We start from the raw sequence: 144,179 nt of genomic DNA, 5'->3' as shown, positions 1-144,179 counted from the left end.
TGTCCCCATTTTATTGGCAAAGAAACCAAAGCTCAGAGAATAACTAAACCAAAGACACTTCTTAGAATTTAGGTTTTACTGATTTCCTACCTTTACACAGAGGGCCTGGTGATGCTCATTTCTTTTCTTTTTTTTTTTGTTAATATAGTCAAAACCCTTTATTTTAAGGGTAAGAAAATTGGAACTGAGAGAAAGAGAGAGAGAGAAGTAACATGCCTAAAGTCAGATGGTGAGTTAGTACAGGTTGGACTTGGAACCCCAGCTATCCATCTATTATAAGAGAAGGGTATTTATACGCCAACCCCAGTCAGTTATTTGTTGCAGGCTGTTTGGCAGATGGGGAGATTCATTAACTCCAGCCTTTCCATCTTCCTTCAGTGGCCAAAGCGGGCTGTGAAAGAAATGCAAGTGTTGGTAAGTGCAAGTCACTCAGCATCTATAGAAAGTGAGGGGATATGTTCCAGCTACTGATGATGTCTGTTCCATCTGTGTATCCATGCATGTCAGATCCGTGGATTTGTTTGTGAGTTGGAAGTCTTGGCTCCTCATTTCAATACAGTTAAGCTCCATGTGAGAATCTATAACGGAACACCATTTGGAAACTCAAAGAAATACTTCTGGAAACAGCAACCAAGATAATGAAAGGTTTGTGAAGCTAGCCAAGAAAGATGATGGCTCTGGGTTTATGTAGCCTTGAACCGGTCGCAGGCTCGGTCAGCTCGGAGTGCGGCCGGAGGCCAGGGTGGGCGGGAGTCATTGGGCGCTGTTCTCTGGGGGCGCACTGAGGAGTGGGGCCCCGGGGCTCTCGGCTCCTCCGGGCCGGACACCAGGAGGCTGCCATCTTCATTCCCGCCCTCCTTTTTTCTTTTTTTTTTTTAAGTAGGCTCCACACCCAGCATGGAGCCCAACGTGGGGCTTGAACTCATGACCCTGAGATCAAGAACTGAGTTGAGATTAAGAATCAGAAACTTTTTTTTTTTAGAAGTTTATTTATTTTTTTAAGATTATTTATTTATTTGACAGGCAGAGATCACAGTAGGCAGAGAGGCGGGGTGTGGGGGAAGCAGGTTCCCCACTGAGCAGAGAGCCAGACGTGGGGCTCAATCCCAGCTCCCTGAGATCATGACCTGAGCTGAAGGCAAAGGCTTAACCCACTGAGCCACCCAGGTGCCCCAGAAGTTTATTTATTTTTAATTTTTAAAATTAACATATAATGTATTATTAGCCCCAGAGGTACAGGTCTGTGAATCACCAGGTTTACACACTTCACAGCACTCACGATAGCACACATCCTCCCCAATGTCCATAATCCAACCACTCTCTCCCTAACCCCCTTACCCCAGTAACCCTCAGGTTTTTTTGTGAGATTAAGAGTCTAAGAGTCAGAAACTTAACCAACTAAGCCATCCTGATGCCTGGTGCTCGTTTCTAAGAATTAAATTAATAAGAAGTCTTGATATTAGTAAAGTACTTTGTTAAGTTTTAAATACTTTTAAGTTTCATATATCCTTTTCCACAACTCTGTAAGGTAGGTAAGGCAGGTATCACTATCTCCAGTTTACAAATAAGGAAACTAAGGCCCAGAGAGGTTGAGAGTGACTTGGCTAAGGCCATACCAAAAGAGGCAGCCTTGGAATTTTTTTGATTTGGGTTTTCAGTATATTTCCTAATGGGATGTTATGGCAGACAATTATTGGCTGCTACCCAACAGCCATTTGTTCCCTCCTCCCTTGACAACAGAACTTGGATATTGTTCAGAAATCAAATTGCCCCCAGTTTCAGGGAAGGTTAAGTCCTTCTCCAGCCCTAGTGGGTGAATCCTGATTGGTCTAAACCAATTATGGTTATTCTATTCCAATTCTCGGTGACTGATCTAGGAATGGTCATGTGACACCATCCTGCCCAATAAGAAACAAGGGGAAATCACCTGGGAGCTTTCTTCTCTCGCCAAAAAGAGTATAAGGAAGAGGTAAATTCTCCTAACCCCTTTCAGAGTTGTGGAAAGATGTGATGTTTCCTGCTGCTATAGCCATCTAGTGACCAGGAAGGACAAGTATGAGCCCAGAGTCATCATACCAAGGAAGACAGAACCAAAAAAATGCTAAGAACCTCATTCTGTTATATCACTTAGCCACTGGATTGAACAACCCAGAAATCACCCTGTCTCTGGATCTCTTGTTATTTGAGACACTGAACAGTCCTTACAGTTACATGAACTGGATTGGATTTTCTGTTACCGGTAGTTGAAAGCACTCTGATACCAGATGCTAACAGTTCATTACTGGACCAGAGGACATAGTATAAAGAACCATATCTATCAGCCTGGGGGAAGGAATTGGGGAAATGGTGGGGAAGTGAGAGGTATGGACAAGTGAGAATGGTACTGAGGGAGAGGCTGAGGCTCTAAACCTTTCCCACCACAGCAGGTAGGTTTTTATCCTTTTTATATAAAGGATTTCTATACAAGATTTTGTTTGGGAAAAAATCCTCTAAGTTCTACCACCAAGTTTGAAAAACAGAAGCTTATAGCAAATGTCTATGCTCGAAGAATGGTCTTATAATTTGGCAACATAGAGCACCAGCTTTAAAAAGCACCCTAAGGATAGGGATGTTCAAAAATATAAATGTATAAATACCTGTTACAAGTTCTAAATGTCCAAGATTGAGAGACTGCTGAAATAAATTAAAATAGCTCTATTATACAATACTATATTATGTAGCAACTAATTATAATGATGCTTTGACCTGGAGCATGTCCATGCTAACATGATCTCATTTAAAAAAAGTTACATGTATGGGGCGCCTGGCTGGCTCAGTCAGCAGAGTGCATGACTCTTGATTTTGGGATTGTGAGTTCAAACCCCACGTTGGGTGTAGAGATTACTTAAACAAGGAAATAAACTTTAAAAAAAAAGTTACATACATACATATACACAAAGAAAATGAGGAAGAAAACACATCAAAATGCCAACAGTGGCTGACCTGGGTGGAAGCAGATAATTTTTATTAATTTTGAATTTTCTGCTCACTTAATTTTTATTTTTTCAACATGTAATTATAGGAAGAAAAAAGGCACCTCTCACACTTGTTTAAGCAGCTAGGATGTATCTCAGTGGGTCTATCTCCACACCATATTATAGTGCTAAAGGAAACTATAAACAAACCTCACAAGTGGGAAGAAGACTGAGTGACAAAGAAGAGTTCCCAAACTAAAAGCCTGTACCTAAGAGGGAAAAAACCATGTCCTGACTGGGATACAACTAGAGCCCAAAGGAAGGTTCTCTGTCCACAGGAAAACTTGAGCAGACCAGAGAAGCCAGTTCCAGGGCTTCCACTGTAGCTGACAGTCTGCACGGGCCGACTCTCTGTGGAGGGGAGGATCTCACCTTCTTTTCCACCTCCTCTATGAACTCTACATGTCCAAAAGGCAGGTCCTTTTTATAGGGAGTGGGGTAACAGCTGATGGGTTTGGACTTCTCTTCCTGCTCTCATAAAGGCACAAGTTCAGGATCACCACAGGCGACTTTTCCGAAAAGCTATCTGTCACAAGGTGAAGATGAGACTGGAAGAGAGAGACAGGTTTGGTGGGCTACTGAAGGACTGGCTTGGATGGCTAGTCTGTATACCTGGGTCTAAAGGAAAGAGGGCAAGTAGGTTTCACAACTCCCACTGATTCTAAATCCCCTAACTTGACTGATCATGAAAAGGATTCTGGGCTCAATACAATCCTGTAATCAGTTAGTAGTGTCAGACATAGGTAGGCAATATGAGGGCATAGTTGCCCAAGTAACATTATTTGCATAGGTTAGATAAATGTTTGAGCCTGGGTTCAAGTCCAGAACTGACTCGAAGTCTATGTTCTTCCTGCTTTGTAGTCTTGTCTCTTGAAAAAAAAAAAAAAAAAGTCTAACTTAAAAAATGTCAAAAACGGAGTGCATGGGTGGCTCAGTGGGTTAAAGCCTCTGTCTTCGGCTCAGGTCATGATCCCAGGGTCCTGGGATCGAGCCCCGCATTGGGCTCTCTGCTCGGCAGGGAGCCTGCTTCCTCCTCTCTGCCTGCCTCTCTGCCTACTTGTGATCTCTGTCTGTCAAATAAATAAATAAAATTTAAAAAAATGTCAAAAACTAACAATATTCTAAAGAACAGGAAACAAACACATAAATTTGAATGGGGAGCCCCTTTGTGTCTTTTGCCACACAAAGTTCTAAGACGGGTACTTTTCTGAAAGGTCAGTGTGGTCAGGTTACCTATGAAAGAGTGTAATCAGATAGCCTGGGTCCCTAGATCCAAACCCTGACTTTTTAAAAAAGATTTTATTTATTTGACAGATCACAAGTAGGCAGAGATGCAGGCGGGGAGGCGGGAAGCAGGCTCCATGCTGAACAGAGAGCCCAATGCGGGGCTCGATCCCAGGACCCTGAGATCATGACCCGAGCCGAAGGCAGAGGCTTAAACCACTAAGCCACCCAGGCGCCCCTCTAAATCAATAATCTTTAAAATAAATTAAAAAAATAAAACCCTTCAACTCCAACTCACTCTACAATCTCAGGTCTAATCCTCCTTTTCCCCTAAACACTTAAAAACATTTTCATTGTGAACCTCTGAATAACCAGAATACTATTAAAAAGAACAACTTCCCTTTGAGGAAAGCACCACACCGGGCTTACTGGTAGTTTTGTAGGCATTGTCTTGGAACCTTAGCTTAGTATTAACCGCTGTATCTCTCTCCACTGGGGCAGCAGGGTTCAGCTACCATGAGGGAAAGTCAGCTCAGTAATGCCATTTGCTCTTCAAAAGAAGATGAATGTGGAAGTTTAAAATGAGGCCTGCTGTTAGCCTAATGAAGCAGCAAGAAACAGGACTATGTACTGGCACAGCAAGGAGGTGCTTCATGTGACTGTGGGTGGATTTTGAGAAAAGAGCTACTCCGCCCCCTTACAGTTATACCGGGCACTAAGCTCTGGCAGTCATCCCTGAACGTCAGACACCTCTGTGACAGTGGAAAGGCAGGCTTATCCTTGATTCTGGGCACTCTGCATGGCTTATTTGCTGGTTTGATAGTAAATTGAAATAAAAGCAACCCAAAGGTGATATTATTCGTGCTAATCTTTGAACCCATACTGGAGGTTCTGGGTTAACTCACCAGAAACTAAAATTTTCAAGTGAAATCTGATTAGTGGGTGTTAACTCAATTGTTTTTCCCATGGGTGTACATGGAGCGCACTGGTGGCCACAAAGGCTACATAGTTGGCTACATTTAAGTTCATTATAGGAATCTGTCAACTTTTATGTGTTTGGAATCATCCATAATAACAAATAAAAAGCTACACTTAAATTATTTTTTAAAAACTTCCAGAACAAATATACACACATACGAAGAAAGTCTGCAAGCTGTCAATTTACAAATGTTTGCTTAAAAAGCTAACTACAGGGGCGCCTGGGTGGCTCAGTGGGTTAAGCCGCTGCCTTCGGCTCAGGTCATGATCCCAGGTCCTGGGTTCGAGCCCCACATCGGGCTTTCTGCTCAGCGGGGAGCCTGCTTCCTCCTCTCTCTCTGCCTGCCTCTCTGCCTACTTGTGATTTCTCTCTGTCAAATAAATAAATAAAATCTTTAAAAAAAAAAAAAAAGCTAACTACAGGGGCGCCTGGATGGTTCAGTCATTAAGCGTCAGCCCTGGGCTCAGGTCATAATCCCAGGGTCCTGCGATCGACCCCCATGTCGGGCTCCCTGCTCTGCAGAAGGTCTGCTTCTCCCTTTCCCTCTCCCCTTGCTTGTGTTCCCTCTCTTGCTATGTCTCTCTGTGTCAAATACGTAAATAAAATCTTTAAGATAAAAAAGCCAACTATGAAAGCATTTAAGGTATGAACACAGGAATAGTACTTGACATTCTTAGGTGAGTGAATAAATGACAGTTCTTTTTATTGATGAATTACAGCTTAAAACTTTGTTTTGTAAAAAATCAGAAACTTCATGATTCTAAAATACAGAGACAGGAAAAAAAAATAAAATAAAGAGGCTGGGTTCCACTACCAGTCTTCACAGTATAGCACAACCCAGAAACAAAAATTAGTAAAAATTCTGATGTCATCATTATTAAAAACATGTTTCAAAAGATACTGTAACAAAAATGAAAAACAAGCCACACATTGGGAGAAAAAAAATTGTAAATCATGTATCTGATAGAGGGCTTATAGCCAGAATATATGTAGGTTTTTAAAGATTTTATTTATTTATTTATTTAGAGAGAGCCTGTGCAGAGGAGTGGGAGGAAAGACGGAGGGAGGAGATAATCTCAAGCAGACTCCATGCTGAGCCTTGAGTTTGACATGGGGCTTGATCTCATGACCCCAGATCACGACCTGAGCTGAAACCAAGAGTCAGACGCTCAACTGAGCCACAAAAGTGCCCGTATTTAGAATATATTTAAGAGTATCTTATAACTCAATAAGACAGGCAGCACAATTTAAAAATGGGCAGAAGATCTGAAATAGATTATTTCATCAAATAAGATAAACAAAGCCCATTAAGCATATGAAAAGATCCTCAACATCATTAGTCATTATGGAAATGCCCAAGTAATTCCACTCCTAAGTACCCCACCCAAGAAAAATGAACACATACATCCACACAAAGACTTGTATGCAAATGTTAATAGCATTAGTCATAATAGCAGAAAAGTGAAAACAACCCAAATGGCCATCAACTTGTAAATGGATAAACAAAATGTGGTGTATACATACAACAGAATACTATGCAGAAAAAAGAATGATTTACTAGTAATACATGCTACAAACATAGATGGACCTCAAAAACGTGATGTTGAATGAAAGAAGCCACACACAAAAAAATCTCCTTATCGTATGATTCCATTCCCACAAAATATCCAGAAATGGCACACCAGGGAGACAAAGTAGTGGGGCTACTGTAGGAATGGGAACTGACTACAAACAGGCGTAAGGGACCTTTTTAGGGTGACTGAAATGTTGGAAAACTGAATTTTGGTGATAGCTGCACAGCTCATGAATCTACTAAAAATCAATGAATTGTACATTTACAGTGGGTGAAATTTATAGCATCTAAATTACACCCCATTAAAGCAGTTTTAAAAGTGCTGCACGTAACTGGCAGGGTGGGGAGCTGAAATACCACATTTGGTTTTAGAGAGAGATTTGGGGAAAGTTTCACAAGCATAGTAGAAGAGCTAATGTCTGTGCCTTTCCATAGCTGTTCAAAGGCTCTGACAACCAAGTAATGCCTAGAGCCTGGCCCAGGTGTACAGGAGATTTTGAGTTCCTCAACTTGAACAACAAAGAATTCGGTGCTAGCAGACTTGTCTTAATATAAAGACAAATGGCCTGTGCAATGCTGAACTGGTCATACACTTAGACCGTAAAGGAGTTTTTTTTAAAAGGGTATACTCCACCAGACAGTAAGAACAGAAGAGCAGACAACAGCAGATGAACGTTTTCAACAAATGTTTTTAAGACAGAAAATGCAAAGAGAAGTGGTAACTAGTAGAGAGGAGGTGAGTTTCCACCTGAACGAGCCGCAGGTGGCCTTCTGAAGACAGGTGAGCCTGTTTGCTCCACAGGACTCCGTGGGATGCTCAGCCCTTCAAAGCACAGTCGCAATCCACTGTAAAAGGCTGATGGCTCACAGAACAGCTCCAAGTCTGTACACACTTGGCCCCCCAACCCAGTTGCCAGGCTACTATCCCCACCTCCACCCCCAAAACAATGGCTAGTTATTTTCTGATGAAATTAACTGCAGGTGAGGGTGGCTGCTTCTGGAGAGGAACCACAGGAACTTTTTTCATCTTCCCACTTTGTACCCATTAAACAGTTTTCCTACTTCCCTCCTCCCCCAGGTCCTGGCAACCACAGCTGTTTTTCCAAAGGCCTTGTAGACTTTTACCTCCACAAGGATTTTGAAAAACAGCTATAAGCTTGGGAATGCATCCCTTTGTTGTAATCTCAAGCTATCATAACATTGTGGGTCAACTACACTCAAAAAAATTCTTTTTAAAAAAGCCTGTAGACTTTTAGAACCACTTATCTACATTATTTAGATGAAAATTAGGAGTGAATTGTTGGGGGGGGGGGTTCATATTACTGTTTTTCCTCATACCGTTTTTAGCCTAGAGAAAAAGCCTGTTAAGTAATCCCTGAAAGAATCTGTGACATAAAATATTCATAAAGCTGAAGAAATATTTAGCAAGTTTAAGTTAAGAGTTCTTTCTGGTTCTGAAACTCCATCAGACTTCCATGCAATGCCTTTTGATACACTACATTCTAGGTATGTGTGTGTGCGCACGTGTTCACATTTGGCAGTTTCAATCTCGTGTTTCCTGCTGTGACAGATTATGAATAGTGGGCTATGGAAACACAGACAAGGGACAGTTAGCTCCAAACGAGGATCAGAAGATATTGCCTGGAGGAGCTCAAGAGCCAGCCCAGATCTGAAGGTGAGGTTAAGAAGGGAAAGGGAGTGGGGCGCCTGGGTGGCTCAGTGGGTTGAGCCGCTGCCTTCGGCTCAGGTCATGGTCTCGGGGTCCTGGGATTGAGCCCCGAATCAGGCTCTCTGCTCCGCAGGGAGCCTGCTTCCCCCTCTCTCTCTGCCTGCTGCTCTGCCTACTTGTGATCTCTCTCTCTCTCTGTGTCAAATAAATAAATAAAATATTTTTTAAAAAAAGAAGAAGGGAAAGGGAGATCGGTTTGCTAAATTAAGCATTTTAAGCGGAGGGCATACATGGCTTGAAGGATGGCACAGATCACGGCACATATGTGAGAAATTTATAATTAAAAGTGACTTGGTGTTACTCAGAAGAAATGAAAGTCAAAGAGAAGCGGGAGGAGGGTGGGAGGGACAGGTGAGGCCAGCTGTCACAGAAAGTCTCGTGGTTTTTTCCTTATAGTTGACATGATGCCCCCTGGAGAGTTTAGGGAGAAGAAAGGAATGGTGAAAACTGTGTTTTTTATTTTGTAATAACTTTTTTCATTACTTTCTTCACCATGCTGAACCGTCACCAAGAAGGTATCCATTTTGCCTATCTCAAACTACTTTTTCAATTATGAAAAATATCAAACGAGAGAATTAAAAAACCAACCCTATGCCCATCATTCAGATGCAACAATTACTAGATGTTTGTCACATTTGATTCATATATCCCTCTACTACTTCTGTGGAAATATTCCTTTTATTGTGGTAAACATAAAATTTACCATTTAAACCATTTTTAGGCATACAATTCCGTGGCATTAAGTACACTATCACTGTGCAACTGCCATTGCCGCCTATCTCTAGAACACTTTTTTTAAAAATTTTTTTTTAAAGATTTTATTTGTTTATTTGACAGAGAGAGATCACACGTAGACAGAGAGGCAGGCAGAGAGAGAGAGAGAGGGAAGCAGGCTCCCCACTGAGCAGAGAGCCCGATTCGGGACTCGATCCCAGGACCCTGAGATCAGGGCCCGAGCCTAAGGCAGCGGCTTAACCCACTGAGCCACCCAGGCGCCCTCTAGAACACTTTTTATCTTCCCAAACTGAAACTGTACTCATTAGACAATAACTTTCATTTTCCCCTCTCCCAACCCCTTTCTGTCTCTATGCTGGATATTTCATATAAACTGAATCATACAATATCTGACCTTTTATATCTGGTTTCTTTCGTTAGTATACTGTTTTCTAGGTTCAACCATGTTGTAGCACTTCTCAATATCTTTTGTTCTTTTTTTAAGGAATTGAATACTACTCCATTATATAGCTATGCCACATTTTGTTTATCCATTGATCAGCTGATGGTCATTTACATTGTTTGAGCTTTTGGACTATTAAGAAAAATCCTTCTATGAACATTCACATGCAGATTTTGTGGAGACATAGGCTTTCCTAAAGATTTTATTTATTTGACAGAGACAGCCAGCAAGAGAGGGAACACAAGCAGGGGGAGTGGGAGAGGGAGAAGCAGGCCTCCCACTGAACAGGCAGTTCATCCCAGGACTCTGGGATCATGACCTGAGCCAAAGGCAGACACTTAACTGAGCTACCCAGGCAACCATGGAGAAAGACCATCTTAAGCAGGTTCTATCCTCTGTGTGGAGCTGGACATGGGGCTCAAGCTCACAACCCTGAGATCATGACCTCAGCCAAAATCAAGAGTTGGACCCTTAACCAACTGCGCCACCCAAGTGCCCCTGTGTTCACTTTCTTAATGGTGACTTTGAAGCAGAAGAGCTTTTAATTTTGATAATGTCTGATTTTATTTTCCCCTTCGGGTATTTGTGCTTTTGGTGGTAACATATCTAAGAAACCACTGCCAAATCCAAGGTCACAAAAACCTACATATTTTCTTCTAAGAGTTTATTTGTCATGTTGTGTGTGGATATCCAGCTGTCCCAACACCATTTATTGAAATACTTTTCTTTCCTCAAATGAATTATCTCAGCACCCTTATCGAAAATCAGTTGCTCACAAATGTGAGGGTTTAATTCTATGTTCCAAGTATTTTTCCTTGATCTGTGTCTATCCTTATGCCTGTACTGCCTCATAGTAGGACTTAAAATGCCTTGTAGTAGGATTTAAAATCACAAGTATAAATTCTCCAATTTTGTTCTGATTCTCATGTTTGTCTATTTACTTGTTTTTGCTATTCTGGATCTCCTGAATTTCCATATTAATTTTAAGATCAGTTTGTCACTTTCTGCAATGAAGATAGTAGGGATTTCGACAGGATTACTTTGAATCTGTTTATTAATTTAGGGAGTACTATTATCTTAACAATATTAAATCTTCTGACCCATGAATAAGAGGTACCTTTCCAATTATTAAGATATTTAATTTTTTTCAATAATGTTTTGTAATTTCCAGAGTTTAAGGTTAGTATTTTTGTTAAATTTATTCCCAAATGTTTTATTCTCCTTGATGCTACTATAAATGGAATTACTGGCTTAACTTCAGTTTTCCAAGTATATAGAAATGCAACTGATTTTTATATATTGTTCTTGAATGTAGCAACCTTGCTGAACTCATTTCTTAGTTCATTTTTTTGTATTTTTTTTAAAGACTTTATTTATTTATTTGACAGACAGAGATCACAAGCAGGCAGAGAGAGAGAGAGAGGAGGAAGCAGGCTCCTTGCTGAGCAGAGAGCCCAATGTGAGGCTCCATCCCAGGACTCTGGGATTATGACCTGAGCTGAAGGCAAAGGCTTTAACCTACTGAGCCACCTCGGCGCCCTCATTTGTTAGTTCTAACAGCTTTTTTTTTTTTTTTTTAAGATTTTATTTATTTGTCAGAGAGAGAGAGAGAGAGAGAGAGAGAGCGAGCACAGGCAGACAGAGTGGCAGGCAGAGGCAGAGGGAGAAGCAGGCTCCCCACAGAACAAGGAGCCCGATGCGGGACTCGATCCCAGGACGCTGGGATCACGACCTGAGCCAAAGGCAGCGGCTTAACCAACTGAGCCACCCAGGCGTCCCTCTAACAGCTTTTTTAAATGGATTCCTTAGAGTTTTCTACATATCAGATCATATCACCTGCAAAAAGATATAGTTTTACTTCTTCCTTCCAGTCTGGATACCTTTTATTTTTTTTCTTGCTGAACTGTTTCAGATAGAACCTCCAGTACAATGTTGAATGGAAGTGGAGAGAGCAGACATCCTTTTCTTCCTGATCTTAGGGAGAAAGCTTTCAGTCTTTCACTACTAAGTATGACGTTAGCTGTAGGTTTTTGTAGATGCCCTGTATTAGGCTGAAGGGGTTCCCTTCTAATCCTAGTCTATTGAGTGTTTCCATCATGACAGGGTGTTGAACTTTTAAAAATACTTTATCTTTTCAGATGATAGTGTGATTTTGTCCTTTGGTATGATATGCTAATTGATTTCAAATGTTTACATTCTTCAGATAAATCCCATTTGGTCATAGTGTATAATCCTTTTTATATAATGCTGGATTCAGTTTGCTTGTATTTTGTTGAGGATTTTGTGTCTATATTCATAAGGGATATTGATCTGTAGTTTTCTTTTCCAGTGATATCTTTGGTTTTGATACCAGGGTAATCCTGGCCTCATATAGAAGGAGTTGATATGCGTTCGTTCCTCTTCTTTTTTTTGGAAAGAATTTGGGAAGAATGGATATTCTTTAAATGTTTGGTAGAATTTGTCAATGAAGCCATCTGAACCTGGGCAGATTCTACCTTATTGCTGTTACTGACAAGTCTGCTGATCATACAGCTTCATGAGTCCACGAGCCAGTTATCAGTGTACTGCCACAATGCTTTAAACTCACCCTTACTGCACTGAGAAAATGGATCCGAGTCTTTAAAACATTATTTCTTTGCTATCTAACATAAAGACAAGTTTTGTAGGTAGATGGCCCTGAAGAAGCATTTCAGGAGGAACAGGGTTTGCTTACTGGTTCCAGTATTTATTCTTGTATACTCCTGCAACATGGCAGCTTCTCCAGCATCCGCTCCTGCTTCTCTTGGTGGCCAGAAGCACCCAGCAGCCAGCAGTTTTCCCTAGCACCCTAACAGGCAGTTTTGTAACAGAGGCTTCCAAGAGATAGTCCTCCATGAATAGCTATCAACAGAACCCTAGTAGTTCCAGCAAGTTCTGGAGGGTGGATTTCTTTTCAAGATTTATTTATTTTAGAGAGAGACAGAGAGTGTGTGTGCACAGGAGCAGGGGGAGGGGTGCAGGGGGAGAGAGAAAGAGAAGCACATTCTCTGCTGAGCACAGAACCTGACTTGGTGCTGATCCCAGGACCCTAAGATCTTGACCTGAGCTGCATACTTAACCGACTGAGATACCCGGGCTCCCCTGGAGGGTGGATTTCTAAGTACGTTCCACAGGCACAGGTTCCCAGTGACTTCTTACTATTTAAGGAGACATGACCATGTCCTCTCCAACAAGGTCTCAGTCAGGAGCAGGAAGAGACTTCCTCAGGTGTGCTATCTCATTACTAGGCATAATGGCTGTTCTTTACATCAATAATTCTCATACTCTTTAAAGCTCTCCTTAGTTTTTGCTTGCCATGATTATTTGTGATTAAAAACACTGGTAGCAAGAAGATTCACTTGTAAGTGATAATTGTAAGCATTTACAATTAAATTCTTTACTTGAATAAAGACATTAACAATACTTACATGGACTCTCAATTTCTGTATATAAATCAGCACGTAGTTCATTTGTAATTTGAAAAAGACTAAAAAAAATCTTTTTTTAAAAGATTTTATTATTTATTTGACAGAGATCACAAGTAGGCAGAGAGGCAGGCAGAGAGAGGGGGAAGCAGGCTCCCCACTGAGAGAGCCCGATGTGGGGCTTGATCCCAGGACCCTGAGATCAGGACCTGAGCCAAAGGCAGAGGCTTTAACCCACTGAGCCACCCAGGTGCCCCAAGACTAAAAAAATCTTAAAGGTTCACTCAAATAACCCATTCTTTGGGACATCCTCCTCCCCACAGAGTGGTAACCATTTTATCCTCTCTATCCTTGGGACTGACACCCTAATCAGGTTGTTACAGCCACGATAACCCTTGATATTTTCATATGGAGAGAGCAAACTCCTCCAGGGCAGGGGCCATGATTCAGGTGCCTCCTCAGCTCACTTCCTGACTCAGAACAAATGCTCAACTAGTGTTACAGATTGAGAGGAAAAAACAACCCCTTCCCCTGCCCCTGCCTGGTGCGTAGGTGGTTCAGTGGGTTGGGTGTCCAACTATTAATCTCAGGTCTTTTTTTTTTTTAAGATTTTTTTTTTTTTTGTATGTATGTATGTATGTATGTATGAGACTGAGAGAGAGAGAGAACACTAGTTGGGGGTGGGGGAGAGGCAGAGGGAGAAGCAAACCCCCCGTCGAGCAGTGAATCCCAGGCAGGGTTGGATTCCAGGATCCTAAAATCATGACTTGAGCCACAATTAAGTGTTGGAGGCTTAACCGACTGAACCACCCAGGTGCCCTCGGCTCAGGTCTTGATCTTAGGGTCTAGTTCAAGCCACCGCCCAGCGTGGACCCTACTTAAAAAAACTAAACAAAACCTCCTAATTTCACCCGTCAACAAAGAAAAGCAACAATTCTCAAGGTGCAAAGATTTCTAAGGAGGAAGTTTTGGGAAATCGTCTGGAAGGCTCCGGTCCAGCCCAACCTTTCCAAGTATCGATCTGGTAATTTTGCGTTAGAAAATCCTGCAGGTGGGGAGGTGTGCGCCACAAGCAATTGAGGGCACCACCACCCTTACAGCTCGGCTCTAATTGGGCCGTCCCCAAACAGGGAATGGGCCTAACACACCTGGGCCCATCTGCTGGGAAGCCCTGACACCCGGGCCCACAGCTAAGCTTGCTCTCCACCCGAGAGGGCCTGCATTAACTGCATGGGCCCACCCTCCTCTGCATTCCCCAGTCCCACGGCCACTTCTGCATCCAGAAATAGCAGCACGCGCCATTGGGAAACGTGAACTTCGTAACCGCGACCCAACCAGACCCCGGGGCTGAACCTCAAGTCGCGGAAGTCCGTGGACACAGCAAGGAGCGTTAAGGCCTTCCCACACTCGCCGAAGGCCGCGGCTCTCCACTCCCCTGCACGCTGGCGGACCTCCGCAATCCCCAGGCCCTGACCGCCACGCCAAGTCCTGCCATGTACTCACCAGTGGCTGTAGGGCACCGAAGCAGCGAAGCACAGTCACGACACAGCACGCGGCTCAAAGGAAAGGCGGCCTTCCCGCGCGCCCCGCTGTCTGGGCCCGCCCCTCGGAGCTGAGGCCTGCCCCTTCCGGCCCCAGCTTCCGGTCTCCCGGCGACTGCCCACCTCTGGACCTCAGGTTTCTTTTGTTGACTTGGGAATGCGCCAGGCGGTATTCACGTGCCGCCCCCAAAAGGTGGTGGGCTTTAAAGGCTTACTTTGCCAGCTTTGGGCTAACTTTTCCCCAAAGACTTCTCTATCAGCATGGGGTATGCAAGGGACAATCTTGGGATCATTTCCCGACCCCTCTCTCTGCTTGGCCCAGACCGGAGGCCATTGAGCCGACTTTGGGCATGGCCTTGGGCCAGCCACGATTCAGGCCGTGTTGGTCATCGAATACCTATTGTTTGCAGGTCCTATAGAGCTTGGTCAAAGTGGGGAGGAGGGAAAAAAATCTGCACCATCCCTCCTGTCAGGGTAACCGATCAAGATAGTCTCCTACAACAATCTGACTGCAAAACAGCAAAAGCTACGTTTCAGTTGTTCTCTTAATACTTTCTTACTCAGTTGGCTCGCCAGCATTTTGCCAAATTTGGAAGGTAAGTTAGAGATGATCTGTCTTAAACGTCCCTCAAATCTAAAAATTCATGTTGAAAAGCCAGAGCGTCAAAGAGATAGGCAAAGTCAGGGCCTCCCAGTCCCCAGAAACAGCCAACCCTCCTGCGGAATCTCACCAAGCGCTAACTGGAGATGCTAGTGTACAGAGGAAAACAGTGATTTCAAGTAAGAGCAGTCCTGATGTGCTATGAATCTGGAATTCATAGAATTCCATTGGAATTGGGCAACTAGCATGGTTCAGGGAATGTAGCTGCAAGGATTTAATTGCAGTTACTGATTTCTCCAGGCTATGTAGGGGTAGCTCAATTATGTGGAAATGCTCACGTGTATGTGTATATTTTCAGGGGGAAAGTCTGCGGAGAAATACACAGCAAAATGTTAATATGCATTCATTCATCAGGTACTACCTATTTAGGTGCTAGACCCTGGGGTACAAAGTGAGAACTAGCTCACAGCCTAGCAGGAGACAAATGGGGGGCAAGACTATCACCTCTTATTCTCTTTGTATTCTTCTCTTTGTTTTCCACAATGTGAATAGGTATCTTCTCTAGCAAACACCAAAAAAAAAAAAAAAAAAAAAAAAAAAAAAAGGTTTTATTTTGAGAAAGGAAAATACTTTTCCTTCTTAGGGCGCAGTCGGAAGGAAAGGCTCAATCCCCAAGCCCCTCTGCTCAGTCCTCAAAGTTCCCACGGAATCATACGTAGGAGCGTCTTAGAATCCTGCGGTGCAACCCGAGACAGCGGAAGTGAGGGATCTGCCACCGCCTTAAGCCGTGTTTCTCGTACTGTTCTGCAGAAAGGCTGCAAGATGGGAGACGGGCGAGAGTCATAATCATAACCACCTCGCCAGGACCCCAGCGCACAGCGATCAGGTTTCACAGACGTGGGTTCAATACCGATAGATCGCTACTACCGGAAACGGAAAGCCGTGGGCAGGCTGGCGATTGGACGCGGAAGCGGAAGCGGAAAATTGTGTTTGCTGGCCCCGATATGGCTGAGGCGGGGGGTGTTACGACGGAATCCGTTGCGGGAGACGGGGCGCGGGCGGCGCGCACCATGCTAGATCAGGTGGTACTCCCGGGTGAGGAACTGCTGTTGCCCGAGCAGGAGGACGCTGAAGGCCCAGGAGGTGCAGGGGAGCGACCGCTGCGCCTGAATGCGGGGACGCGCTCCCGGGGACGCGTTGTGTGCGGCCCGGGCTTGCGGCGCAGTGGCGACCGCCTGCTGGTCACCAAGTGCGGCCGCCTCCGTCACAAGGAGCCCGGCGGCGGCAGCAGCGGCGGTGGCGTTTACTGGGTGGACTCACAGCAGAAACGGGTGAGTTGGGACTCCGGAGAGGACTGATATCCTCGCTCTGGGAAGAGGCGGGGGTGGGGCCGTGGACCTCTTCTCTGTTAATGCTAGTCTAGAGACACCGTAGTCATGTGCCCTCCTCTGCATCCCCTTTAGAGCACTGTGAACAAATGAAACGTAGCCTGAGAAGGGCGACCAGGAGAGAAAGGAGACTAGAAATCTTGGCGTGTAGGGGTTTAAGGATTGTAATATACGGTCATTCAGTCAAAATCTCAAAGGCCAGGGAGCACCAGACCTATCTTTTGGAGTCCCAAACGGCAGAAATCCAGACTCAGTGAGTGGATGTTCCAGGGAGTTAAATTTCTCTTAGAATAAGGACTTTAATATAGGGAAAACTGTCTAACAGTGAAATAGGCTTCTTCGGTTGTAGGAGCCCCTGTACGACTGGACTTATTATGCCAGCAGAAGCTCTAGGGACTTTCTGATAAGAATGCAAGATGTATGGGAATACTGGCTGAAATGAACAGAGTATTAAAGCTGTAAAGAGTTAATGATGTGATTGTTTTACTGAGAGTAACATGATCAGATTTGTTGTTGATTTGTATTAATTTGTAAACTTGAATTTCAAAATATTTTCTAAATAACTCTAATGACAGTAAAGTAACCACTAAGAACTTCCTGAAGATACCTTCCAAGATATCTGGGAAATGATTATCATTTATGGCTGATTTTTCATTCTGTTTTCTTCTGTAGTATGTCCCAGTGAAAGGAGACCATGTGATTGGCATAGTGACAGCTAAATCTGGAGATATATTCAAAGTGGATGTTGGAGGGAGTGAACCAGCATCTTTGTCTTACTTGGCATTTGAAGGTGCAACTAAAAGAAACAGACCCAATGTGCAGGTAATGATGGGAGCCTTTGGTTTCAAAAATAGGAAAAGTATAACAATATCCAGAAGCCTACCTGAATTGTCTCCTAAGCATGACCTATTTTCCCAGTTGGGGTGATCTCTGAACATCTGTGTAATCACTTCAGGTTCCACAAGTTCCTTCCAGTGCTCTAGCCCTGGGACCAGAGTCACATACTTACTTTACATTGGCTATATTGGGGGTGGTTTCGTGTCTACTGAGTTGAAAGGTTATATTTCTTCCCTCTGTTGTTATGTTAGGTCTATATTCACTGGACAAGGAAGTAAGCCATAGGCTTGGGGAGGTAGGAGGGGTAAGCAGTGCAGATCGCCATATCAGCCAGCCATGCAGCCTGATTGTTAAGTCCTGGGACTGGCATCTCAAGGTCTTAAGTCACAACCCTATTTCCCAATAATCTCTTCTTGGAGCTGACAGAGGGGCAGTCTTGATACCTCAGGTTTTCCTATTTGGAATTTTCAGGTAGCATAGCCACACTTTGTCCACCCAGAAATTTGATGGTTTCTTTGCCCCTTCTAACATTTTATTTGTCTTTAGTTGCTTAATCTTTACTGATCCTCTTTGTTTCTATCTCTGATGTTCTATTCATTCATCCATGTATATCCCATTTTGTAAGTTTAGACCTTAGCTACTTTCCTTTTTTCAAGATTTCATTTATTTGAGAGAGAAAGAAAGCATGAGCACGAGCAGGGGGACAGTCAGAGGGAGAGGGAAAAGCAGAATTTCTGCCAAGCAGGAAACCCGATTTGAGGCTCGATCCTAAGACCCTAAGATAATGACCTGAGCTGAAGGCATCAGCTTAACCTACTGAGCCATGCAGGCACCCCCAGACCTTAACTACTTCTTGACCAGACTTGGTCAGTGACCTCATTAACATCCCTGCTTGTATACTTTTGTTCTTCCATCCAGGCTTTTGAGAGCTGACAGCCTCAAACAATTCCCTTTCTCAAAAAAAAAAAAAAAAAAAAGAAAGAAAGAAAAGAAAAGTTTCTTTGAACCCTACAGATTTTATTGGCATTATACTCCAGAAGTCTTTCCCCCATCTACAATTATATCTTCTATGTAGCCATGCTTGAACTGTCCCCCTCCCCGAACTATTCAATAGCACTACTGAATTCCTAAGTCACTGCTCTTGTACCTTTACTCAAGCTGTTGCCTCTATCTGGATTGCTTTTTCCCCTTAGCCTTTGGAACACATGCTTATTTTTTGAGAACAAGGGTAAACACCACCACCACTGTAAAACCATTCTTCATCTACAGTCACCTTTCTTATAACTTTAGCACTTAGAAAGTCTTAAATGAACTTTCTTATTTATAATTTTTTTTTAATATTTTTTTCATTTATTTGACATAGATCACAAGTAGGCAGAGAGACAGGCAGGGGTGGGGGGAAAGCAGGCTCCCCATTGAGCAGAGAGCCAGGAACCTGGGATCATGACCTGAGCCGAAGGGCAGAGGCTTTAACACGCTGAGCCACCCAGGTGCCCCTGAACTTTGTTATTTATATGTACATCCCCAGTGTCCTCCAAGACCAAATGCTTCTGAAATACAAAGAATGTTTTTGTTTCTCTTTAGTTGCTAGTCATCAAGGAATAATAGATACAGAACAGAACAAGTTCTCTCTCCTCTATTCCTTTTGTTTCATCATTTTGAAGTTCAGTTCTGAGGTGTTTCTTTATTTCTTTGAGAGCGAGAGAAAGTGGGGAGAGGGAGACTCTCAAGCAGATCTCACACTGAGGGCAGACTCCTCTGTGGGACTCGATCTCACAACCCTGAGATCATAACTTGAACCAAAATCATGAGTTGGGTGCTTAACTGACTGAGCCACTAGCACCCCATCTGAGGTTTTTAAGTTTTGCATGAAGTATCAGTGAATTACTATTGTTCATTTTACTTTGAAAAATTTGCATGCCAAGAGTTTCCAATCTTCTGTAATTCCCTAGGATAGTGCTATCTACTAGAACTTTCTGTAATGCTGGTGTTTTACATCCACACTCACTGGTATGGTAGTCACTAGCCACATGTAGCTGTTGAGCTCTTCAAATATGGCTAATGCAGTTGAGGAACTGAATTTCAAATATCTAACTTTAATTAATTTAAATATAAGTTTAAATAACTACATGTGGGTAGTGGTTACTATATCAGATGGTGTAACCCTAGAGGATGTTGTCTTTGAGATAGCTCCCAGTTTGAAGAGGGTACACACCTTAATGTTTCCTTTTTTTTTTTTTTTTTTTTTTCTAAAGATTTTATTTGTGAGAGAGAGCCTGAGCACAAGTGGGAAGAGCGGCAGGCCGGAGAAGCAGGTTCCCTGCTAAGCAAGGAGCCGGATGTGGAACTCAATCCCAGGACACCATGATCATGACCCAAGTGAAAGTCAGATGCTTAACCTACTGAACCACCCAGGCGTCCCTTCATGTTGCGTTTTTTAAAGACTCAACTCCAGAGTGTGGGTATTCTGGAGGGTAGTTAGTCAGTTAGCTGCAGAAATAGCTGGCATTGCTGCGTATGAGAAGGAACCGTAGCAGCACCATAGAATGATTTGTGGAGGGGCGCCTGGGTGGCTCAGGTCATGATCTCAGGGTCCTGGGATGGAGCCCCAAGTCGGGCTCCCTGCTCAGTGGGGAGTCTGCTTCTCCCCCTCCCTCTCCCCTCTGCTCATGCACTCTCTCAAATAAACAAAATCTTAACCAAAAAAAAAAAAAAAGGAGTGGGGGAGTGATTTGCTGAGAGGAAATGAACTGTTTTCAAATTATCATTTTAGGTTGGAGATCTCATCTATGGCCAATTTGTGGTTGCTAATAAAGATATGGAACCGGAGATGGTCTGTATTGACAGCTGTGGACGAGCCAGTGGAATGGGTGTGATTGGACAGGATGGTCTGCTTTTTAAAGTGACTTTGGGCTTAATTAGAAAGTAAGTCCTGATGCCTTCTGGTTCGCCTATCTTCTTTTATAATTATACCTTCTTGGAAAGCTGACTCATCTTTGGGATTCAGATTCTTTGTAAAAATGTCTGAACGTCCTCAAAGTTAAAAATCAGTGTCCATTCTTAGCACAGTTATAAACTCATGCATTTAGTCCCATTCGCTCTTCATGTGAATACATTAAATTCACATGTATCTGGTGGTATAGTTTTTGTGTTGATATGTATGGAGTCTGGGCTTCTCTCCCAGAAAGTCTGCCGTTCCTTATAGCTGTTATACTCAATCCAGATATGAAAACTGGCATTTCCTCCTCTTAAGTCATTTACATACAGATGCAATTTACAATTGTACAAAATGACCAGATTTTTCTAGTAATGGGGGTCAAATGCAGGTGGGCCGATGTGCTCTAAAAGCTTATGTATACATTCACATAAGGCTCCTGCTATTCTGTCCTGGTAGATTTAATAGTTCCCAGAGGTAGATTCTGTTAGGTAATTAGACCTTTACCTACCAAAAGCTGTGCCCTATGAAATAACTTTACTCCTAGAGCCCCTGAGCCTCAGAGCTCAGTGTTGGATGCTTTCTTTCTTATTCTGCTGATTTGGACAATTAATTTAAGAGAAGCATGTTATTAGCCAAGCAGCACCCTTGTGGTTTGAAAGTCAATGCTTCTCTCCAAGTACTGAATTTAATACCAGGGAATAACTTACATGGTCAGGAAAAGAAGCTTAAACTGTTCTTTTAGAACCAAAGATAATAAAAAAGCTGTGATTCTTAAGCCTAGAAAAAAAGTGCTCTGACAGTATATGGGAAGAACTTTATACATTTTTTGTAAAGTTGGTGACACAGGGAGTTTGATTTCTTTGTAGAGGATAGAACCCATTGTTGTGACCTACGGTATTTCACAAATAGGTATATAAAAGATGAATTAATACATCCAAAGTGTGATTGGATGAAAGGGAGCAGCAAAGTCATGTGCCTTGTTTTTGGATGAGGGTGGGATTTTGAATAACTGTGGAGAACTGTCCAGAAATTAGGAGTCTTCTTTTAAAGGAGAGTTGGGTCACACCCTACCACTTTCTTAAATTTAGTTTTCTTTCCATTTCCTCACCAGGCTCCTGGCTCCAGATTGTGAAATCCTACAGGAAGTGGGAAAACTCTACCCACTGGAGATAGTATTTGGGATGAATGGAAGAATATGGGTTAAGGCAAAAACCATTCAGCAGACCTTAATTTTGGCAAACATTTTAGAAGCTTGTGAACACATGACAGCAGATCAAAGAAAACAGATCTTCTCCAGATTGGCAGAAAGTTAGATGGAATTTTTTATGGGTCAGTTGACCCAAGAGACTATGGGTTTCCTGGGGAAAATTTTTTCAGGGAAACCTCTCCTCATTAAATGTTCAGAAGACAAAATGTGAATGTACATATTGTCTTATCAAAGTCCTTATTTTTATAAAAATGTTACTAGTTGCCACCCATGTTCTTGTGGGTGAGAAAAATCATTATAAAGTAATAATGTATTTTTTTCTTTACAATAAAGTTTACTAAAAATATTATGGGTTTTTTTTTGCTGTTAACTCCTTTAGGTTTGCTAAAGTGCAGCTTTTATAATACACTGGAAGTAAGCATTAAAATAATTATTTTCTGATAATAGTGAAACATGTTCACCAAAGAAAACGTAGAATACATAAAAGAAGCAAATACACGATAGTCTATGTATTTTTCAAATTGAAATTACAGGATTCTATTTTATATGCTACTTTGTAATGTACTCTGTCCACTTCAAACAACATTTAATGTATTTCTCATGAGTGCTATTGAAAAATGCAATAGTTGTATTTCATTTTCATGTTACAGGATATTTTGGGTATGTCCACTTTTTTGTTCTATAAATAACACTGATGAGGATCTTGAAGCCAAGCCAAGTCCAAAACTACATGTCTAGGTTTTGAAAAAACGGTAGAGGTGATAGAGTTGGAGAGGAAATTCTTCCATGCTTTTTGGAGTTTTAAGCAAAGCCTTTAGAGGTAAAAGCCTTTAGAGGTGAAAATGAAGCCTGGCAGATGATCCAGATTAGGTTCTGGTGGGGCAGAGACCTCCCTGAGAGTATGAGTTACCCCTGAAGCCTAGCCAGAGGAGGTCCCTTCTTGGATGACAGAGATTATAGAACTCATTCAACATGGTGATGAAAACCAAGGAGCATTATATATTCCTAAAGATGTTTCCTGAAGACTGGGCTGTTTTTAATAAAAAGACACTGATCCAATTTGTAAAGATAATAGTTCCTGAAGGATTCAATTCTGAAGGGAAGGAGACAGAGCAGAGCAGTAACGTTTTGGTTGAGATCTAAAATACATTCTCTGAATTTGCTAACAGCTTAGCTTTCAAGTTTACTTACCCAAACTGGTTAGTAAACTGAAGAGTTTTTGGAGTAACTGAAGCAACTGCATATAACTAAGAAATGAGGAAAGGGATCACTGAGATTTGTGTAATGAGAGGTTATCCACCATGCTTGTATCAGAGGCAATGTATTTTCTGGTTATTTTTAAGTTAGACTTACTACTGTGTTTTTACTTTTCAATTTGACCTGTTAGTTACATATATATATATATATGAAGAATCTAGTTTGTACAAGGATCAGAAGGATACGAAGATACTCCCATGAAGTGTCCTGTTAGGAGGCTACCCTAAGGAAGAGAGAAACCCTCCACTCCCATACTCAGAGCAGGAGAGACGGGGTAGGAGTCACAAGTGGGAACAAAGTGTTATGGGGGTTTAAAGCAGGGTAGGTTAGGACAGGCTGATCCTGCGAAACACACAGAGTGTACTACTGAGTTGGGGAAAATCCACGTGATCAGAGGAGGCCGGAGGAAGTGCTGCAACATTATGATGCCAGTTGAGTAAAAATAAAACTCTTAATATAACAATAACTATTTAATTGTTAAGCTACTTCTAAAGAGTAGGTATTTCACAAATAGGTATATAAAAGATGAATACATCCAAAGCCATGTAGCTGAGGGCTAATTTCTTGTTATGTAAACTTTTTACTTAGTCAACATATCTGGGCTCTTGCTGTGAGCTAGGCACTATGGGAGATAGAAAAGAGCATAAAATGTGGTCCCTGTTCTTAGTAACTTAAATTCTAGTGGCGATCCAAGATAACAAGTAAAGGCAAGTGTGTGCCATCGCCAGCCTCTGCCCTACTTTTCAGTCAAGACACCTCCAGCAGCTTTGCCTCCGGCAGCTTCTCAGGCTGTCCATCATCCACGGAGTTCTGAAGAACATAGCCTTTTCTGGAAGAAACTCCTTTCTTCAGTGCTTCAGGCCAGTTTTGCGTCTCAAAGTATGTGGACAGGATATCAAATACTGTGAGAAGGGTAAAAAGAAATAGTGACTACACGGGGGAAAAAGAACTGGTAAAGGACAAGTGAGGAAAAGGGTGTTCTGGACTATTTCATTCAACAAGCTTCTCTGCACTACACCTGAACCCACTTCCCCACAAGGACCTCACCTCACGTGGAGAGAGATGGGCCTGTGAACAGATAGTGCTGCGACACTGAGAGGGAAACAGTATAATGGGAACACAAAGGAGAGCCCCTGACATGGCTGAGAGGGGAAAGGGAGCAGCTGAGATGCCCCTGGACTGAAGGACAAATAGAATTCACTGTTCAATGACGGGTTGAATCTAGGGCATTTTAGGCCACAGGACAAATTTCAACCATCTTTAACATAGTTGGGATCTAAGAAGAAAATGAAAAATACCTCTGAAAGGCCAGAGTACCTGTCACAAAGTGCATGCAATAAAATCTGAGTGTACCAGTCCCGGTGGCAGGGCAGGGCTGCCTGCTTCAAATGCCATTTATACTTCCACACAATGCAAAGAAGTAGCACCAGCACATTAAGTGTGGGCCATGTCAGCAGTACCTTGATTGATGGCCAGTATCTCTGAATGATAGTTTTTCCCATTCTGGTGTCTGACCATGTATTCCTGGATTGGCAAGCGGACTGTCTTGACGGAATGTTCTCGGGCTTTCTGAAATGTCACCTTCTGTGAATCATAGTTAAATATTTGTCTTTTAAAAATGACAAAGGTATTCTCGTTGTAATATGCATAACAAATTGTGAGAAACCCAATTACCACCACTCTAATTTCCATCTGTAATCATAATTAAATGGTAAGTGTATTAAAAATCAGTGGCCTATGGCAAGATGGAAGAAACTTCAGATAATGAAGAGTATTTACTTGTTCCACATAAGAAACTGGCTTGTGCAGCAAATATCTCATTTGGGACTCATCTATCCACTAGTTTCCATTTACTACTACTATCAACCAAGAAGGAAGTAAGTCAAGAGAGGCATATCTGCAGCCACAATCTGCATCCAGAAGTTGAAGCAGTCTAATCAATCAGAGGAGAACACTCCAGACTCTAATTCAGTAAGACACAATTCTGGATATCTGGAGTTTTCAGCTTTTAGCCATTCGGCAGCAGCAAATTAGAGATAAGAGAGATAGGATTCAAGTCAGAAACACCACAAGCAACAAGACAGCATTAAGGTGTGAGCACACAGTCCAATTAAAAGGAAGGGCTCTGAAAACTGCAGATAGGAGTCATAAGAACTCACCAAACCCCCCAAATCTGAGGCCATTTAGGATCGGAGTAGAGTAACTAATATCCCTTTAAAGATGTCCCTGAAGGGGGCACCTGGGTGGCTCAGTGGGTTAAAGCCTCTGCCTTCGGCTCAGGTCATGATCCCAGGGTCCTGGGATCAAGCCCCGCATCGGGCTCTCTGCTCAGCGGGGAGCCTGCTTCCTCCTCTCTCTCTCTCTCTCTCTCTCCCTGCCTCTCTGCCTACTTGTGATCTCTGTCAAGTGGATGAATAAAATCTTAAAAAAAAAAAAAAAGATGTCCCTGAATCGTGAACTGAAGTTCAGATTATATTTGCTATCTTGTAAGTGGCTCTGGAAAGATCATCTACCTACTTATAATTTCAGGACTAAAGAGAAAGGTTTAGATTATTGGGATAATTAACATCCTTGGGTTTGGAAGGGGCCTCAATAGTTAATTATCCCACTCCAAACATCCCTCCAATCTTTGTCTATCCTTTGTGGCCTCCTTCCCAAGTGGGCTCTGTCCTTAAGTGGGCAATCCTTGTGACAGGGAGTTCCATGCATCCTGGGGAAACCTATTCCAATTTTCATAGTACAGGTTAAAAGGAAATTCTTGATAGCCAAATTGTGTTCTCCCTGAGCATTCCACTCATTTGTCCTGGTTCCATCCCCCCGGGGCCCCAACAAGTAAGTAAAATGGCTTTTCCACAAGAAGGTGGTTCAGGTTGTCAACAGCAGTGATCATGCCGCTCTGTACCCTTCCAGTAGTCTCAGTTCTGTCGCCTCTCCCTTGACCACGACTTATGTCTTGAGTCTCTTCAACATTCAGGCCAAATGTTTCTGAATTTGTGCTCACTGGTATCCTTTCCTACAGGGCTGTAACTGTAACTGACTGGCCACTTTGAGCGAGATCTAACCAACTAGAGCAGCAGGTCCTAACACTGGACTAGTTGCTTCTCGGACTCACATGAGACACAATTCTGAGAGAGAACTTCCAAAATGTGTTACGTAATGTAAGTCAGAGAAAATAAAGGTACAACTGCTCAAAAGACTTCCTTGAAGGATAACACTCCTGTACCTACAAGGTCTATGATTTTATTTATTTATTTTTTGGTCTATGATTTTTTTTTAAAGTCTATTCTTTTATAATCACTTTGAACTGGAGTATAAGAATTCCAAGTTAGTAGGAGACTGTTGGATGCTGCCCTGGAGAAGCTCACAGTCCAGTTTCTGTTCTCTGAACATTTAAAGATAAAACGATTCCCCTTGAAGAAATGTGCTCAGCATACTTTCTATGAGGAAGTCAAATTCTCTAGTAATAACCAAAAAATTCTATACCTCTGGCAAATCATTATGCCAATTATTTTTCAATTTAAATACTGCCGGAAAGACAGTGTGTTGAAACTGCACATCTACTGATCATACATTGCTCACTGACCCGCTAGACTTTGCCTCAAAAAAGGGGATGTCACTCTGCTGTGGGAGACTGCATTTGGCTGTTATGTCTTTTTAATGTCTTTTAACCTATAACAGCCCCCCTAACTATTTTAGTTTTCATACTGTTGGCTTTTTTGAAAGTGTGGTCCAACTGTCTTGCAGAATGTCTCGCATTCAGAGTGACAAAATAACAATTTCTCAAATTCTAATATGTATTTCTCATTTAATAGCTGGCATTCTTAGAATTCTACCTCCACCCCCCTACCTGTTTTTTAGATTATCACTATTGAGTCATGGAACACTGACCTTTCTAGAATGCATGCAATTCAGTTAAGTATCATCTGTATTAAACATGTGTATATATATAATATGGGTATGAAAAAATATATAAAATATACTTATATATATGAAAAAATATATAAACATAATACACCCACAAACAAACACTGTGTTATCACAGACTGTATCAAGAAGGATACGTAAGAGAACAGTGATTGGGGTGCCTGGGTGGCTCAGTGGGTTAAGCGTCTGCCTTCGGCTCAGGTCATGATCTCAGAGTCCTGGAACTGAGTCCTGCATCAGGGTCCCTGGCAGGGAGTCTGCTTTTCCCTCTCCCCGACCCCTGTTCATGTTCTCTCTCTCTCAAATAAATAAATAAAATCTTTATATATATATATATATAAGAAAATTAAAAAAAAAAAAAAAGAACCAGTGGTTGCCTCAAGGTGGGGGCGCATTGCAGGACAAGGATGGGAGGGAGACTTACTCATTGCTATAGTTCTTTTTATACACTTTATTATATCATTATTTATTGTATAGGCAATATGTTAATTAGTAATATAAACTAAACAATTATCTCAGTATGTATATAACAGAAACATATTTCAAAACTCCAATTATTCCAACAAAATTTCAACTGAACAAAAGAAATCTGGACAGTCCTACTGACATTGAGATTATGAGATAAGTCTTATGTCAGCAGAAAAGATGGCCTAAGAAGGAGCGAACTCCTTTCTCACAAAGAACAAAATAGCTGGTAAGAATTGTGAGTCAATGCTTCGCTGGTCAAGATCAGAATTACCCTTGCAGAACTGAAAAGAGAGAAGAAAGGTGTTCAACATGGCTATTTATGTAATTACCAAACACTCCCCATTCTGGTTCCCAACAGGACTGTCACGTCAGGGGATGGCTAACACTGACGATGACAGGGAGCCTCAGTGGAAGGGCCAACCTAGGCAGGATGGGGTCCTTCTTCCTATTCTCTGCGTTTTTAAGCCTTTTGTGTAAGATTACGATAGGGCAGCTGCCTCTGAAAGTAAGCCCCGCTTTTCAAAATATAGTTGTTAGGTCTAAAATGTACATTTACCTTCTGAATGCTTTCGTCCACAAGTCCACCAAGGATGTAAACTTGGTTTAGATCAATATCTTCAAGAGCTAATGAAAAAATGAAGGCCATTGAGATCAAATTGGTTTTATAGTTTCTAAATCCAAAGAAAGTAAAAGGAAAGAATTATTAATGATAAAAGTAGAAACTTAATGAAATAGAAAACCAAAAGGTAACAGATTTGATCACTCTCTGAAAAGACAAAAAAAGGTAGTCGATTCAAATCAATGTTAGGATTCAGAAAGGAGACAAAATTAAAATGACAGAGGAATTTGAAATAATCAGAAAAGAATACTAAGATTAACTTGATACCAATCAATTTGAAAATTATGTGAAATAGTTGATTTTCTGGAAAAAACAGGTATCTAACATTGATCCAAGAGGCCAAGGAAGGGAGCTGACTGGAAAAATTGGGCAAGATTGCCAGGTAGCTCACAAGGTCCAGCCGAGGCCGGAGACCCTACATCTGCACAGCTGTGCACACGCGGCAGCACATACCGAAGGCATAGTGATGTATTCACCCCAAGATGTGTGCAATTAATGTTCATTCTTTTTTTTTTTTTTTTTTTTTTTTGATACACCTTGGGTGGCTTTAACAAGTTCTGACACAAGGAATAATCAAACACAGGCCTAAGAACAAAGTGCTACATGAATCCATGCAGTAAAGTACATACCGTGTTCTGAGTCAGGAGTCAGGTACACAAGGGTATCCAGAGGAAATAAACTAAAGCAGTCTTCCTCTGTTATGTCTAGCTGAAAAATGTAAATAATCCAATGTAGTGTGAACTAGGTTACGATGCAGCCCACACTGCAGCAACTAGTTACCAGGCACCTATTCTCTATTAGGCATGGGCCTGTGTGCATCCACAGGACACATGTCTGACAATCTGTTCTCAGAAAGTGCTCAGCTGAGGAGGGAAGTAGAAAGGACGATACCCAACCCTACAAAATGAGACAGAGAGTAACAAGAGACCCTAACAGATGTACAGGAAGGCTGCCCCAGGACGACAGATGAGGGAGTGACAATATCAGGGACAGCCTTCTACCGAAGGGAATGCTGGAGCTTGGTTTCTAAAGAGAGGTGAGAATGACTGACACATACAAAAAGGAAGAAGCACTGAAAATGGGGAGAATCACCAAAGAAAGGCATGAAGACGGGAAAGCAAGGGAACTCCGTAGCCCTAAGAGTTGGTCTGTTGGGCTCACAAACAAGAAGCATAAAACACGCAGAAAGAAGAAAAGCTGGAAATGGTTATATTATAGGACGGACTGTTCAGACGGTAACAGTGACCACAACTAACTGTGCAGGGGTCTGCAGGGTACCTCTCATGCTCCTGCCTCTGCAGACCTCCCTAGGAAAGTTCACGCCACCAGGCCCAGTTATGCCACACAAACACACGAGACACTTTTCGTGGCACTTCTTAGGAACTAATCTGGACTGTTATAATCTCTGTTATTATAGTCTATATTATAGTCTATAGTCTATAGTCTCTGTTATAATCACTACATTCATGAGCCCCTAGGGCAAGAGGTAAAAAGTAACTAAGTATTCCCTAAAACTCATCTCGAATCCATGCTCCTACCATAAGAATTTTCTCTTCCTTAACTTTCCTTAACTTTCTCTTAACTCATGTTCCCAATTCCTGCACTACTATGAATAAGAAAGGTTTGGCATTTCCCCAAAACATTCCTGGAGTCTAGCATACGATACACAAGACACAAAATGTAGTCCTAGAGACTGGTAATATTAGCTTGCCAATGCAGTGCAAGGACGAAAGTTTGGAAATGTAAGAACTGATGAGATGTTCTAAAGTTTTTTAGATTGCAACAGTGAAAATAATTCACACATTTTTATACCAAAATATGAAACAGTTAAAAAAATTTACTATTACCACACGACCAGTTTCTCAAAGGACGCTTCAAGTAATATCCACAATGAAGCTTACCAGGTAACTAGAAAATCCATCATTCATCCTCAAACACTCTTCGTATAGGGGACTGTCTGTTGTGAATCCAGTGAGGTAGATCCAGAATGGCCTGCTGGCTTTTTTATTTGAACCATACAACCTTCGAATCTGTCCAGCCAGTCTACTTAATTCCTTCAAAGAAATTAGGACAGCTTAGATTGGAAACATGCCCACTCTTTCTAAATTCATTATCAACAAACGGTTACTCATTAAGTTCACTAAATGATACTCTGGGAAATCTCATGAATTAGAATGGTCCCTTTTATTCTAGGAGTTAGTATGTGTTATGTGTGTTCATGTAGTAAAGTAAAATGCATGCCACACACCTTACAGATCAAAGTGAAGGTAATGATACTAGCCTGGAAATAGTGAGCTAATGGAAAGACTGAGAACTCTCCCTCCTTCTGGACCTGGTGTTATATATCTAATAAGGTATATGGAATTGTGCTTTCAGCTCATTACTAAAATCTTACCATGTGATATTTACTATTCACTTTAAAAAGGTTAGATTACTACACATTTTTTTTTATACTCATCAGATAAACTTAGCATCTTCTAACTCTTGGTGATGTACTAGGGTTAGAAATTTTAACTTTCCATCCTGATTCAGAGATAAAACCCTAAGGAAAGGTAGTTTCACAGTCTGGCCTGAGGAGAGAAAAAACACTTTGGGTTTGATTTAATCTGATATCTCAATTAATAAAAACAGTACAAAATTCTTTGTTGACCTTTTCAGAAGGCTGGGGTTCCATGTTAGAACCCCAGATCTTCAGTCTTACTGATTCCTCTGAAAAACATGCAAACAGGAGCACATATAATAGAGATGTTGGCAAATAGAAAAATCCATTTTGTGGTGTAAGGCCTAAAACGAAGGCCCACTACCGTGTGTTGCCTACACATCTGGTAAAACCAGGTGGGCCCTGAAAAACCCAGCTGCAAGTTCTTCTCCCAATTCTGCTCCCTTGGATAAGGTCCCCTAGCTAAACAATCCTTTCTATCAAAGGTCCAAACACAGTTCCTACTTATCCCCAAGTACCAGGTTTCGATTTCCTGCTAGCCCACAGAGTTATTCCCAGCAAATCAATCACATCTTCCTGTAGGAACCAAGGGGATATTCCACCCTCATGACACCACAAAGCCTGCCTTCCACAGCCCCTGGTTGTTCATTCTGTTCCCAAGTGGAACCCCACGTGGCCCTGCCTAGCATGCAGTGTCATCCCCCCTGCGCTGAGTACAAGTGACTAATAAACCGCTATCACTCTTACCTGTCCAATGTCAAGTGTGTATTCTTCAGCCATCCCTAGAACCCTAGGGTGGAATCCCTCCTTCACAATAGGGTGAATGGAAAATGATTAAAACACATATGTTGCAGGAAAGTGTCCCACCAGGTCATCTCCTCCCCACATGCAACTAGGCAAGTATTCCTTTTCCCAGCAGAAAGCCAGATTTCATCTCTGGAGGACTGAACATGAAAAGACCCCATCTAGACTGTGGACACCATAAACACAGAGGCAATGGTGTGGGGCTCAAAAGAGAAGATAAGATAAAACTTTGCAAACTAAACCAGAGGATATCTATTCTCTTCCTGATTCTTAACAACAGCCATCTTGGAACAGAATAGCCACTATAGTCAAAAAACCACTCTTTTTGCTGGTTTGCTATGGAATTACAGAGGCTGGAACTGGTCATACACTTTGTCAAAGCTGCTCTCTTCTGGACCTCACTCATGTAAGCAGGAATTTGAAGCTTAATGGATATCCTACCTTCTTAGACATGTGGTGGGTCATACTCAGATCAATACAGAGTCTTGGTCCTGAGTGTTTGGCTTCCAAAAGTCTCTCCTTGGTTAAGGATCTCAGAAAACGTTTGCTGTGCTGGGGGCAGATGCCTAGAATGGAAATATCAGAAAGAGGGCGCCTGGGTGGCTCAGTGGGTTAAGCCGCTGCCTTTGGCTCAGGTCATGATCTCAGGGTCCTGGGATCGAGTCCCGCATCGGGCTCTCTGCTCAGCGGGGAGCCTGCTTCCCTTCCTCTCTCTCTGCCTGCCTCTCTGCCTACTTGTGATCTCTCTCTGTCAAATAAATAAATAAAATCTTTAAAAAAAAAAAAAAAAGAAATATCAGAAAGAAATAAAAGTGGGGCGGGGTGCCTGGGTGGCTCAGTTGGTTAAGCGACTGCCTTTGGCTCGGGTCATGATCTTGGAGTCCCGGGATCGAATCCCACATCAGGCTCCCTGCTCTCATCAGGGAGTCAGCTTCTCCCTCTGAACCATCCCGTTCTCATGCTCTCGCTCTCTTTTTCATTCTCGCTCTCTCGCAAATAAATAAATAAAATCTTAAAAAAAAAAAAAGAAATAAAGGTGGGAAAACAGGAATATATTTAGTAAGAAACAAAATCTTCCCAGCCAAGTGAATACTTTTTGTATATAAAGAGAAGCTGGAAACTCATGCAAGGTATTCATTTGGGGTCAGCAGAGTGGTATGGAGTGTGGGCTCTGGAGCACGCTCCTGGGACTAAATCAGAGTTCAGCCCATTCAATTATTACTACATGATCTTGGGCATGTTATTCAATTTCTGAGCCTCAGTTTCTTTACCTACAAAATGGGGATAATAAAAGCACCTATCCCTTAGGGTAATGCATGCAAAATTCTTAGCAATGAACCTAGCATGTAACAGTAAATAAATGTTAGCTGCTAATTTTATCATTCCTTCTACTTCTGAGCTTATAAACACACATGTGCACTAGATATGTGAAAGGCAGCCTTAAATTTTGCTTTCGTTGATACTTTGATTTCCAATAAAATAGAACAATAGATTCTTCCTCCAAGATGTTTGTTTTTACTTAAAACGATAATTCCTAGTCTCCTAGGAACATGCAGATGCCAGTCTGCTAAGATAGAAATGATTATGCCAGCAATCTGATTTATTGTTACCTGAATTTTCTACACGATTGGCCTTTCTTCTTTCTTTTTCTTGCTTTCTTTTGCTCTTCTTTGCTGCAACTATCTTTTCCCAGTGTCTCTGTTTTCTTTGGACATTTTTCTTAGGTTATCCAGAAAACAAAATTGAGAACTTTGTAAGCACCAAAATGGAAAATGAATATTCGAAAGTTATTTATTTTTTTAAATCAGATTTAAAGTTAGGAGAGAAAAAGGATATTAGTGTCAAAAAAAAAAAAAATAGACTGGATTATGTTCAGAGAAAGCGGAAACCCAAGAAAGAGATGTGATGTGCCCAAAGTAAATGTATCAAAAATTCTTAGGACTCAAGTGGAACTGAAATCTTACACCAGTTAGTGGGAAATTCATCCAATTTTGGAACATACCAAACTCATTCCTAGCCTTTTTATTACTAGGACCTACCCTTATACGAGGGGTCTCTGGGACAAAGCATGATCCCAGAGCCCACAGCCAGGCTACACTTACTGAACACCACACTGTACTGCCTGTGGGCAGCATATCTCCCTCCCGATGCTCGCATTCCACATCGATCTGTAGAAGCCGGAAGCTTTCAGAGATGCTATCTTCGCCCATGTCCTCTAGGATGACTTCTTGCTCCTGCAGCTCGTGTGAGTCTGTTTTCTGAGCACTCCCTTCCAACTTCCAGTCCATGTGCTTTGTCTTCTGTCCCTTTCACCCAGGTCAGAGAAAGGCACAATGATGGGAGACGTTACATTACTTCCCTTACAGAGGTATTTCCCTATGTCCAAATGTCAAATAGTGTTACTGTGTTGCTGAAAAAGTGTGGAAAGTATTTACACAGATTTACTGAATGGAGAAAAGTATCGGTGTCTTCCAGAGAAATGGGTCAGCAAAGAAATGTTTCAGTACTAAGGGAGCTAAATCCACTTCTTGGACAAATGCAGTTCCTGACAACTCTAAGCACTCACCAATTATTCACTACTGCAGAGACCCAGGTAATTAAGTCATTTATTCTGCTCTTCAAAATGTATGCGCTTGGGTGGCTCAGTCATTAAGCGTCTGCTTTCAGCTCAGGTCATCAAGCCCCACATCGGGCTCCCTGTTCTGTGGGAAGCCTGCTTCTCCCTCTCCCACTTCCCCTGCTTGTGTTTCCTCTTTCGCTGTATTTCTCTTTGACAAATAAATAAAATCTTAAAAAAAAATTTTTTTAAACGCATTCAATATTGAGGGTGGGGCAGAAATGACAAAAGTCATCTCCTCCATTATGTTTCCATTTCTATTCAAAACTATTCATCTAGCAAACATTTACTGAGCACATACTATATGCAGTCCAATACTAGAAATATCCTAGAATAAGAGCTAGCCAAAAACTATGGTAAAGTATGGTAAACAAGAATTCTTCCAGGTTGCTGGTGATGTTTCACAATTTGTTTTTCCAAACGATGTATTCCCTCTCCCAACTCAGTTAAGTATCCCTGCAGCTGAAAGCCACAGTCACCTTGAGAATATTAATATCCACCAGAAGTGCTGAAGTGGGAAAATATGGAGAACCACTGCTATGGCACACTTAAGCAATGCCATAATTTCAAAGTGCTGTTCAAAGTCCCTGGGAAGGTTGTGAGTATAAAATACTCTAGGCTATAGCTAAGTGTCACAAAGAACATTCTGTCCTTTTCTTCTGGCTGCTCCTCTGAGTCCAGTGTGCTACCACCATCTTTGGAAAACTCTTATCTTTGCAAAAGCAAATCTGTGTAATACTATCCATGCATATAAAAAAAAGACCTAGTTATAATGCAAAGTAATGATCCTCGCTCCAACCCCTCCCATCTCTAGTGGCAACCTGTTAACCAGATGTTTTTAGTTCATTTGGTAATTGACTCCTTAACCTGAAATCATATACTTTCTGTTACTATGTGAATCAACTTTGAATTTTATCAACTCCCTATGAAACACTAGAATTCAAACTCTCTTATTTTTTATTTTTCTGTTAGTTATACTGACTTTTAAAATGTTTTTGAGGTATAATTTACATATAGTAAAATGCAAAGATTCTTAGGGTATAACTCAGTAATGTGTGTGTGTTGGGGGGGGGAATATACCAGTTTGACGAATTTTTGACAAAAGCTTAGGGCCTGTCTTACTCACACCCTCATCAAAATATGGAACATTTCCACCACTCTAGAAAGTTCCTTGCCTTCTGCACTTTCCAAGTCAAACTCCATCCCATTCCCACAACCAGCCAAAAGCAACCATTGTTTTTTCTATAACCATAGATTAACTGTACCTATTATAAAACATACAAATGGAGGGACGCCTGGGTGGCTCAGTTGGTTAAGCGGCTGCCTTCGGCTCAGGTCATGATCCCAGCGTCCTGGGATCGAGTCCCACATCGGGCTCCTTGCTCAGCGGGGAGCCTGCTTCTCCCTCTGCCTCTGCCTACCACTCTGTCTGCCTGTGCTCATGCTCTCTCTCTCTCTAACAAATAAATAAATAAAATCTTTAAAAAAAAAACAAAAAAAACATACAAATGGATTCAACCAGTGATGTTGACATTTTCCCCCTCAATATGTTTTGAGATTCATACATGTTGCTTCATGTATTAGTAAGTTTATTCCTTTTAATTACTGAGCAGAATTCCACTATATGATTATATCACAATTTGTTTATTCTCCTGTTGATGGAGATTGGAGATTTTTCCAATTTGGGAATTAGATGAATAAAGCTGCTATGAACATTCTCTTACAAGTGTTTTTGTGGATGTATGTTCTCATATCCGTTGGCTAAGTAAGTAGAGTTGATGGGGCATAGGATAGTTGCCTATTTAACTCATAAAAGACTGCCATCAGTTTCCCAAAGTAACTGCACCATTTCACAGTGCTGTCAGCAACGGAGACTTCCAGATGCTCTGCAACATCACCAACTAATAGATTAGTTCTTAATCTATGCCATTCTGGTGCAGTAGAACTTAGTTGTGTTTCAATTTGCATTATTTTGATAATGATATTGAGCACTTTTTCAGGCAATTTATTGGTCATTCATTTGTTAAAATTTCTGACCAAGTCTTTAGCTCATTTTTAAGTTATCTTTTTATTAATGAGCTGTGGAAGTTTAACATATTTCTAGAGCCAAGTCCTTTATCAGACATGTGTATTGAGAATATTTTCTCCCAGTCTGTGGCCTATTTATTTTCTTCCTTTTTTCTATTTAGTTTCTTAAGATTGCTTTTTGTTGAGCAGAAATTTTAAATTTTAATCAAGTCTAAGTTATCATTCTCTTCTTTTATAGTTAATGCTTTCTGTGTCCTCCAAGAAATCTTTGCCTACCCTAAAATCACAGAAATATTCTATGTTCCTTTCTAGAAACTTTATAATTTTGGCTTTTACATTTAGGCCTATAATCCACCTTAAATTCATTTCTCTCAAGGGTAACAGTCTTGTCCTGCCTGTTGTCCAATGCCTGAAAACGGTTTCTTCACATAATCTGTCCAATTCTACAGCTTTTTTTAATCCTAGGAAGGTAAGTCCAATACCTACCTCTGTCGTGACAACTATTAGAAGACATCTTTACTATATTTAAGAATATCTTTAAACTACTACTTCTTGTTCAACAATCTCAAGGTTAGGCTCTGAACATAAACACCCTTATCTTTCCCTCTCTCTTCTTCCTTCAATGTTTCAATTTCGGCACGCTGACGCTTTAATTTGCATGTTCAAAACAGAGTCTACCTTGTGTCATCAAAACTAATCCTTTTGGGCTTTGTCTATCCCCTTGGTTGTTTCTAAAATTTGTAAACCAATAAACTGCATTTATATTAACTCTATAAATATTACCCACTACAGGGCCCAGCAGTATCCGAGGATTATATTGTGGGTTTTGGTATTTATCTTATTTGAGAGAGAGAGAGCATGTGCACACACATGTGCAGGGGGAAAGGCAGAGGGACAGTGAGAGGGAGAGATTCTTTTTTTTTTTTTTTTTTTTTAGAGGGAGAGATTCTTCAATGACCAAGGAACTTGGCCTCAGGACCTTGAGATCATGACCTGAGCTGAAACCAAGAGTTGAACACTTAACCGATAGCCACCTAGGCGCCCGGTTCTCTAATGTTTTGACCGATGTTCATAGCAAACATTTTTAGTGTTGAGCTCATACTGTTTTCTTGTACTCCATCAAATGTTCAAAATCAGGCCAAATTTTAGTTTTGTTTTTCATTTAGACATAACAGGCTGTTGTAGTAGAAGCAACAGTCTTAGGATTTAGCCTTCTCAGCTTTCTACCTCTAAGAAGTAGGATAATAGCCTAAACTATTAACTCTTTGTCACAGATTCTACTAGATTGGATATTACTACATCCCAGGACTGTTGCAAGAACTAGACATATGTCATTTACCTGACATGGAACAAATGCTCATGAAATACAGATTGTTCAAACCCCTCCAGTGTTGTTTTTTTAGTTTTTCTAAAAAGGTAAGCTGCTGAGCAGTTTTGGGTATTTATCACACATCATGTGAACAACATATGACCCCCAGATATATTCCTGAAGAGAGCCAAGTAAATTTCATTCTAGATTTTCAAAGTTACAGATTAGAAATTGTGTTCATTTTCTTATATAAGCTAAAGTTTACTTTTGCTCAAAATGCTTTAATACTCAGTACAAATTTTAATATATTTATTTATACCATTGACTGTATCACTATGAACTTATGGCATACATGAAATTTAGCAGTGTGTATTATTTCTAGAGAAATGAGGAAAATACAAAGTTATTCTTAGACATTTCAGAAGTGCTATGCTATTCACATATGAACAGTGATGTTGACTATAAATACTTTTTTTAAAGAAAAGACAGTGAGACCTGTTATGACAATTCCTTTAGGTGACTGACCAAATCTTACTGTGCCAACCATCAGTCATCTGCATTTTTCTACATTTAGGCATTCAAAAAAAGAACAAATGAAAACTTTAAGATAAACTGGCCCAATACCTAACAGCCTCATTTTGTTAGGGTAAGAAAACACACCAATTTGTTAAATGAATGCCAGCTTGTTAACAGGCATGTGCTTTCCTTCCTCTGAACTCGGTAGCATTTTTACATTCTGTTTGTCCATTCATTCAGTCAATAAATATTCATTGAGTTCCTCCTCTTTGTCAGACCCTTTTGGGGAAAGACTGGGAGGTCTCATTGGAGAAGTTTGGCTTGGGAGGAGAAGAGAGATAGGGTTGGAGTAGCTGGAGGGGCTGCAGAGTTTTCCACTGTTGTTTAGAAAACTAGAAGGTCTGTGCTCATGTCTTCTCTCCCACCAAACTGAATTCCTTTGCAGGAGGGACTGTGTACTGACATTTACATGAACACTGTAACAGCTCACAATACAGAACCTTGCAAATAGGAGTGTTTGAATAAATGTTTGTTGAACTAAACTGAATTTTACCACTACCACCCCCATTCCCTTCTTCCTAGTCCCCTCCCTGTATCTCCTCTCTCCAAGTTCCTATAGTCCCTGAGGGTGTTTTTTAGAAACCCAGGGTACAGCAATATTGAAAATCAAGTGAAGGCAATTCCAACCACTACCAGAGGAGTCTACAATATAGCAGATTGGGCAGGGACCACACCTTTTCCATCTCTGAATTGTTAGTGGCCAGCACAAGGGCTGGCATGAAACAGAAGCTCAGTAAATATTGAATAGCAGCTTGCCATCTACTGATACTCAGAAAGCAACCATGAAATGAGGCATCACAGAGGAACAAATGTTTTTAATCAGTGTGAGACATTATCTATGGCCAGAATTAGCATTTCTTCATTAAAAAGTGTTTTCTGGGCACTCCTTGATGGCTCTTGGTTAAGCATCTGACTCTTGATTTCAGCTCAGGTCATGATCTTAGGGTCCTGGGACTGAGCCCTGGATTCTCTCCCTCTGCCCATTCCCCCCTGCTTACATGTGTGTACTCTCTCTCTCAAACACATAAATAAATCTTAAAGAAAAAATAGTTTTCTGAGCCTCTGTTACTGGTCCAGTACTGAGTACTAGGGTTATTCAATTAATTACTAATCATATACAAATAGTTACTAAGCACCCCATATAATAGTACATGCTGAGGATTGTAGACTGATGTCCACCCTGCTTTCACCCGGCTTCAATTATTGGACTCAGCCTTGCATGACAGCTGGTCTGCCTGTTTTCCCACTACATCATAAGCCCTTCCAGGGAAGAGAGGAAAAAGAATTCAGGTGCCCAACCCCGGTACCCAGTACTGAGCCCTGCAGAATAAAAGCATCTTAAATGTTTGATAATTATGTTACCCTTCTGCTCAGAACTATGCAGTATTCTCCATTTCACTTACAGCACATAACTGAAATCCTTACAATTCTATACTGATCATTAAGCTCTACCTCCCCCATCAAGTATCCTCTTGCACTTTCTGGTTTACTCGCCGCTGCTCCTAACATACCAAGGATATTCCCACTTCGGGGTCTTTGCCCTTGTTGTCATTTCTACCTCCAATGCTCTTCCCCCAAATAATTATATGACTACCTGTCTCATTCTATTCTGATTTTCACTATCTAACATGGCACATGTTTACTTTTTATCTGAACTTCCCCATTCCTATATCCCACCTGGTTAAATGCAGGTGTTCTGTCTGCTTTGTACACTACCCTAAATGCCTAGAAAAAGGCTTGGTACATAACAGAGGCTCAATAAATACTTCCTAACCTAATCAATTCTCCACCCCTCCCCGCCCCCACTTCTGAGTTGGCAGGGGCCTCAGATGTTTTCTAACCCAAATCCCACCTGATAAGCATATCCTTGGGCGCTAAGTGATGGGCCTGTCTCTTTTGCACGCTTCTCTCGTTTTCTAAAATTTAGTCCAGCGAAGCCAGCTCCAGTCCTCTGGTACCTTCAGCACTAGAACACCCAGACCCCCGGCCCGAGGGTACCCCTCCTGTGAGCCCCGCCTGGCCCACAGGCTGCTAGCGTGAGGAGAGGCAGCAAGGCAAAGCACCAAAGGGCGGAGGACACGAGGCGACAAGACGGTTGAGGGCCGCTTCCCGGCGTCTGCCCCGCCCACGAACGAAGCGGCAGTCCCAAGCCAGACCCCTCCAGCCCCAGGCCGGTCCCCTAACGAGCCCCGAGCGTACCTGAACCCCTCAACTCACACAGACTCGTCGGCGCACAGCAGGCAGCGCCTCCGGCACAACTTCCGGTTCCTGCCCCCTTTCCAAACGGCATTCTGGGAGTTGTAGTTCTTAGCCTGGCATCCCGGCGAGCAGGGGCCATTGGAAAGCTTTGCCTTCCACGCCACCCACGCTAGTACTAGGGAGTTGCGTACCGCCCAGGTATTGCCTTGCGGGTCTGAGGCCTGTTTCCCCTGCTGTCAGATGGGGGTTACAATCGCAGCCGCTCGCCGACCTCACAGGGCTGTGGCAGGTAACCGGGGGCTTTGATGGCTGTCAAGGGCTGGACGTTGTGAAACTGGACCAGTCTCGAACCACCCTTCATCTCACCGGCTAGGCGCTTTGCCCTCCACTGGGCTCCCACGAGCCGACGTAGCCTTCCCTGAGCACACAGCTGCCCTCACCACCACCTGGCTGTCCAAGCAGACAACAGGGGCATTCGGGCTTGGACCTTTAATGAGTCTAACCTCTGACCATTTCCCTTTATCCAACTCACCTTACAGATCCACGGAGAAAGCGAGGCTGAAAGACCTGAGGAGACTTGTCCAAGATTTGGCCTGATAAAAACTATCAGCCACTCTTCACTCTTCCCTTTATTCCTGCAATCCTAGGAGACCCTAGCATGAATGAACCGGAAATACCTCCAGCCCAAGAAACCAAGCCCGGTTGGATCCCTCCTTGACCCCACACCGTTTCCCTCTCTGGACTCTTCCTTTGAACAGTGCCTGCAGCACCCCGACCCTGCCCTAATCCTTCAGTCCCATTCTATATCCGCTACTGGAACAATTTTTAAATGCCAAAAGTAAACATTCTTTGTCTCTCAGAGGGCTTTTCCTAAAATGCAGTGCAAACCTCTCTTCTCAGCTCAGAAGCTGGTCCTGGCTTCCCACTCAGCACGGTTCGCAAAGTGACTCAAACCGTCTTCAGTGGCTCCCACCACACCTACCAGTCCCTGCACTTTGCTCTCAAACTGGGTACCTTTCCTCTCTCCCAGCCACTGCTCTTGTGTCTCTTCACCTTTGAATGAGCTCATGGCCATCCCCCCAGAAAAGTCCTGAGAACTAGTCTCACTGCTCCTTCCACCTGCTCCTACCCTGCACTCCCATTCCCCAGCTCCCACAACGCAGAGGACATCCATTTGCCAGATGATTATGTGTCTCCCCTATTCCAAACCCTAGTGGTGTCTCCCATTGTACTTGAATATAAATTCAAACCTTCCCAAGGCCTTCCTGGCCTGGCTCCTGGCTGCCCCACCAACCTCAGCTGTCACTCTGCCTCTGGCTTGCTGTGTTCCAGTTACACCTGTCTTCTTGAATTGCTTCAAATATACCAAAGACCTTTGCAGATACTTTTGCCTTTCCTCTCACTTTTTCCATGACTGGCTCCTTCTTATCCTTAAGGCTTCAGCTTAAACCTTTGCTCTTCAGAGAGGCCTTTACTGATCACCCAGGTAAGATTATCTCATCCCATCCCCATCTTGGCACTCTCCATTTCTTTCTATCACCTATCAGTCAGTAATCTTTTTTCTGTGTCTTTCCTACTAATTTTAAGTTCCTGAGGAAACATCTGTCATGTTGATGATTTGACTCCCAGTGTCATTGCACAGTAAAGATTTGTTAACAGAATCAGCAAACGAGTGATTTTTTTTCTCCTTTCTTAACACATCCAAAACTTACCTTCCTATCTACCAAATCCGGGACAGGATGCTCAGTAGCTACTCAATAAATACTTCTTGACATAGTTCTAATTAATGCTGCCTCCTATAGCATTAGGATCCTTCCATGATCACTACTCTGTCCCCCACTCCAAAATAAGTTCTCTCCTTTGAGTTCTCAGACCACCTTATCTGTCCTCTTTGGCCACCCTGAGCAGATAATGCCTTATACTGTAGGTCTATCTCTACATGTCATCTTATCTCTTAGACCCGGAGCTCTTGAAGACAGGATTCTTACCCAATTATCTACACCCACAATCCTGCATCAGGCATCACCTGTGATGGGCATAACAAATGCTGTATAAAGAAAGGAATCAGTGAATGTGATGGTGAGTAGGAAAAGGATGGCGAAGTGTAAATGTCTGCTAATTTCTTAGTCATGAATCAATGGACTCTTGCATTGCATCTCATTCTGCCCATTGCATGTAGGAGGCTGTGTATCTCAAAGAAAGTGCTGAACAGGACCACCCCCCACACCACCCCTCCTTGTACCTTCTCAACAATGAGGGATTTCCTGGAACTTCTGGAACTTAGTACTCCTTATAGGAACTGCAGAGTAAACTGCTAACTCCATACAGTAGCAACGTAAGAAAGTTAATGGATTTGAAGGGGGAGGGAGCAAGGAAAAACAGAAATAAACATTTGAGTGCCTGTGCCAGAGGCTTCACAGTCTTCTTCCTGCCTTCGTGATTATTTTTCACAATAATGCTGAATGTGTATCACATAGCAATCTCTAGTTTAGGGTGTTGTCCCATTGATAACAAAATGTATTCAAGATATCTAAGGTATGGCACACTGGAAGCCCTCACTAAATGAGGCTAATAATAATTCCTTTTGTCAGTTGGGGAAACTGAGGCCCAGAGCTGTGCCTATAAGAGCACTGCCAGGATTCAATACCTGGTTGAGTTGAAGTCCTGAGCTCCTTCCTTTAACTTGCGAACCTATAGATTATGCAGCTCTTCACAGAGCTTTCTGCTGGTAAGAGTGCTCAAGTCCTGTTTAACATCACATAATGTTTATTATTTCAGTGTCCTACGGTTCCTACTTTTCATGGCCACAAAAGCACTTCAAATCTATGTTTGAGAGCCTTATTTAAATGTTATTCAAACTGGTTAACTGATTAGTTAACAAGTAACTGGTAACAAGGAGGAAGAGAATATCTTCTCTTCTCCCCAAAATTGCTTTCCTCTGATTGCCAAGATCTTAGGTACCTAACACTCTCATTCTGCCCCCTGATGCTTCTGGGTAAAGGAGAGTAATGGGGGGGCATGCAGACCCACAACTGATCAGGAGTACCAGAGGGACAAAAGGACCCCTTGAATGGGCTCTAGTAGCCACAGGTGAACATCTAAGCCAGCTTTGGCCTGGACAGAGAAGCCAAAGGAAAAAGACATCCCATGGGTATCTTGAAATCAGTTTTCCTGGAATCTGAAAATGAATTGTAGGAAGTGGTTTCACCCTAGGAGAGGCATCCATGGAGTCTGGGGGTTATTACTGACTTTTACCGAGTATTCGCTAGATTGCTAGATTTCTACGCTGCAAAGCAGGAGTTCTTAATACGTAAAGAGAAAACCAAAGCACAGCGGGGTTAAGTAGCTTGTCCAATGTCCCACTAAGATTAAGTGGGATTAACTGGCTCAACTGGGATCAGTGAGAAAGGTACTAACTATATTCCTTTTGCTTGAATATTATTCTTAAAAAAAGGCAAATCTGACTCAGGGTTTTCATGTTTGCCGTTTTAGATGTTTACAACAGAAAAAGGGTGCGGTATTCAAGTGTGCAGTCAATTTCTGAGGAAGCCCAGAGCACACACTGGTGGATTGGGGTCACCAGGCAACTAAGGGACTTACTGCCACCTAGTGGCAACCTGTGCCTGTCCTAGCGAGGCAGCCAAGAATACCGGGCCTGCGGGGGCGCAGGTCTGTGCTACAAACCAAACCTTATGAAGGTAGAATCCATCAAATACATGTATTCACTCCTATTTGTGAAGGTTATTGTCAAATCAATGGGATCTGAGCAGTCAAGACCATTTTTCAGTGACTTCCCCCCCAACCTTCCTCCCTCATCCCTATCATCTTAGGAGAATTTGTGAGTTCCTCTTGCTACTATGCCCCCAGGGTCAACTCCTAGTAGGGTACAATTTCCTGAGGCCAGTCTCCTTATCTGTAGTCCCCCTGAGGGTCTGTCAGCATCCTGACCAGAGGCAGGGACTTGTCTTATTCATCTTTATATCCTAAGTGCCTACACATGGCCTGACCCAGAGGAGGTCTCCAATGAATGTTTGTTGAATGAATACAAGTGAATGATTTGACCCAAACATGTCATCACTCTGCATGATCCAGGCCAGGAATGAAGCAGCAGTTTATTCAAATACTCTAGTAAACATTTTGGAGGGCTGGGCAGAGGAATGGAGGGGCTTCTCAGGAAAGTGTCCAGGGTAGGGCGGGTGCCCGGGCCAGCAGCCCACTCATAGGGCAGCGGAAGCCCGGAATTTCTGGGTCAAACAGAACACGGCAGCCGTGAGGGCCGTGCACTGACGGGCCAAGAGTTTCACACTCAGGTCGTGGTAGCCTCTCTCGCAGGTCAGCTTAGCCGCCTCCACGAACTGATGGTACGTGTACACCACATCCCTCAGGTTCCCTGCTGCCTCTCGGTGGCGGCTGGAGCAGCGGCCGCAGTCTGTGAACTGGAAGCACAGGCTGGCCAGCTGGACCAAGTGCTGGAAGGTGTCCCGCACAGCGCCCTGCATCTCTTCGGGGGACTGGTCCATTCGGATCACATGTTGACAGCTCGACAGGAGCTTCTGGGAACCCATGCAGAGGCGGCTCCGGCTTTCTAAAAAGTGCCAGCTGCACTTCTCGGGGGGATGTCTGTTCCCATTCCCCCAGGAAGCTTCTAGAATATCTTGTAATTCCAGTAAGCTCTCTGTGAGTTGCATGAAGCCCTCTGGGCTGCTGGCAGGGACAGCTTTCAGCTGTCTCAGAGCCCTGGAGCAGTACTCTGGCCAGATGTGGCTCCTCCTCGACAGGGGCTCAGCGCTGCAGCTGTGGGCCCTGGCAGGCCTCCAGGGCAAGGCCAGCCGGCTGCCTGCAGAGGGTGGTGAGGTGAGGGGGGTTTTGGGGTGCACTTCCAAGTCCCTGTCTTCTTCCTCTGCATCTGGCTGCAGGCCCCGGAAGCACGTAGCATACGAGAACTGGCAGCTGCACTGCTCCATCCCAATCCTGGGGGTCACTGTTTCATTCGCACCCACAAACCCCAAAGACGTGGCCATCCTGAGGTGGGCAGGAACTTTAGGATGGCTTTCTGGGGCAAAACACAGGAAAGACTTCTCAGCAGGAAGGCTGACGCTAGGGATTTTGCTTTTGTTTTCTGACAGGGAACAATGGTTTGAACCTTCTAAGTGGGGCTCCTTTTGGGGACATGCTAGTGCCTTTGGCAGAGAAGGGCCTGGATTAAAAGAGATCTGCTGCACAGGGTCCCTAAGGGTTGTATCTTCCCCTATCACATGGTTAAGTGGCTTGGTCTTGACCCCCTCCAGAGGGAAGACTGATGGAATGGTCTGGTCCCCAAGCAAGAAGTCAGGGTCTAAATCCAGCTCTTCCAATAGCTTTTGGTCTTGAGCCTGGCAGGCTTGGCTTAGGGTTTCTCTGCTTTGTCCTTTGGGATCCATGGGGGAATGTGGCAGGATCTGCTCAGTTTCTGTTATAAGAGACTTCAAGGAGAGGGATGCTACTATTCTACCAGCTGGGGCACTGACACCAGTAGTCTGTGGCACAGCATTCGACAGGTCACCCTTGGCGTCACCTGAATCTTGCCCAGACCCATCACGAAATAAGCTGGTGCCATTTTTGTTTGTAACTTCTCTGTCATGTCCCAGGGGTAGCTGTCCTGGTTGTTCCTCCTCCATAGGGAAAGAAGCCGTCTTCTCTCCTGAATTTATTTTACATTCACTTCCAGGCGTGACTGGAGGAGACAACGGAGGCTCTGTGCATTTGGGGGCAGTTTCTTGCATAGAATTTGTAAACAGAGAACCTAGTCCTGTTTCCAACTGGACTCCCCCCAGCTCTAGAGTGTCTGCTGGAGAGGCATCACGTGGTCCTGGGCTAATGGGCAGGCAGCCTCTATCTGGGTTTGGGTCAGCACTGGAGAGGGAGGAGGTGCCGTCCCCAAGCTCCAAGGTGAGTTCTTTGGGGGCATTCCCATCCGACTGTTGAAATGAAGACAAGGTTTGGGAAGGCTCTGCCTGAGCATTATCTGCACCAGATGAGCCTGGGTTAGAGCAGGGAGGGGTATTTGCTGGGGAACTGGCAACAGTGGCAGTCGGGGGGGCATCCCCAGAACTCTCTTTATGGTTGGGGTCAATCCGGAGGCGGATGGCAGAAATAGAAGATACTCGGGAGTCAATGACTGACTTGGTTTCCATGGTCTCGGGCTCCATCTCCATGACCCTGGAGGCTGGGTTTTTGCTCTTGGTCTTCCTCAAGGGGCCCAGCAGCCCCAGAGCCTTTGTCTCTAGGAGGCCGGGCTCACCGTGCATGTCCTGCAGAGAGGACACAGTTGGGGATGGTGCACTGAGGGCCAGATAGGGCTCCCTGTTGTAGTAGCACACGTCGTCCACACTCTCCAGGGAGGCTGAGGGCACCAGGGGAAATGAGACCTGACAGGTGTAGTCCGTCTGCAGGAAAGACCTTCTTTTCCTCAGTGTCTTGGCATACTTCTTCACCCCTCCCCTTCTGCTTGGTTCTCTTCCATTTGGCCCAGGATTCAGGCTGTCTTCAGGGACATAAGTGCTAAATTTATTCTTTAAGCTTGTGGCACTGGGTTCTGCAGCAGGAACAGCTCTGGGCCCTAAGAATCAAGAAAGGAAAGAATACATGAAACAAAGAAAAACAGAGACTTAGAGAACTTGGGCTCAGGACTCAGGGTTGCCTGGGTTCAAATCCTGGCTGGGCTAGGTAACCTTAGGCATGCTAAATCTTGACCTCCTCAGTGTACTCATCTAATAAATGGGGATAATAATCGTGGGAGACATTTTTTGATTCTTGGTTGCCCACGACCCATTTTATTGTCTTTTGGTCACAGTAGTAAATGAAATAAAAATCAGTACCAAAATGAAAATGAGGTGAATAAAATCTCCCCAGTGGTTAGTCTGTTGGAACCCTTCATGACAGCTCCCTATCCACAATCAGCCAAGTAGCCAGATTTAGAACCTAGAAAGTCAGCCACAAATTTCCTAGATTCTTGCACTTGAACACATAGATTTAAAATAATAATAATAAGGGGCACCTGTGTGGCACAGTCGGTGAAGTGTCCGACTCGTGGTTTTGGCTCAGGTTGTGATCTTGAGATCATGAGATTGAGCCCCACATCAGGCTCTCTCTCTCTCTCTCTCTCTCTCTGCAGAATAAGTCAATAAATCTTTAAAAAATAAAATACTACTACTACTACTAATAATAATAATAATAATAAACAGAGCCCATCCTTTGCAGCCGCAGTCTCCTGATAACAATGAGGAATCCTGGAGCGCCTGGGTGGCTCAGTGGGTTAAAGCCTCTGCCTTCAGCTCGGGTCATGATCCCAGGGTCCTGGGATGGAGCCCCACATCGGGCTCTCTGCTCTGCGGGGAGCCTGCTTCCTCCTCTCTCTCTGCCTGCCTCTCTGCCTACTTGTGATCTCTGTCTGTCCAATAAATAAATAAAATCTTAAAAAAAAAACAATGAGGAATCCTGTCACACAGTCTCTGGGCGTGGTAACTGCCAGCTCTTCACCTTTGCTAGCAATTCTTTAAGCTATCTGACATCTTTCTAACACTCTTTCTTTGTGCTTACACCGACCCAAGTCAGTCAGTGCCTGTGGTAATGGGCAGCACTGCACTCCCACACAGGTTCAGTGAAACGGTACATATCAAGCTCCCAGAACAAGGTCTGTGTTTAACAGCAGGTCAGTGACACGAGCTACCACCACCCTTGGTCTCATGGCCACTATGTGTGAGGATTCTGAAGGAGCTTTCCCTTCACAAAGAGTGTCACAGTTCCAGCCACCCGGGTGGCTCAGTCAGTTAGGCGTCTGACTCTTGGTTTCAGCTTGGGCCGTGATCTCAGGGTTGTGGGATCGAGCCCTGTGTTGGGCTCCGCACTCAGCACAGAGTCATCTTGTCCATCTCCCTCTGCTCTTCCCCCCACTTACAGGCTCTTTCTCTCTCTCTCAAATTAATAAAATCTTTTTAAAAAAAATCACAACTTCACAGGTGTGAGGGGTTTTGTGAATACCAGGATGGACCTTTCTGAATTGAAAAGCTCTTTGTGAAGAAGTCCAGGGAATCGGCCAGAGGGAATCAGGATCATATCCCAGCCTTTGAGAATCTGAGGGCTCTTAGACCAGTAGTTTCCAATCTGGCTGCACCTCATTAAAAACCTTATCAAGGGGTGCCTGGGTGGCTCAGTGGGTTAAGTCTCTGCCTTCGGCGCAGGTCATGATCTCAGGGTCCTGGGATCGAGCCCCACATCGGGCTCTCTGCTCAGTGAGGAGCCTGCTTCCCCCCGCCCCCCCCCCCCCCCCGCCCACCGTCTGCTGCTCTGCCTACTTGTGATATCTCTTTCTCTGTCAAATAGATAAATAAAATCTTTAAAAAAAAACTTATCAACTCCTAGGCTGCTCCTTGCACCTCCTCAGTTAGAATATTGGGGGCTACCACCAGAAAGGTGTAGTATTTAACCTGGTCCCTTGGGTTATTTTGATGCCCACCCATGTTTTAGAACTGCTACCCTAGAGCCACTCACCAAGGGTGTTTCTGAGGCTGAAAAAGGGAGAGGCTCCCATGGTGAGTCAGAGGCCAGACCAAAACTTAGGCTCAAAGGTTCCAATTCTGGGCCCTCTCCCCAGCTGCTCACTGACTGCTTGTGAGAAAGGGGAGTGTCCAGTATGGACATTATGTCTAGCTGGATTCCTATAAGGAAGATCTTGACTGATGGTCTCTGTTGTGCCCCTATCTTGACCCCTGCACAATGGCCAGCCCAGCAAGGCAAAGCTGAGGGCATGGATGGCAGTTGGCTGGGTTCTTTGGAGAACAGTGGAAACCTGCTCATCAGTGTCTCCTTCTCTAGGGGTCTGGTCAATTAATGAACTCAGGGTAGATGGCGGAGTGTTCATTGATTCATTGAGCAAAACTGCTGGATACTATGTGTTGGGCACACAGGGCTGAATGTGAAACATACAGTTTCTATACTCTAAGGAATTGTTTTTTTAGCAAGGAAGAGAAACATCAACACAAAAATCACACAAATAAATAGACAATTATAGACAGTGCTAAGGGCTAGGCAGGAAGTCCCCAGGAGGCTATGAAAACATAGTCCTACAAGGGGAGATGGAGAGGAGAAGGGAGTTGAGGGAAATTGGAAGGGGAGGTGAACCATGAGAGACTATGGACTCTGAAAAACGATCTGAGAATTTTGAAGGGGTGGGGGGTGGGAGGTTGGGGGCACCAGGTGGTGGGTATTGTAGAGGGCACGGATTGCATGGAGCACTGGGTGTGGTGCAAAAATAATGAATACTGTTATGCTGAAAAAATAAAAAATTAATTAAAAAAAAAAAAAAAAAAAGAAAACATAGTCCTAGTCTTGGCAGTCTCGGTCATGTTTCAGAGGAAGTGAATTTCCAGGTGGGGTCTGATAGAGGAGTGGGCATTAGCAGCCAAAGATCTGGGTGAGGTGTGTTTTAGGCGGAAAGGACAACATGGCAAAGGCCAGAAGTAGGAAAGAGCATGGCACTCTTCAAGAACAGCAAGGAGGTCTGTGTGGTAGGTGTGCTGAAAGAGGGCTCAGGAGGAAGGAGAGAGAGAGAGAGAAAGAGGCCATGTCACAGAGGACCTCGAGGGGCCTCATGGGAGCTACTCAGGATGGCCTCTCTCCCACCAACAATAGGAAACCTCTGGAGGGGAGGGAACAACAGGAAAGGACTTCTCCAGCTCCTGCTGGGTCATCATCAATGTCTGTGTATTATTTTCCAATTTTTTTCCTTCAGCATGTAGAGAGAGAGAGAGAGAGTGTGTGTGTGTGTGTGTGTCCTTCGAGGATCTCAAGTCAACTTGGGAAGTCATTCTATGTGGAAAGACACCCCACACTCTTTGTGGAGGAAAGGATAAGGAACCAGAAAGAAACAGGACCAACAGATCCCCTGCCTTTTCTTATGTCTGAGTCTCTTAAGGGGCCTCCAGTGGCCTATCAGGTTCTTCTTGCTTCAAAGCCTCATTTAATGTAGCATCAGTCTCAATGACAGCCACTTCCCTCTGCTGAGCGCTCTGTCAGACCTTTTTCTGTGTAAATTCTGTCCATCTCACAAGGCCCAGTCCATTTACCACCTCTTCTGGGAAGCCCTCCTTGATTCCCATTGTTGATTAGTGCCTCCCATCTCTGCTCACCTACACTTCTCTGAACCTCCCTTGCAGCACTGACTTGAAGTTATGACACTTATAATTTGCCCCCCGCCCCCCAAACAGCCTTGGGCCTTCTCAAACAAGGACAAGGACCCTGCTTTACTCGTGTTTTCCCTTCCAGCTTGGTCCCCACTCCCGCTGGGCGTTCAGGAGCTGCCTGCCCAGTCTGGAGACCTGCTTGGGAGGGCTCACCTGTGAGGGCGTCTGGGGGTGTGAGCTTGTCAGCAGCATCATAGTATTCCTCATCCGAGCTGCCATCCTCCAAGGCCAGCGGCAGGTGTGGGGCCAGGGCTTCCAGAGCCGAGCAGGGCTGGGCCTCAGTCCAGCCCTGCTGAGCCCAGGCTGGCAGACCCCCACCCTGGCGGGAAGCTGTGCTCTCTGAGCTGTCGCTGAGGTGGCTGGCCAGGGAGACACTGGAGCACAGGCTGTAGTAGTCGGGCCGGCTGCCCTCATAGAGCCTAGGGTCTAGCCTGACTGCACTCAGTTCTGGTCCCCAGCTGAAAGTGTCAGGAGCGGGACTCTCAGGAAACTCTGTCTTTGGGCACAGAGGACTGACTCTCTGGGCCAGGTCTAGGAGACAGAGGAAGCCCCTGGTTTCAATCCTGCTTCTCTCGTCTTGGCTGTTGGAACCAGGAGTCTCTGGCAAGCCCGGTGCACTAGAGCGGAAGAAGCCAGACCTGCTGGAAGAGCAAGTGTCCAGGTCATCCTCCTCCAGGGCCTCCATGGACTCACTGGAACCACTGGTCCTGCAGCCTCGGCTCTCCGTGTTGGCCGAGTCGGATGCCTCGGACTCGGCGCTGTCTGTCATGCTGGCCCCGGAGATGCTCGGGTCCCTCCTGGCCACCTCAGGTGTGGGACTGTCCCCAGGAGGTGGCTCCTCTTTGACACGTGGTCTGCCGGGGTCCAGCTTCGGCAGGTGTCCGCCGCAGAGGGGCTCGGGCAAGCAGTCCACTTCAGAGGACTCCTCAGAGTCGCTGCATGCCCTGGACTCATAGCCTGGAACGCAAGGGACCCCGGGGGTTATGCGACAGCATTCAAGGACTGGCGGAGGCATATGTCCTCCCGCACCTCATTCTGCCTGCCCTCCCATTCGCCAGAGCGGCCAGCCCCGATCACACTGTACCGGTTGACTCAGGACCCACGGGATTCCCGGAGCCCGTGTTCTTCCCACATATCGACCTGAACTGCATAATGGAGACAGGACTGCCTCCGAGGACAGCTGTGTGTTCATGGAAACCTGGAGGTTATGTGGCTGGATTTCACTCTGCTAGGGACAGTGTCACCCAGGTCTGCTAGGCCCCTACCCAGCTCTGTCCTATCCCCAGATACGGAATCATATTTTTTAAAAAAATCAAACATATCCTCAGCCCTAACCCTGATGTACTAAGTCAACTATCTAGGGAATGTGGGCTGAGAATCTGTATTCTTAGCAACTTTATGTGGGATTCTGAGGCCACTAGGTTGGCACCATTTTGAAGCCTGGCCTTGGGGACCCACTGGTGCTACAGGGCTTTTAGGACAGTCAAAACACATTTAGCTGCTGGTCCTCAGGAAGGATTCATAGCAGGAATGTTGAAGGCACTGAACCAGGTCTCCAGTTTCCCTTCTGCCATAGCCTGCAGTGTGATATTTCTAAAAACATCTCTCTGATCACATCATACTCTACTTAAACCCCCTGATGGCTTCCTCTGCCTATAGGGAAGAGCCTAAGCTCTCCAATGGGAGTCAAGGCCTCTCCTAGTGTGGCCCCACCCTTCTTGGTCATCCCCTCATGGTGTAATCCCTAACCCCTTCTTAGCAGCCTAGTCACCCCCTCACGGTGCAGCCCCAGCCCTCCTCAGCAGCCTGGTCACCCCCTCACGGTGCGGCCCCAGCTCTCCTCAGCAGCCTGGTCACCCCCTGTAGGCTTCACATGCTCCACCTACCAGGAGAGCTTCTCATAGATCATGACCTTGCCCTTGGTGTCATGCCCCCATGTTGTCTCCTCTGCTTCAAATGATCTTTCTCCTTTGCCAGTTAACTCCATCAGTCTTTCAAGATCTACTTCAAACATCCCCCCCCCCCCCACGGAGTGCCTTCCCTCCCACTGCCACCTGCCCCAGCAGGAGCAGTCCCTCCCACCACCAGACCTTCCCAACTGTTCCCACTCTGCATTGTTTGATTAGACTCTAAGATACCATCCCCTGTTCACAAACCATTTTAAAACCAAAACAAATACCCCAAACTTGTCACTTCCTCATTATTTTATTTTATCTTACTATCATCTAATCTCTTAAGATTTTTTATGCCTATTTGATCCAAATGGAGGAAATGCTATATAATGTTGTACGACTGGGCATCTCTTCCCATCTTCACATTCAGTGACATCACTCTGGTAGCCTGAAATTAGCCGTAGTGGGAGTGTTTCAACATTTATCAGCAAACCAGTGGGAAAATGCTGCACCAACACTGCTGAAGCAAAGCCTGCGAGAAACTGGGAGCTGGCCTGCAAGACTGTTCATTTCATCTGGACTCCACTACTTCATTCCTTATATATGATTTTGATTTCCTTCTATCTCCGATACCCCCTTCTTCTAAAAATGCAAAGTTGAGAATTTCTATTATAATTCAAGAGAATGCAACAGAGCACCTAGATGTGGAATAAAAAGCTAGGTCATCTGTACTTGCTGAATAAATGAATGATATCTTTTTTTCCCTAAAATAGAGACAAAATACAGTGGATCTTAGAGAGGTTTGTAGGAGATACCACAGGGAATCAGAGATATTCAACAGCCTTTTGTGGCTTTAGGGGACTCTCAGCTACAAAGAAAGCCTCTCTGTTTAGGATTTTAGAAAGATCATCTGTTTACCAGGAAATAAACGGGAAAAAAGGCTTTCATCCACCTGGGTGGAAGTCTCAGCTCAACTCAATTCGCTCCCTCCCTTTAGGCTGCGAAAAGGGCCTGTCCTTACAAGCAAGCCTCAGCACCTCACCTTCTTCAGCAGATACGCGGTGCACCTGTTGCTTGTTTCCCGGCCAGAGGAAAATGGGGGTGTCTGGGTCGACAAACAGCCTGTAGTACCCAGCAATCAGGCAGGCCAGGTCTTTTGCACTGTTGGATTCCAGTAGCAATGTCAGAACCTTTGAAGGCAATGAGAGCTCTTATGTAAAGGGCGAAGGGACAGTCCAAAGACTGACAACAAGGCCACATGGGGCCAATGAGAGAGTCCAAGTCAGTCCAGCCATGGCCCACAGGCAGGCCTCCTGGGGTCTCCTATTCTCACTGGCAAGACTCGAAATAAGCACACATGCACACATGCACACATACACACAACCACACGTGCACATACTCACACACTCACAGACACACAGTGGATTCCTCCCTTTGAATCTCTACAATGTCTCCTGCCTCTTCGCCCCCTAGTCCAGCCTCCCCGGCCCAATCGCCCACCCCATCCTGTTCATTCATGCAGTCAAGTCCCTTCAAGACCTGACCTGGAAAAAGAAAGGGAAAACAAATGGAGAAGGAAGAAGAGGGTGATTAAAAAAATAATAACACAATAACAAATCCTTGAGGGCGTCAGAATTAAAGCAAAGGAGGGACAATGTAGGACCTGGCAGAGAGGCTAGGGAATTACTCCACATCATTTACCCATTTTCATTGCTGCCACTCAAAACTCTCGGGCAGCCATTCTGATCCCATGCATGTGATAAAATCATCTGGTGTGCCCATCTAAGTTTCTAAGCCCATCAGGAAAGTGTATGTTTCAAGCTCAGTTTACACCAAACCAAACCAAACCAAAAACCAAAAAAAAACCTTTCAGGACCTTCCCAGGAAAATGCACCCTGTTCATTACTTTCCTTTTGATGATATAGGATGGATGATTCATCCTCTTCAGCAAATGCTGGATATTAGATTTTGTTAATATCCATATTCTCATAAACAACCCTAGGATAATTGAGCCCCAAATTCCAGAAGTTGGATTCAAACTCTCTTCCCCACGCGTTACCTTGACATCCTGAAGATAGACTTTGACCATGCTCACTTTCTCGGACTCTTCTGTCAGCTCTACACGGCTGATGTTTGCAAACTCTGCCAACGTGGACATGATGTTGAGTTTGCTACTGATAATTTGGCTAATCCCGTATTTGGCTCCAACTAGAAGGGCAATGTACGATTCTCTGTCCTGTAACTGCATCCAGGTGGAAGAGGAATTAGTTTGCATTTGCGAGTGAGTGAAAATACATTGCACATGCATGACATGATACCTCTCTCTGCAAAACTCCATGATTCTGATTTCGGATCCTCCCTCACCACCTCTTCCCTAGACTACCAAACTAAGCAACGGCCCAATCTGGGCCCCATCTAGAGTTAAATTAAGTGTAAGTGTATCTCCTATGAGATGCTTCACAGCAGAAAGCCCAACCATGGGACTGTTACCTATTTCATAAACATAACCTGTGCTTTCACACCTATGTGCCCACGTTCATGCTGTGCCCTACTCAAATCCTGACTCCTCTTTATAATCTTCTATCAAGGGCCTGGGTGGTTCAGTCGTCTGCCTTCAGCTCAGGTCATGATCCCCGGGTCCTTGGATCACGTCCCACTTGGGGTTCCCTGCTTGGTGGGGAGTCTGCTTCTCCCTCTCCCCCACTCCTTCTTGTTCGCTCTCTCTCTCTCTCTCAAATATATAAGAAATATTAAAACAAAAACAAAAACAAAAACTACTCCATCAAATGGATGCTACTCCATCAAAATCTACTGCCTCTGAGAAACATCCACTTGATCTGTCTCCTCAAGCCAGAATAGCCCCTTTCCTCTGTGTTGTTCCCACACCACAGCCTCTGTACTGGTCTTACAGCACTGAGCTGCCACTTCTCACTGTAATTATTCGTATCTGAATGTCACGTTCATGTTAAGTTCCCTGAAAACAGAGTCGGTATTTATCTATGCTGGTAGCCCCTGGTGCCCAGCAAGCACCCTGAGCCAGTTCAATGTGGCTGATATCTCCCACTACCGTTCTCACCCTCGATAGGAAAAGTCAAGGGGGCTGGGGACAGGAACTTGACAGCTGGAAGAGGACAGGATTAGCCCATGGGAGAAATGGAAGTTTTTCTTGTACCTTCAAGCCTTGCTTTCTGTGATCTAGTCTCTTATCCACCTTTTCATCACCTACTTGTACAAAGACTTGACTATTTTTCCCTTCCCCTATCTGATGCTCTTCCTTTCTCTCCAAACATTGATTCCCCTTTTTCTGTCTACAGTGGTAGGTCAGCAATCAGATTAAACTGACCCACCACTGTAAATGACAGAGAAGCACACCAAATACACCCTGAAACAAGTTTTGTTAACACATTAAAAAACCCTTCAATGGGCAACTTGTCTGGTTTTATGCTGGAGGGTTCTGGGGCAGTCTGGATCATGCCATGGGGGAGAGTCCCAGTAAGCCACAGCCCGCCAGTCACTGACTACTGGAAAGCACAGAACTCTAGGCCTGGGCTCCAGAAAGCAAGCTGGGGGAGGCAGGAGCACCGAGGGGAGGACTCTTTCGCTTCTTTTTTTCCTTCTCAGACCCACCCTCCATTCTTCCCCTCTGAACAATCAGGACCCTAGCCCACCAGTCCATCTAACATTCTCGTCTTTCTTTCACAATTTCCCATTCTTCCTCTCCACCTTCACATACCCAAAGCTCCAGAGTAAACTGCATACATTTCCCTTCTCTCAGAATGCCTTTCCACCAGACTGGAATCGGGCCAAATCCAACCTTCCTGCTTTTCCCTAATCCCTTCTCCCCACCATACTCAACCTGAAGCTGGCAGGGTTGTCCTTTGTCTTCAAACTCCACAGCACCTGTCCTGTGCCTTTCTCCTGGCCTCGCTTGGCCTTTGTTTCATTGTTTGAGGGTGGAAATCATGTCCTATTGAGTTCTGCTTCCCTCAGCATCTGTCACAGGGCTGGCACCAAGCACGATAAACACTCCCTGATGGCATAATATTTCGCTTCCCAAACTCTAGTACATAACACAGTGCTTAGGAGTTTTAGGCCAAAACACACACTGATCTTCAGAGGACCTCTATGGTCTCTCATGAGAGTAGGGGGTCCACATTTCTAGAATACATACCATTAGAGTAGCATTAAAGATTTTTCCACCATATGTCTTGAGTTCCCCAAGGATCTGTAGATAATTTAAACGTAGCTGGGCAGCAGAAATAAGTTGCTTAAATAGGGGGAAAAAGACTTAAGTTAGAGTTATTCGCTTGCCTAAAATCCACACAAACTGAAAATGCATTCCCTGAGGTTTCACAAAAGACAGCTGGGAGTGGGGGCAGAGTTGGTGTCAACAGAGGCCACGATATTACCTTCTGTCGGGGTTCCAGCAAATTCTGGTTCCTCTTCATGTGGAAACTAATGGCTTTCTTGATGTCCTTGCCTTTCATGTTTCGGAGTAGAGTTGGAGATATAAAGTTCTCTATTCCCCAGTCCTTCCTGCCATGAGATATTGGAAACACCATTTTTACAGTATACTTGGCTTTAAGGAAAAGCATAATTACATTTGATTCAGGAACTGAATGTTCCCAGAATACTGCAATCATGAGATTTCTCAACAGAAGATATAGACTATGAATATACATATGTGTATAAATATACATAAAATTTATAAATGTCATATATTTGTATTTATATATATTTAATACACATACTCTCTCTCCACAAAAACCACAGCTATTCAGGAATTAAACCCCACCTATCTTTCTGGGAGCTGATTACTTTTGGTGTGGTATGATATTTTTTTTAAAAGATTTTATTTATTTATTTAAGAGAGAGAAAGAAAGCAAGAGCAAGTGAGTGAGCACAACAGGAGGGGCAGAGGGTGAGGGAGAAACAGGCTCCCTGGCTGAGCAAGGAGCCTGATGCGGGACTCGATCCCAGGACCCCGGGATCATGAGCTGAGCTGAAGGCAGACGCTTATCCAACTAAGCCACCCAGGTGCCCCAGTGTGGTAGGATATTCTGTTAGAACAGATCTCAGTCTTTTTTTCCCTACAATATGTGTGAGAAATAATGATCACACATGTACACATAATGTACTCTCACGGGGCAACACAGAGCACCTGTGAATCCCTGAGGTCATGCTTCAGAATGGCACCAGGCTAACAGCCTCAAAATCCTCAACAAACTGGTTAAAAGTATAGATTCTCAGGTCCCACTCCCTACAGATATGATCCAGTATTTCAGGAACAGGGCCAAGGATCCGTTTCATTTTTAAAATACAATTCCCCATTGATTTTGATGTCCAGACAGGACAGAACTGAGATTGGTTGAGTGGGTTAACAAACCTTTGTGATGATGCCCAGAGCAAAATGAAAATTTAGGCTAAGACTCAGGAGGTGCTGGAATCCCAGGACTTGAAACTTCCCTAATAGGAATATAACGCAACACAAGAGGCTCACACAAAATTAATTTCCAAAACATTTCCGCCCTCAGAAGAGCTTTACACTGACATTGTTGACTGATTTCCCAAGACATTCTCTCAGGAAGTGGGAATTTACAAAGGGATCCTGTGTCATTCCATCTGCCGTTACCTTCTGCCCCAGAGGGAGCAGCCAGATTCTGACACCGGGGGGAGCTGGGTTGGGTCGGAGACAGTGGGGAGTGAAATGGATGGAAAGGCAATGGACAGATGGGTAGGTAGGTGAGTATCAGCTTTCTGTGGAATCTGGCCATCCTGGCCAGGGGCCAGCCAAGTTATAAATGCAACACAGCTGCTGTTGATGGGACCTAGAAGTCCCCTGCCACTCACTCTATGTACTTCAAAGAGATCTTCTGTGGCTGAGCGCATGCGTAGATCCGCTCCTGGATGTGCAGGGCTGCGAGGCGGAGTGCAGAGCTACATTTCATTTCTACAGCAAAGCGCTCCTGGAGCACATCACTGCAGCTCTAGAAGAGATGTCATCAGAGGAATTGGGATACAACAACAGATGGTTTGTGTTCCTAGTTCTTTCCAGGGAAAGGCTTTGAGACCTGGCTGTGTGACCTTGGCTAACTTACTGAGACTCTGAACATCAGTGTCTTCTCATTGCTAAAGGAGGATACTCAAATCGACCTTCCGCAGTCTCTGTGAGTTTTAAATTAGGTAACATATGAAAACAGGCGCCAGGACACAGCAGTATAAGTATACAACTATAACGCAGTGATGCTATTTGCTGCCCCTGTATCTATAAGTTTTGGGCAAGGTAATTCACCTAGTGTAAGTTACCTCATCTGTAAAATGGTAATGCCTCCCAAATGATTCTTCTTCATCAGGATGAAAACGACATGATAAATCTCACCCAAGCAGGCAATGTAGGGAGAACACCAAGCTAGGGGTCAAGGAACCAATTTTTGGCTCCGCCACCAAACTCATGACCCAGGCAGATCATGTGACCTTCCCAAGACTCAGTTTCATCATTTCTAAAATAAGACTTTGAAGCACTAAGTCCCCTTGTAGCCATAAAAACCATAATTCTAAATAGTAGTAGAAAATGTATCCTCCACAATAAGGACTGAGCCTAAATTTCATTAATACATAGCAAGTCTCCTAACATAGCAACTTGGTGAGGGAAAGAGAAATTTGTGAGGGATGATCGGGCCTCTTCTCCTTCAGATAATCCCTACAAGGGAATTGCTTCATTGCCTTAAGCTCATGTTCAAAATAACCCAGTGTGCCAGCTTTGAGAACAAGGACTGTTATTTTAGGAAGGGCTGGTCCAGTCACCTGCAGATAGAGGTATTCAAAGGCCACAGGGTCTTCCTTCAAGAGGTCCAGGGGGTCCTTGGGAACAAAACACACCCTGAAGAGGCAGCGGTAGTCATGTGACTCCTCCCTTTCCACCACCTGCAAGGTAAGGGCCATACAGTTAATCTTCTAACCGCCTTTGTTCTCACAGCTACTCCACAAAGCAACTTAAAAAAAAAAAAAAATAATGAAAGTCCCCAGAGATTTCAATCTCAGTGCCTCCAAAGACAGCTGCAGAACTTTGCCGCCAACTTTCCCATGGGTATAAAATGTAAAAGGCTCAAAAGGGTAAAGTTTCCCATTGACCCCATCAAACCGCTCCCCTTTCCAAAAGAAATCTGCTTGCAGTTTCTTAGCTGCCCTTTCAGTCTCTGTATTTATAGGCTTCTACATGCATGTACCGTCTTCTTTTCCACAAATAATAGTCTAGTATTGGTATTATATTATGCACCTCACCTTTTTTTTTTCTACTTCAACTGTCTTGGGGATTTCATTTGACTTTCTTTTTTAATGCTAATGGAATAGAAGGGTTAAAAAGCCGGTTCCACAAATCACTGAATGTTTGAAAGACTGAGTGCTACAGACAGACTGTGCCCTGTCCATCCTTTAGGGTCCTGCTCAGGGGGTGAGTCTCCAAAAAGGGCTCAGACCCAGCAACAAATGGTTCCCTGACTTCTCAAAGATCATCAGAGTTAGAAGAGGAAGATGGGGAGCCACTGGTTTCATTACCTTCAGTAAGTCGCCTTCTCTTTCTAAGTCACTGTCTCCATATCTGCAAAATGGGAACCCCTATACCTCAGATGAAAATCAGTCCTGATTCTCACCCTGTCATCCCCAGGCTGAGTGAGGGCACGAGAAAGTGCGTCAACCCTGTGCATGTGCTGAGCCCTATCCCGGGTTCTGGCCCGGCCCAGATCTCGCACGAGGAACAGGTGTACCTGCTGGATGAGTTCCTCCTCGTGCAGCAGGTGCAGCCGTGAGATGTTGTACTGCTCCTCCAGGGCCAGGGCAAAGTACTCCATGCTGCGGATGGAGAGCTTCTCCTTCACGGTGAGGATGATGTCCTGCCAGGCACAGAGAGGCACAAGGGTCACCTGAGGGGCAGGCTGGCCCTCAAGCTCAGGCACAGAACAGGGAGGACCTCCTTGACCTCCTCTCTGCTCCTCAGTGCCACCACGGAGAAAAAAGCCTGTGCTGACAGGTCCACTGCCAACGCAGGCAGTTGAGCCTTCATAGGCAACATGTGGACTTCTCATTGCCCCTTGTGGCCCTCCACCCATGTCTCTCCTCTCCTCGGGGCTCCAGCACCACCCAAAAAGCCATCCTGTTTTGTGTTATTGGAAGGGTAAAGCAACCCCCTGGGGGCTTATGCCTCTCTTCAGGGTCCCTGGAAGAGACCATGAATCTTGCCTGTCCTGTGCTCTAGAGCCCGGCATTTGATGGCGTTCAGGAAATTTTCACTCAAATAAATAATCATCGCAGACTCACCAGAGATGTCCTGCCAGAAGCACAGCTCTTGTAAATGGCAAACTTTCAGGTGTGACCTGCTTCTCAAAACCCTCTCTTTCCACTTGTTCTATTACCCTCCATAACTCACCAATGACTATGTCCTGAAGAATCTGTCTGCTTCCGTAACTCAACATTATTGAATGCCTGCTTCGCACTGGCCTTGATGGAGACCCATCTCCTGACTCTGTCCCACTCGCCATGCTCCCATGTCTACTGTGGCGTGAGCTCACCTAATTCTCCACTTTGCAGGTGATATCCTAATGACCACTGCCACCCATCTGACTTCCACATTGCATCTAGGGCAGAGGTTAGAACACGACAGCCCACAGGTCAGATCCAGCCCACTACTTGCTTCTGTAATTAAAGTCATATGGGAACACAGCATGTCCATTTGCTACAGTGGCAGAGTTGAGTAACTGTGACAGAGACCTTATCACCTGTAAAACCTGAAATATTTACTATCGGACCCTTTACAGAAAAAGAGTGCTGACTCCTGATCTACAGGAAGTTGCTAAGCCTAGGACTGCCTATGTACTAATTGCGCTCCCTTGCTCAAGAATAGGGGACCCCCTTGGGGCGCCTGGGTGGCTCAGTGGGTTAAGCCTCTGCCTTCAGCTCGGGTCATGATCCCGGGGTCCTGGGATCGAGCCCCGCATCGGGCTCTCTGCTCAGCGGGGAGCCTGCTTCCTCCTCTCTCTCTGCCTGCTTCTCTGCCTACTTGTGATCTCCACCTGTCAAATAAATAAATAAAATCTTTAACAACAACAACAACAAAAAAGAATAGGGGACCCCCATGGTCTGCTAACCCAAACCCAAACTCCTCAGCTTAATACCCAAAGCTCTCTGATATCAGGTGCCAATTCACTTCTCCTATTTGATCTGCTCCTGCCTCTTCCAATGCACTGTGCTCACAAGCCCTCTACTCTTTTTCCCCCCTTTTTTTAAAGTTCAAATTCAATTAATTAACATATAATGCATTATTAGTTTCAGAGGTACAGATCTGTGACTCATCAGTCTTATATAATACCCAGTGCTCATTATATCACATGCCCTCCTTGATGTCCATCACCCAGTAACCCCATCCCTTCACCCCCCATCCCTTCCAGCAACCTTCAGTCTGTCTTCTATGATTAAGAGTCTCTTATGGTTTGTCTCTCTCTCTGATTTCGTCTTAATTTTTTCTTCTACTCCTCTATGATCCTCTGTTTTGTTTCTTGAATTCCACATAAAAGTGAGATTATGTGATAATTGTCTTTCTCTGATTGACTTATTTCACTTGGCATAATACCCTGTAGGTCCATCCACATCAATGTAAATGTTAAGTATTCATCCTTTTGATGGCTGAGTAGTATTCCATTGGGCGTGCGTACTTGTGTATTATAAATATATATAAGCATGTATGTAAAAACATATATACATATAACATGTTATATGTTTGTAAGATATATATGTGGACATTGCTGCTCTAAACACTGGAGTACACGTACCCCTCGGATTACTATCTTTGTATCTCTCGGGTAAATAACCAGTAGTGCAATTGCTGGGTCATAGGGTAGCTCTATTTTCAACTTTTTGAGGAACCTCCATACTGTTTTCCAGAGTGGACAAACCCTCTACTCCTGTCAAATGTTCCCGTCTTTGGGTCTCTGTTGGTGCCATTCCCCATGCCTGGAGTGCTATCTTCACACACCATGCTACGCCTATTCCTGTCAACAGTCTGTCCATCTTTCCAAGTTGGCCTCCCTGGAGGCTTCTCCTTAGTCTCCAACTGGAAGGTCTCTCTGCCCTGAGGCCTCAGCACACCAATTTCATGTCCCTCATTCATGACTCTGAGCGCACTGTACATTTCTCAGTGCACTATGAGCTATCCCCAGGTCCCCTGCCTTCCTCCCATCCCAGCCCGAGTCTCTGGGCTCCCTTTGGGAATGACCCTGGATAATATATTGCTGTGTGCCTGACAGCTTTGCAACTGTCAGCTTTGCAGCTGAACAGAACTGTTCACTGGGTGGAATGGCATATTATTTTTCTTGACTTAGACAAAGGGGGTTTTCTCTCTAAGAACTTTGCTTCCCATGGAAGGGAGGCAGGGAAGAGAAGTCGATCATGAACAGACAGTGATTTTTCCTTTTTTTGACCCACAGGATTTGTTTATTTCCTCCCTCACCCCTCTCTGTCATAGGAACTAAAAAATTTATAAAAATTTGGTTACTACAGATAAGTACAATTAACCAGTATTATACCAGCTAAAACCTTGCTCATTTCCCCAACTCTATCACCTGGGATCTAATTCCCCTATGGTGTGTGCTTTTATTGTAAACCCTCTCAAAGTCTTCTTGGCCACCAAAGTGGGACTCACTTTCGATAAGTCATGCCTTCCATTCCAATGCACTTGGATCAAAGATGGCAGAGGTAGAAACCTTGTCTAATTCATTTGTAAAATTTTGGTGCAGAATGGTAGTTTGGCAAGCTCCAGTGCAGGGTTCAGAAACAGACCAAGTTTGAAGCCAATTATGAGCTAGCTGACCTTGACAATGTGAAGGGTCTCTTGGGCCTGTGTTCTCATCTACAGAATGCTAGCTAACACTTGTCTCTTCAAAAGGTTACTGGGGGCATTAGATTAGATAGTCCACGAGGAAGTGCCCAGGACAGCAGGCCTGTAGTAAACACTTAGTAAATCCATTTCTCCCTCCTCTTTCTTCTCTGAGCAAAGGCTTCCCGAGTTCACAGAGGCTTTCTCTGGCTTCTCCTAAGTCACAGTGAGCTAAGAACGGGATGGGGTATTTGGAGCAGTTCTGGGAATCGCCAAAGGAAAATGACAGAGAGGGACACTGGCTGTGTGCATGTATGTGTGCATATGGGATACATGTGTGTGAGTGTGTGTGAGAATGTGTGTCTGTGTGTGTCTCAGCTACTGTCCATTACTTACAGCTGCACTGGCCCAGCTGAACCCCCTTTATTTGCCTCTTCACTGGAGCCTCGCTCTAACACCTTCTAACTTGTTCAGAAGTTGTCGTGCAACTCCTGACTCTCTGTGAATAAAATTCAAACTCTGTCTTCTGTCACTCAGCATCCTCCCCAGTCAGCCTGCACCATCTCCCGCTCCTCCTACGAGAAAATGGCCTGGGCTCCATTCCCCGTAGACAGATTACTACTTCCTAGGCAACGCTTGCCTTCCTGGGTCTCTGCATTAGTCCATGTGACTTCCTCAGGTCTGATGGGTGCCCTCTCACCCCCACCAACAGCCCCGTCCCCCACCTTCCCTTGTTGAATGCTTGGTTGCCCTTCAAAGCTCAGCTTGGGTCCAGCTTTTTTTGCAAGGCCTCCTCTGACGTACTGAAAGGAAGGGCAGATGGTAGTCTTTCCCCTGCGTGCAGAGCACATCCTTGTCCCTCTCTTCGCAGCCCTTATTTCATCCTGCCCTGGACTCTCAGGAGCTCCTTGAGTGTCCAACATCCCTCAACTAGACAGCAAGCTTCTGGAAGACAAGACCACGATTCACCTAGTCTGTACCCTCTGCCCAGACCATCTCCCTCACATGGAGGAGCCTGTTACACATAAGCTGAAGAGTCTTCAACCCAGAACAGAATATGCAGGTGCTCGGGCCTGCTCAGACATGTTGCTTGAGTGTTTAGCTGTACTAGTCTTTTCGGTAGTGGGTGGAGTCACATACAAGAGGCAACGAGCCCAGTGGTTAAGGCAGAATGAAGGCTTACAAGTTGTCATAGGCCTTGCCTACTTCATCCCTCTGAGCCCTGATTTCCGCCCCTGGAAGATGGCGATAGAAACACATCTTGCCAGGGAGTTGTACGACTCCCGAGATAACACAGTGCTTGGCTTATTACAGGTACCCAGACCTCAATGGTTGTAGGAACACCAAGGCAGCTGCAGGGCAAGGTGCCTGGGGGTCTTGGGAGCCAAATTCTCCCAGGAAAAGATACTCCAGTTCACTCTTAATACCTTCACCGTTGTGTTCGCCTCAAACTTGAAAGCTTTGGTCTGTCCATTCTCCAAGTACAGCTTGAGCACGTTGGGCATGCACAGCAGAGAATTACCCTGGAAAACACAAGAGGAGGGTTGAAACTGGCCCTTCCTTTCCCGGGGTATGCCAAGTCCTCCGCTCCCCTGGCCTCGTCCAGGGTGGAGAGCAGGATCCTCCCTAACCTCCTCACCACGTTGTGGCTTGATTCTTGCCATCTGGAGACTTCTCCAGTGGACCCAGTTGATACCACACAGAGGCAGGAATGCTACGTTCCAGGGATATCCAAGTGTCAGACATGAGATATGAGCCCCGTCACAAGCATGCCTGCCGATGGCACTGCATGAGCCCGTATGAGGTCTCACAACCATAGGCAGCCACTTCAATTCCTTTGGTGTCTACCCTCATGGGATACAATTTAGTAAGTCAGATGACAAGCACGCATGCTCTCCCCAGAGGACCTTTCCTGGTGGGGCTGTGTGGGGGTGCTGAGTGGGATGGGAAGCTCCCTCACAGCCACCCCCATTTTCCTGCTATACCCCTATAGTGAAGCATCACCAAACGGCAGGGGACCACTCCCACCTTCATGTGTCCCCACCATCATCCCAGACTTGTGGATTCTCCTAAGGGATTCTGCCACTCTTGGAGGGTTTTTTGGAATGTGGGCACAGGACTGATCTGTGGTAGGTAACCCCAGGCCAGCCAGAATTCCTGGGCAAGGCAAGAGAATGTTCCCTTTGGGATTAGAGAATCCCCCCAAGGATGGGCCTCATAAAAGTGACCCCTGCGTATTTAGCTGCAAATCAAGAGGGCCCTGGGGGTTGGTGTCCTCCAGAATCAGTGAGCAAGTCATTCTAGAGTCCCAAAATTTGAGCTAAAAACTAACTCCAGCTTTAATCTCTGCAAAGACTTTGGGTATAAAGCCCACTTGAGTAGAGAAGCCTATCATATTTTTGTAAAAAATATGACAATCCGCCTCGGATGAGAATTTCGTATCTTCTAACTGCAAGGGGACTCGTATCCCTTTGGTAACACTCACACTCATCGCTCTATAACTTAAGAAAAACCACAGTAGTTTTATGGCAGAAAGGGGGTTATGTTCGGATTGCAGTGTGGCTTCGCCATCCGGGATGGGGGACCGCAAACTACTTCCTCTCTATTCTCCTCTCACTTATCTGCTTTCCGGTGTTTAGAATGACCTTCATCTTTGGATTTCCCAAGGGCAAAACTTCTTCCATGGAACTTCACGATTTGGGACTTCCAAAAAAATACAACCACAGCAGCATCACATAACTACCACTATTTACTTTTCTCTAAGGCTTCTTCCAATTTTTATCTGTACCCGTAAATCGTTTTTAGAGAATGGCCATAATAGAGCACACATGATTTCTATCTTCATTTTTTACTCGATACGTATTTCTTCCACTTTCTCCTGGGGGTTTCATGTTTGTGATTTTAATGGACTTCTAATGTTCTATTGGTTTGAAATATCAGAATGGATTTAAGCCTTCTTTGGCCCTAGACCTTGAGCATTCTTTTCAAAAAAATTTTTTTTTCTTTTCTAAATAGCAGTACCTATATATCTTTGAGCACGGGGATTTTTGCATTTAAATTATTTTATAGACTAAATTAATAGGAATGTGATCCTCGGGCCACATTTTTATGGCATTCGTTATGTTTGCCTTTTCCCTCTGACAGGAAACCAACTGACAAAACCGTCAACTGGTACATGACTGTGGCTACTTGGTCAGCATCAGGCCTTCCTTCTATATTTGTGCTCATTTACTAAGTGTAAAGCGGCACCTTTCATGTCTCCCTTCTCATTTCTTTAACTGTTAGCAAAGTTAAGCATTTTGCAAATGTTAGCTTATTTTTTAAATTCTTCTGGGGCCTTATCCTGCTTTCAGGGGAAAAGGTTAGCAACAGATTTTATCTTCTATTATTTATTTTTTTAAAAGATTTATTTATTTATTTCAGAGAGAGTACATGTGGGCAGGGCAGAGGGAGAGAGACAATCTCCAACAGGCTCCCCGCTGACTGCGGACAGAACCTAAGGCAGACTGATCCCACGGCCCTGAGATCATGACCTGAGCTGAAACCAAGAGTTGGACACTTAACTGACTGAGCCACCGAGATGCCTTAATTTTATCACTTTTTAATAGGTACATCACAGGGATGAACTCTCACTGGTTTTGTTGTCTATGCCTTATGTGGCTGATACAGAGACTTGGTGCTCTGACCCGCAAGTCTCCCCAGAGATACCTTTTTAGAACCCTCTTTCTCTAAACTCTCACCCCTACAAAAACTCTGAAACGGATTTTGTAGCCAGTTCAGGTCAAAACCTGTCCTCACCTCGTCTTCTCACAATACCAGTGAGTGGGGGATGGCAGCCATTTTAACAGAGGATCCTAGTGATGGGGTCCATGTTTGCAGAACTCTTATTCTCTACCTGTCCTGTGATTTGGTTCTAGCCCCCACTTCTCGTCACTGTGTATTACTCCTAAAAACACATATGGCATCTAAATTTAATTTGCTATAGACGTTCAACACATTTCCACAAACATGGACACACAGAGAAACAAATATGGCCGGGTGACAGGGTCTTGGTCTTTTCTAACACATTAGGCCTCCTGCTGGCCCCTTCATGAACAAATCCACCTTCCACTCTCAGGTCTAATGAAGGTCAGGTCTGTTAAGTAGCAGGTGAGGTAGAAAATAAGGACCCCGGGCCCTTTGTTAAAATGGCCACAATGCCCCATCTGCTGGTGTCTACAGCGAGAAGACCAGATAAGGACAAGCTCTGACTTGAGAGCTTCAAAGTCTAGCATTGATTGCTCAGTTCAGAATGGCAATAGCTTCAGACCATTGGGAAAAAAATGTATAAACTATGAATAAGTGAGTCTTTAATCCAACAGTCCACATCAAAAATATCAAACTCCTGCCAGTACTTTCCCTTTACAAATTTGTCCTCTGAACCCCCAAACTTGGATGTCTCCATATCAAAAAGGACTAGACAGTGTGTTCCAGTGAAAAACAAAAGAAATGAAGTCACACAGACTTGGCTTGTAGATTCTCTTGTTTATGATCTCAGAGGTTAATTCTCTTAAACTCTCTAAACCTCTGCTTCCTCATGTATTAAAATACCTCCCTTGCTGGATATCGTGATGGCTAAGGATTATGTGCCCAAAAAGTTCAGGTTCATATAACAGAAATTCAACACATACTCGGTTAATGGGGGTGTGGGGGAGCCAGTCTGTACCACTCCCACCACTACTATCGATACAGAGGGAACGCTAGGTTTGAAGGTTCAAAATGAGAAATTAGCATTTAGAACTTGTTGGCATTTCATGGGCAAGAGAATGGAGTCCCAGAATAACAGACTTGCTGGCATTTCATGGGCAAGAGAATGGAGTCCCAGAATAACAGACAGCCACACCCCATGCTTCTCTCCCTGGCTCTCCCTGTCCACAGTCTGCAGGCACCTTACCGAGGGCGCTCAGAGCCCTAGCAAACCTACCACACTCCCTCGGTATCCCCTCTGTGTTGCAAGAATCCAGAGTCTCAAAGAGGTTGGTGCCAAGAGGCGGCTCACCAGCTTCATGGAGAGTGATTTCAAGGCCCTGACTAGAGACGCACCTGGCTGTGTCCACTGACAAGCACTTCCTCAGCGAAGTGCACCTTCACAGGGTTGGTCTTTAGCCTGGCTCTCTTCTCCTCAGTCAGGAAGGATGACTTGGGGACTCCCTGCAAAACATTACCATGACACATTTTAGAACCGGACTTCTGTAAAAGCCATGACACACCTTCTCATCTCTTAAAAACGAAAGCACCAACCCTGACAGCTGTTGAGGCCTCCGTTAAAACCGACAGAGAAGGACAGCATCCCACTAATCATCTCTTTTCATAACATCTAGGGATCCCAACCCAGAAAATGTTCTGATGTGTCTGAGAACAGCCGAGGACTCGGAACAGTAGCAACATGGTTGTGTACGACAAAGACAAAAACTGGCTTATGAACAAGAAGACCCGAGTTCTGCTACTCAGCAGTTGTGAGAACTACCTCAAACACAAATTCTTAGAGAGGTAAACCAGGTGTGTGTGTGTGTGTGTATGTGTGAAACAAAACAAAATAACTCTGTGTGACTTTGGCCAAGTCATCGCTCCCCTCCAGCCTTTAGTTTTCCAATGTACCATGGGAGAGTTGGATCCAAATTAACTACAGGGCTCCCCGAAGCTCTGGCCCCTGTGATTTATCCTTGGCTGCTCCTTGCCCTTCTCATATTTTCAGTGGTACCCTCTTTCCCCAGAGGTAGAAAGAGTCATCACAGGTTGGTATGAGTATGTGATGAAACCCCTAGCCTAGACCGTAGGAGGTTACATTGTGACACAGTGAACAGCAGCTTGCATGATCTAGACCAGCCATGTGATCTTCCTGGATGGAATCCTGATACGTTATTCCCAGCCTGGCATGCTCCATTTCTTGGTCTGGGTAGTCCTTTAGGCCAGGCTCTAGAAAGGGACATGTGTTAAGAGTCTCAAGATGGGGCTCTGGACCACATTTTATGTAGCTGACATAAAAGAGAGATCTAACAACAGTCAGAGAAACTACAGGAAACCATGCTCATGGCCTCACATATCAACAGACCAATGCCATTAAGCACCTGAAGTGAAGAAGTGACCTTGAATTTTTTTTAAATATTTTATTTATTTATTTCACAGACAGAGATCACAAGTAGGCAGAGAGGCAAGCAGAGAGAGAGAGAGAGAGGAGGAAGCACGCTCCCCATTGAGCAAAGAGCCCAACGCGGGGCTTGATCCCAGGATCATGACCTGAGCAGAAGGCAGAGGCCTTAACCCACTGAGCCACCCAGGTGCCCCAGAAGTGACATTGAATTCTTAATGCAAGATAAATTTGATCTCACAGGTAACTAGAGCCTTGGTGTAACAGGGTTCACGACTATGATTCAGTATCTAATATATAGTTTGCTTTTTAAAAATTTAGTAAAAGGAGAAGGGGAAATAACAATGTTCCCAGGGAAGAGGTATACCTATATGGTAATCTCTCAACTTCAAAAATTACTTAATCTCAGTTTGCTTTCTTCTTCAAGCAGAATGATTTTCCAGTTAGAAGAAATAGAAGCAATAAGGGGAAAAAGAAATTTACAACCAAAAATTGGTGATAAAATTATCAGATGCTTTGAATGAGTTCAAGACATCTATGTCAGTGACTCTAGGGGCCCCTAGACTATTACACACAATGGTTGGTATCATCCACAGAAAAGAAAATGGAAGAAATATCAGGAGACTAAAGATGGTTAAGTATCAAGTTTCCCAGAAAATGAACACGGAAGATTAAGGAAAACACATATTGGTAAGCTTGTCATTATTTCTCGGCAGAATTCAAGATAAAAGGTGGTCAGAGAGCTTTTAGTCATTGATCACTAATAACCAATATGGAGTTACCAAGAATAAGTCAGAGCCAAGTTCATTTTTCTTTTGAAGATGGGATTCCAGATTGGTAAGGCAGGGTCCTGGGGATATAGTAGTATTCCTTCATTCTTGCAAAGTATTTGATAAGGTCTCCTATAATCCCCCTGTGGAGAAGGCCAGATGCAGAGCCATTAGGAGGATTCAAAACTAGTTGACCTATGCACAAAATTGTCCTGATTTAACTCAGGAACTCAGGCTCCCTTTGGCTCAGTGTCCAACAATGATGGTTAGCAATGGCTTGGATGAGGTCAGAGAACATGTATTTACCAAACCTGTGAGTGATACAGAGCTACAAGGTATCATCAGATCTCAGGCAGCAGAAATTTGGGAGGCAAGATAAAGGAACTAGATATCTAAAACAGGTGTGTAGAAAAATTGAGGGGCAGGGGCTGCTAAGGGCCAGAGGCCAAAATATCACTAACAACAAGCATTGATATAGGGTATAAGAGAGCAGGGCTGTCAAGAGCTGAAGGGAACAGAGTAAAGTGAGGGGTCAAAGTGACAGGTACAACTGTCATTCAAAGTAATGAGAAACCAGGGGCAGAACAGGGAGAGATGGAGAGAGACTCAAAGGAATGAGAAACCAGGGGCAGAACAGGGAGAGATGGAGAGAGAAAAAGAATCTGTGGCGGGGGGTGGAATATTGTCTCTTGCCTTGGGGACAGCAATCCTGCAAGAGTGAAACCCAGAGCTGGATCAGACTATAGAAAATCAACTGGCCGGGTAATGGAGGAAGTAGGGGAGACGTGGGAAGAGGTGGATCCTGACAGGAAGGGAGAATGAGTACAGCTGATGACTGTACAAATATACCCTTCAGTTCTGTAATTCCCTGACTGTCAAATCTCAGCATGCCACAACACTGGGCCAAAGCAACATGATTTGACAGGGATTACTGTGAAGTGTGGCAGTGAGGAACAAAAACAAAAACAAAAAAAAATCAATAGCACAGCATGGGATGGGGGCTTGGAAGTGATTCATTTGGAACCAAAACCTCAGTTTTCGGTCAACCACAAATTTCACCCAAGCCAACAGCGTGACTGGGCCTCTTAAAATCTTAACCCCATCTTGGACCTCACTAGCATTTTCGATGCATGTCAAACGTGCTCTCTCTGTTCCCTGGGGACTCTCACCAGCTGACCTTAGGTGGAACTGTATTCCTTTCTGGGTGCCACCATTTGGGAAGGCCACCGTGAAGCCGGGATCTATGCAGAGAGCTATCAGAGAAGTGAGAACTCAGAGAAGCATCACAGATGAAGAGAGCTGATGGAACAGTAGTGAGTCTGGAAAGGAAGCCACAGCCTGCTTCCTTTCAAACCTTTGCTAATCTATTTCATACAACGTAGACTTGCCCTGACAAGCATTAGTTGGTGGGAATCACAGGGAAGAAGTGTCTCTCTCCTATCTGGAACCACCCAACCAAGAAACTAGCTGCTTTGAGAAAGAACACACACTCTGTCACAGAAATTCCCAATCCACAGGCCCTGCCGCGGGTCCTATACTTTTATACCCAAATAGGAGCTCTGCTCGCTGTATACTTTGGCATCTAAAAGACATTGCAAACCACTCACTTGGGCCAACGAATATTAAAAAGAGATACTTTAAAGAATATGAGGTCCTCATTATTCTAGGATATGTAGATGCTCCCTGGGTTCTAAATTAATCCATCAGAGAGTAGAATACCTGAGCTGATAAAGACTTTCTCTGTGCATGTTTTTGCTGAACCAAGAGCTAATGCTTAAAAGGACACCGAAAGAGACAAGCTGAAAAGTTCTGTATCTTTTTTACCATTCTCTGCCCTAGACTGGCCAATGTCAATTCATAAAGACAGCAAGATTGGGGCGCCTGGGTGTCTCAGTCAGCTAAGCATCTGACTTTTAGTTTTGGCTCAGGTTGTGATCTCAGGGTCATGAGACTGAGAGGCCCATGTTGGGCTCCGTGCTCCTGGATATGGAGTCTGCTTAAGATTCTCTCTCTCGCCCACTCTCTGCCCCCTCCCCCTTAAAAAACAAATAAAAAAATAAAGACAACAGGGATCAAGGAGGTGGACTAGCATAACACTATTGGCCATAGGTTCTGAAATCTAACTACCTGGAAAATAACCCAGCTCCATTGATTTTGGCAAGTGTGACCACGGGCATGTGAGGCCATAGAGTCCTTATCTGTAAGAAGGGGATAACAAATATGTCTATCTTCTAGGATTTTCTTTCAGTGCAGAGTTAATAAGAAATTAGATATTGGTATTAATATAACAAATAACACATTATAAATCATGAATATAAATACAGCTCTCTACTAAACATATATATTTTTCCCCATAAAATTCTAAGTCCTACAGAAACAGTAATTACTATTCCAACTTTGGATTTCATTTTATTTTTTTAAAGATTTTATTTATTTATTTGAAAGAAAGAGACAGTGCACAAGCAGGTGGAGTGGCAGACAGGGGGAGAAGTGGGTTCCACACTGAGCAAGGAGACTGATGCGGTGCTTGATCCCAGGACCCTGGGATCATGACCTGAGCCAAAGGCAGACAATTAACAGATTGAGGCATCCAGGCATCCCAACTTTTTTTTTTTAAAGATTTTATTTATTTATTTGACAGACAGAGATCACAAGTAGGCAGAGAGGCAGGCAGAGAGAGAGGAAGGGAAGCAGGCTCCCTGCTGAGCAAAGAGCCCGATGTGGGGCTCGATCCCAGGACACTGGGATTATGACCTGAGCCGAAGGCAGAAGCTTTAACCCACTGAGCCACCCAGGTGCCCCAGGCACCCCAACTTTTTAAAGATTTTTTAAAGTAATCTCTATTCCCAGCATGGGGTTCAAACTCACAACCCTGAGATCAAGAGTATCACACTCTACTGAGTCAGCCAAGCCCCACCCCCCAATTTTGGATTTTAGAATTCCTAATCAGTTTCAAGCCATTTGAGAACTCTAAGAACCTGTGATGGCAAAGATGAGCATCCTTGTTGACGTAAGACATAAATGATCACTCGTCTTATGATCATGTAACTCCTGATGAGAGGCCTGAGTGGGCTGGACAACATTCAGGCCATTTCTCAGGCCATGGGCCAATATCAGCTTCCTTCCCAGGACCCCAGGAGCACAACATTCACACCCTCCTCTGCTTGGGAACCTCGGAGGAATCTCCAGAGTCCTTCTGGAACATGTTAATTGTCCCCTCTCTACGCTTTTCATTTTTAAAAGGATGCAACCATAAGTTGTTTCCCTCTTATTTACTTAACAAGTGTTTTGCTTTCATTTCTTGAAAACAGCAGGGAAAAAACCCCACCTAATTAAGATTAAGATGTTCTCCATAGAGATACTAATCAACTATATAAAAAGAATCTCTCTTTTTTTTTTTTAAAGATTTTTATTTATTTATTTGACAGAGAGAGATCACAAGCAGGCAGAGAGGCAGGCAGAGAGAGAGAAGGAAGCAGGCTCCCTGCTGAGCAGAGAGCCCGATGCGGGGCTCGATCCCAGGACCCTGAGACCACGACCCGAGCCAAAGGCAGCGGCTTAACCCACTGAGCCACCCAGGTGCCCCTCTCTCTTTTTTTTAATAAAAAAAACTCTTGGGGCGCCTGGGTGGCTCAGTGGGTTAAGCCGCTGCCTTCGGCTCAGGTCGTGATCTCAGAGTCCTGGGATCGAGCCCCGCATCAGGCTCTCTGCTCAGCGGGGAGCCTGCTTCCTCCTCTCTCTCTGCCTGCCTCTCTGCCTGCTTGTGATCTCTCTGTCAAATAAATAAATAAAATCTTTAAAAAAAAAAAAAAAAACCTCTTACCACCTGCACCACCATTTATACTAATTAGCTTTCAGTATACTGGTTTTTATACACTGGTTTCACATTATTTCATAAACAAATGCTGTTCAGAAGAATCTCCATTTATTTGTCCATAAAACATTTGGTCTGTCATATTTATGGCAAACATCTTAATCCTATGTAAGTGGTTTTTTTCCCTATTTTATTTCTAAGAAATAAAAACAAAAAACGGTACTTGTCAACAATGAGACTGCAGTTTCCTTGCTTTTTTAGTGTTCCGAACTTTTTAGACCAGAGAAATGTAATTTTTCACATAATCAAATAGCTGTTCATTGTGTTTCTTCCCACTCCCTCAATAGTTAGGAATTCTTTCCATAAACAATGGCCAGATAGACACCCATCCATATTGCTTATGTTTTAATGTTTTTTTTTATTTTATTTTTTTGAGATTTAATTATTTGACGGAGAGAGATTACAAGTAGGCAGAGAGGCAGGCAGAGGGAGAGGGGGAAGCAGGCTCCCCGCTGAGCAGAGAGCCCGATGTGGGGCTCAATCCCAGGACCCTGAGACCACGACCTGAGCTGAAGGCAGAGACTTAACCCACTGAGCCACCCAGGGGCCCCATTTTAATGTTTTTTTTTTTTATAGGCAATTATTATTACATCAAATGGTGTGATGAGACTATTTTTTTTCAGATACTTAAAGAAATATCCTAGAATAATTTTGTGAATAATTATCTTTTCTTCCAGTGATTTGGGATGCCATATTTTTCACAAACTAAATTCTTTTTTTTTTTTAATTTATTTATTTGATAGAGAAAGAGGGAGTAAAACCAGGGGGGAGCAGCAGGGGCGGAGGGAAGGGAGCCCAATGCAGGGCTTGATCTCTGGACCCTGGGATCATAACCTGAGCCCAAGGCAGATGCTTAACCGCTTAACTAATGGAGCCACCCTGGTGCCCCTCACATACTATATTCTTATATCAGTACCTATTCTAGGACTTTCTATTTGATTACACTGACATGTCCAACCATTTCATCAATATCATACTGTTGTAATTATTTTAGCTTTATTAGTTTTAAAAAGGGTTATACCAGGGCCATCCTCATTACTCTTTTAAAAAATTTTTAAATTTAAATCTTTTTATTTTATAAAGATTTACTCATTTGAGAAAGAGAGTGAGGGGGGAAGGGGAGAGGGAAAGAGAGAATCCTCAGGCAGACTCTCCCACTGAACACAGGGGCTTAAGCCTACCACCCTGAGATCAAGACCTGAGCTGAAATCAAGAGTCGACCACTTAACTGACTGAGGCACCCAGGCACCCCATTACCCCCCCTTTTTTTTTTTCCTTGATAAGGGATGTCTGGGTGGTTCAGTTGGTTAAACATCTGCCTTCAGCTTGGGTCATGATCCCGGGGTCCTGGGAACCAGCCCAGAGTCAGACTCTCTGCTCAGGAGGAAGCCTACTTCTCCCTCTCCCTCTCCCTGTTATTCCTCCCCGCTCGTGCTCTCTCGCTCTCTGTGTCAAATAAATAAATAAAATCTTTTTAAAAAAAGATTTTCTTGATAAGTCTCACTTCAATAAACTTTGCCAAAGTCCAAATACAAGTTCCATTGGGAGTTTGAATTTGCAGTAAGAATATCCATTAATATGAGAATAACCAATGTATTCATAACAGTCTTCCCATCAAAGAACATGGTATGTTTCTCTTTCTATATTTTTAAAAAATGTTCACATCCTTCATAATATTCTACTTTCTTTCACATGTGGTCTACCTATTTCTTTTCCTTGCAGATTTCCTTTTTTCTTATTTTTTCCCTTAATGAACTGATTAGGATTTATTTATCAAGTTTATAATTTTTGTTTTCCAAAGTATCATTTAGATTTTGATTTCTCTCATTTTCTTTATTCTGCCTTATGTTTGTTTTATAGTCTTTTCTTCCAACTTCTTGCAATAAATATTCACCTGATCTACTTCCTTATTCAATAATAAAATCACCTAAGGCTATACATTTTACTCTCGAGTATAGCTTTGACTGCACATAATTTTTAAAGAGCACACTTCTAATTTTAAATTTTCTTCTAACTAGTCTATAATGGCAGTTTTACTTTTCTGTCTGACCCCATCTTTGCTTGGGAGATTGCATTTTTATTTCCAGAAGGCTGGACAGTTTTAATTAAGTTTTTGGTAGTTATTAATTTCTATTTCACTATATTCTGGAAAAGTGACTTATATAGTTTCTTATTTGGGGAATTTATTGAGTTTTCTTGATAGACTGGTAGGTGGTCAATTATATTAGATTATTAAATGCATTACTAAAATTCTCCATGCCCCTATTTATTTTTTTTATCTTTACCTGGTCAAGGCTAAGAGGTATGAATTAAAGTCTCTCAGAATGAGAATTTTCTGTCAACGCTTTCTCCTTCGTAGTTCTTTCTCTTAGGATTTGATTATATACTTTTCCCCATATCACAGAGAAAGGGCTCCTTTGCCTGTGGATTTTAGGATTGCCATTTCCTCCCAGCACACCATCCATGCCACACCTTGCCTTGTGATGAACTCAGGGCTGACAAGACACTCACATCCAACACCTCACTTGGTCCTCAAAATAGCCCATTAGAGAAACAAGACAATTATTGCCATCATCACTGTCTTACAGAAATGAAAACTGAAAGTTAATAACTTGCCCAAAGTTATAACACAAACTTATCTTAACGCTTGCAGTATGGTGCCCTTGTCATCGTCCCACTCTGCATAATTCTAGATCTGTCTCCTTGGCTGCACCACAAGTTCTGGAAGCCTGGGCTGACCCATACCTGTCTCTCCTCCATAGCACCAACACATCGGCTACCTTCAGGTAACAGTGACTGCCTGCCCACTCGTTGCCTGGCGGCTGTCCCTTCTGCCACTTGCCTTTCCTGTTTATTCTCTGAGTGATATCCTACTGGGGATTTGGGGCCTTGGGGCTGAGAAAGTTAAAACTAACAGGATATAGAAAGAGATTTACCGATGTGCAGCGAACAACTGTGATTGAAAGAGAGTCTTCAGCTTCCCTGAAAAAAAAAAAAAAGAATAAAAATAAAACCATTTCATGACTTTAGATGATGATGATGATAATAATAATGATGTGTGTGTGTGTGTGTGTGTGTGTGTGTGTGTGTCAAAAAGACTGGCAGAATTACAAAGCAGCCTAATTTGCTTCAGCTTCTTTGGCTCAGCAACATTGAGAAAGACGAGAGGGAAGCAAGGGTCCACAGAGGAGCTGAAGCTGTCCCAGAGTGCCCACCCCCGACCTTGAGGGACTTTTCAGACACCTGCCTCTACCATCTAGTCTATACCTACAGCCACTTAGTTAAGTCATTTAGATTTAATTTAGTCTTTATGATGGGGAACTCATGCAGTTGGTATGACCACTAGGCTAGGTTTATGTCCAAAAAAAATTTTTATGGGAAAACAGAGCAATAACACAGAAAACTTAGTTTGCTATTTCAGCCAACTTAGACTAAACATTTCATTAAATTGAATAAATGAATGTGGATCACATTTATCAGCTAAAAGCCAACCAGCTTGTGGTGTTGGGGCACACAAAATCAGTACAATGAGTCGAATCATACATACATCAAGATACTAGACATTTCTGTCTTGTCATCATCTCTTATATATTCTCAAAGTGAGAAAAGTCAACTAGATGCTGGCCCAACTTCCATTTTGTATTAGAGAACAGAACTGAAAAACCAATCCATGTTTCCTTTTCCTTTGTCATTGCTACATAGAGAAGCTGTTTGCAAATAATTTCATTTGACTTCTTGCAGTATGAACATTTAGGCCAATTGCTGCTGGTATGTTGCTTCCTCAAATGGGTAAAATCAACTTGCGGTTTCGAAGTGTCTAGGGATTGCCTCTTTTCCATTTTATACAAGAACAGGCCTTTCCCAAGATAATCCACAACAAACCAAGGTCCAAGTGCTCTCAAAAGGACATTCAGGTCTCCCAGATATCTGGAGGGAGTAGAGAGGTTCTGTTGTGCCATGTTTTCCTTGATTTTTTTCTCTTTATATGTGGCAATGGCCCTGGGAACTAAGCTTTAAAAAAAAAAAGGCAGTCCTGGGATTCCTGCAGTGTATGACAGAGAGCACAGATTTATGGCACCCATCAAGTCACAGCCCTGCTGAGGAGTCCTCAGTGCCTCCCTATTCTACCCGGAGACTGACACCTGAACTTGCTGTGTCAGCATTCCAGACCCTTCACCATGTGGGCCTCACTTCCCAGAACTTTCCTCTAGGAGGCAGCTGGTGCCTCAGGCAAACTGACCCCACCTGGTAATTCCTGCTTATCACTTCTCTGCCTGGATCACCCTTCACCTCCACTCTTGTGGGACAAATTCTACCCAGCACTAAAGGTACAGCTGTAATCCTCCTGGACTCCTCTGTTTTGTCAAACCCTGTTTCCCCAAAGGCTAGAGGAAACTATAGCCATTACAGCCCCTTTCCTCTGCTGCTCTTGAGGCAGTGTCTGCCCTCAACCTCACACGAGTGCTCCCGAGAGTCAGAGTCCGTACTCTCAGTCTGCGGCGTGAGGGGAGTGCCGTCCCCTGGCCCCACAGGGCTCCTTGCTCAAGTGCTCAGCAAACAGGCCAGGTTCAATGTTACCCGCACACCGACATTCTGGCCTACAGCTTTAAACTGAGAATAATTTTGCTTGTTAGTCAGAGTTTGATCTAGCCTGGCAGAAATATTAACTTCACTGAAAATCTAAACTTAATTTGCGAGCACTGATCATCTTTGAGAGAAAATCACCCAATAATTGAGAAACCAAACTTCATGATTTCCATCACCATGCTTCATTTTGTAGAAACGAAATCATCAAATCCCGTCGGGGCTGTCCCACCCACACAACTTATCCTCTGGCAGTCTGGAAGCATATCGGGCTTGGTTGAAAGGACACTATTTTCTACACTTTGATGGATTCTCTGTAAACCATAAGCTGTGTCTGTGTGTCTCTCCACAGAGAGACTGTGTGCCTCCTGAGGGCGGAGACCATACCCTGCCTTTTCATTTTGTCTCACTCTGACTTTGTCTCTCTTACTCATCATTCAGTGTGTGTTGTCCACAATAGGCCCCCAGAAATGAAAACCACCCAACACCACTCACAAAAAAAGGCATAATAAGTATCTTCAAGTTGGCTTTCGTGTAACTCTATTTCTCATGTCTCTTAATTTAAAGTCATCAAATGAGTGTTGAGTGACCAACTGAAAAATGGCGGCAGCTGTAGGGGCCTACGAGATGTCTGTCAGCCCTCTTCACGCCTATCGCTGACCTTCTTGTCTTAAAACCAGGGTCAGCAATCACTGGCTCATTCAACTGAGCACTCACTGTGTGCTGGCTCTGAGGGAGATCACGGTCTAGACAGAAAGTGAGGCATCGACACAAGTCACGATGCCACTGGGCAGAAGGTGGCCTCTGCCATATTAGTGAAACTACAATATACCAACCAGGCATTTAAGAAGAGCTATCGGAAGGGTTCAAGAAGAACTGACAGATTTAGCATCACATTAGTCCAATCTTTGGCATACACTACAACAACCCCGGATATCCTCACTGGGTCGAGCCCGTGTATTTTTCTTAACCCCACCGCCTGCTGTGCCTCGTGCAGTGCCTAGCATAGCAGGGGGTTGTCCCCCCCTCCATCCCTTCTCTAGACAGATGACACACACAGTGACGGAGACCAAATTCTCAAACAAGGCTGCTGCCTCCACTTCAAGGAGAAGAGGACCCTACTAAAGCCCTGGGGGAGATCAATTATGTCATTCCTGTCACCCATCTTTGCGCTGTGATCATCTATGTGACTCTGCGGGTAATGGAGGCAATTTAGTACCTCAGTATATTGACTGCTCGTTCACAGGAAAGGCTTTCAGCAGGCTCGTTGTTCATTTGGAGGATCTGATCACCGGGGAAAAGCTTGCCATGAGCAGAGCCTCCTGTTGGACAGAGAAGTAGTAATCGGTGTTCACGCCAGGAGGGCCCAGGCCCTTTGTGTCACTTCGGTATAACCCAATGGGAGGCTGCTCCATTGCCCTGGGCACCAGCTCACCCCCCTTCCTGCCCCCACCCAGCTTTGGGCTCACAGGGATCTATTTTCCTGTTTATAAAACGTGAATAATGTATCTATCATCCATCACCTTCAAGGGATAGTAGGAGACTGTCTTGAGAAAGAAAACTAGCAGAAACCCCCAGAATCAACAGAGCTAGCCATTTACTGCGTTCATCTCTAAAGAACTCTGTGTGTGTGTGTGTGTGTGTGTGTGTGTGTGTGTGTGTGTATAAACTGAAATCGGTAGATTTTAACTAAGTCCAGATCTAACATCAATACACAGCTAATGTATGGAAACAAATACTAGACATTTCCGGCCTGCTCTTCTTCGCCTTGATAGAGCCTATATCTTACAAAGACTCAAGTGAAAACAAATCAATAATTTCTATTACTCTCTGGCCAGCAACTCTCCCGAGCTCGGAGCATGCAGGGTTTCAGGGAAGAGGGCCAGCTGATTCAAATACTGTCACTACCCCGAGACTGGCTAGGGAGCCACGGGTGGGCAAAGCCCTGCTCCAGGCCAGCAGGAACCTGGGGTTCTGATCAGCAGGTGAACTTGGGCTTCCCCCCGCCCCAAAGAAGGGTACAAAGCTCTAGCAGAATTAGGTCAGAATTAGACATGCCCTTTCTAACTCCCTGGGGTAGCATTTTTGAAATTATGTTCTAGGACAGAGAGATGGGAAGAGATCCGGGGCTATTTCTCCCCCTCCTGAAAAACCAAACTCCTTTCTTGCTTCCCAGTCCACCCCTACCTGCTGTGACAGCCACCACCGTGAGGGGAAGGCTCTCAGAAATGTGAAATCCGTAGTCCTGGAGGAGGGCATCTTTGTCTATTTTTACTGTGTGTTTCACAGGTGTGAGGGTCTGGATTGGGATCCCGGGGGTCCCATCAGCTGCAGCAACTTTAGCCCTGGAAGAGAAGGAGTATTATAAAAAAAAAAAGAGAGAGAGAGAGTGACAGAGGGGATTGTAGGTAGTGGTCACAAACCGGGACAGCCCTAGGCATCCTGGAGGAGGGAGATGCAGCACGGAGAACACCCCCAACATGCCTCTGACGGAGCTAAGTAAGGCACAGACACCGGTGCATGGAACACCAGGTTGAACACAGCACCAGGCCCTAGAACAGAAGTTGTGAAGTGCTCTGGGCACTCAGAGAAGGGGGGAGAGCAGTTCTAACTTTGTGGGGGGTGGAATCAGGAAAGCATTTGCTGCCTGGAGGAGGGGGCATTCGAGCTGCACCTTGAGAGATGTCGAGGGTATATCTATGCATCCCAGGTCCTGGCACAGAAGATATTCAGTAGCTGTGGCAGAATGGATGGATGCAGGGATGCAGGGGGGTGGGGCCGGGGACGCAGGGATGCGGGGATGCGGTGGAGGGAGGGTGTGGGGGTGTGATGCAGAGACACAAGGAAGCAGGGATGCAGGTACACGTGGCCAGGCATCAGGCAGGAGGCAGTGCTTCAGTAGAAGTACAAAAGAGGAAAAACAGGGACTGTGAACAGGAAGGAGGTATTGTTCCGTTTGGGTGTCTGAGGCTGACTAATTCCACAGATGGATAGTTCCTTTGGTGATTTTGTTTTTTCTTTTGTGCTTTCGGATGAATTCCACTTCCCTTTTAACTAGGTAAACTGTAAGGATTCCAACAGGAAATCCCAGAGGGTGAAGATTCCCCCTAGAGTGATCTTTAAAAACATGTATGTTCTCTATAAATCTAAGAGCAGGTAAGTTGAAAGTTTGTATTTTCTTTCTTTCAAAACCACAAGTCGTGAGCTATTTCTCATTTGTCTGTGGCAAATGACTTTTCCCCCCTGCGAGTCAGTGGTCCCTTCTGAGAAGGGTCAAATGGGGACGAGATGAGGCATTTACTGTCATAATAAATGACAGAATGTGGAGGAGTAACAGCTCCCCAGGGGCTCTGCCGTTAAGCCCTATCATTTATTCTCATCCATTTACCAAATACTGTCAGGAACTCTGCTTAATGCAACAGGACCCCGCTTATCTGAAAATCACATGTCAGTGATAATGATCTCAAATTTTAACAAGGATCGGGGAACCCAAAAACTGCTTCAAGGAGCCAAAATGCATGGGACAAACCCAAGTACAAGACCTCATGCCCATTATCCATCAAGGAGCTCCTCATACCCCAGCTTAGAGTTGATTTAAACTGTCTGACCCGATGATGACCTGACCCAGCCGGCTTAGAGACAAAGAGAGGATTTCTCCTACACAAGCACAGGGGTCACACAGAGAAGCGTCTGCAGAGGGATCTAATGAGAGGGAAGAAACAAAAAACTGAACATGTAGAGTGAATAAAGCCAGTAGCCATCCCTGATTAAAAAACAACACAAAACAAAACCTTAAAGCTAGGAAAGGGCCTTTCCAGATAATAATATAGAATACTAGGTGCCAAAAATCACATTTATGCTCTTTTTAAAAAGAGCAACAGGAAGGATACTCTAGACATTTCTAGTATTTAACATGGGGGGGGGGCAAAAGGCACATGATAGTTATCAGAGAAGGAAAAACAGTAAGAGGCATAATAAACACAGGAAATGTAGTAGTCCCACTTGTTTTTAAACAGACAATGATAGTACACTAGAAAATGATCAATAAAGAGGATTGCTGGCGCTAAAAAAGATTAGCAGTTACAGGATAAAAGCACCAAACACAGCCTCAAAAAGCCTTCACTAACTCGTTGAAATAGATTAGTTGAATGAGTATTAGGAGCCAGGCTGATACATACCAAAAACACAAGTGACAATGAAAACACAGATAAACTGAACTTCATCACAATTAAAAACTTTTGTGCTTCAAAGGGCGCAATTAAGGGACGGCTGGGTGGCTCAGTCGTTTGAGCATCTCACTCTTGATTTTGGCTCAGGTCACGATCTCAGGGTCACGAGATCAAGTCCCACACCCAGCTCTTCATTTAGCTTAGCATAAGTCTGCTTGAGATGGTCTCTCTCCCTTTCCCTTTGCCCCTCCCCCGGCTCGTGCTCGCTTGTGTTCTTTTTCTCTCTCAAATAAATAAATAAATCTTAAAAAAAATAAAGGACACAATAAAGAAACTGAAAAAATCCACAGAATGGGAGAAAACATTTGCAAATCATATATTTGATAGGGACCTTGCAGCTAGACTATATAAAGAATTCTTAGAACACAAAAGAAAAATAAATAAATCAAAAAGTGAGCAAATGATTTATGTGGACATTTCTCCAAAGAAGACATACCAACAACCAGTAAGGACATGAGAAGAACGGCAAATCAAAACTGCAGTGCAATACCACTTTATACCCACTAGGATGCCCATAATCAGAAAGACAGGTCAAGTGAGGATGAAGATGTGGAGAAAATGGAACCCTGACATCATCTGGCAGTTCCTCAAAAGACTAAACGTTGAACACCATATGACCCAGAGATGCCACTCCTTTGTATATCCCTAAGACACATGAAAACATATGTCCACACAAACTCGCACACCAATGTTCATAGCAACAATATTCATAATAGCCCCAAAGTGGAAAACAGCTCAAATGTACATCAACTGATGAAATGACCAAGAAAATATTCCACAGCAGAATATTATTTGGCAACAAAAAGGAATGAAATGCAAATACATGGCATAACAGGGATCCACTTGGGACACATTCTATTACGTGAAAGAAGCCAGACACAGAAAAACACACACTGTGTGACTTCACTTACGGAATATGTTCAGAATAGGCAAATCTATAGAGACAAGTAGTGGTTGCCGGCTGAGAAAAGGAGAATTCTGGGAGGGAATGGGGAGCGATTGCCAATATATACAAAGTTTCTTTTTAAGGTGAAAAAAAAATCTTCCAAAATGGATTGTGGTAGTGGTTGTACATCTCTCTGTATGCACCAAAAAACAATGAATTGTATGCTTTAAGTGGGTGAATTGTATGGTAAGAACATTGTAGCTCAATAAAGCTGTTGAAAATAAGGTAAATCAGTTTATTTTTTAAAAATATTTTACTTGGGGGCGCCTGGGTGGCTCAGTGGGTTAAAGCCTCTGCCTTCAGCTCAGGTCATGATCCCAGGGTCTGGGATGGAGCCCTGCATCAGGCTCTCTGCTCAGCAGGGAGCCTGCTTCCTCCTCTCTCTGCCTGCCTCTCTGCCTACTTGTGATCTCTGTCTGTCAAATAAATAAATAAAATCTTTTAAAAAATATACAATATTTTACTTATTTATTTGAGAGAAAGAGGGAAAGAAAGAGAGCACGAGTGGTGGGGAGGGGCAAAGGGAAAGAGAGAGACAATCAGACTCCCTGCTGAGTGCAGAGCCAGACACTGAGTTTGATCCCAGGACCCCAAGATCATGACCAGAGCAGAAGTCCAAAGCTTAATCAACTGAGCCACCCAGGCACCCCAAGGTAAGTCAGTTTAAAAAAATAAGATTCTATGGGGCGCCTGGGTGGCTCAGTGGGTTAAAGCCTCTGCCTTCAGCTCAGGCCATGATCCTACGGTCCTGGGATCGAGCCCCGCATCGGGTTCTCTGCTCAGCAGGGAGCCTGCTTCCCCCTCTCTCTCTGTCTGCCTCTCTGCTTACTTGTGATCTCTTTCTCTCCGTCAAATAAATAAATAAAGTCTTTTTTAAAAAGTTAAAAAAGATTCTGGGGGGAAACTGGTTACTATACAAATATATGAAAAATGGGCTTAAGTATATAGAGTAAAATACTCAGATTTCACATGCTCGAAGCAAGTGAAATGACAACTTACACATAAAGAAATAAAGTCAGTAAATAACATGGAAAATGTACAACCTTATTAATTAAAGAAGCACAATTGAAAGAGTTACAGAGTACTATTACATGTCAACTAAAGCACCAAATATAAATAAAAATAATAAAGCCCAACATGTGTGGGCCTTGGGATTTAAAGCTGACCATATAAATTAGCTATTCAACCTCTCTAGAAAATAATTAGGGAAATTATAACATGAATTTAAAATTTGGTCATTTTCTTCAACCTTCTGTTACCATTCTGACAGCCATTCCTCAAAGTAATAACCTCAAACAAAAAAAATAAAGTATTATTTGTATTAGACCATGAGCTCCTAAAAGACAAGGGTAGTATCTATTTATTCTGTGTTCCCCAGGCCTAGTAAAGTCCCAGAATAGAGTGCTTCTTAAATATTCAAATATATTTATCATAGCTTCATTTAGAATAGTGGAAAAATACAAAGTAACTCAACAGAGGATAAACCAAGCATAACAAAGAATTACTCCAAGACTCTTCATCAGTGAAGTATCACAAGCCTCAGAACTTTAGACAGACATGGAAACACAGCTTAGAACATACCCTTTCAGGGCAGGGCATCCTCTAAACTATAGTTCAGATTCCCTTCCTATGGGAGAGCTTGGATTATTCTAGACCTCAATTCTCTGAGTGCTGAGGAAAGATCTTTTGCCCACAGGAAGCATTTGTGCTTACTAGGTGAATATGTGAGCAAAATACTATACACAGAAAGCAGGATATAAAACAGTACTTGAAATGACTGGCAAAGATGAAATGTATAAATAACCATTAATAAATAGCAGACAACTTGAATGTAAGTAACAGAGTTCAATATTTGTCATTTTCCTTTGCTTAATTGGCAATACAGCTCAGCCCTATGACTGACTAGGATGCATCTTCTCCACGTCCCAGAGCTTGGTAAATGGTATCACGAGGAATCTTGGGAGTCATTCTCGACTTTATCCTGCTCTTATCCCTACCATCTGATCAGTCAGAACACCAAAGGATCTCTAAGGATGTCCATTTCTGTCTCCTCAGTCACCATTCCATTTCAGGCCATAGATTTCTCCAGTAGTCTCCAAACTGGTCTCTTCACTTTTCACTTTTGTCTCTCCTGAAAACTTCTCCATCCAGTACCCAGACTGATTTTACAAATGTAACCCTGATCGGATGTCTCCCTTGACTGGATAGCCTCATCCAAAATCCTTGATATGGCTTAAAACAGCTCTGGCCCACCACTCTAACCTCAACAACCAAGCCATTCATTCTCCTGATATTCTTGTTCTAGCCAAACTAGTCTCCTTTGAGTGCCTCAGATACACTGGCCTTTGCACAAGCTCTTCCTTTTACCTAGAATCCTCCCCTCAGCACCATAACCCCTTATAGCACACACTCTCCAGAAATTTACCCAACATGCTCAACCCCTACTCTATCTTCTGCTTTGGGCAGAACTATCTCCTTCGGTTGAACGCACCCACAGAACATGCACATCTCTTTTAGAAATATTCATAATATTTGCAATGACCAATGTGAAGTCTCTTGTCCTCTCTAGACTACAATTTGTGAGGCAAAAACCATGTCTTTTTTGGTCCCATGTGCCAAACTCAAAGCTAGGCATAGAATAAGGCTTACTAACATATGACAAATAAAAGAAAAGCAAACCATACCACAGGGTTAAAATAGAATCCATTTGGATGCTTTTCAAATGGGTAGTCTTCAGTTATCTGACTTTTCCCTTGAGAAGGGTGCGTTCCTCAACAATGGTAGACAAACAAGGCCCCACTGTGTTGACTTATCCCTGCATGGTGTCAGTGGCTTTGGTCCAAAGTCTGCGTTTGACATTTTTCCCGAAGGCCACGTTTCAGCTTTTGTTTGGAAAGGGATTGCTTGAGAACATGACCAAACTGTGGCTTCTCCTCACAAAGACTGTTTAATATTGGACAGGGAGCTGAAGGAAATTCTCTCTGCAGCTAAATTTCCTCCTCTGAGGCATCTTACAAATACCAGATTGAGCACTGATAATCCAGAAACCTATTTCTGGTTCCCTTAGTAATGGCTTCAACCCACACATCTGAGGTCATTCTGATGATTTACATTGGAATAGCAGAAGACCTGCGGCTCCGCTGTGGAATGGATCTAGCCCACAGAAGGACTAGGGGAAAACAACAACACGTTACTTTCATCATGAAAGTAGCCTCATGGACACAAATTCTGTATTTTATGGGTCATTCATTCATACCAAATTGACCAACACTGGAAAAGGAAAAAAATAACACATGGAAATAGGTTATGCTTCTGATATTTTCTGGCTTTTTATCTATTCTCTGGTATATCAGAAAATATACTTTACTTCTATCCTGTAACAACAAAGAATTCACCTCTGAGTTCCAGCAGGATGTGGAGAAACTATTTTGAGTCTATGTTTAACACTGTATTAGACGTTGAGCTTGAATGAGTTTAAAAGCTAAAGTGTGGTTTAAGCTGGATTTTTAATCTCAGGTTGATTCAAAGAAAGCAGAAATAGAGGGAGGAGTCCCCCCCCAGAAAGAAAGGTAACACGTAGTCATAATCATAGGACTTTGTTTATGACAGTTTCTAGGGACCATCCAATGAAGGACTGGGAATATATGCTATAGGGCCAAGGCCTACCATTGAGAGAAGCAATTATTCTATTATTACTTCAAAAAGGAGATTCAGAAGATGAGGGCAACTCGAAAAGTGCAGTGCCGGGGCCTTCCAGCCTGTTCTCGACCTTCCCCCCTTTGCCCATAGGTCAAGAGGCAAAAGTTGACACCTGAAGTGGCCTTTCTACATCATTAGGAATATTAGAAAGGCCAAGGAAGGCCTTGTCTATAATGGGTAAATAGTCTTCTCATGGTTGTAATGAACAAGTACATTTGGAAAACATGTAAAGCCAACAAGGAGGGCTCCTGACACGAAGATAGCACAACGCCGGTGCACAGGCACACGGGTAGGTGTGTCCATGTGTGCCTGTGTGCATGTATAACACGTGTGTGTGTGTTCATTAGTATTAAGATTCAAGGTAAGTTGAAAGAAATCTTTTTAAGTCCTGAGGATAAAACCCAGCACCAAGCACCAAGCTGCGTCAGGCCCTTCATGTTTCTTTCTTTTTTTTTTTTTTTTAAAGATTTTATTTATTTATTTGACAGAGAGATCACAAGCAGGCAGAGAGGCAGGCAGAGAGAGAGGAGGAAGCAGGCTCCCCGCTGAGCAGAGAGCCCGATGCGGGGCTCGATCCCAGGACTCTGAGATCATGACCTGAGCCGAAGGCAGCGGCTTAACCCACTGAGCCACCCAGGCGCCCCCCCTTCATGTTTCTTTAATCTGGTTCTATAAAATGAATACTTCTAGATGAAGCATAAGAGAATTCAGTAAATCTTATGCTGGGTTGTTTCAATAACACAATAACAGTGTTCTAAAGTTTACGTGCAGGAATTGCAAGTAAGGGTAAAAAAAAAAAATTGAAAATTTAACACAAGGGTGTGAAAATAAGTAGATCAATGCTACCGAATAGTTAGCCTTTAGAAAGAGAACCAATTTCCAACTCACAGAAAGAGGAATTTCACAGATGATAAAAAGAAGAGCCATAAATCATCAAAGAAAGGAAAGATCACTCACAGTCAATGGTGAGGCAAATAACTACTTACTGTTTGGGGAAAAATCAAGTTAGATCTTTATTTCATAGTCTAAAATAAACTCCAAATTAAAGAATTAAAGATGTTTAAGCTATTAAATAGGTAATTCATTGAACTGATGATGGGCTGAGGATTTTCTAAGCTTAGAAGCAATCAAATAAATTGTTAAGAGAATACCATTTAACTACATAAAAGCTGAAAATTTCGTAGGAGGAAAAAATGGCATAATTAAGTTGAAAAGTATGCTATCTTTTTTGGATACAAGATGATTTTTATTATGAAAAACATTATACTATATATATGTGCACATGGGTATATGTCAAGAAATAGAACATTACTTGGGCGCCTGGGTGGCTCAGTGGGTTAAAGCCTCTGCCTTCGCCTCAGGTCATGATCCTAGGGTCCTGGGATCGAGCCCTGCATCGGGCTCTCTGTTCAGCAGGGAGCCTGCTTCCCCCCCTCTCTCTGCCTGCCTCTCTGCCTACTTGTGTTCTCTGTCAAATAAACAAATAAAATCTTAAGAAAAAAATAGAACATTACAGCCTCCCAGATACTTTCTGTGTTCCTTTCCCACTCACTAAGTCTGTCTTCCTTTCTAATTTAAGAGTAATATTAAATATGTATCAGTAAACTGCAATATATGATATAAAACATATGTGTGCACTTAAAATAGGAATTATAAAACACACACTTGTGTAAACACTACCTAACTTAAAGCAGAGAATATTTCATGTAATTTATAAATCTTTAGGATGTCCCTTCTCAAATACATCCCCCACTCTTTCAAACCTTAGTCTTTCTCATGTCATCATGTCTATAGCTATACAAAGTGAGTAAAAAGATGACAATTTAGTTCAAAGCAAAATGGTTAAAAGTTAGGTTATGATGTAATATTCTTGTGTTGTACCTCTAATTAAGTAGATTTTATTGCTTATACAGAACTTCAAAACATGTCACAGTGACCATTTGTGGGGTTATTTCTTTCTCTCTTTTTAAAATATTTTATTTTATTTTATTTTTTAATTTATTTATTTGAGAGAGACACAGCGAGAGAGGAAGCACAAGCAGGGGGAGTGGGAGAGGGAGAAGCATGCCTTCCTCTAAGCTGGGAGCCTGATGCCCGATGTAGGGCTCGATCCCAGGACCCTGGGATCATGACCTGAGCGGAAGGAAGCCGCTTAATGGGCTGAGCCATCCAGGGGCCCCTAAAGATTTTATTTGTTTGAAAGAGAGATAGTGAGAAAGAGAGCACAAGCAGGGGGAGCGGCAGGCAGAGGGAGGAGAAGTAGGCTCCCCACTGAGCAAGGAGCCTAACCCTAGGACCCTGGGATCATGACCTGAGCTGAAGGCAGATGCTTAACCAACTGAGCCACCCATTTAGGTGGTGGCCATTAGGCATCCCTAAATATATTTTAATAAATAAGTTAATTCTTCATTATGAAAGCCCTTAATCAATAAAAATCTACTGAACATCTATTACATACTGAGCACTCTCCCAGGGCTGAAGACACTTTGTGAAATAAGACAGCCATGGTCCTTGGTCCCATATGTGGCAGGTAAGCTATGCCAAGGAAGCAGGAGGAACAAGATGAGGTTGGAGAGTTTGGTTGGGGCCAGATCGTAAAGGGCTCACAGGCCGTGGCACAATGGCAGGCGAGCCCCTGACCATTTTGGGCCACAGAGGGGTGAGTACATGGGGCAGGTGTGGTGTATATTTTGAAAAGTCCTCTATGGCTTCAGGATGGAGAATAGGCTGGATCAGAGAAAGAGTTAAGAGATCATGGCAGTGCCCCCAGGGACAGAGAGGGGGACGGATCTGAGATAACGCCAGAAGGCGGACGGACAGGAGATGCTGGCGGGGAGTGTGCAGAGTGTGAGCAAAAGAGACCAAGTCAGGATCACTCTCAGGTTTCTTAAGCACCTGGTGATCAGTGGTACCATTTACTCCACTCTGGGGAAATTGCAATTATTTCCCCCAAACTCAGCTTTTCAGTTCTTGATCATTTTCAGGTAATCTGAGGACCCCAAGAACCCAGGCCATATCAAGGTTGTGAGACTAGAGATGAGAAGCAATTGAACCAAGGTCACACATGTCCTAGAAACACAGGAATGATGTCTTCCATGCATATTGCCAGGAACCTTTCCCTCTTTTGCTTCTCTTTCTCTTGCACTTGGCAACCAAGACTACCGAGACACATGGAAAGATGCTCAACATCATTAGCCAACAGGAAAATGCAAATCAAAACTGCAGTGAGATCGCCCCACGCTAGGAGGGCCACAACAGAAAAGAGATAATAACAAGAATGGGCAAGCACGTGGAAACATGGCATCCTCGCATGCTGCTGGTGCAAATGTAAAATGGTATGGTCACTTTGGTAAACAGTCTAGCAGCTCCTCGAGAGGTTAAATACCAAGTTACCATGTGACACACTCCCAAGGATAAACCCAAGAGAAATGAGAACATATGGTCAAACGAAAACTTGCACACACATGTTCACAGCAGCTTTCTTCACAATAGCCCCGAAGTGGAAACCACCCCTGTGCACATTAGCTGATGAATGGACGAAGAAAATATTCTACAATGGAATATTATTTGGTAATAAAAATGAAACACTGATACATGCTATACCATGGATGAACGTTGTTCATACAAGGCTCAAGTGAAAGAAGCCAGGCACAAAAGACCTCGTAGTACATGATTCATTTATGTGAAGTACCCAGAATAGGCAAATCTGTGGAGACAGTAAGTGCATGAGTGGCTGCCTGGGGCTGGGGGAGAGGCAAACAGAGAGTGACTGACTGCTAATGGGTGTGGTTTCTTTTGTGGCATTGAAAATGTTCTAAAATTGGGCTGTGGTGATTGTTGCACAGTCTTGCGCATATACTAAATATATATGAAAAATCACTGAACTATATACTCTTAGTGGGTAAATTTCGTGATATGAAAAACATATCTCAAAAAATATTCTGGACGAAACAACTTCCTGGGGTATCTGGGTGGACCAGTCAGTTAAGCATCTGGCTTTGGCTCAGGTAGTGCAGGATCCCAGTGTCCTGGGATCGAGCCCCACATCTGGGCTCCCCGCTCAGTAGGGAATCTGCTTCTCCTTCTGTCCCTCCCCCTTGACTCTCCCTCTGTTCATGCTCTCTCTCAAATAAATAAAATCTTAAAAAAAAATTCCTATAGGGCAGTGTCACCTTTTATTTACATTATGAGAAAAGCAGGATATTACAGAGTATCAGCATCAAATATTTAGGCACCATCAAGCTAAAGTCTCTCTCTCTTTTTTAAGATTTTTATTTATTTGACACAGAGAGAGAGACATCACAAGTAGGCAGAGAGGCAGGCAGAGAGGTAGACAGAGAGAGGGGGAAGCAGGCTCCCTGCTGAGCAGAAAACTCGATGTGGGGCTTGATCCCAGGACCCCAAGATCATGATCTGAGCTGAAGGCAGAGGTTTTAACCCACTGAGATAGGCTGGCAACCCTAGAGTCTCTTTTCCACAGGAATTCACAGAGCCTTTAATGTGCTAAAATGCACTATGTGCAAAATGCAAGCAGAGATGGACGGGAGCAGGGCATGGGCTACGTCACTTCCAAACCTTTAGTGGAGCAGCGTAACACAGGACTAGGTCTTGCAGAATCCACTTTAGGAAACAATGTACCTAGCCATTTCCCCACTTAGGAGCAAGTACTTCTTAACCACTTGCAATCAGTCTCCTGGGACTCAGTCAGCTCTGGGTTATAGAGATGAGGCCAATGCTTTCCCTGTGCTCAGAGCTTACCATCCAGAAGGAAAAGAAGAGATGTGCTCAAATAAGTTGAACACACCAGGAGGAGCACACTGCCAATGGCAATCCAGTGCTGTGGGTCCCATGGGAGTGGTTAAGTCTAACTATGGGCTGGGGAACGCTTCCTGGAAGACGGAGTATTTCAACCAGACTTGAGCTGCGGGTGGGTTCTGTATGCATGGAGTTGGGCTCAGACAGGAGCCCTGGTTTGATGAGTGAAAGAAGAGGCAGTGCCTGAAGTAGAGGAACAATGATAGTTCCTTTCACTGGAGTGTGATGCAAAGGAAACAGAGCAGTAAGGCAAATAGCTGTAAAGGACTGTAGGTCAACCATGGAAAGCCTTGAATGCCAAACCAAAAATGCTTAGTCTCTAAGAACTAGGGACCCATCAACAATTTCTGAACAGGGGGTAGGGATGATCTTAAATAGGTCACCCTGTGAGCCTCAGGTGTTTTCACTGTAACACAAGGCTAACTACCAGCCTTGCTTCCCCAGGGGCGTGTGTGGATCCCAGCCCTTGGCTGCAGGGCAGCCCGATCTGAGCAAGGTTTCCTGGTCAGCAGCACAACAGCTGTTTCCAGCTCCTTTGGAAGAATGTGTGTCTCAGAAACACCTGACCCATGGTATTTCATCTCTGTGGCAGGGCCAGATGGGAAATCTGAGATGGAAAATGAACGCTTTGAAACAGAACATATTTTAAGTTCTCCTGTAGCAGTCAAATCAGATCTGTATTTGATTTCATTTTATTTTGTTTGGAATGAAATAGGGACTGCAAGGAAGGAACAGCTGCTGGAAACAAAGACGGGGAAAGAGTAAAAACAGCAGATCGCCTGACCCTCACAGCAAATACTAAGGCAAGGGATGTGCGTGAGACACAGGGAGACACAGAGAGCATGTGCAAATGTGTGTACACAAGTGTAAGAGTGCATACTCCACAGGAGCATGGATGAGTGTGCCTGTGTGTGTAAGTCCATCTGTGTGAGAGTGTTTGTCTCTGTAAGTGTGTGTCTGAGTCGGGTGGGAGCATACGTTGTGGGTGTATGTGGAGAGACACAGAGGGAGGAGTTGGAAGGGAGACAGACAGCCAGGCGCTCCAGCAACATCGCTGATCTGCTGATGCCTCCCCGCCGTATGGTGCAAGAGCAGAGCAAACTGGAGACAGGATCCCCGGGTGCCGCTGAGACTGCCCCACCCTCCTCCTGCAGGGACACCACATCTTGAGGCGCAGAAGTCTCTGACAGCCCAGGAGCCTTACCGGGCTGAGCTGTCCCGCGAACGCCGTAGCCATCTTGCCACCATTTGTTCGATTCTGTGGGCTTTCCGTGTCTGGAATAAACTGGTCTCCACCTCTTCCATTTACCTAGAAGGAAGGAGAGTTTTCTTAAGAAGCTAACCAAAATATTTGGAAGAGGCTTCTGACAAATCAGCGTGATGTTTCCTGTATTTGCCCATTTAATGACATGAGGATCAAATAGCTAGGGCTCTCTTTCTTTGACATTAACACAAACAGGTCGTCAGTGCTCCCGGAGTGAACAACTTGATAGCAGCTCGCTGCCTAAGGGGTCCACGGTCTTGAGGGAAACAGATTAACAACCTTTAAGAGTTAAACATAAGGGTAAGGGAATAAAGTAGAGAAGGTTTCTCAAACTGTGACTGTGACCCATCCTAAGAGATGCCCCTTACCGAATGACATTACTTGCTGCCCCCAACCATGTGTGCGTCCCTAGATCCCACAGCTCAGTTCTGCCTACACTGGGAGTTGCGTGGACACAGAACCATTCTAATCACACTATGCCTGTTCTGACTGCTGCTTCTTTTGCTTAATATTTTGAAGTTTTGAATAGATAATTCATTTGTATAATTCAACCACCCCCTAGACTATACAAAAAAGGTATATATTTCTGTATATACACACTTAAAAATTTATTAAGAGGGCAGATCTCATGTTAAGTGTGTTCTTGCCAAAATAATAATTTTTAAAAGGTAGTCAAAAGACTCCCTTCTATGCTGCCCCCATCCAGCCAGTTCCCACACTCACTCATAATCACTGCTCTCCTTTTCTTTCCAGAGTTTCTTTATGTCTATATAAGCAAATATAAATAAAGATTTTATATGTCCCCCTCTTAACACAAAGGATAGGACATCATATACCTTGTTCTGCACTGTGCTTTCTTCTCCTTAAAATATATATCCTTGGTATCTTTCCCCATCAATACATAGAATGCTTCTTCATTCTTTTTGACAACCCCTGAGTATTATACTGTAAGAATGCACTGTGATTTAAAAAGTAATCCTCTCTTGGTAGACATTTGGATTACTGCCAATCTTTCGCCATTATAAATAATGCTGCAGTGAATTATGTTGTACATACATCATTTCTGCATGTATGCAATTACATATCTGGATAAGTTCCCAAATCGAATTGCTAGGTCAAAAGTTATATGCATTTGTGCTTTGATAGATATTGTCAGGTTACCAAGAAAACAATACATGTGCTTGAGATTAAAGTTTCATTAAACAGTATATGTTCTTATTTCTCTGTTCTAGTTTATTTCACTTTTTAAAATACTGGCCTCAATTCACCAAATTAATTTCGCAATCCAATAAATAACCACACAACCTAAGATATGACATTGGGAAATAACTATGGATACAGAGAAAATAAAAATGAATTATCAGAGATTGTATTGCTTAACACTACACAAATACATTTTAAAACCTTGATGACACAAATGGTTTTCAAGGAAAATATAAATGATATAAGATGACCCTATAATACACAGAAAATCTAAAAAGGCAATTACCATAGAAGGTAAAGTTGATAAACAGCCACCCCTACAAAAAAGTTCCAGGCATGGACAGAGGATATGGACAAAGGTGAATTCTTACAAATCTCTAAGATGTGGGACACCTGGGTGGCTCAGTCCTTAAGTGTCTGCCTTCAGCTCAGGTCATGATCCCAGGGTCCTTGGATTGAGCACCCTATCTGGGCTCCCTGCTCAGCGGGAAGCCTGCTTCTCCCTCTCCCACTCCCTCTGCTTGTGTTCCTTCTCTCTCTGTCTCTCTCTCTGTCAAATAAATAAATAAAAATTTTTAAAAAATCTAAAGATATAATTCACTCTGGTCATATTTTTGTTTTAAGTATAAACTTTTTATTTTGGAATTTTAAAAAAAAATTTATTTATTTATCTGACAGAGAGATAGTGAGCACAAGTAGGCAGAACAGCAGGCAGAGGGAGAGGGGGAAGCAGGCTCTCCGTCAAGCAGGGAGACCAATGCAGGGCTCCATCCCAGGACCCTGGGACCATGACCTGAGCCGACCGCACCCACTTAAGCGACTGAGCCACAGGTGCCCTTATTTGGGATTAATTTTAGATGTATAAAGCGATTTTAGAAATAATACAGGGAGTTCCCATATAGCCTCCATTCAGCTTTCCATAATGTTAACATCTTACCCAGTCATTGTATCTTCTTCAAAATTAGCCCTGGTCTGCTAATATTAACTAAACTCTCAACTGTATTCAGAAGTCACCAGTTTTTCCACTACTGTTCCAGGATCCAATCCTGGATACCATGTTACTTTTAACCAGCTTAGTGTATTTTTCCCCAAATTTCCACCAAATACTTCTTTAGCTGTTCTAGAATATAAAGAAGGAAGTCTCCCAAAATCTTTTTAAGCAGCCAGGGTAACACTGATATCAATTCTGATAAAAACAGTGCCAGAAAGTAAAAATACAATCTCTCAATTTGTGAATAGAAAAGTAAATAAATAAAATGTTAGCAAATAGAATCCATCAGCAATCAACAGAGTAATAGTGGGATCTACCCAGGAGTGCACTAGTCAGGGCATAAAAAAATGAAAGCAGGACACCCAACCTGACCACTTTGCAAGTGGGAGATTTATACTTCTCAGTTAAATGGCAGCCAAATACAAATTAATGGACAAAAACAGGCTATAACCAAAAGTAAATTCCAGTTAGATCAAGGGATCCTCAGTCTAGCTATCTTCTATAGCAGGGACATCAGACCTGAATGTTGCCTTCAGTTTTAGGCGACTCCCTTTTTTTACATTATAAAAGAGACAGTAAATTTCTGGTTAAATGTGGTGAATTCAAACTATGTCTTAATCTCTTCTCCTTCCCAAACCTTATAAATCACAGCAAGGGACTAGAAAAGGGATTAAACCCATAGAATACAAGAAACAAGAGAGAAGACAATAGATGAGAGAGGTAGACAATGTTGGGAAGATAGAAACTGTTTGGAGGAGAGCAGAGCAAAGGAAATGGAAACCTAAGTGCTTTCAGAGAGGGATTCTGATGAAAAATGAGCTGATTTTCACCAAGATGGCTCAAGAATTAGAGGCAACAGATATGGGAGAAAGCAGGAATGAAGCATAGGACTGGAAATATGGAAATGGATTTCTATAAACAGACAGCAATTTTACTCACAGGTCCCAGTCGACACCACTTGGCCACCTAGACAACCACCCCTTCTCTACCCTACTAGAGACAAGAGGCTTATTCTCTGGAGAAATCAAACCACAGAATCTCCAGACTTAACAAAGACCAGGTATAACAGAGACTACAGGATTGAAAAATAGAAGGATTAAATAAAACTCTTTTTATTGAATGACAAGGCCTTCAGTCTCCTCCTTCGCCCAGTTCCCAAAATACTGGCAGCTAGGACTCCTTATCCCAAGCAAAAGACTAGAGAATCCTTTTCTGGAGAACCGAATAGAACCACAGAAAAAAATCTTCAGATATGGATAACTTATGCAACTTGCTGCCTGATCATCATACACTGAAATCTGTTATTCAGTGAGCCACACACACCATACAAAGTTTCTTAGGTAGGAATGGATAGTTGAGAAAAGCTGACATTATGAAAAACATATCAAACAGAAGAACTCAGAAGAAAAAGAGACAAGGCAGGAAACAGAAGAAAAATTATAGATCCTTAAAAAGATATTACATCCATGAAACAAGAAGAGTATTTTCTTTGAAAAAGAGAGCAGAGAATAAGAACACTTGAACATTAAAAATAAGATAGCTAGAATTTAAAAGTTCAGTTAAAAAGTTGAGAGTGTGAGTGAAGTCAGTGAAATATTGGCGAAAGAACAACCAAAAGCCAAAGACAGGGAAAAGAAAGAAGCTCAATCCAGGAGGTCCAATAGTCATCTAATAGGAATCCCAGAAGGAAAGAACAAAGGAAATGGAGGTGAGAAAATTATAAAATAATTTAATAAAATTTCCCTGAAAAACCTGTTTCCAGATTAAGAACACCTACTAACTGCCCAGCAGAACAAGTGAAAAAAGACCCACATCAAGAAATAACACTGTAAAATTTCAGAAACTAAAAGCAGTGAATATCTTCAAAACTTCCAGAAGAAAAAATAGATTGCATACAAACAACTGAGAATAAAAACAGCATTAGACTTCTCGGTAACAAAGGAAGCTTAAAGACACCGAAGCCATGTCTTCAAAAATTACTTCAATTTAGGGGCTCCTGGGTGGCTCAGTCAGTTAAGCATCTGCCTTCAGCTCAGGTCATGATGCCAGGGTTCTGGGATTGAGCCCCGTGTTGGGCTCTCTGCTCAGCAGGGAGCCTACTTCTCCATCTGCCTGCTGCTCCCCATGCTTGTGCTCTATCTCTCTCTCTGTAAAATAAATAAAATCTTTTTAAAATAAAAACAATCACTTCAATTTAGAATTCTATACCCATCCAAGCTACCAGTCAAATATTAGAGAGGTTTTCAGATGTTCATGTCTCAAAAAATTTACCTTTCATAAACTCTTTCTCAGGATGCTCAGCAAAACAAGGAAGTAAATAAATAAAGAAGAAATGGGACCCAGGAAATTAGGGATGAAATACAGACAAGAGGCAAAGGGAACACCCAGGATGACTACAAAGGGATGTACTACGGTAACACCTGTACTTGAGACCTAGATAGCAACTTTATAAACTGGTACGTGAAGACCAAGGTTTTAGGGGGAAAAAAGTGAATATAGATTATCTAAAGGGTTTCTGCAGAAAAATTCACTGAGAGGCTGTCGGAGAGTATATGAAAAGAATTAGCAATAAGCACATGGAAAACTAAGCAAATCAAAAACAGGGAATTATAAAAACAAAATGTACAATAAAGGAAACCAAATTTTTTTTATTTTTTTAAAGATTTATTTATGTATTTTGAGAGAGAGAGAGAGAGCATGCATGAGCAGGGGGAGGGGCAGAGTGAGAGGGATAAAGAGAATCTCAAGCAAACTCCCCACTGAGTACAGAGCCTGACATGGTGCTCGATCTCATGACCCAGACAGAGATCATGACCGGAACCAAAATCAAGAGTTGGACACTCAAACAACTCACCCAGGTGCCCAAGGAAACCAAATTTTAGCTCATCACTTGTCTCAGAAATGAATAATATTTACATTATCATAAAAATGTAAACACTGAAAAATGATTTCTCAAAAACAGCTAATATGATTTGGGGAGGATATGATGGAAGGAAAGTTGTGTAGTGGTATAAGAGCTAAGTCCTCATCCACCATAATAAATAATGTCTAAAATTAATAAACTAGGAAATAGTAATACAAGCACATTTCTCAGAATTATGGAGGGAAAAATCAGAGGATATGGCTAAACAAGTGGAAAGAGGTTGCCTCTAAGAAAAGAAATTAGATGCTAAGGGGGACCGGGGCAGGGACTGTCGATTTCTATTAGAAGCCCTTAGTACTATTTTATCTTTTTTAACTATCTAGTTATAGTTAATTATTTTAGCTAAATTTTAAAAAATGAACATATGTTTATAGTAAAAACACAGAGAAAAATATGAAAATAAAATCACCTAAAATAAAATCAACCCCCCAAGTTATCAATGGTTAATTTTTCATTTTTCCATGCTCATAGATGCTACATATTTTTATTCAAATGAGATACAATTTTCCCATTTAATAGTTCATGAATTTCATTCCACATTAATATTTAAGCATTTACATCATCATTTGAAATTGCTATATAGTGTTATTTTCTTTGGCCATGTCATAATTTATTTAGTAAATCTATCCTTGGACATTTGTGCTAGTTCCAATTTTTCAGCATTATAAAAGCTTCACAATGAACATCCTTATTCATGGTAAATGGCTACTTTCCAGATATTTTCTTGGGAAAAATTCCTCAAACTGAAATTAATTAATTTAAGCATGTGTCATTTTAAGAATTTGGATGTGTATTGTCAAATTGCTTCCAAGAAGGTAGCAGTTTTCACTCCCTGTCAGACTTTGTGAACACTGAATATTGCCATTTTTTTTTTAAAAGATTTTACTTATTATTTGACAGAGAGAGAGAGAGACAGTGAAAGAGGGAATACAAGCAGGGAAGTGGGAGAGGGAGAAGCAGGTTTCCCGCTGAGCAGGGAACCCAATGTGGGGTTCAATCCCAGGACGCTAGGATCATGACCTGAGCTGAAGGGAGACCCTTAATGACTGAGCCACAAAGGCGCCCTGAATATTTTCATTTTAAAAAATATTTGCTACTAGGATGGAAAGTAGCATCTAATTATTGGTTGAAATATGTATTTCTTGAAAAATAGAGAAAAAAAGTAAATGTATGCATAATTCTATCCAGGTTAAAAATTACATAAAGTATTTGGTAAGTATTCATGCCAACTTTTTCTGAATTTATACCCATCTGTATTACACATATTAAAATATACAGTCCACAAAAATAGAATCATTCTAAACTCAGTAGTTCCCATTTTTTAACATGCAAATATTTCATGGACATCCATATCAGAGCTCATTATAGTTTTTATTTGAAGTTATTTGATTACTAAGTACATTTGAACATTTTTCATAAGCTGTGGTCACTTATATTTCTTTTTTTGTTAACTTTCCTATTTCCCCCACAGATTAATGGGGGAATGCCACAGAGCAGGAGACCCTAGCTTAGGCTAAGTCTAGACATCTCTAATTTTCCTAATGATCCAAGGATGGAAAGAGTTTATTCCAAAATTAGTGAGATTCTGGTCTGGGAATGTAATCGAGTAGAGACTAATTAACTGCTTGGATGTAGGAGGGACACTGCAATGGAATACAGGGACTAGATGACTTCCATGGCTCCTTCCATGGCAGCCTGAGGTCTCTAACTAGATCTAGAGACCCGCCCAGATGATATTTGTTGTGCTCTGTCTTGAAATTCGAAGACCCACATCACCTGAACAGCTGGACATCCTGAAGCAGCCACAGCACCAGAAGGTACAAAATCTCCCACCTCTGTTGTTTTCATCTCCAAATGACTGCAGAGATGTCAAGGATCTCAAATAGAGCCAAAAAGACATAGCCAACAGCTTTTCCATCCCACCCCCCCCCCCACTTTTCGTAGATTTTATTTAAGATTTTAAGATAATTAAGAATTATTTTGAGAGAGAGAAGAGAAAACGTGAGTGGTGGGAGGGGCAGAGGGAGAAGCAAACTCCCTGCTGAGCAGGGAGACCCACGTGGGACGCCATCCCAGGACCCTGGGACCATGACCTGAGCTGAAGGCAGACGCTTAACGTAGTGAGCCACCCAGGCACCATTTTCCATTCCTTTTGAAGGTCACCAAACTGCAATGGTTACTTACAAGGAGTTGTTACAAAACTGCTGCCAAATACAATTTAGCTAATTGATTCATAGAGACATATATGGTTTTAATGATAAGAATTAATTTGCATTAATATCTGGACAGTGGGTAGGCACATGCCTTCATCCAGGGATCCCTGAAGACAAACAAATGACTACATCAACCAAGCCATTAAAGTGCTCCCTGACTCAGCAAGGTCTGAGCAGGAGAGTTTAAAGTCAAGCAAATGACCTGCTAATGGTTTTAATATTAGCCTCTGGATTGCTGGGCTAATGGAAGAAAATAAGAGCCCAGATAATCTCCGAACACTGGACTCTTCTCTGCAATCCCACTGTCAAGAAGTCATCCAGCCTCTAAACGTTCTGTCATTCACAGCTGGACCCATCTGATGGCTAAAAAGTTTCTTTACATAAAGCTAAATTCTACCTCTATGCAGCTTCAGTCCTCACCAGTAGAGCTGCCCTCTGACCACTTCTCCCCACCCCTCACCACCATCTAAAAGAAATCAGCTTCTTATTCTATACATCAGCCTTTCTGTATTTGAACACAGCAATCCTGTTGTCTTCAAGTCTCCTCTGTCCCAGAATAAACAGAGTTCCTTCTAACGTTCTTCGTATGACAAGATCAATTTAGATCACCTTCCTCTGGCACACGTCAATTTGGCAAAATCCTATAAGGGGCATCAAACCCCAAACGGAACACACTTCTGGTTGTCTGGAACAAAGTAATATGAAAAGGCAAACTCTCTCAAAACATTTTGCAAATGGAGAAGAAGACACCAGGGAGACAGCTATCTTAAAAGCACATTTACAATCAAGGATATAAGTCCTTCAAAAGGGATATAAGAGGTTATAGTAAAGGACTTCAAGCAACTAATACTGGTTATTAAGAAATGAAAATAATGAGTGCTAAGGATAGAAGAAAAACTGAAGAGCCAAAAATCACTTAACACTAAATTGAAATTTTAAAATAAAACTTGCAATTCAAGTGAAGCTATCAGACATAGAACAGGGTGGGGATATTCAACTTACAAATAACAGGGGCTAGCAGAGAAAAGATAAAAGCAATGCATGAAATTGAAATCAAAGAGACAAATGGAAATTTCTTGAACTGAAAAATATGTTTCAAATATAAAGAGCACAAAAATCAACTCTCCAATATATGCCTTGAGGAAGGTTCTTTACACAGCAAGTGAAGTTCTTTTTTTTTCTTTTAAGATTTTTTTTTTTCTTTTTAAAGATTTTATTTATTTATTGGACAGAAAGAGATCACAAGTAGGCAGAGAGGCAGGCAGAGAGAGAGGAGGAAGCAGGCTCTCTGCTGACCAGAGAGCCCGATACGGGGCTCGATCCCAGGACCCTGGGATCATGACCTGAGCCCAAGGCAGAGGCTTTAACCCTCTGAGCCACCCAGGCGCCCCTTAAGATTTTTTTTAAAATTTATTTATTTGACAGAGAGAAATCACAAGTAGGCAGAGAGGCAGGCAGAGAGAGAGGAGGAAGCAGGCTCCCTGCTGAGCAGAAAGCCCGATGTGGGGCTCGAACCCAGGACCTGGGATCATGACCTGAGCCGAAGGCAGCGGCTTAACCCACTGAGCCACCCAGGCGCCCCGCAAGTGAAGTTCTTAAACTTCAAAGATTGAAGAATCATCCTTCAAACCTGTTTTAAAAGAGCAAACAAATATGATCACTTGGAAAAGAAAGGATTAGGCCCATGTTTTGCAGCAAACTATTTACCTATAGACTCAAGTTTGCTCTTTTTCTCTCTGGAGAATATAAATGCTTTACAAGTGATACTTGAAACTCTGTTCTTTTTTTTTTTTCTTTTTTTATTTATTTGACAGACAGAGATCACAAGTAGGCAGAGAGGCAGGCAGAGAGAGAGGAGGAAGCAGGCTCCTGGCTGAGCAGAGAGCCCGATGCAGGACTCGATCCCAGGACTCTGGGATCTTGACCTGAGCCGAAGGTAGAGGCTTAACCCACTGAGTCACCCAGGTGCCCCCTTATGTGATTTTTTTTTTAACCTGCTAATGAAGGTCTTTTGTCAACTTAGTGTTTTCTTTTTTCTTTCATGATTTCTTCTCTCCTTTTATTACAATGTCAGCAACTTGAGCATAGAGACAATGTCTTATCTCTATTCTTCCAGAATCTGTCACCTAGGCTCAACAAATGTTTGTTGAATGAGTGAATGAACAAAATTAAAGCAAAAGCAGGAATAAACTGGAAAGTTAGTATAAAATTTCACTTAATAGAGATGAAGTTAATGTGGGTTAAAAACTACAAAGACTGACAAAGCCAATAAACCAAGGGTAAAAGTTATTATTAACAAAATGAGAAATGATCAAAGACAGACAAACATAAGAGAAAAAAATACTAGGGAGTGCTATACATGTTATCCACAAGGAATTTAAATAAGTTAAGTAAATACGGGTGGCTTTGGAAGATATATTGGGAATGCATCTTTCTAGAATCTTCCTGGTGAGTCCTTCAATTTTCCTGAGGGGCAGATTCCTGGGTAACAAGGTCAGCCTCACAGAATGGTGTCTTCCAAGATTTCCACATCAACCTTACCTATCATTCTTACCTATCAAGGCATTTTCCTAGACCAGTTCCTTGGGCATAGTGGAAGATGTATACTTTCCATGTACAGTCTTAACAGGAGAAGACTATCTGACCCATACAGGAAGATAAAAATAGGAAGCTCAGTAGTGAAATCCCCTGGGAGCCTCTGGGAACCCAAGAAACTAAGGGGTTGATGTTGGTTTTTCCTGGATGTGCCGAAGATACTATTCGTTTAAAAAAAAAAAAATCCAATTCAGGAAACACTCATTTACTGAAAACACACTCAGTGCAGATGACCAAGAATGAGAGATGAGTGAAATGCGGCCCTGCCTTCATGGAAGGATAGGTTCCTTTATGCTCCTTTTTTTTTCTCAGACCGGTGGTGGGAGGTGCCTGGTACTGAGAGGTATCTGGCAAAGTGGACAGTATATGTAGCTCATTTATTCTGTGGTTTCCACAAGGCTGATCAACTCCAGGAAACCGAGGCAGTTCACCACCTTCATCTCCAAAAGCAAAGAACCAGGACTGAAAATGTGAAATAAAAATTCTGAGTAAATCTATATCTGCAGAAGAAATATAGAAAGTGAATTTAAAAAAAAACCAACTCTGTGGGGAAAAAGGGCCCTACATAGAATTTGTTGTGTTATTGTGTATATTCTTCAACAGAGAAAATGATAGCATGCTACCAAATTCTTCTAATAATGAAAAGATAGCCCTGTATCTTTTTTTATTTTTTTAAGATTTTATTTACTTATTTGAGAGACAGAGTGAGTTCACACAAGTCAGGGAAGAGGCAGAGGGACAAGCAGACTCCCCACTGAGCAGGGAGCCTAACACAGTGCTTGATCCCAGGACACTGAGATCATGACCTGAACTGAAGGCAGATGCTTAATCCACTGAGCCACCCAGACGCCCCTATAGCCTTGCATTTAAAAATCTGACAAACTGGGCGCCTGGGTGGCTCAGTGGGTTAAGCCGCTGCCTTCGGCTCGGGTCATGATCTCAGGGTCCTGGGATCGAGTCCCGGGTGGGGCTCTCTGCTCAGCAAGAAGCCTGCTTCCCTCTCTCTCCCTCTCTGCCTGCCTCTCCGTCTACTTGTGATCTCTCTCTCTGTCAAATAAATAAATAAAAAATCTAAAAAAAAAAAAAAAATCTGACAAACTTCACTTAAAAAGGATATAGGTCAATCTCACTCATGAAATACTCAAAAAATTCCTAAATAAGATCACAGCCAGAAAATGTGAATTATATAATTATATTTGAAGCTGGGACATGGGTATGTAAAAGTTCATTTTACTGTTCTCTCTACTTCTACATAGGGAATTCTTAATGCACTTGGTTTCCTAATTTTAAGAAATTACATCCAGCAAAATCCACATTATAAAGATAACATACTAGAGTAAAGCTGGTTATCCTGAGAAAGAATATCTCAAATTAAGGAAAACTATTAATATATTTTATCTCACAAAAAATAATAAAGTAAAATGATCACAGATACTGGACTCTAATCTTGTTTGATTAAAAAAAAACACAGGCCATTCAATATTATTTTAGAAAGAAAAAGAGAAGCATTCCACTTAAAAGAGAAAATAAAATTACAATGTTCACTGCAATACTGGAGTTGCCAGCCAGTGCAACATGAAAGACAAGTGAGAGATAAATACAGCAAAAGGCACTTAAACCATCAGTGGCAACAGGTGGCATGATTGCATATGGGACTCAATTTCAAAATATTGGAGAAAAATAACCTAGGCAAAATTGTTCAGTTGTGAAGACTTAAGAGAATTTATGAACAATCACAAATATTGGAATGGACTATATCTGTAAAAGGAATCTGGACTGGTTCTGAACAGCCCTAAAATGACAAATCATCAAAGTCAAAGAAGACAAATTTCAACTCAACATAAAGAATTTTTCTATTTGGGGGAACACCTGGGTGGCTCAGTCATTAAGCCTCTGCCTTCAGCTCAGGTCATGATCCCAGGGTCCTGGGATTGAGACCCACATTGGGCTCCCTGCTCTGCAGGAAGCCTGCTTTCCCCTTCCCACTCCCACTCCCCTCTGATCCCATGTTCCTACTCTCACTGTCTCTCTCTGTCAAATATATAAATAAAATATTTTTTAAAAAAGAACTTTTCTATTTTTTTAGGAAATTTTAAAACATACACAACAGTACACAGAATAGTGTCATCAATCTGCATGAAATTGTGGAATCAGCTTTAAGTTTTATATATTTTGTCCATCTTGTAAAGCATTTTCATAATCAGAGCTATCAAAAGGGCACCACACTGCCTTGAAGGAGAAAGCTTTTCACAACCAAGGTATACAAAACTACTAAAGAGATTAGCAGGCCAGGGATCCTAGAGGGGACACTCAAAATTGGATGGAGACTAAATCCGTATGTGCCTTCTAGGAGTCTATGATTTAGGAGGTGAAATAATCCAGATTGTAAATCGGTCTTAGGCAGATTATAAACAATTTAACTCCTGAAACTATTATTACACTATATGTTAACTAACTAGAATTTAAATAATTAAAACATGGAACATAAAAAAGATAATTCCATACCCCCCAATTTTTTTTAAATGCACACAACTGCCTTATGGTTGTTTATAATTATTCCTAATTTTTTTTTAAAGATTTTATTTATTTATTTGAAAGAGAGAAATCACAAGTAGGCAGAGAGGCAGGCAGAGAGAGAGGAGGAAGCAGGCTCCCTGCTGAGCAGAAAGCCCGATGCGGGGCTCGAACCCAGGACCTGGGATCATGACCTGAGCCGAAGGCAGCGGCTTAACCCACTGAGCCACCCAGGCGCCCCTAATTATTCCTATTTTATTTTTTTAAGATTTATTTATTTATTTATTTGACAGAGAGAGAGAGAGAGAGAGATCACAAGTAGGCAGAGAGGCAGGCAGAGAGAAGGGAGAAGCAGGCTCCCCACTGAGCAGAGAGCCCGATGTGGGGCTCGATCCCAGGACCCTGAGATCATGACCTGAGCCGAAGGCAGCGGCTTAACCCACTGAGCCACCCAGGTGCCCCCCCAAAATTTTTTTTAAGGTTTTTATTTAATTTGTCAAAGAGCACAAGCAGGAGTGGCAGACAGAGGGAAAAGCAAGATCCCCACTGAGCAGGAAGCCTAACTCAGGACTCGATCCCAAAACCCTGAGATCAGGACCTGAGCTGAAGGCAGACACTTAACCGACAGAGCCACCCAGGCGTCTCCACCTCTCCCCTCCAAATTTTATTTATTTATTTATTTATTTATTTTAATTTTTTATTTTATTTTTTTATGTGACAGAGAGAGAGATCACAAGTAGGCAGAGAGGCAGGCAGAGAGAGATGGGAAAGCAGGCTCCCGGCTGAGCAGAGAGCCCGATGTGGGGCTCGATCCCAGGACCCTGAGATCATGACCTGAGCCGAAGGCAGTGGCTTAACCCACTGAGCCACCCAGGCGCCCCTCCCCTCCAAATTTTAAAACAGAAGTTTTTCTTTTAGTCATCTTAGTATCTCCAGCTCCCAACATAAATAGATATTCAATAAATTCAATAAGTTTTTGTTAGATAAATAAATGACGAATGAATGGAACACAAAATGGGATGGTGGAACTTCTACACGCCAACAATAAATAGAAAAAAAAATAAAATATAAGCCTTCTTACAATACTTAATATCCAACATACATAAAGTCCAATGATATAAACTAACTGTTGATGCAAGGAAACACACACACACACACACACACAAGAAACCAAGATGCTTGGCAAATATCCAGCCTTTTGAATAAGAACAGAAATAAATGACCAGACTACCATTTTCTCTTAAACTGATATACAAAAAGTAGTAAAACTACTTGATCTTCCTCCCTTGGCTCCTGTGATATCAGTCTTATTTGCCTTCAGCATCTCACACTACATATATCATATTCAGCCTTCTCCGCAAACTCCTCTTCCCCCATTATCAAATTCTTGGTTTTGGTTTTCAGCTCTGATATCATCTAAATAAATGGTACCTACTATTTCTCAGTCAGTGGCTCCCAAACTTTACCACATATTAAAATCACCTAGGGAACTGTTAACAATCCCAGATCATACCCTAGAGCAATTAAATCAAAATGTTTGAGGGTGTGAGCCAGACACTGGTGGTTTTTAATGACAATTCCCCCACCCCTGTGATTCCAGGGTACAGCAAAGTTTGAGACTCACTGCTCCAAACACTCTCCATAAGCAATGCCGTTTACTCCCACAGTTTTAGCTGCTTTAAGAACCAAGCCTCTCTAGGATCTCTACAAGATGTCCCATAATAAGCACTTGAGCCAGTTATATCTAGAACAGAATCCACCATCTTTCTTTGCTCCATTCCTCAAATCCCCTCCTCCAAATGGAACATCTTGTTGAGGAGACTACCGTTGAATTTTCCTAACTGCCTACGCTGAAATTTGGGAATCATTCTTGACTCACCCTGTTTCATGCCCCCACATCATTCCAGTCCCCAAGTTCTATGGACTTTGCCTCCAGTTACCCTAATTTTTCACTTCCTTCCCTTTCTTAGTGCTACAGCCATACTCAAACTTTGACTGGGGCTTCTTATAACAACCGCCTAGCCAGTCCTTGCTTCTAGTTTTACCCATCAATCTGCCCTCTGTATGACTACCAAAGTGGTATAGCATGTCATTCTAACCATGTGACTCCTTTTCCCTCTTCCTCTTTAGATGGTTCCCTCTTCATCTTTAGGATAAAGTCTGAGCTCAGGAAATATGATAATATTAACAACACAACTACGTTAATAATACTAACATTTGCTATGAACCAGGCACTGGGCTAAGCAATTTATAGCCTTATCTCATTTAATGCTTCTGACAACCTTCATTATAAAAAGGAAACTGAGGCATGAAGAAGTTAAAGTAATCTGGCCAAAAGTACACGGTAAAGAAGTGGCAAGAACTGAAATTCCAAATCCTATGATCTTGCTTGTTTCTGGAACTGGACTCAACCATTCCAGCCCACTTCCTCCCTCCTGGCCTCAGGATGCAGATAAGCCTTCTGAGATCTGGCCCCTGCCCACCTGTCTCTCTCATCTTCCTCCCACAGGACCCTCCAGCAGAACTGAATTACTCTTTGTTCTCCAAATAGGTCCTGATCTCTCACATCCTCATGCCCCTGCAGATGCTGCTTCTTCTGCTTCATCCACATGCCCTGCCTGTCACCCACCAAATTCCTACTCACCCATCAATGAATGGTCATGGGGGTAGAGCAGATCAGCACAGAACACCTCCCTCTCAGCTGGTTTTCTCATCTGTAAAACCAATTACAGTGATGACTGCCCAGCTATGCTCCAGGGTTGGTTTAAGGCTTATATTATATTACTTGTGACAATTCTTTGAGAGCTATAAAGTTCTATGCAAATGTTACCAAGAAAAATCTCCTTTTCTGAGGTAGTGTGAGCTTAGTTGTATCACCAAATTTGTCTGAGGCAAAAGTTGGAAGTATAAGTTTACCTTTGCCATAAAAAGGAGGGAATTGCTGACATGTGCTATAACATGGAACCCTGAGAACATGCTAAGTGAAAGAAGCCAGTTACAAAAGGCCACGTATTATATGATTTCATTTATATGAAATTTCCAGAATAGGCAAATCCATACATCTAGAAAACTGATCAGTGGTTGCCAGGGGCTATGTGGAAGGGGGAAGGAGAATGGACCAATAATGAGTAAGGGGTGCCTTTGGGGGACGATGAAAATGTTCTAGAATTAGACCGCGGTCGTTGCATAAACTTGTGAAATACTAAAAACCACAGAGTTCCACACTTTAAAAGAGTGAATTTTATGGTATGTGAAACTTTTTCTCAGTTTTTTTTTTGTTTTTTTTTTTTAAGATTTTATTTATTTATTTGACAGAGAGAAATCACAAGTAGGCAGAGAGGCAGGTAGAGAGAGAGGAGGAAGCAGGCTCCCTGCCGAGCAGAGAGCCCGATGCGGGGCTCGATCCCAGGACCCTGAGATCATGACCTGAGCCGAAGGCAGTGGCTTAACCCACTGAGCCACCCAGGCGCCCCTTTTTCTCAGTTTTTAAAAAAGAAGTTTACCTCTGGCATTGAGTTTCACCTTTTCCTGTGCTGCTAAGTAATACCCTAACTCCAATAAGGAACCTGTTTTTCTCATATCCTCCTTCCTGCATCATTCCTTCTTAGGAAAACCAAGAACACTGGTTCCCTGAAAGCATTAAAGCATCTGGAGGGCTGGTTAAAATGCAAACCGCAGGGTGCCTGGGTGGCTCAGTCAGTTGGGTGCCCAACTCTTGATTTTGGCTCAGGTCATGATCTCGGGGTCCTGGGATGAAGCCCTGTATTAGGCTCTACACTTAGCAGGGAGTCTGCTTGAGATTCTGTCTTTCTCTCTCTCCCTCTGCCCCTTCCCCAGCTCATGTGGCTCTCTCTCTCAAATAAATAAAAATTTTAAAAGATTTTATTTTTATTTGAGAGAGAGAGAATAAGTAAGAGAGAGAGACCAGGATCAGGGGAAGGTAGAGAGGGAGAAGCAGACTCTCCCTGAACAGGGAGCCCAATGTGGGGCTCAATTCCAGGACCCTGAGATCATGACCTGAGCTGAAGGCAGATGCTTAACCACCTGAGTCACCCAGCTGCCCCTAAAATAAAATTTTTAAAAAATATTAGAAACACAAATTGCTGGGGCCCAGAGTTTCTGATTCAGTAGGTCTGGAGTGGGGCCCAGGAATTTGCATTTCTAACATCTCTCTAGATCAAACCTAGGGAATACTGAGAAGTGTGCTGAACTAAAAGTCTGGAGACCTGCCTTCTCTTCCTGGATTTGTCTCTAATTAAGCCTGGGGTTATACAAGTTACCAAACCTCTGGCAATCTCTTTTATCTTAGCAGTGAATTTCTCTAAGTATCTGCCAATTCTAAAACTGTATTATCTTCTTATTTCCCTCCTTAGGTACTTCAAGGCTCCCCATCCCCAAAATCAAACTGCTTCCCAACTGTTCTACTCAATTTCGCACTACTGGGTCTTCTGACCAATTTGGAAAACTATCATGTATATAACCTACAGCATATCATTTACTACTCATGACAACCCCACATGGTAGGAATCTGTAACTACTCCTTTTGAGGACAAGGAACTCGGACTTGTCAAAGTTAGAGAACTTCAAAGTGGCTAAGGGGATCCAAGGCCCCATCCTCCTCTTACCATGTAATTCTCCATTCCGATGCCTCTTGGTCCCTTAAAACGGCCCTAGATGGCCCCTCCTTGTGCCTTTGTTCATGATCTCCTCATTCTGAGACTTATTAAAAGCCTATCTAACCTCCAAAACCCAGTTCAAGCTCCTCTACATCCAGGATGGGTTTCTGCCTACTGGTCTACCATGTCCTTCCTAGTTCCCCAATCACAGAGCTGCTGTGTTATGTGTTACTCCTCTGTCCAACCTGTGACCTACTCATCTATGCTCTTGTCATATGTTTCCTCACTTCCTATGGATTTAGGTCTTTGTTTTTTGCGCCCTAGATTGTAAGCTCCTTAACAGTAGGAGAAAGGTGTCCTGTTTCTTTGCAAGGGTCTAGCAGAAAGCCTTGAGCTCACTGACATTTGTTGAATAATGGCAGGTTATGGATGTCTGAAATGTTATGGCAAGATCAGAACACCAGAAGAGGCAAGTTTAATTCTTGAATGTTCTAAGGCAAAAGAAAAAGTTATATATAGATACTTTGGGAAACTCCTATTTACATTTCTAATGTCAATCATTTGATGTTGCCTTGGTTCAGTTCAGTGATCCCAGTTCAGGAAGAGATAATGGGTTGGGGGTCTCACATCTGCATTAATATTCTAAGAAGAATTAAGAAAAACGTGAGAAAGGAAGGGGGAACCCAGCATGCCACATTATTAGTCCTCAAGTGTAATTGCAACTAGGGCCCTAGGAAGGAGCGGGAACTCTCTCTTCCCTACATAGGAATCCGAGTCAAGCTATTCACTGCAATACAGCCGCCAACAGTCTGACTTCACAAGTCATTTCATTTGTGGTCATGAAAAGAGTCAGAAGTTAAATTTTCATCTATTTTGAAATAACACCACACATCATTCCTATTCCTCCTCCATCTTCCCTTCTTACCCCTCTTTCAGTCTCTGTTTTCAGCAGTAATCCTTTTTTTTTAATAGAAAGGGCTCTGAATGCCTAAAAAAACAAACAAAAAACAAAACAGAAACAAACAAACAAACAAAAAAACGATCATAGACCTAAGGAAATAAACAAGTAAATGAACCAGTGTCTCATGGTGGGCTCTCCTAGGTTTCTCAATCCATCAGCCATATAAAGGAGCTCTGGTCACCAGGAGCCTCTACCATCTCACCTGGCAGCAGGTATAAAGGGGATACAGCAGGAGGCCCATGGGAAAGTCGCATGGATCACCATCCCCCCAGAGTGGCAGTCCCCAAATGACACTTGACCTCAGGCTGTCCTCATGGCTCATGCCATGTCAGCAAATAGCCGGACCATCACACCTGTAGCAAACACGATTTGTGTCAAGAAGAATCTGTGGTGAGGTACTCCCTCTGTAGCCCAAACAATAATATTCATGAGATCACAGGTCTGATCATGCCAGATACGCTTTTTTCATGGTACGCATTAAAATAAATATGCCACTCCTTAAAAATGTTCATCCAGGGAGACAAACCATAAGTGACTCTTAATCTCACAAAACAAACTGAGGGTTGATGGGGGGGGGGTGGGTCGGGGGGTGGGGTTATGGACGTTGGGGAGGGAGGGTATGTGCTATGGTGAGTGCTGTGAAGTGTGTAAACCTGGAGATTCACATACCTGTACCCCTGGGGATAAAAATATATTATATGTTTATAAAATAATAAAAAAATTTAAAAAAATGTTCATCCATGTGTCGCCTGAAACCATCTTGGGTGCCATGTGGCACAAAGACAAGTCTTTGGGAAACACAATTTCAGGGCATTGTCATGCCACTCAGATTTCACGTGTGCCCAACAGGATTAGGCATCTCTGACGGAGGGCGTAGCTTCCTCTCTAGCTCAATGCAGACGGCCTCCGCAAGGTCCTCTGAGAGCTGCAGGGTGACAACAGGAACAGCCAGTACCTGTAGGGACCCAGGCTGTGCCTTCCTCATGCAATGATCGGAGGGCACGGACTCCCAGGTCACTCCACGCAGAAGACTGCAAGCTAGTCACACAAGTTATCCACTTTATGGGATGGACAGTGGGCCCTGGAACAGATGTGGGAAAGGACATTACAGTGAGTACAGTAAGGCTATCTGCAAGGTGTCTTCTCACCATGGCTATGCTTAAAGGAGCCGCCTGGAAGGCGGATGGCAAATAACAGTGCCGGGTCAGCTGTGGCGCTGAGCCCCTTGTCTCCACTCTGGACAGGAAAAGAGCACTGGGTAGGGTCACAGAAGCTCTGCAGTCAGGTTCCTGCTCTGCTACCAGCAGGACTTAGGACCCAATTCATGTCCCTTCCTTCTCTGGGTCCCGATTTTCCTACCAGTAAACTTAAGGGCCTAAGGAAAGGATGAACCTTGACAACACTGTGCTAAAATGAAAGGAGCCCATCGCCAGAAGCCACAGCTCATAGGATTCCAGTCATAAGGAAGTCCAGACTCGGCAAATCTACAGCAGCAGACAGTAATTAGTGTTTGCTTAGCCTGGGGGAAGTGGGGAACAAAGGCCCATAACAAAATAGACAATATTGACATACTCAAGAAGCTTACATTTCAGTTGAGGTTTTCAGGAAGCAAGAAACAATAAACATAACAAAGGAAACTGATTAAGAATGTTAGAAAGTGTAAGTGCTGGGAGAAAAAAGAATCAGATTATCAGTGCCATGGGGCTACAAGTCTGGGGTCAAGCTGAAGTTCATTGCCTTGGAGATCTCATTATGGGTTTTTCCACTCCTATCTCCAGAGGGCCACAGAGTTCCTCTCTCTTTCTTTCCAAATCCTCTAAGTTGAATCTCTTGGCTGTGACACACCTGGACAAACAGCGCCATGGCTCGTGCTTGCCTTTCTACCTCTGAGTCCACTCTCACATCCACGCATTAATTCAGCCAGGCACAGGAGCAGAGGGGGACATGGACAACAGCCAGCACAGTTCTCACCTGCATGGGGTCTGCAACTCACCAAGGAAATCAGAAGTAGAAACACCTAGTTGTAGTTCAGAGCAGAATGGAAGAAGCCAATGTGTGGAGATGCGAGCAAAGGCTGCAAGGCTTTTGCACCATCCTCTACGGTTTTCAAAACACTCTCATGGGCGCCAATGATCTCATGTGGTGGTCACATCCTGATCCTTCCATGCTTTGACAGTGCTGCTGGGCTCAAGGATCTTCCCCAGTGACCTCTCATGCCAGGAACATGGGCCCTGGCATGACCTGGATACTAATTCCAACTCTCGCCACCCATGTGCTAACCACACATCCTTGGAAAAATACCACAGCCTCCCTCAACCCGTACTGACATCTGTGAAGTGGGCGGACCTCACCTATATGCCAGCGTATCAGATAATATATATGAAGTACTACCAGAACCCATGGCATGCAGAAAGTGCTTCATAATAGCAGTTATAATAATGTTAATTTCAGGTTACCGTCTTATCTATATTGTTATTTAACTGTATCATCTGTGTCTTTTATATGTTAACATAAAATCCTATACTGCATTTCTCTCCAATTGCCCTTATTCCTAACTACTAACTAATGAATTTTTTTTTTTAAAGATTTCATTTATTTATTTGACAGAGAGAGATCACAAGTAGACGGAGAGGAAGGCAGAGAGAGAGAGAGAGAGGGAAGCAGGCTTCTTGCTGAGCAGAGAGCCCGATGCGGGACTCGATCCCAGGACCCTGAGATCATGACCTGAGCCGAAGGCAGCGGCTTAACCCACTGAGCCACCCAGGCGCCCCTAACTAATGAATTATTAAATAAATGAATCAATCAGTGAATATTGGGTTATCAGAGAGAAAAAAGGCACAAATTACTCTAGTTTCTGGTTTGGATGGCCGGATAAGGTGGTCCCTTTCACCAAAAGCGGAAGCACTGGGAAAAGGACAGTTTGGGGAGGAAAGATGAGTTTGGTTGAGAGATGCTGAATTTGAGGTACTTAGGAATGTTCATAGATACGTTCAGTAGATAGTTGGAACTGAAAAAAAAAAAGGAAAATCATGGGGCACCTGGGTGGCTCAGTGGGTTAAGCCTCTGCCTTCGGCTCAGGTCATGATCTCAGGGTCCTAGAACTGAGTCCCACGTCGGGCTCCCTGCTTAGCCAGAAGCCTGCTTCTCCCTCTGCCTGCTGCTCTCCCTGCCCCCCGTCAAATAAATAAATAAAACCTTTTTTATAAAAAAATCGGACAGTCATCAGGTTTAAACCATGAGAATAAACCCTGAAAGAAGCTACATATCAAAATCCCTGAGATCTTTCAGTAACACCAATGCCCAGGCTCCTCCACCTGCCCAAAGATGCTGATTTAACTAGTCTGGAAAGGGGTCTGGGCAGGGTTTATTAAAGGAGCCCCTGGAATGGAAATGTGCAGCTAGAGTTGAACACTGCTAGGATAACTGAGTGGAGCCAAGGAAGGACTAAAGGAGCCCTGTGTGGAACTGTCATTTGAGGGACTGAAGACACAAAGGAGTCATGAGGAAAACTGAGAAGAAATGGTCAAGGAGGCTCAAGAGCAACCAGAGGAGTCTGGAGAGAAGAAAGGTTCAAAGGGGGAAGGAGAAGAGTCTGGTAGCTCTTCAATAAGTTAACGACGAACTGCCATTGGGCCAGCAATTCCACTGCTAGGTATATGCGCCTAAGAGTTGAAAGCAGATGTTCAAACAGTAACTTCTACATGAATGTTCACACAAGAGCCAAAAGATAGAAACGACCGAAAGGTTCATCAGTGGATGAATGGATAAACAAACTGTGGTATGTCCACACAACGGAGTATTGTTCAGTCATTAAAAAGTAAGGAAATATTGACACATGCTACAACATTGATAAACCTCAAACATGTAGGCTAAGTGGAAGAAGCCACATAGAGGGCGACAGGCTGTGTGATTCTGTTCACATGAAACATCTAGGCAAGTCCACAGGGACAGAACACAGATGACTGGCTGCCAGGGACTCAGGGGAGGACGGAACAGGGTGTTTCTGCTTGACGCGTACAGGGTTTGCTTTGGGGTGATGAGAAAGAACCAGATGGCAGTGATGGTGCCACAACATTGTGAACGTACTTCGTGCCCTGAATGGTGCATTCTTAAATGGTTTTTTAAAGGTAAAGTTTATGTGTATCTATTTTACCAAAAGAATATGTGACCAACCCATGCCAAACACAGCCAAGACAGCCAAAAGATCCACCCTGAAAGGGGCCACACACTTGGCGACTGGGACTCTGGTGATAACAGCTGTCCCCTGCTGCCCGCACAGCCACAGAGGATCGGGGAGGGCTCGATCCCAGGGAGGGCTTTTCCAGCTCAGACACCACCAGATCCCACAGTCTTTGGTGCACCCTTGACATCCAGTATGAAGTTCATTCCCTCCCAGTAGACTCGTTGTTTTTTGCAAATGCCCTCCTCTGGTTCAGAAAAATTCTCTTGACAACCACCTGGACATAATTCACAAAAAGGTAGAGCCTAAACTCCAAGCCCAGACTTGTTTTTCACTATCCACCAAGTCATCAAACATCCTTACACGCCAGCCAATGCTTAGTAGCTTCTGGGCACTTTTGAGAGCGCAGGCCCCCAAATTGAAACCCACAGCAAGTACACTGCCCGGGAAATTCAGACCCAGGGCGCCCACCGCTGCTCCAAGGAAGGCAGGATCCCAAATCCATCAGCTGACACACGGTGCAGCCCAGAAACAGAACTGCTTCCACAGCTGGGCCCCACCCGATCCACAGAGCTCCAGCCTCTGCGACCTGCGACATGGGGCTCTGTCCTGGCTGGAGAGGTCTCGCATCCTCCCGCAGAGCCAACTCTGGCCGTGGACTGGGGGCCCCAGGCTCTGCAAGTCTAGTTCTGAGTCTTCAGATTCCCGTCTGCAGGATCTGCACAGCCAGTCAAGGGATCGGGTCCCAAATCTACGCCTTTCCTTCGACTCATCCAGCACCGCCTGCGGCTGGGCCTCGTGCTGGCCGCAGTTGAGGAGACAGGTTCATCAGACAGTCCCCACGGTGACAGAGCTCATGAGACTCCCAGATAAGTAATTCCCAGCCAGGACCAGGCAGGGGGTGGGGCCCACGAGACAGGGACATCTAGAATGTTCCGGGAGCCTACAGAATGGCTCTTACCTACCAGCGGGACAGTGTGTGTCCTGCCCAGTGCCACCCGGGGCTTGGGAATGGCTGATGGCTGTCACACAGCCCAGAACACCAGGTGCCGCCTGCCCCTGGGGACCCCGTGTGAGGTTTCAATAGGCCACTCTGGTGGGCTTAATTAAGCCCTAATTAAGCATTCTGCCCAGAACCCTCTTCTCTCCTGTACAACTGCCCACCTTAAAGCAAACCACACAGGAAACCACATTAGCTGTTGGGGGACGGCAGCCTTTGGCAGTGGTGCCGACAACGGTCAGTGAGTGCCACCCCGGCTCAGAGGGGGTCACTGAAACCACAGAGCCCAGAAGCCAGAGAGTAGTCCTCAGGAGGCCTTCTGCCTTCTGGCCCTGTCTGCATATGGAAGTGCACAGTTGGGGTCACCCCTCTCTCAAAGGACAGGGAAACTGCCGTGGCTGGAATTCTGCCGAAGGAAGGGAGGAAAAGCCAAGGCCACAGGAGCTCAGTGAGGCACCATCTCAAAGGCCGAGAAACTAAACACTGACTACGGAGAATGGGTAAGTCACTACTCATCCTCTGGGATGACTGGTTAAAAAATGCCAAGCAACTGTAGAACATTCCAGAAAAAGCAGCTGATTTAATGTCAGGTGTGAACCACAGATGATAAAGCCACATCTACACTCTGGGCACAACTGTAAAATGACACTGGGCGGAGACAGGCAGGAGGCGAAAAACAACTTTGATCTGGACGCTTGCTATGGGCAATAACTCATTTTCTTAAAAATCCTCATTATTACTGTTTGTGCACAATGACACCTGTCTTAGGATCAGAGAGTGTCTGAGAATCAAAGCCCCAAGGACAGAACACAGCTTCCAGGGGAATGGCGGCGCCCACCAGCATCCCTGTTCCTTCCCTCTCCACTCCCTCCTCTCCCCCTTGCAGACCTGGAAGGGGTCGAAGGTCTGGACCTCGGCTCCATGCTCTGACTGGCAGAGAGCTCAGAGGTCGGACAGTTCTCCACAAACGGGTCCATCTTGGGGCACATCTGTGGCTCTGACATCAGGAGGACCATGAACACCCCACTTCTCCAGCCTGGAACCAGAGCATTTTTGGTCTGAGAGCCTTTGTACTGTCCCTCCAAACCCAACCATGCTCCAACCCCTGCTGCTGTGACTGCCCCCACATCTCCCGCATTTCCACTTCTGTCACCTCAGCTGCCAGCACACGCATTCAGGCTCTTACGTGCCTGCTCTCCCTGCTTCCGTCTTGCTCTCCTGCCAAGCCATTTCCACACCACAACGCAATCTCTTTTTAAGATTTATTTATTTCAGAGACAAAGAGAGAGTTTGAGCAAGCATGAATGGGGGAGGGGCAGAGGCAGAGAGAATCCTGGGGCAGACTCCCCACTGAGCAGGAGCCTGACTCGGGGGCTAGATCCCAGGACCCTGAGATCATGACATGAGCCTAAACCAAGAGGTGGCTACTTAACCAACTAAGCCACCCAGGTGTCCCACACAATTTTTCTAAGATGCAATTCCACCGCTGCCTCAAACCCTAGGATGTCACCCCAAAACTTTTAGGATACCTGATTAGGGTCTGCAGTGCAAGGAGCCAGTCCTGCTGGCTCAGATCGCCGCTCTCTCACTTACTAGATCTATTCCTCAACCCCTTGGTAACTCAGTCTTCCCAGTGGGGAACAAGCTTGTTGTGAGGACTGAGTTAATGCGTGGAAACCACTTACAACAGTGCCTGGTGAGAAGGATTCTCTAAATGGTAGCAACTATTCTCACAGATTGGTGCTTTCTAGAGACCTTCAAGGCTGCCCCACTCGGCTCTCCAGCCTCTTTACTGCCCTCCAGCTCCCTGCGCTCCACCTCCCAGGGAGCTCCAGCCCCGTGGACCCTCTTCCCTTTTGTTCTTGCCACTGAGGCTTTGCTCATGTCGCTGTCATTGCCAGTAAGCTCTTGCCTCCATGGCTTGTCTGCTTGTCCATAGTTTCCGTCTCTCAAAACTATCTTCAACTACTTATGTATATCCCTTGCGGGAATGGAACATCCTTGCGAGCGGGGCCTGGGGGGTCTGAGTCACCAAGAGTCTTCAGTATTTAATCGATGTTTCATGAATACTGGCTCAATGACTGAAACCAACGGAGCAGGCCAGCCAAAGCCCAGGCCCCAGAAACACCGCCCTTCTGTAACCGGCAACAGAGTCTTCTCTACACGACAAATACTAGAAATCACGACACATCTGTAACTTCATGACATCCCAGTCTGCTACAACTATTCCCATTGGAGCCACCACTGGAAGAAGGCGGATCCTTGGGAAATGAGCGAGGCTCAGGTGCTTTGACAAAATCAGTCCACCACTGAGAGGGAAAACAGCTTTGGAGGCAGAGGAGGAAGGAGCGAGGGCGAGCTACACTGCAGGTGCTTGCTGTTTAGATTTTATGTGACCTGACATTACCAGGCCATTACTGAGTAAAATGAATACAAACACTTTTTGTTTGAAAGAAATGTTAGAAACGAAAAACAAGGAAAGAAGGAGTTAGTTCTGGAAGTTTCTATAAAGCCCTTCCATTAAGCCATTTCTATTTTCTTGCAGATTCCTCATTATGGAATTAGAACTGTGTTCCCCTGGACAATAATCTAGGCCCTGGAAGTTATATCAAAATCCAATGATCACAATAAGAAAAGCAATTACCTCCTAATTAAACATTAAGATGATGGTTCAATGTATCAACATACTGCCACAAAACAGTTACAAAATAAAAACAAAGCCTCCCCACTTCCCCTTCACCTCCTAACTCATACTCTGATGGTAGATTAATGTTACTAAAAGCACAGGTCTGCTCATGCCTTGTCCTCATTCAAAACCCTTCAATGGCTCCCCATTGCCTTCAGGATAAAGAACAAATTCCTAAGTGGATGTTTGAAGATTCTTCTCCTTTTGGCACTGACCTACTTGAATAGCCTCATTTCCTTCGAATCACCTTCAAATAACCCCTGGTCCCAACAAAATGCACTGAGAGCCCCTGACATGCCTTTATCTTTTCCCACCTCTGCCCAGAATGTCCTTTACCCACCCCCAAACTCCCCATGTCAAACCCCTGCCTCCCTGTGAGACTCACTCCAATGCTACCTCCTCCATGAAGTCTTCCATGATGCCCTCCTCCACCACACCTGCCCGCCATCTCTAGGTTTCCACTTTTCACTACAGATGATTCTCATGTATTTATCCCCAGCTGGCTTGTCTTACCGCTATTTCTGAACATATTCTCTACCTCCTGGTAAACTCTAAACCCAAATACATTTTCCCCTCACACCAAACATATGTCATGCAAACAGAAGGCACTAAAGTAACAAATGGCAGAAAACAGTACAATATGGTCAGCCACAGCCGAATTTATCAGGGCGCTTAGAGAGCTAGCAAGTCTGGAAATGTACAAACCCATCCAGTGTTTGGGACATTTGGTCAACAAACCCCTTTCTACTGAAATCTCCTATTTACTATCATTATTTACCCACAGATCTTTCACTCCTGCGGGGTGTGTGTGGGTGAGCGTGTGCTTGTGGGTTGTGCAGAAGGAAGGAAGCAGAGGGGAGCAGGGGGAATGAACATCAAAAACTGGCAACAGCAAGAGAGAAGCTCCTTCTTCAGTGAGGACAGCGCGAAATCCATAAGAGCCCAGCGTTCTTGCAGAGGAGGGGGCGGGTTTAAGTCCGCCAGGCGGGGGTTCTGACTTTCCCCAGTAGCTACGGACTTGTTACAACACAGATGGGCCCCAGGCCTGAAGTTTCTGTGTCTGTAGGTTGGGGTGGGGCTCAGCTTTTGCATATCTAACAAGCTCCAGGTAATGCTGATAGGGACCACACTTTAAGGATCCTCATTGCAGATGGGCAAATGAATCCAGGTAGGAGGGCTAACTGTGGTATATGACACAGGCAACCCATTTTTTTTTTTTTTAAGATTTTATTTGAGAGAGAGTGCATGCGGGTGAGGGGAAGAGAAAGATAGAGGAGTAGATGGAGAAGCAGCCTCTCCACTGAGCAGGGAGTCAGAAGCTGGGGGGGGGGGGGCATGGGGGGAGGGGCTTCCGATCCCAGAACCCTGGTATCATTTATGACCTGAGTCAAAGGCAGATGCTTAAACCAACTGAGCTACCCAGGTGCCCCTCAACACAGGCATTTCTGAAGCTAGAAAATTAATTTTTAATCAGATTAAAGTGCACGGAAAAACAAAATCATACAGTGATTTTTTTCCTTCTCACTTGTAATTCAAACACTAAATCCTATAAGGTAGACTGGAGAGTTAGGGACAAGGGAGTTAGGAGACCTGGGTTCGAGTCCTGACTTAGTCATTGGTTAACTGGGTAGCGATGAGCGCTCGCTACCCTCTCAGGACATCACTGCACCATCAGAACCTCAGAGAGGCTCAGCCTGAACAATGTCCAAGGTCAGGTCTTACATCCCATGATCTTACAAATTTGAAAACCTGTTGGCAATTTAGTTTCAAAACCAAATATTATGCCATCTCTATAGAAAATGTGGGAAAACACTGCAATTTGGAAACTGAAAACATGAGAAAAAAATTAACAGTTAAATTGGAGAACAACCCATAATAAATTGCAATTACAAAGACTGATAGAACCTTCACTTAAACAGGTTTCACAAAGAATAAATGCTCAAGAATATACCATAGAAATAGATTTTAAACTGTACAGTAAAAAAAATACAATTCAAATAAAACAACAAGCTCCCTTTCTATAAACCATCTAGAGAAAGCAGGACGTGTTCCAGAAGGAGAACACAACTCACCAGTGGAGCAGAACTGAGGGGAGTCATCCAAGGAGAAAAATCGGCTGCTCTTCCCCACACTGGCACTTCCCCTCTTCCCCACGCTGCTCCTGGGACTCCCAGGGCACAGCTATTTTTATTTTCATTTTTAATTTTTTAAAAAATATTTTATTTATTTGACAGAGAGAGAGAGACAGTGAGAAAGGGAACACAAGCAGGGGGAGTGGGAGAGGAAGAAGCAGACCTCCTGCTGAGCACGGAGCCTGATGTGGGGATCGATATGGGACTCCATCCCAGGACCCCAGGATCATGACCTGAGCTGAAGGCAGAAGCTTAACGACTGAGCCACCCAGGCGCCCCCTCACAGCTCTTCTTAAAGAGAAAAGGCCCCTTCGGGGAGAACCTAGCCACAAGGTGAGTACCCATGACCTTCCCATCACCTGTGAATGAGCCCAAGTAAAGCAGATCACTGGGCCACAAGGCCAAGTCGGACAGTCCCCCAGTGGCCCGGCACCCATTCTCCCGCAGATCCTGGGCAGCCCCAGCCGTGCCCCTGAAGGGGGGTCTGGCCTCTCCCCCTTCAGCAGCACAGCCCCAGAAGCCCTCCAGATGCTACTCTCATCTCCCCACATCTGCCACCTGAATCGGCCCAGGGAGGAGAGCCTACACGTCGCTGACAGCAACTTGGCTGCCACTGGGCCATGGGCCACAGAGAATGTGACACCCAAGGTGTCCTGAGGCGGCCACAGGCCACTGCAAGGCTGCAGCACTGAGTCCACACAGGCTGGCCTGGCCTGCCGGGTCTGCCCCGCTGCCTCGGGTTAAAGTGAACAGCTCGGCATTAAGTCGATAAGCCTCCCGCGGAGGTAGGTCACCCTCAAACACATTATCCCCCCTCAACAGATGGGGGAATGACACCATGGTAAGATTAAATGACCTGCCCGGCCTCGCACAACCTGCTGCAGGTGGAGCACGTGGCAGTCCCAGCTTGGAGCTGGCTCAGAACGGAGAAGACTCTGGAGAGAGCCCTCCCAGCAGGAGGAAGCTTTGCACAACAGAGATCCACGAAGACGGAAGCAGAGAGGTCACCTGCTCAAGACCACCTCACGTTCCTCTTTCCCCGTCTCCAGGATGCTGTGGAAAGAATGACTTTCAACCACAAGGATGGGGTGGAACGGGATGTGGGTGCTGAGAGGACATTACAGGCCTGTAGGCCACCAGGAGCCTTGGGGATCGGCACCAGAGGAGGGGGCAGGCCCAGCGAGGTTCCTTCGGTGCCCCTGGTCCTCTGCACCTCCCCCGCCCCGCCAGTTTCACTCCTTTGTCCAATGAGTACTTGCATATCTAATGGGGGCAAGTCACTGAGAGAGACACAAGGATGGACCGGACCATCTCTGGTCCAGTCATGAATGTCCACGAGCAGGAAATCACTAAAATACCAAGGAGAGATTAGTAAGGGCCACAGCAGAGGGGCTGGCCATGTTTGGTGTTGGAGTTCACATCCGGCTGTGGATACAGTGGGGTGGTGTCAGGGCAGGCTTTGTGGGGCAGGCCATGAAGGATAGGACAGGGACACAGGCAGGGTTGGGCAGAAGGGCCCAGATAAGGGCACGGAAGTGGAGAAGGCATGAGGAGACCCTGAAGACCAGGAAGAGGAATGTGGAAGACCAAGGGTTGAGGGACTTAGGGTGGGACCTGCAGGTAGAAGCCCTATCACCAAAGGTCTAAAGCATGGGAATAAGGAGATTAAACTTCACCTCCAAACACAGTGCTCAGCACTGCACCTTGCTCACAGTAGACCCTCATTAATGCCGTGGAGCAAAATGTGGGAAGGCAAGTTCATGTGTGCGAAATGTACAACTGTAGGAGAATATGCCCCAAAATGTCTCGAATCTTTTTATCAGTCAGTGTCTGGTCAGAACCACTCCTGACTTCAGCTCCACTATCTGAAGCGTTTGCTACGTTCTGCCCCGAATGGAGACCATAATACTTGCCATTAGCTTCTCACCCAAGAACACTGAAAATTAATGATGAGGTAATGTCTGCACTGCTCCGAGCTCTTTGGAGATGTGTGGCAAAAGGCATCACTATTATTAATATTTAAAGAGACTCTACCCAGCTCTCATCTCCTTTTCTGCAGACTAATGTTACGTCCCCAGGATAAGGTGATGCCAGATTGGCCTCCACATAAACCTTTCCAACAGACAGCGCCCAATGCACGTGCCTCTCCCTGAGCCCCTTACCTGCGGCTGCTGGGGACCTCAATCCCAGTGATGCCAGACCAGTTTCTGACCCGTTATCTGGGGTTGCCAGAGCTCAGGGGTGAAACCAGGCAAAAGAGCAAGACAGATTTTGGAAGGTGGTCTTCCTCGGGACCCCAATTTTAAGCACTTGAGAGAGTCCCGTGAAGACTTCAAGGGGGGTCACTTTGGCAAAACCCACATCCTACGCCAGCTAACATTTTTAGGTCTGATGCAGTGCCCAAGAGAGGAAGAAGTAAGAATACCTCCACGGGCTCAATTACAAATGGAGTGGAAAGAATAATTTCAAAAGTTCAAGGGGAAAAAAAATCAATCAATTTCCTTCCCCCAAAGCTTTCACGTCTATAAATACACTCACACAAATGGACCCAAGACCACTCTTCCTTATGAAAACACTACCTGTCTGGTATTTGCAAGATAAACGATGCGCCCATCTTGCTCTCAATGCCCTGACGCTCCAATAATACCCTCCAGTAGCTTCTCTCTTCTTCCCAAATGCTCCTCATCCCCCGACCATTATAAAAGTAATACATGTGTCTGGTAGAAAATTTTGATATTCTTCTTTTTTGGAAAGAAGGAAATAAAAACTATCTGCTACCTTCTACACGTTCCTAATTACCTTTCCAGCCTCTTTGTGTGAAAATACACATTTTCAACATGATTGGGAACTTTCCATATATGCCGGTTTATAGCCTGATTTTTTTTTTTTTTCCTGGAACAATACCACTTAAACATTTACCTATGTCTTTATGATTGTACAACATTAATTCAGATATCCTATTGATAGGAATGCCGTATTTAAAGCTAACCCCTTATTGTAGGGCATTTAGTTTTAGCTGTTTTAGCGAAGTCTGCATCACAATGTTGAGATACATCATCGCATATACGCCGCTAATTATTCTCTTAGGATAAATTCCTAAGTGGCACTGCTGGGTGAAAAACTGCACAAGTTTTCACGGCTCGAGGTCTAGCCAGATTGCCATTCAGAAGGGCTATCGCAGGCTCACTCCCTCAGTCGGTGGAAGAGCTACCTCCCCGAATTGCCCACTGACCCCTACCTTAGTAAGTTTATAAAGGGAGTGTTGCCCTCATTTGGGTTGTTGTCCTCTTTGATCACTCTGGAGGCAGACTTTTTTCCTCAAATGTGGTTTTTTCCCAGAGTTGTTTTCTTTTGTTTTTGTTTTTTTTTTTTCCCCCTGTGTGCACTGTACTCATTAGAAACCCAATATCCTATTCCCTCTCCAAAGGCTGTTAAGTTGTTTCCCCTACCCCACCTTGGTGGTCTTCTGGCTCTGTACTCACCACCCACATTTTCACCTTGGGGCCCTCCACTCCTTTCTCAGCAACCATTTCACATTTCCAGCAGTTAAGTCAGCCACAAAACCTAATAATCAGTTATAAATTCATCAGTTTATTCACTTGATATCTTTTGGGGGTCTGGAATGCTCTAGGAACCATACTAAGAAAGAACTATAAATAAAACACTATGAGAAGCCAGGGGAGGGAGAGTCCAATGAGGCCTGAACAGAAGTGCACATAAACTGAAAGATAAATCACAGTTCTCCTGGTAGATGAAGGGAAAAAGCAGGCTTGGTAAAGGGAATAGCATGAGCAAAGGTCCTGAGGCTTGTTGAAGCATCATGTATGAAAAAGGAATACTTTCATTCGCTTTTTTAAAATTCTGGTAGAGTTAACATACTAATATAACAATACCGTAGTTTCAGGTGCACGATACAGTGACTCAACACTTCTATACATCACCCAATGCTCATCACAAGTGCACTCCTTAGTCCCCATCACCTATTTCACCCATCCCCCCACCCACCTCCCCTCTCGTAACCATTCATTTGTTCTCTATAGTTAAGTGTAGGTTTCTTGGTTTCTCCCTCTCTCTCTTTTCCTTTGTTCATTTGTTTTGTTTCTTCTTTTTTTTTTTTTTTTATTTACTCATCTGAGAGAGAAAAAGAGAGAGAGCATGAGTGGGGTGGGAAAAGGGGCAGAGGGAGAAGCAGCCTCCCAGCTGAGCAGGGAGTCTAACTCAGGGTTCAGTCCCAGGACCCTGGGATGATGACCTGAGCAAAAGGCAGTTGCTTAACTGACTGAACAATCCAGGCTCCCCTGTTTTGTTTCTTAAATTCCACGTATGAATGAAATTATATGATATTCATCTTTCTCCAACTGACCTATTTTGCTTAGCATTATACTCTCTAGCTCCAAACATGTCATTGCAAATGGCAAGATTTCATTCTTTTTATGGCTGAGTAATATTCCCTTGTGTATATATACATCTTTTATCTTTTCATCTACAGATGGACACTTGGGCTGCTTCCATATCTTGGTTATTACAAATAATGTTACTATAAACATAGGGGTGCATGTGTCCCTCTGAATGAGTGTTTTTGCATTCTGGGGGATAAATACCCAGGAGCATAATTGCTGGATCACAATTTTTTTTTAACTTTCTGAGGACCCTCCATGCTGTTTTCCACAGTGGCTGCACCAGTTCGCATTCCCATCAACAGTGCAAGAGGGTTCCTCTCTCTCTCTCTCTCCATCCTCAACAACACGTGTTTCTTGTGTTCTTAATTTTTGCCATTCCAGCAGGTGTGAGGTGATAGCTCACTATAGTTTTGATTTGCATTTCCCTGATGATGAGTGATGTGAAGCATCTTTTCATATGTCTGTTGGCCACCTGGGTGCTATTTCCATTCTTATGACATGAGAATGAGAGGCTCTTGCTGAATTCACCTGCCAACCTATTCATTTCCCTGTACCTTGACTCAGCTTGCAATCATTGGCCCATCTCCAATGCAGATGCCTCCAAAAAACCTTCTTGAGAACCATCCTCATCATCCTTCTCCCAGACCTCTCTGCCTGGAGCCAAATCTTGGCACTCACACCAATGTACTCAGCAATCTGCAATGAATAGATGGTTCTGTTTGCTGACTCCTGGGCATAAATCGTATCAGTCCAACTAGGAAAGAAACTTCTGGATAGTGATATAGTCTGTCATACCCATAGCCTTTCAACACTGGGCTTAACTTATAATAGGCAATCAATAAAAGCTTATAGAATCTAATCAGATTAAATGGGGCAGAATAAATATAGGAGAAGGGATGGGAGTGCACTGATTGTGTGTTTCTCACATCATCCAGACGGCTGGGAAAATTGAAACTGTCCTTGAAAATTAGCTTCTGAACACAATCATGACAAAAAATAGATTAATTCTCTTTAGGCACGTAATTCTGCATCTGCTTAGACATTCTCAGGCACACAAAAACGGTACTTGTTAAACGACGCTGCATATCCCAAGAGCTTCTATGCATAAAGGTCAATATATTCTGGAGATTTGGGTTTCTTTTTCTTTGCAGGAAAGCCAGAGGAAGAGAGTAAATAAGGCCCCTAATCCATGCTATCTGTGCTGGGATTTTCCATCTGATAATTCCAATTCAAAGTGAAAATTCTAATGCCACCCGTCTCCATCATTAATGCTTTCATGCCAGCAGCAAACATTTCTAGATAATTCTTCCCTGAGGGCAAAAAGCCCATACATTCCTCAAGTGACTAGTCTCTCCCTGTTCTGGTTTGGAATCCCCCAGCTCTGGATTCATCCCCTTCCAGACTTTTTATCACACAGCTTCGCTTGTTTGTCCCCACACTGGGCTGTGACCTCTACAACAAGACTGATGACTTTCTCCATTCCTATGTGCCCTGGGGCCTAGAACATTCACCCTTCACATAGTGGTTGCTCTATGTGAAATTGAGTTGTGTTGTGGAATTAAATGCAGTGCAGGGGCTATTAAAGGTCTTAGAAATAACCCAGTCTACAGATTTAAAAAAAACCTGAGGCCCAGACAGGGGAAGCAACCTCTTCAAATATACACAGAGAGCTGTAATAATTAGTAGGAAGCAAGGAGAAAGAAATCAAAGATGTTCGCACTGCTTGAGGAATTAGGAGGCTGCTAAGGGCTTGATGGAATTTGGAAAGGATGGGCGAAAACAAAGTTTGGCTTCAGACAGCCTCTAACCCACAAAAATTGTCTCTCTTCTTGATAGCCCTTCAGATAACATAAAAAGGAAATTAACCTTTATTGAATATTTGCCACAGATAGGTAGAAGACAGGGGTTGTATCTTCCTCGTGTCTTCTCTAAGTGTAACCATTCACAGATCATCAACGGAATAAGCAAGTAAGTTATGTGCCTCAGTTCACACAGCTAGCAAGCCCAGGTCTGATGGAGTAAGTTATGTGCCTCAGTTCACATAGCTAGCAAGCCCAGGTCTGATGGAGTCAGAAGCCCCAGGACTTTGCCTCTGCTCCCACTACCTTTCTGATTCTGGTCCTGAGGCTATAGGGTACCAAGGAAGAGCCAGAGAAAACCGATAGTGACCAAGTTTACAGTGGTCTTACCCAGGACCCCAGACAGCACCTCTGGAGCCCTGAAGTTTAGGTCTGCAGCCTCCCTGACCTCTGAAAGCACAGAGAGCAGGCACCAGCCCTCACTAGTACCCGGCTGACAGGCAGAAGCCAATATGAGACAGAGAACCCCAGAAGCCGGGCCATAGGCAGGGTACCCACCGATGCCTGGAACAGAGCACTGAGGGCAGCTGGAGCCAGAGGCAAGGCAGACAGCCATCATAACCACGTCTCTCGGGGCACTGGGTGGCTCAGTGGGTTAAGCCTCTGCCTTCGGCTCAGGTCGTGATCTCAGGGTCCTGGGATTGAGCCCCGCATCGGGCTCTCTGCTCAGCACTGAGCCTGCTTCCTCCTCTCTCTGCCTGCCTCTCTGCCTACTTGTGATCTTCTCTCTCTCTCTGTCAAATAAATTTAAAAATAAAATCTTATAAAAAAAAAATAACCACGTCTCTCATTTCATCAGTCAGCACCATTTACCGAGCCTGCGCCCAGGACGGGCCATCTGCTGGGCTCTGGACTGAAACCAGGCTGGACCCCTGCCTAGTAGAGAGGCTCACAGTTAAGTGAGGCAGGTTACAGGGAACCACCCTCAGCACCTCGGGGGAAGGGCCCCCTCAGCCTAGAAACGACTTCCAAGACCAGCAGGGCATTTGGATGTGAGGATATTTCTAGGTGGCTAGCTCCAGCCTTGTCAAAATGGGAAATCACTGCTCTTTAAACACAGCAAGCAAAATAAGAAACGGGTTCTCTGAACCATTGCCCCGCCTCTGCCCTAGAGCTCCAAGCAGTGAAGTTGGAACAGCTGCCCCACTAGCTGATCCTGAAGGACCTTTTCAAACTGGTAATTCTTCCAGGTCAGGTCTGGTTGGAAGACCCAGGAGGGGGGCAATCTGGAGTCCTAGGGGAGGGGGGGACACGACTGAGGGTACTTTCAGTGCACTGCTCTATGCCAGTCCCTCCTGGAAACCTTCCTGGATCTCACCCAAGGCATGGCCATGAGTCTCTGCACCACACAGCACTCTGCCCTCCACTGACTTGCTGCTGGCTGCAGGCGGGGCAGGGCTGTTTGAGTCATGGGTCTCCTCCCTCCTCCCCACTCCTTCCTGCCCCGATCCCTGCACACCTTTCTCAGCAAAGCATACAGAACTGAGAGGAGCAGCAGTGAAGGAGGACGCTCTGGGCAGGTATGAACCCTGAGCAGAGCCTGGAGGTGCTCAGGGGTAGACCCCTCCCCAGACCCGGGCCGCCGTCTTCCTGTGGCTTCTCCTCAGCTCCAGCACCAGCTTCTCCAGACCCAACACTCCTGCCTGCCCTAGGCCTTTTTGGCCCTCCAGCATGTTGGCTGCAAACAAAGTGATCCTCTTTGGAGAAAAGCCTATTTTACTGGCATTGCATTTGGATGCCCCATCAGCCCGCAGTGACTTAAGACTCCAGGTAAAGGGCGGTGACCTTCTGAGACAGGCTACCTAAAAAAGATCATGCTCCAACACACTCTGAAAGCTGCGAAGACACATTTCCTGGTCTTTCGCAGAAAGAGAGATGTACTTGGGTGCTGAGAATGTAAATAATTTGCCTCAAGTTCAATGAGCCAATCTTGGACTGAATTGGAGGGAAGATGGAAGGACATTGGCTCTTCCGCTCTGAGTCCCTTCTCTATCCAGAGCACGTTCACTATGGGATCTCCCCTAAGTCTAAGAACTGGTCATGAATATTTTAATAGCCACAGCTTCTCCTTCCCATTGATAAAAACTCCACTGACCAGCCAGGGCCTGCCAGTGAGGACCGAAGGACCGGAAAGACCGGCCACATCTGCAGGACACAGCCCCACAGAGCAGCAGCCACCATCCTGAAGAAAGGAAGACACGAGAAACCTGCAGGATGAAAACCTGAGGCTGGGGACCCTGGACAGCTGGGTTCGAATACAGGCCAGAGAAGACAGTCACATAAGGAGAGAAAGTAGAAAGCCAAAGGCTGAATGGTGGCCCCCTGAGAACCATGTCTACACCCCAATCCCAGAATCTATAAATGTTACCTTAACTGGCAAAAGAGTCTTTGCAGATAAAAGTAAGTGGAGGGTCTTGGTGAGGAGCTTAGCCTGGTTTATCCAGGTGGGCCCTAAATGCAATGACAAGGGTCCTTATAAGAGTGAGGCAGGGGGAGATTTGACACAGACAGAAGGAGGCCATGGGACTAGGGAGGCAGAGCTGGCAGTGACTGGCAACAAGTCAAGGAATGCCGGTGGCCACCAGAAGCTGGAAGAGGCAGACAAAAAAAATCCCTCCTTAGAGCCTTCCAAGGGGGTGCAGCCCTCCTGACCCCTTGACTTCACTTCTGGACTCCAGGACTGTGAGAGAACACACGTCTGTTGTTTTCAGCGGAGGCTGCCATGATCTGTGACTGCAGCCACGGGAGACTAATACAGTGCCTGAGAAGTTATGACTGATGAGGGATCTGGGTCCCAGAGAGGGGGCTGCCTCACCCAGAGCCACCCTACATCAGCCACTAGTCCCAGACACTCTCCTCTACATCCCACCAGTGTGCATGCGGTTCCCCAGTAAACTGTAGGGGGTGTCCACGGGGAACCTAACCAGGTCTCAGGTTGTGCTGATTGCAAAAAAACCAGACTCTGAAGTGAGGTCGTTACGGTCTCGCTCCCTTCCACACTGGTCAGACTCACCTGCATGGCCATTGTGTCCAAGTCTTTGCTCTGCCTTTTTTCAAGGACTGGATAAACGGATGTTCTGATTTAAGAAGTGAAGCCTCGGGGACCTGTCTTTGTCCAAATGGCTTAAACGGCCATCATGGGGAAGAAGTGATGAATTTTTGTGTGGGGCTTCAAAAGGCAGAATCGAGGCCAATGGAGCAGCCACGGCCTGGAGAGAGAGTCTAGTTCAACATAATGAAGAACTTTCTAATAATCAGAGCCAACTGACAATGGAAGAGAAATGTCTTGGGGATTGGCAGGTCCAAGCAGAAAGAGGCTGGGTGTTCTAGGGGAATTCCTGCACCAGAAAGGGCTATAGCTGATCATCTCTGGAGTTGGCAACTCTGTTTGGAGGTCTATGACTTGGTTAAAATATCCTGTACGGTATTTCTCAGGCTTTTGGCATATAGATGGGGAGTGCTCTAACTAAGGAACTTATTACACAGCCTTTGTGGCAACAAAAAAACTAAATACTGCAACCATCCAGAAATGAGCTCAGAAAAGAAATAATTCTTCCTGCTCCTGTATACAAATGTCTCTGACACCCAGCAGAAGAAGAAAGAGGGAAAGCATGTATGTCCATATGGACATCACCCTTTAACCTGACCAGAAGCCAAAAGCTTATGTCCCCGTACCAAGGAAGCTTTGGGCTTGATGTCCTTCTCCAGGAAAAACCAGAAAGAACAGAGACTCCATGTTTATTTTCATAACTGCTTTTCCTTTTGCATTCTTCTGAATTCTACATTTGGAACAAAGAAAACAACAAAGCAGTACCACAGAGGCTTACCTATGTTACCACTCAAAACTTAGTTTGGAGGGGGTTTTTGTTGGGGGGGGTATGGTTATCGCTGGTTTTAACAAGTGCTAGCATACACCCTACATTCTGGATACTCAGAGGACAGGAAGCCAGCATTTCGCGTCTGCCTGCACATCTGTCTTCTCTTAAGTCAAAATCTCAGAGAACTAAGCACTGTTACATCCGGATGAATTCCTCTGAAGCTCTTTTCCGTTCAGGATTTGAAAATTTGCCATGTTACCCTTTCACTGAAATGGCTGAGCTTCTCAGATCACTCCTCAAGAGAGGTCAAAGCAATAGACTTTCATATTTTTAGATTTGCCATATTTCATATTTTTAGATTAGTTGGTAATTAGTGTCTTTTCCCCCTCCACCAACTTTTTCTAAAAAAGGACCAGTGTCAAGTACACACATCATTTATCAGCCAGCTTGTGAAATGATTGGAAGCCCAAACCACTTCTAACCACTGGCAAAAAGATCTCCAAACATCAGGTAGGTCCCTGAAAATACTGGGTCACTTCAGTGAAATTAATGGTTACTGCCCTCACACCAGCTGGCCAAGCACCAAATACGGCTTTCCACTGTCCTTCAGGCAGATAGTTCATTTTTTTTTAAAAAAGATTTTATTTATTTATTTGAGAGAGAGACAGTGAGAAAGAGCATGAGCGAGAAGGTCAGAGGGAGAAGCAGACTCCCCATGGAGCTGGGAGCCCGATGCGGGACTCGATCCCGGGACTCCGGGACCATGACCTGAGCCAAAGGCAGTCGTCCAACCAACTGAGCCACCCAGGCGTCCCCAGATAGTTCATTATTAAAAAAAAAAAAAAACACTCATATTTGCAGGGCTGCATAATGTAATCTGTAGTTACCCAAAGACAGCACTATTCTTCTATGAATGCATATTAAGTTTGGTACATATCTTACACTATAGTAGAAGTATGGCTACAACAGCTGTGCATAAATCAAAATTTTATATACTGAATGGTGTTAAGTTCATGGTCATGTTTGGTATTTGAAAGCTTTCCATTCCAGATCTTCAGTAAGGTAAAACATCCTTTATGATATAAATAATTATTGATAAGTTTATCTAGCTTGGAGGTTCATTTTTTACATAGTATATAATTAAAAATAGGCTGTATTGGAGAGCTAAATTCAAAATTCAGACTCATGTTTGAAGTGACATCACCTCTTCATCGAAAGAAAGACCTACATTTCAAGGCATCAGAATGTCTCAAGTGAGTTCAGCTGGGGACCTCAAGCCCTGAGCATCAACACTGTGTTTCTGGCATGACTCAAACCATTTCAGATCCCAAGGAGATCGCAGGCTTTCGTCAATCCATTACAGCAAACACATATCAAGCTTGCACTGGGGCTAGGCTCTGTGAGAAGAGCTGTGGGGCAGACGTCAGAGGCACATTGTGTCTGACCTCCCAGGGACTTCTCAAGGCCATGGCCACAAGCGAAAGTGACCGCACACAAAATCCTCCACGGTTGATGGTGATGGCTTCCCTATGAGCGGTACTGAATGCGGCGGGAGCTCAGGGGAAGATGAGAACCCTGGATGAGGGGGTCCAGAAGACAGCTGCTAGGGCAAACAGGGTTTGAGCTGGGCCCTCTGATGTGGGCATGACCACCAGGGCTGAGGTACATGCAGGCAGAAGGGCCAGATGGAGAGGCAAGCGCTGGAGGGATTCAGTGTGGAGGACACAGTGGGGGGCGGGTAGTGGAGAGAACTGATGGAGACAGCCCGTCATGTCTGCCAGCCTGAGGACTCTGGACTTCATTATCCATCCACAGGAGACCCACTGCAGGTCTCTGGGCCATACATTACACAAAACAGAGGGCTGATGTTCAGAGAGAGAATGGAAATGTGAGGACATGTTTGAGAGAGGTTTTGCAAGTAAAAACGACAGGACTTGGTGAGTGACTGGATTTCAGCCAAGAGGGATCAAGGGAGAGAGTAAGGTTGTAGGTGACTATGTGGTGCCCACCGCCCCACTCCACCCATGGTGCCATGGAATTTCCAGCATGGGAGTGGGAGGATGCTCGCCAGAGGGTATCACACAGCGGGTGGGCAAGGCTGGCTTTGGTGACACTAGGCATATTTCCACTTTGCACATGAGTGAGCATTCCAGGGGCACTACTCTTCATAGTTTGCAGTGAGAAGAGATGGGGGGAAGGGAGAAGAGGTGAGGGAGAGAGGGATAGAGAGGAAAGGAGGGAGGGGCAGGAGCGGGAGGACAAGAAAAGATGAAGGGGGAAAGGAAAAGAGATCTTAAAAAAGTGGATCTACAGTGGGATGTTCCCAAAGTGGGCAGCAGCTCACCACGCCACTCTGGGCCTGACCTGGCAGGGAAGGGTACTGTGGCTGCATGTTCCTCTTTTTAGGACTCCTAAAACCTAGTTTTGTACTGAAGGAGCAGAGAACCTGCTCTGGTGTCTCCCAGTAACTATGGGGGTAATATCCACACACACAGCCTGTCTGGTCATAGAACACACAAAGCCTTTCAGGTCTCCGGGCCTTTGCATTTGCTGTTCCCTCCTTCACCGTCACCCCACCCTCTTAATTTAACTTTCACTTGGTGCTTGCTACATACCTGGCACTATTTCAAGTACATTACATATATCAATTCATTTAACTCCCAAACAACTCTATCAAGTAGGGTTATTATGCCCAGTTTATGGGGAAGAAACTGAAATCCAGGAGATTAAATAACCTGACAGTGGAATAAACTTAATTGTCAGTGGGGCCAATATTCAAATCTAGACGCTGTGGCCCAGAGACTGCATTCTCACGCCAAAGCCGCACAGCTTCTTACTGACCTGGACTGCACCCCACCCCTGCCCCCCAGCTCTAGTCCCAACTGGCTCTTTCTCTCCTTCAGTCCCCACTGACTCAGGCAGGCCTTCCTCGACCACCCCCAGCACCTTCTCTCACTTTACCCTGCTCATTTCCTTCTCAGCTCTTAGCCAGCCTGTAATTATTTATGGGTTTACTCATTCATGTTTCTCCCACTAGAATATAAACTCCAGGAAGGCAGGGATCTTCTCTTTGGTTCCAGTGTGTTCCTGCAGCACCTAGAATGGTTGCCTGGCACAGAGAAGGTGTTCTATGAGTAAGTGTTGCATGAACAAATGCAGGACAGTATTACGGCTGCCTCATGGTGTACACGGGTTCATAAAGTACTGCAATGTCCTTCTTCACCCTCCTATCCTAGTCTCCTCCTTGGTCTATAAATCCCAGCAACCCACACTAAGGCAGATGGTTCCCAGCATACATGGACAATGCCGATGTATTTATAACTGTGTCTGACTGTCAAATCCCCCCACCTGGGTCCTTGAGCACACAGTGATAAGCTTGTGGGAGGCAGGGATTGCGTGTTCTGATTAAACCTCCCTGTGGCCTCCCACCACCTAACAGTATTTACAGGGCATTGTCTGTTGTTGATGTCAGTGTCTGATCTGAGCACCCCCGAAGAACAAAAACCCCCTGCTCCTGAGTCAGGATGTACCTTGAATACAAATTGCCCTGGCACTGGACCTCCAGTCCGATGGTGAGGTTCCAAGTCAATACCTATGCTAAAACAAAAGGTACCATTCATTTACTTCAGTGGTGACTAGCAACACTTACGGAGCTTGCCTGTGAACACTCTAATAAAAGAAACTATTATTAAATATCTATTATTGTGCAAACACTGTTAAGCACTTTATACATGATCTCATTTAAACTTGTGCATTTGGAATTATTATTCCCCCTTTACAAATGCAAAAAGGAAGTTCAGAAGCCCAATATCCCCAAACCAGCGTCGATTCGAGCCCAAGTTGGGAGCCTCCTGAGCCTCTCCCCACTGTCCTCTGCTCTGAAGTGTTCTGCCTTCTCCTTGCTCCCACCTGACCTGGTGTTCTCCATCTGGCTCCTGAGCTTTCCGGATCCTGTAGCTCCGCTCACACCAGTTCCTCGACCTAAAATGGGCTTTCCACTTTCCACCACCTGTTGAAATCCTCTTCTTCCTTCCACCTTCTGTGGTGCAGTCTTCCCCATTGTCCCCAGTTCGAATGTGCCCTCCTCAGTGTCCCCAGAGATGCCCAGTAATAACTCCCAGAATGACCTGCAGTATCTTCCTCTTTCTTCCTCACTAGACCCTGAGCTCCTGGAGGGGAGGGCCTACTGGTATTTTTCCTATTTGTTTCCTCCTGAATGAGTGGTGAGAAAGTGCTTGTCGAACCCCTGAAGAAGGGAGAGGGAAAGGACAAGGGACATTTTACTGCACCTGACCCAACAAAGGCTCTGGACAAATTAACTTCAGCTACAGAGTACGGCTGGGGAAAGGCAAACCTATGTACCACAACTCCAGCGTGTTCCTGCCCTAGTCACAAAGCACACTCTTACTAGCTCTCTGATTTCATAAAGCTTGAAACTCAAAACCAGTAAGTCAAGGAAGGAAATAAAATAATAAAATCACTTCCATAAGAACCCTTTCATAGTAATGGATTTCACCCACTCACTGTGGAGACGCTAATTGCAGCCCAAGGGGGACAGATTGGACAAAAAGAACAAAGCTCACCTTCTAGGAGGTCAGTTAACTACCTCATGCTTGTTCTGCCACAGCTGCACCAGAATGCACCCATCCTGGAAAATGGACTTGGACTTGGCCAAACTGTAGGCCTCTCCAACTATGCTCTGTTGAACACCCACTAAAGAACGCCTGATTTAGAGTGATTTTCTATGTCATCTTGATTGGAAAACATCACTTTAGAAATAAGTAGATGTTGGCCTCTCTGCGAGGACCCCTACAACAGTGCCTTATTTTTTTTCCCCAAACAACTATTTTGAGGTTTTCACAAAAATAACCGACTCACAAACAGAAATGCTTCCTGATCTATAAGCCTCTCTGAAAACAAATCATTATGCTGTTGAATATTTTATGATGGTCCAAAGCACTGAAGGAGGAAAGGCCAACTTTCACCAATCCTTGCCATGTCTATTTCGGGACTCCCAAAGCACACCGCAAATGCCTCCTTTATTTTCTAAACTCCGATTTGCAAGTGCTGGGTGGATGTTTAGTGAAAGAGTTCCTCTACCCAAACTAATCCTAAATGGAGAGACCTGGAAGATTCTACTTCTCCAGACTTTACCGCGAAAGGGCCACAACCATCATCTAGTGCACATTCCTCCCTCCCCACTTCGTGGGTGGGTGTGGGCGGGCGGCAAAACCAGGACAGGGACTTGCCGAAGGTCACACAATCAATGGACGGCAGAGGGGTCACCAGAAGCCGGGGCCCAGACTCCTAGCTCTGGGAGCATCCTCTACAACTCAGCCAAAACTGCAGCTGGTTAGCGACGTGATCCACCTCCCCCCCACCCCGCACCGCCGCCCCAGGCCCAGATTGATCTCTGTGGGTTCCACCCCGCCCCAAGGAGCCCTGGAGCTGAGACACTCAGGGCTGCCCCTGACTCACAAAATGGCAACACAGGCATGCACTTCGGATGACCATCGCCGGCGAACCCATCCTAGTCCAGGTGTGGCCATCGAAACGGGGCAGGTCTGGCTGGTCCGAGGTCACTCAAAAAGTTGGCGCTGGCCGAGGCCACACCTGAACCCAGGTCTCCCGCCTCCCGGTTTGCCGCTCTTTGCACTCCACCATGCAGATCTCAAAAACTTAAGCGACACATTGATACTGTGAGAGATTTAACCGTTGCAGGCCCTGAGCGAGCCCGCGGACGCGCCTCCCACAGCGATGGGAACACGAGGACTGGAGGCGGGCGCGGGTCACCCGGGGCCGGCGGTGCAAACGGAGCGCATGGCGGAGGGCGGCGCGGAGGAAGCCGAGGGACAGGCAGCCTGCCGCTCCCCGAGGCGCAGGCCCGGGGCGTAGACCGTCAGTCCCCCCCAAAACTTTGCGGCGCCGGGACCTCACCCTTACCTGCAGAGGAGGCGCCGCCCGCGCGGACGCGGACCGGGAGAGCTGACGCTTTCGGCGAGGGGCGGCCCCGCCCGGCGGCGGGCACGGACGCGGGCAAGGCTCGGGCAAGCGGCTCGGCTCGGGCTCGGCTCGGGCTCCGCCTCCCGCGCCGCGGCTGCAGCCCGAGGGGGGAGCGCAGGGCCCGGCCGCGCCCGCGCCGTCTGGTCGCGGCAGGTGCTGAGGCTGCAGCTGCGGAGCCGCCAGCTGCCCGCGCCGCGACCCTCGGCCCGGGGGAGGAGCCCCGCGCGCCGCCTCCGCGGGCCCCGGAGGTCCCGGCCCGCCGCAGTGGGCGGTCCCGCTCCCACCCGGGCCCTGCCTCCGCCGGCCTCCCGCGGCTCCCCACCTGGGCGCACAGCGTCCGCCGAGTACCCACGGGGAGACTGAGGCTGGGAGAGGAAAGGGGCTCCCCAAGGTCACCCGGCCCGGCGGCGGTGGGGCCGGAGCTGGAATCCAGAAGAGTCCCAACGAAAGACCTCCTTCTCACCCCACCCTTCCTCTGGCTGTAATACTGCAAGGCCTCTCGAAGAACTCCAACTGCGAGGGACTTGGGCGGGGTGGGGGATGCAGATGACCCCAACTTGCCCTCCTTTCAGCAGAAGGAGCTGAGGACTGTGGGAGGATGGAAGAGGTGGACCCACTTGGGCACTACGGCCCTCATCCCTGAACACTGGGGTCCCTCAGCTTTCCTGAAACTCTCGAACCACTCCTTCTTGGTCCCCTTGCGGGACCCTCAAACCCCAAAGCCCTAAAATGCTGGGGTGCCCTGCAACTGTGCATTCAGCCCCCTTCTGACTTCCTGGGCCATCTTAACCACTCTTCTGGCTCCTGTCCTACCACCTCTCTATACATCGGACCCAAACCCATGCCTCTGCCTGAGAACTCTTCTCCTTGCTGAAGAATCTTCTCCACACGACGTTCGACACTGGAGATACAGCTTCAAATAAAGCACTATCATGCCCTCTCGAATGTACTGTCTAAACGGCTATTAATCAACACTCTTCTTCTAACAATAATGTGATCCCAGGCTGCCAAGGAGGGGCACCTGCATTGGCTGAGAGACAGAAGAAGGCCTCTTGGAGAGCATGCCGGCTCTACAGAAACCGGGAAAGGCCAAGGAGGTTGGCAGTCAGAGGGAGGAGTGTGGAGAGAGCTTTCTAGGCAGAGGCCACGGGAGCAAAGACCCAAAGATGAGAGGGATCCCTGTGAGGGAAGGATGGGAGCTGAGAGCTGAAGCAGGACAGGAAGAGTTTTGAGTAGGGAAGGGCCCCATCAGGTTGGAATGTTAGGTCATTCTGGTGATGGAATGGAGCACAAATGTATAGTAATAAGGGTGTCCACCAAAAAACTGAAACAAAACCAAAAATAGCATTGTAGCAGTTGTAACATTCCTGGCCCACCTGAAGAAAGGCACTCAGCCCCTACCTCCTTTCTACCTTTTACTTCCAAATCAAGGCTTCTATTCAAAACCTCTCTCCTCAGAGGCTCTTTGTCTTTGAAAGGCCTCCTAGCTACCTGCAAGATCTCTTTTCCCTCAGTGCCTCAAAGATCTGTCTTCTCTCCGTGCCCCAGCTCCTCTGCCACCCAGATCCATGGGCTGAGTTAGCCCTTCACTCCTGGGGGTCGGCTTCCCGTCTCCCGCTTCCTGCCTCCACTGTAGATACAGTGTCCCAAACTCTGCCTCAAAATAAGCATCATTCAGGAAAGTGGACAAAAAATGGAAAATTCTGAAGCCATGGTAGAAATAACGTAAGCTTCTAAAAAATTCAGTGTTGTACCTGTCCACATTATTTCTTACAACTCCATGCAAATCTATAATTATCTCTAAATAGAGTTTAATTTTTTAAGATTATGTGTTGTAGATAAAGATTAAGAACCAAATTACTTTCCCTAATGCAGATTATCAAAGACTGAAGAGGGCACTTGTCAGAAAGGAAAACAAAAACTCACCCCTCTTGTCCAGTGAGTACAAATTTCTCCCACGGAATTATGCCCTGTCCTTCTCCATTTCCTAGCTGCCCCTACTAGAAGGATCTGCCTCTTCAGGAGCTTTAATGCATAAGCGATTTCACCTTTTGGCTCCTGCCACTCTCTGCCCAGGTTTCCATTCTGATTACTCTTCTCCTTCGGCCTTCCTTGTCTGCCGGCTGGTTAAATGTAAACGTTGCTCATGTCTCTTCTTGGTCTCTTTTGTCTCTTCTCTCTCACCGAGCAGAACAGATGTATGTCTTCAGCCTAGACCTTCTTCTGTGCTTCAAACCCAGAGACCTAACTGCCTGTCGGACATCTCGTGAATCCTCTTCAGGTGCCCCAGTCTCCAAAGAGCCAAAACCAATCTCACAACTTTTGCCTAAATTACCCCTTCTGCATTGCTTCTGTATCTCAAATAGTAGTGGCCCTGAAACCAAAACCAAAGGGAATGTTCTAGACTCTTCCTGCTTCCTGGTACTCATACCCTCCTGGGCACTGAGTTGAGTCAACTCTGTCTCCATAACACCTCTTATCCACGTCTCCTCTTCATCTTGCTAGCTGCCTGGGCCTTACTTACATAGAGTTGGAGCCTCACTATTTCTCGGTGAAACCGTAGTAAATGCCTCTAGTCTAGCCGATTTGCAATTCATCTTCCTCATGCTGCCAGGGATCTTTTCAAAACATGAACCTGACAAGTCACTCTCCAGCTCAAGATACCTCCATTGTTTCTTCCTGACCCTGTGATAAAATCCTAAATGCTTGGCATGGCAGGAAGCCCTCAGTAATCTGACCCATTGACAGCTACAGCCCCATCTAGATGTCACCCTATTACCTCATGCCAAATCCCAGGGCACAACATATTTCAGAAGAGTAAAACTAGTTATAATTTTTTTTGAAGATTTTATTTATTTACTCGACAGAGAGGCACAGCAAGAAAGGGAATGCAAGCAGGGGGAGTGGGAGGGGGAGAAGCAGGGAGCCTGATGTGGGGCTCGATCCCAGAACCCGGAATCATGACCTGAGCCGAAGGCAGATGCTTAACAACTGAGTCACCTAGGCGCCCTAAAATAGCTACAATTTATTAATTTAATACTATGTGCCAGGCACCGTTTTAAGTGCTTTACACATAATAGTTTACGCAATGAAAGACATGGAGCATAGTGCTAAAAAATACAGTCCCAGTCAAACCGCCCCTCCTTAAAACCCCAGCACAGCCAGCCACTTGTTAACCTGTGTCGACTCCAGCAAGTTCTAGACTGTCCCTCAGTTCTCTGTGTCTTCCTCTGCACAGGGAGCATAATGAGACTGCCTAAAACCTAGGGATCTTCTGAAAAGAGGGACTACAGGTAAAACACTGTTTCTCCCTGCTAGCCAGCCTTAGTTGTGCCTCTGCACAGTGTACGCATTGAGGACTCCCAGGCAGCTTTTTCACAGAGGGAAACTGAGGCTCCAGGCAGTGAAGCCATTGACCTAAGATTCCGAAGCCCAGCAGCAGGAGTGCTGGGCCACATCCAGGATTCTAGATTCCCCCCTGGCTAAGTGCTTTGCAGAAGCTAATGCCTAACCCAGGGAGGCTTCCTCCTTTCCAGGCTTTTCCTACAACTTGTCAAATTCTTCCTCCTCTAAATCCTGCTCAAAAATATCTTCTTTCTGAGGTCTTCCCCAGCCCCTCCTTTGCGGCTGGGCTACTTTTCAAATAAAGCACCAAGCACACCACATTACAATAATTTATTTACATGTCTGCCTTCTCGAAGGCTCCTTGAGAAAGACAATTACCTTATTTATTTTTGTCTTCCTAGGACTCTATAGATATTTGTTGAATGAAAAAATAAATCGATGAATAAAATATACAGAAGATTCTCAAAAGAACTTTTACCCTAAAAGCTGTCATTTCAATCTAGATCACTTTTAATCTCTGTTTTTGTCACTCTGAAGTCATTTTTGGTGACAGGATACCATCAAATGATCCAATATTAACACAGAACAAGATATAGCAAGACTGCAATTTCTCATATGGCTATTTGATCACGCCTTGTCCCTCTCGGATGTCTCTCCTTTTTTTAGTGACACTATGTAATAACCCATAATGAGAAGCTGTGCTGCATCCTAATGAGACTTCCTGACTAAAACATCTGAGGTTTGGATTTATTTCCCATAAGTACCATTTCAGCTAAAAGTTTTGCTTTCTCTATGGCATGAGTGTGCCATTTGTTATCTGCTAAGTGCCCATCCTTCCCCTTATCTGTATTAATCTCCTTTGTATTCAAATACTTCTGAAAGCTGACTTAATAGTTAGCTTTTCTATACAATTTCCTTCTTGGAATACCTAACTCTTCCTGACTTTATATCTATTGTTCCCAAAATAGAATCATTTACTGCTTCAAATTTCAGCTTTACTGTCTGTAGTGATTTAGGACAAGTTTCTGCTCTTCCGTGGAATGATCAAATTCCATACGGCTTAAAAAAAAAAATGTTTTAAACCTGTCCCTGTCATTTGGTAGGGAGTAACATTTTTAAAGGAGACGTTAGAAACTTCTATTTTGTATACCAGAACATAAGTTCATTGGCCATTTTAATGCCTTCATATCAAATTAATGAGAAGCAGTGCAGGTGAAAAAATGAACAGTGGTCTGGGAAACAGGAGGAAAAAAAAAGGAGTCTAATACCATTTTGGTACTTGCCCAAGTTCCCTCACTCTTCAGGCTCCAGAGGAGAAGAGAAATGACACCGAATGATCTTCAAGGTTTCTTTTAGACCTAAAATGACACGATTCCTTAAGGGCCTCCAAAAGGTCATTCATCCAACATCACTGACCGCCTACTATGGACTCATGCCTTTTGATGTACTGCGGCATTAACACAAATCCAACTGGATGGGGAATGGAACAGTTTGGTTACAAGTGCTATTATACCACAAAAACCAAGTACATATCTTTACTATTCAAGACCTACTGGATCCTGAACTATAACAAAGACAGTTTCTTTGAGACCAAGGTGAGCCAAGACTCATGGACGTTGGAGTACTGCAGATAGAGCATTAGAAATAGCCCTGTAGGGACACCTGGGTGGCTCAGTTGGTTAAGCGGCTGCCTTGGGCTCGGGTCGTGATCCCGGCATCCTGGGATCGAGTCCCACATCGGGCTCCCTGCTCAGCGGGGAGCCTGCTTCTCCCTCTGCCTCTGCCTGCCACTCTGTCTGCCTGTGCTCACTCTTTCTGACAAATAAATAAATAAAATCTTTTAAAAAAAAAAAAAAAGAAGAAAAAGAAATAGCCCTGTATGGGATCCAAGGCTACACCTGTGGCAAGGTGCTCGTAGAAAAGCAGAGCTTTAGAGTTCTAGAACCCAGTTCTGTCCCTATCCCGCTGTGTGGCTTGGGGAAAGTCACATCACCTCTCTGAGCTACTGCCTCTTCTGCTGGAAAAGGAGAGAATGATACCTTATAGACCGAGCTCCCTGAGCTCCAAACCGAAAGATGGTTTGAGATTAAGGAAGCTAAAGCGTGACCTAGTCAGAGAGAGCGGTCTGGCTGTTCTCTGCAAAAGAAACTGGGCGCTTATCACGAGGATTATATTACCTCTTGAGAACAAGTAAACTGTTGCTCTACAGAGAGAAACGATGACATAAAAACAACATGTTCTTACTCCCAAGATTCTAGGACACAGAAGCGGACATTCACTGCTCGCTTCTTAAAAATGAACTGTCCAGCTCACCGTAAAATACAGCAAATAGGGAGTTAGAGGAGACAGTCCATTTTCTGTGTACTAGTGAAGAGAGCCCCATCTCCCAGTACTCTCCAAACTGTGTCTGATCACTTACCCCAGTCATGTTCCTAAAGATGACCCATTTTTACTTTTTTTAGGAGGGATGGGGGATGGGGATGTGGCAAGCACGTCTCCTTTCTGGACTGCTTCCTCAGCTCTCCCAGTCAGCCTTGTCTGCTTGCATTTCTTTCCCTCTCCCTAATCACAGTCTCTGCTTCTTGATAAAATTGATATTCTAATCTCTTGTTCATGGCAATGGACTTCATGACAGGGTTGGCAACAGAGGGAAAGGATCGGATAGAACTGGGAAGGATTATCACAATTTTTTGAAAATATTTGAGTTCTTTATGTCTCCTGTCAGACAAGCTTTTAATCTCATTCCTCAGATGATAAATCTTTCAGTGTTCGGCTTTGAAAATAGAGGAGTGGCTTCAGCAGCTTTTTCCTTTTAATTCTTTTTAAAATTCTCTATTTCTCTGTTGGTTCAGCTGTTGGAAGATCAGTTCCAATGGCATGCCCTTGAGGTTGCGGCAGGGTCTAGCATGGCCCTCTTCCGGTCTTGCCACTACATCTGTTCTGATTAACACACGCTCCATTCTGCTCTGAATCTGTCGCTCAGCTCCCCCACAGCCCAACAGGCAGATGCCACCATCCCACCATCAACACTTTCTTCAGTTCCTTTACTTTTCATAGCATTTTACTGTTTATAAAACACCAGACAAAGTAATCATCTCATTGTATTCTCTCAATAGCTCCTGAGTTAGGCAACACAAACATTATTATCCCCATTTTACAGAAGAAGAAACTGAACTGAGCTCAGAGAAGTCAAATGATTTGTATGAGATCACAGCTGGAAAGGGGATTCAAATCCAAGTTTACCTGGGTAAGAGAGCTCTCCCCTTGTGGGGAGGAAGATGGCTGCAACAGAATTATAATATGGAGAAATTTCATAAATCATTTTAGGATGACTATCCAGGGGGAATCCTCTAAAGACGGGGGTCTGTATCCTCTAACTGACTCCCCCTCTCAGCTGGCTCCCTACAGAGGGAAGTCATGCTGTGAGACGTACGGGGAATGGAGAGGGTAGGATGTGAGGGCCTAGAGCTGGAATATAAAGAAGAGGTCACACATACCCAGGGAGACCAAACCAGTGCAGAGCTGGTGAAGGCTGCCATCTCTGCCACACTATTTAAAACTGTG

At 44.3% G+C, this 144,179-nt stretch overlaps 3 protein-coding genes across 8 annotated transcripts; 1 reads left to right on the top strand and 2 right to left on the bottom strand.

Moving 5' to 3' along the window:
• Positions 1 to 15,984: 15,984 nt before the first annotated feature.
• On the top strand, positions 15,985 to 21,997 carry EXOSC3 (exosome component 3). The gene is made up of 4 exons (XM_047700065.1): positions 15,985 to 16,612; positions 17,342 to 17,491; positions 20,280 to 20,431; positions 21,556 to 21,997. The coding sequence occupies exons 1-4, from the start codon at positions 16,286 to 16,288 to the stop codon at positions 21,755 to 21,757; spliced, it is 831 nt and encodes a 276-aa protein (XP_047556021.1). The 5' UTR covers positions 15,985 to 16,285; the 3' UTR covers positions 21,758 to 21,997.
• A 1,368-nt stretch (positions 21,998 to 23,365) lies between these two features.
• TRMT10B (tRNA methyltransferase 10B) lies at positions 23,366 to 39,957 on the bottom strand. 6 transcript variants are annotated; one of them, XM_047700060.1, is made up of 10 exons: positions 39,893 to 39,957; positions 33,266 to 33,469; positions 32,774 to 32,882; positions 31,605 to 31,729; positions 31,107 to 31,166; positions 29,821 to 29,973; positions 28,549 to 28,627; positions 27,857 to 27,924; positions 24,369 to 24,492; positions 23,366 to 23,810 (listed from the first exon to the last, which is right to left on the bottom strand). In XM_047700060.1, the coding sequence occupies exons 2-10, from the start codon at positions 33,449 to 33,451 to the stop codon at positions 23,656 to 23,658; spliced, it is 1,059 nt and encodes a 352-aa protein (XP_047556016.1). In that variant the 5' UTR covers positions 33,452 to 33,469; positions 39,893 to 39,957; the 3' UTR covers positions 23,366 to 23,655. The 6 variants fall into 6 exon arrangements, with proteins under 6 accessions (XP_047556016.1, XP_047556019.1, XP_047556015.1 ...); XM_047700063.1 differs by having other exon boundaries at positions 33,266 to 33,463; positions 39,893 to 39,956; XM_047700059.1 differs by lacking the exon at positions 39,893 to 39,957 and adding an exon at positions 39,546 to 39,886.
• Positions 39,958 to 43,992: 4,035 nt separating this feature from the next.
• Positions 43,993 to 137,290, bottom strand: FRMPD1 (FERM and PDZ domain containing 1). The gene is made up of 16 exons (XM_047701175.1): positions 137,211 to 137,290; positions 93,117 to 93,221; positions 80,411 to 80,568; positions 79,443 to 79,545; positions 76,576 to 76,621; positions 67,951 to 68,058; positions 64,296 to 64,391; positions 59,768 to 59,893; positions 58,809 to 58,928; positions 57,855 to 57,991; positions 56,414 to 56,540; positions 56,176 to 56,271; positions 54,064 to 54,246; positions 53,047 to 53,194; positions 50,266 to 51,069; positions 43,993 to 46,490 (listed from the first exon to the last, which is right to left on the bottom strand). Exons 2-16 carry the CDS (start codon positions 93,215 to 93,217, stop codon positions 44,110 to 44,112), a joined length of 4,734 nt encoding a protein of 1,577 aa, XP_047557131.1. The 5' UTR covers positions 93,218 to 93,221; positions 137,211 to 137,290; the 3' UTR covers positions 43,993 to 44,109.
• Positions 137,291 to 144,179: the final 6,889 nt, after the last annotated feature.

The sequence above is a fragment of the Lutra lutra genome, chromosome 13 (assembly GCF_902655055.1).
Source record: "Lutra lutra chromosome 13, mLutLut1.2, whole genome shotgun sequence".
In the NCBI taxonomy this organism is placed as follows: Eukaryota; Metazoa; Chordata; class Mammalia; order Carnivora; family Mustelidae; genus Lutra; species Lutra lutra.
Note: the sequence above shows the minus strand (reverse complement) of the source record. Positions and strands in the feature narration are given on the sequence as shown.

Coding starts and splice junctions, on each gene's coding strand:
- EXOSC3 (XM_047700065.1), top strand. CDS start 16,286: ATGGCTGAGGCGGGGGGTGTTACGACGGAATCCGTTGCGGGAGACGGG. Junction 16,613..17,341: donor TGGACTCACAGCAGAAACGG/GTGAGTTGGGAC, acceptor TTTCTTCTGTAG/TATGTCCCAGTGAAAGGAGA. Junction 17,492..20,279: donor GAAACAGACCCAATGTGCAG/GTAATGATGGGA, acceptor TTATCATTTTAG/GTTGGAGATCTCATCTATGG.
- FRMPD1 (XM_047701175.1), bottom strand. CDS start 93,217: ATGGAAGAGGTGGAGACCAGTTTATTCCAGACACGGAAAGCCCACAGA. Junction 56,272..56,413: donor TGCTGGAACCCCGACAGAAG/GTAATATCGTGG, acceptor CCCCTATTTAAG/CAACTTATTTCTGCTGCCCA. Junction 54,247..56,175: donor TCTTTAATGCTACTCTAATG/GTATGTATTCTA, acceptor ACCTGGATGCAG/TTACAGGACAGAGAATCGTA.
- TRMT10B (XM_047700060.1), bottom strand. CDS start 33,451: ATGGACTGGAAGTTGGAAGGGAGTGCTCAGAAAACAGACTCACACGAG. Junction 32,883..33,265: donor GCAGTACAGTGTGGTGTTCA/GTAAGTGTAGCC, acceptor GGATAACCTAAG/AAAAATGTCCAAAGAAAACA. Junction 23,811..24,368: donor GATACTGGCCATCAATCAAG/GTACTGCTGACA, acceptor CCCTTCTCACAG/TATTTGATATCCTGTCCACA.